This window comes from Lepisma saccharinum, chromosome 12 (assembly GCF_977018435.1).
Source record: "Lepisma saccharinum chromosome 12, izLepSacc3.1, whole genome shotgun sequence".
Lineage (NCBI taxonomy): Eukaryota > Metazoa > Arthropoda > Insecta > Zygentoma > Lepismatidae > Lepisma > Lepisma saccharinum.
Genome location: NC_139240.1, coordinates 37223401 through 37367579, shown reverse-complemented (window position 1 = coordinate 37367579; position 144179 = coordinate 37223401). Strand labels below are relative to the sequence as shown.

General features: G+C 38.0%; 3 protein-coding genes across 3 annotated transcripts in view; 2 read left to right on the top strand and 1 right to left on the bottom strand.

The window, feature by feature from the left end:
• Positions 1-4754: 4754 nt before the first annotated feature.
• Positions 4755-8170, top strand: Art4 (arginine methyltransferase 4). Its single transcript, XM_083132098.1, has one exon. It carries the CDS (start codon positions 5005-5007, stop codon positions 6841-6843), a length of 1839 nt encoding a protein of 612 aa, XP_082988224.1. The 5' UTR covers positions 4755-5004; the 3' UTR covers positions 6844-8170.
• A 43121-nt stretch (positions 8171-51291) lies between these two features.
• Positions 51292-124000, top strand: LOC145995983 (uncharacterized). Its single transcript, XM_083132097.1, has 13 exons — positions 51292-51373; positions 52486-53042; positions 59977-60198; positions 62484-62656; positions 65157-65276; positions 78310-78500; positions 80134-82374; positions 87573-87968; positions 97296-97468; positions 99177-99372; positions 100581-100711; positions 110880-110966; positions 123151-124000. The coding sequence occupies exons 2-12, from the start codon at positions 52612-52614 to the stop codon at positions 110935-110937; spliced, it is 4332 nt and encodes a 1443-aa protein (XP_082988223.1). The 5' UTR covers positions 51292-51373; positions 52486-52611; the 3' UTR covers positions 110938-110966; positions 123151-124000.
• A 15311-nt stretch (positions 124001-139311) lies between these two features.
• The window catches only part of LOC145996435 (ninjurin-2-like), a 23312-nt gene continuing 18444 nt past the window's right edge, over positions 139312-144179 (bottom strand). The window contains exon 3 of the mRNA XM_083132913.1: positions 139312-139693. Coding sequence (XP_082989039.1) covers positions 139400-139693 — 294 coding nt within the window. The 3' untranslated portion in view covers positions 139312-139399. The remainder of the gene's footprint in view (positions 139694-144179) is intronic.

The following is a 144179-nucleotide window of genomic DNA, read 5'->3' as shown; positions in this document are numbered from 1 at the left end:
TACGATGCCAAGGGCCCCCAGGTTCGAATCCCCGCCCGGGCATGGGTCTACTTTCCTTTCTTCAATTTCATCATATCATCACGCATCCTCATCTTTGCGATTAGCCATATGTGACAGATAGCGAAGTAAAATAAACTAAGTCTATTAATCAATTATTTTTTACTCTTTAATTCTTCTTTAGCATGCCACGTTTTTATTAAAATTATATTACGATTTGTAAAATGACGAAATTCTAAAGGAGAACACGCAACTTTCTTTGTAGCTCATCGGTCAGAAAGTTTCAGGAATATGGATTTTCAAAATACATTTTTTCACATGTACTTTGCCCCCTTTTAAAAGTAGCGCGTTTTCAATTATCTTACTAATCATTAAAAGGATGCCTCAATACCATCTTGGAGGATGACAATTATTATTTTCCCCCTCCTAAAAGTAATAATATACTTTCGCTCTCTGAATCTCCCATATAAATGCTAGGGGCCGTCTGCTTCAGCCGAGCTCACTGCTTCTCCGGTGACGTCACGCGTTCGTGCAAGATCGGCAATCTTCGGATGGCTTTACCTAATCTCTATATTCCTTGTTCTGCAACTGACCAACCTGAAGTGTATTCAAGTGTTCACAAGGAATTTGTAGGCGTTTAAATGGACATTGTGTTTGAACCTGGCAATGGAAATTTGGATACGTTTTCAGTGTTACCAGTTCGGTAGCTTGGGTTTTCTTAGATTGTAAATATTCTGTTTCTAAATTACTTCATAAATGTATTACGTAAGATTTAATGACCTAGGTTAGAGTCAATGTTCCAAGGTACATATAAAAGCAAGGCAATAGTTTAGTTTCCTGACTGGTAACCAGGCACGTATCCAAGGAAGGGGCTTAGGGGGCTCGAGGGCCCCCTCCGAAAGTTTTCAGTTTACACTAGATAAAATGAGGTTTTTGGTTCCTTGTGGTGTGAAATAAAATAAAATGAGGATAATTTAAGGAGAGAAATAATTATCGAGGAAAGACGGAGAATGTTCTGTAACCCTATTATTGATAATAGCACGTATTCAAGTTGGGAATCAGGGGGATCGAGCCCCTCCCTCAAGGAAATTTTTCAGATTACACTAGATAAAATTTGGTTTTTGGCTTCTTGCATAATGTGACAATTATTTAAGGAGAGAAATAATTATCGAGGCAAAACGGGGAATGTTCTATAACCCTGTTATTGTTAATAGCGCGTACCCAAGATGGGGATCAGGGGCTCGAGCCCCCTTCAGGAAATTTTTCAGATTACGTTAGATAAGATAAAATTAGGTCATTGGTGCTTGAATAATATACTGATAATTTGAGAGTAATAATTATAGAGACAAGACGGAGAATGTTCTATAACCTTATTATTGTTAATAGCATGTATCCAAGGTGGTTATCAAGGTGCACAAACAGGAAATTTTCAGTTTACACTACATAAAATTATGTTTTTGTCTTCTTGAATACGTAATTATAACGACGGAGAAAGTTGTATATAACCCTGTTGTTGATAATATTGCACGTAAACTTTTCTTGCGCTTTCGGTGTTGTCGCAGCGAACTTTTTGGAAGTTGCACAACAAAGGTAGCGCCACAAGTAGGACGATTCGTTGTAATTTTTAATCTCTGGAAAGCGTGAGAGGGAACGTTCTTGAATAAGAGAAGGAGTCGAACTACTGGCAATATTAACGAATCGTTTTATCTGCGGAACGTTCTAGAATATAATGAGGATATAAATATGCTGCTTTGAATTTACCGGTTGAACTGTACAACAGAATCGGTTAATGAGACTTCAGAATTTTCAGAGTATGGCAATTCATACAGACGATTAGTGATCTGTGAGTGTTCATTGCTTGCTTTGTAAGATCTAGTGATTCGAAAATAAAAAAAATATAAAAACTGAATATCGTAAAGTAACGAAGTCTACTTCGGGTTCAAAGCTGAAGGCATTGACGACAGCGGAACTTCTGGAGCCTCAGTGTAGTGCAGCTAGTTCAGGTCGAGGACCGAAGAGATCGAAGGTCTCTCTTTCTAAAATGAATATTTCAGCGGTTTATTAAAACAGAAATAAGCTTCACAGATCAACTGAAAATCAAAGTTTTGAGTGATGATTTAGCTGTGCCCGAACGAAATTTCATGTATGCAGTCCGAGAATTTCATTGCATAAAAGAAATAATTTTGTTTAAGCCTACTAGGTTCGCACACAAACAAATACTTAACTACCATGAAGGAACAGACGAAAATTTTATGAATGTCGAGAAGAGAAAGAAAGAAGATGTTGCATATGCAGTTATTTTAACGGAAATTGCAGGCTCTACCAGGACCCGAATCAGGGCTCTGGCATACCATGACATTGCTCTACCAACTGAGCCACCGATCCACCCTTGACTTCGACTGAGTTTGCGCTAAAATGTATAGGCTACATAGTACATGTTCTGTGTATGTCAAATTGTAAGATGTTACCAGTTTTATTAAGAAGCACAGAAAATATAGGATATAGAAGAAATCTGAGGGGCATTCCCACCGGTTGAGGAAAAATTTTGTCTTCGGTGGTCAATACGAGCTACCGCTTCGAGGTGACGATGACAGTGGCCTACTAAGGGAGATTTCACACTGTGTTGCCTGAGGATTTCACAAGTCGAACATTGATTTGTGAGGCCTTTTGTGTAGCTACGGTGTGAAACGTTTCTGTTGATTAGCTCATTGCATATATCATGTATCGCGCATCCCTTCGGTCTGAAATCTACTTAAGTCTTGAAGATCCAAGTCATAAGGATGGAAAATTAGGGCTTCGTTAAGGTTAGGTGCGAAGGCAGACGAAATCACCCTAAAGGATAATATCCAAACCTGCAGGAAGAACGCACTTTATCTAAGTCTCGAATACGAAATGATAAAAACTTCTGGTGAGTTGATTTTAAAAAAAGTGTCCGAGATTATCGGTAGGGAGAAGGGTTACGAATACTATTTTTGGTAGTCAGTCCTCATTTTGCCATCTTTTCCTGTCTTTCACGTTCCTTTTTTAAGGAATACTGGATCAAATGGGGCACCAATCCTCCCTTGGGCACGTCACTACAAATAAATAAGCAAGCATTTGATCATATTGGGAGACGAAACATTAGATGTGTTGGGAACGGAAAGGTATTCAGAGGCCTGAATATGAACAATTTAGTGGGTTTCGGCTTTTATAAGAGCCGCAAACATTGGGAGGACAAGACACAGTAGTGGTGTTCAGGCTCGAATCAGAGAAATATTCGAGAACTGTCTGCGTCCACCTCGCAGCCCACAGTTTGAATCTCACGTTGTCGAGTGGATTGTCCATCCCGTGCATGAGTAACGGCTTCGTAAAAATACTCAGACACCACAAATGTGTTGATGCCTGATGAGAAGAAATGGACAAACACACACACTCAGATGGTTCTGGCACACAATATTAATGCATGGAAACAGGGGAGTCGAGTGGTAAAAAACGTTCCGATTTCACGTTCTGATTAAAATGACAGCCTTAAACAGTGGCAACCATTTAAGGGATAGTTGCTCCCCATTTTTTTGCCTCTTAATCCTAGGCCTTGTCTACCAAGAGAAAATAAAAGTTTCCTTGCACCCCCCAGGCCAGGATTCGAACCCGAGACCCCTGGCATCGTCTTGATTAGTATTATTATTAACAATAATAACATAGCAATGATAATAATAAAGAAATAGCTCTAGTAATAATATAATAATAGCAATAATAATAAATAATAACCCATGGCTCGACAGCACTCGAAAGGACCTGGGCCTTGGGCTATCTCGCGACTGCCAGTCTCCCTCCCACGATCCTACCTAGAGGTGTGCAGATCTTCAACCGGTAATGGGGTGACGTGGGGTTAGCACGTCGAACACTGTTGTAGGAGATTTCCGAGACCGGGTTACACCACTCACTCGTAGCTCCCCAATTTCCTCACGATGGAGAGTTGCCACCGGCCCTATACACAGGCCGAGAACCCAGAGGTGCCCAAGTGGGGGGGGGTTATAACCCCCTTTCGCCCAGAATTCCTAAAAAAGAACGTCAAAGGTAGGAAATTATGACAAAATGAGGGCTGACTAGCAAGAAAAAGTATACATAACCCCTACTTTTCGAAAATCCGGGCACGCCACTGCCAGAGACTGAACCCAGGCGGACTCGAACCCATGCCGTCCGCAGTCGGAGCCCAAAGCACAGCGCCTTAGACCGCACGGCCACGAAGGAGGACATAATATAATAATAGTAATAATTATAACAACAACAAAAACATTATAGTATAATATGGCTATTAGAAATGCTGTAACTGAAACTTGGAATAAATAAATAAATACAAGTTTCTATGACTCAAAGGAAAGATATAAAATTTTACTATGTACCCCAGACCCCGAGTAAGATCCTGTGGGCTGCGGACGGCCTTGGAGTGGTCATTTTCCCAAAGCAAAATGTTTATTTCGCACAGTGCGCTATCAAATACCTTCCATATCTATATGAAAATTACCATAAATTACTGTGACTGAAATGAAACCATATGCGTGAAACATATAATTTACATTGATGTTCGTTTTCTAAGAGGCCTCCTTGTCCCCACTGCGGACGTCAATATGCCCCAGACAACGCACAGTACCTTTGTTATGATTGTAGGTTATGAGCAAAACAGGTAACTAAATGCCTTGCCGATATCCCCACTGCAGACGCCATTTTGAGTTAGAATGGCAGCTGAAGTTTTCGATTAGAGCGCCGTGCATCGGGTAATTAGTGAACTAAAGTGGAAACTGATTACCGAAATGTCCGGGAAAAGAACACATTGTGTAGATAATTAATAGTTACAAGAGGTATAAATTGTCTATTGCTTTATGTACATTTTTGCTACTGCTCATATAAGGCAACGATAATACATTTAATTTAAATATAACCTAAAATTGTGCTAGACAATAACGAAATACTAAAATGCACATGTAGACAATAGACAAAAGAAACCGCATCGCGTTAGTTCATATAAAGATGGCGAATGTGTTTAGAGGTGTTGCGGTGTCACAGTTTGCAAATTCCGGCGAATTGGTGAGAAAGTATGATTTTCCTATTACGATAATACTGGACTATGATCCTCAAGGTATAAGTGTAAAATTGAAAAGGGAAACATTTGGCTGTGAACAAGAACTTCTGGAGTTCCCAGTCACCCGATTAACAGAATGTTCACGAGTTGGACCACAAGGCTACGTGTTTAATTTGGACTGGGAAAGCATTTTCGTTAACTTCAACACAGAGCAGGATGGAAGGCGGTTTCATTCTAATGTTTCAAAAGTCAAGTCTGGTAAAAGTGTGTCGGTATTTACGGACAGGACAGATGATTCTTCAGCAATGCAATATTTTCAGTTTTACGGTTACCTTTCCCAACAACAAAACATGATGCAAGATTACATACGCACAAGCACTTATCAGAGAGCGATTTTATCAAATTTGGTCGACTTCAAAGACAAAGTAGTGTTAGATGTTGGTGCAGGATCAGGAATTCTTTCGTTCTTTGCTATTCAGGCCGGTGCCAGAAAAGTGTATGCAGTGGAAGCGAGTACAATGGCTCAACATGCAGAGACGCTGGTGCATGCGAATAATCTAAAAGGAAAAATAATTGTAGTGGCAGGTAAAATAGAGGAAATAGATCTCCCAGAGCATGTGAATGTGATAATTTCGGAACCAATGGGTTATATGCTGTATAACGAGAGAATGTTGGAGACTTACTTGCATGCGAAAAAGTGGCTGGTGCCTAATGGTAAAATGTTTCCTAGCCGTGGTGATCTTCATGTTGCACCATTTACAGATGATACGCTGTATATGGAACAGTTCAACAAGGCTAATTTTTGGTACCATCAGTGCTTCCATGGTGTAGATTTAAGTAGTTTAAGGCAAGCAGCTATGAAGGAGTATTTCAGGCAGCCAATAGTAGATACTTTTGATGTGAGAATTTGTATGGCAAAGTCATTATGTCATACAGTGGACTTCCAGTCAGCTCGTGAAACTGACCTTCACAGAATTGAAATACCATTGGAATTCAGTTTACTTGAATCAGGAACTGTACATGGTCTTGCATTTTGGTTCGATGTAGCCTTCATTGGCACCGTTCAAACCGTGTGGTTATCTACAGCACCCACCGAACCGCTGACACACTGGTACCAGGTGCGTTGTTTGCTGGAGACACCAATTTTTGTGAAACAGGGACAGCTGCTTACGGGACATGTCCTTCTACTGGCCAACAAGAGACAGAGTTATGACGTTACGATTGACCTGTGTGTGGAAGGTACAGGAATTCGCTCATCAAATACACTTGACTTGAAGAACCCTTACTTTAGGTACACAGGACAAACCCCCCAACCACCCCCAGGCTACAACCAAACATCCCCAAGTGAGAACTACTGGAACCAGATGGACACTCAAGGCTCCAGGCAGGTACAGCAGTCGAGATTGGATGGAGGAACAGTAACGGCCGCAGCAGTAAATGTGGTGAATGGAATTACAGTGAATGGTTTTGGTGAAGTGGCCATCGATGCGAATCAAGCAGGTTTTATCGGACTTGGGAACCAACCCAATATTCATCCTGGTTCCATCTCTAGCACAGGACGACAGAGGGTCGGTTCTGGTACTGCAACGTCCACCCAGGGAGCACAGCTGATTGGTGGTGGCATTTCGCCAACATTATTCACATCTTCGCAAACACAGCAAGTTGTTCTTGGAAATACTTCCCACTACCCCGTGAACAACAGCCTGATGATTGGAGACTATGTTACACCAGGTGGGGTGATACTCCCAACGCAAGGTATGCATTCAGCCCAACCTTTTAGACAGTAATAATCATAATAAGCAAGTGAATTTTCATACTCAAGACCATATTATTTATTAATGTATAAACTTACTGCATGTTTTGTGATGAGTGTGAAGTGTAAACAGTTAAACTAAATGTTAATATCTGATTTAGTACTGTACATGGAAAAAAGGTATGCTTCTTTAATTGGTGGGCAATAATTGAAAGTATCGAATCGTGTTATTGGTGGACCATGACGACAAATAAGACATGCGATATGAATATTGGCATTAATAAGATATTATGATACATACTGGTATTGTATTCTGTATGTATATTTTGCATTTTTGTGCCTCAGAGTATAAGCTGATCACTACATAAATTATAATCTCATTTTGAGACTCACATTATTGTGTGTGCTTGTGGTAAAACAATACTTTTTATAAAAGTGAAGTATATTTAATAGTGTTAGACACTTCAAAGTTTACATGTTGTGTAAACAGTGATTGCAGCAAATGAATTTTATTCTGATATCTTGCTTCTATACATTTACAAGTTGTAATTAGTAATAATATTTTAATTCTTGCACTTCTTGTTCGTAGAAATTTTTTCTCAATGTTTTGCCACGTAAGCATGTTTCTCTTGAAAAGTATGCACTGTCAAAATGTATAGAAAACAATTTCTTGTCAAGAAATGTGCAAGATTTTAAATGTTGTTATTAAGTTGCCTGTGGATACACAATATCTGCAAAGATTTCATTACAAGATGATATGAACTGTTTTTTGGGAGATATTCTCCTACATTTCTTTTAAGTTTGACGACATTAAAAGAAAAATAGTATGAACTTTGCACAATGGTTTGGTCCACCAAGTGAGATATATCACCAAGACTGAGTATTATGTAGATATACACTCCTGTGTTAGTAATTGTGACGGCTCAGTGGCTTTTTATTAAAGTATGTATGTGCATGAATGCGTTATAATTGTCTTATCATGTGTAATGAACGCATCAACTATCAATGTATTATGGTTAATATGTTCACATTTTTTGAGTGTGACAATGTAAGCATAATGCAGATTGACATCAAGTGTTTTTTTTTATGGGTTTGTATTTATTTGTCAAATTTATGATTTACACGGTAAAAATAATGAATTTTAAGATAGACCTGAGCAGTAGAAAAATTATAAATTTTCTGGGTTCAAATAGGGCCAACCGTATGTGTTTTCCTTTAGTTTGTGATGTAGTGACGAAAAAGAGGTCTATCATGCATAATGTCCAGTGAGCTTAAGTAGGCCTGACTTTTTTTTTAAAAAAAGATAATTTTGTATGGTTGGTGAATAAATTGGTCAGTCCATAAAGCTTTTTGTATTTGATAATATACAAGGAGAAATGTTTATATTAGGGCTGAGCCGATACCGATACTTTGAAAATTGCAATAAATAAAAGTTGCTTAAGGCGTTGATCAATATTATTTTATAAATATATTTCTCCGCTTATATGCATCAATTTACCAAGAAATTTGCTTTGGAATATTGAAGAATTACATTAGAATATTATAATATGTGTTATATAACCAAAACATTCAGTTTTTCATGCAAAATTGGTGCAAAGTAAATAGAAAGTTTGAATTTTGCATAATTTCTAGGATAATTAGAGCCCGTGAAAGACCAAAATGCCGAAAAAGTATTGGCTGGTATTGGTAGAAGAATTTCAACCGATACCACTGTTATCGGCCAATACTGGTACATCGGCATCGACTCAGCCCTAGTTTAGATGTTATGTAGACTGGATTCATAAATATTATCAAGAAATTAAATCATCACAGCCATGCTTAAAGTGGTTTCAGTCAACAGCCGGAATACGAAACACAAATGAAGAGGCATGAGTTATACTACTACTAAATAATAATTACTACTGCATATTAAATGAGGATGGTTTTTATTTTTATGACTTATTATTATCAGTGCTTTCTCCTGGGAAGGAAGAGCCGTAGTGGTAACGTCGTAATCTTGTAATCAAGTGGTCCCCGGTTCGATACTCAGTGGAGGCACAAAGTGGTTCAGATCCCACTGTTAGCTGTAGGTCCAGTCTCGATTAGCCTTTCTGCGCATAAAGTGGACATGAGCAAAATCAAATCAAATCCTGGGAGGAAAGGTTTCAGTACTCGGTTTGTTGTTGTTATTTATTATTGTGTTCATTATAACAACAACTATAAATATTGTGGTATGTTCATAAATGATCATACATCCATGTACATACACGCACACCTATCTTTCATTAAGATAATATGTTCTTAGTTTTTTTCTCACCTGTAGGATGATGCTGGTATGGCGTACCGCCAGGAAAAGGCACTGATTATTATTGTTGTTGCATCCCAATTAAACACATAATAAATGCAAGATATCACATCAGCCATTTCAGGAAAGTAAATTCTCATTTACATCTTAAATGAATAGCATGAGTGAAATATATTATTTTTTCTAAAATTGCAGATTATTCACTTACAGGAAACACATTTAGTATGAGAACTTTCTCCCTTCCCCTTCATCTACTGTTTACAAGAATTAATATAAGGTAGGTTGGATCTAATGTTGCATCAGGAATATAGTTCCGACACCAAACTGATTTGCCGGAATGTAGTTCCGACTCGCTTTAAGATTCTGCTGACGACAAGGCAGTTTTTTTCTAATTTGCCTCTCCTTTGGAAAAGCCGCTATGATATTAAAAAATCTGATAAATTACATATGTTTAGAATTCCTTCTAGAACATTCATATGAATCTTTGTGAGGCTTGCTTTGATGTTTTCTAGATATCAATAGAGATTCTCAATCTTTGTGAGCCTACGGCCCCGTAAATTCATTTTTTTTAAAGTCGATGACATCCCAATAATTTTACTCTAAATAACTTGCTATTTTAATTAATGTGTAACCTTGAAACTCAATATTAATAAATGAATTATGGCATAATTACCAGTGAATGCCGAACAAAAGGCCATCTTTCCAGCCTGGGCTGCAGGTCTTAAACTTGAGAACCTCTCACGGTCCGGTATAATTGATGTCAGAGCCTGGTACTGTGCCGGCAGCTCACTGGTTGAGAAACACTTGCTTAATAGGTTTACATAGCCATGAAACTGTTGACAATATCTAGGGAACACTGAAAGCAAATGACATGAAAATTCACGTGAATGCTGTAGATGAAATTTTTAGCATATCAGATTTTTTTTCAGATACAGTAGACTCTCAATTAACCGAGGGAGTTGTTGGAAAACATCGCACTTCATAACGCATCCCCTGTTTGTTTACTAGTAAGTTGGAGTCAAGTCACCGTCCACGCTGCACGTGTTCGTTACATTTTCGGTGTATCCGATTGTTACGGTGGTGTTTAAATCTGTGTAGGCCTATTCTAAGCGAGTAATGTAGTATGAGTGGCAAACGGAAAAGGTGTGTGGTTTCTCTGGAAACAAAATTCAACTCAATAAAAAGGTTGGATGAAGGTGAGTCTATTAAAAAGGTTGCTGCTGATTATGGAGTTGGGGAAGTGACTGTTGAAAGTAAATAATTACTATACAGTTTTAAGTGTTGTTTCGTCATTTACGTCATTATGTCTGTATTATCAGAGTTTTTCCGTATTTGAAGTAATCTCGGTCCCAATTAGCTCGGATAATCACGAGTCTACTGTATTGGAATATCTGTAGCGACCACCATGGAGGTTGACATTTCTACATGAAGACGACACACATATATACAGTGGGCTTCGGGCCGAGATAGCGTGTGACTGCAGAGGACGAGGCATGCCATAGATGCCAACATTTTCATCCTGTAATGTCCCGCTTATTTTTATGAACATATCTTTAGCATGCATACATTTATATTGCATAATAGGTACTACAGAGCTTGCCGCCGAGTCTCGTAGCAAATGTCACGGAATGCTCTGTACTATCCTGTGTTGTAAGAGTTGTTCAAAGTGGTGGCCAACTGCATTCACACATTCCCGGCATCTTTTGATGAAATTTTAATTGATACGCAAAATTTCCTCTTCCATAATTCTTGTAAGTTGTTTCCGTATATTGGGTTATTCCATGCCAAACCATCCAATCGTGGTTGCATGACCATTTTAGAGAATTTTCATATTTAGTTCATACGTTTGTACATTTTTCTAGATATCAAGACCAATGTTCAAAACAATTTATTGTCTTTAGGTCTCCTGGGGCAGCCTGCCGGACCCTGTGGCCGAGTGGTTAACACATCGTGCTGCGATGCCAAGGGTCCCGGGTTCAAATCCCACTCGCGCTTGGTTGTTTGTGAATGTCCATTCATCAATTTCATCACTCATCCCCATCTTCGCACAAAACGCGAAGTAAAATAAACTCAATCAATCAATCCTGGAGCAGCCATTTTTCAAACATGGCGCATGGCTTTTTTTTTTGCTCATGTAGCACTTTTCAGAAACCTTAATATCTCAAAAACTATTAGAGTTAGAGACCTGAAACAGAATTCATTTTGTAGCTAATGAAGTATACTTTCTATGATATTCAAGTGTGTTTTGCTTAAAATTGTATCGTAAGTACGAAAATTATGGGGGAAATTGGGGTAACAATAGTTAAAAAATTGGATTTTTAAGCCAGATTTTTTTCGATGAAGGGGTTTAGTCTAAGGCTTGATTTGTTTTTCATGTGTAGACCTGCCTGCAGGGTGTCTGTAAATAAAATATCAGTACTTAGAAATGCAACCCTTCTTTACAGCATGGGCTCAAACGTGGCCGTTCATTGAATTTTGACAGTTGATCTCAGATGGGTCCTCTTGAAAAATTTTGAAATTTGGCCCTGCGTGAACCTAACTCTCAGTAAAAATCGGAACTTTTGGATTCAACTCGTTTTGGTAAATATGAGGTAAGGTATGTGACCTAATTTCTGACTTTGCAAAGTAAGATTAAACTACATCCCATACTTAGAATAATGAAGTCTTTTCTTTTCCTTTTTTTAAATTTGGGTTAAATAAAGCCTCATCAAATATAGTAACATAAGGTTTTAATATTTGACTTACGATAAATTGAAATTACAAGGTATGACAATTGAAAGTCTGCGAAATTTCATTGCAAAAGGTTTGATTTATTAGGTACCCACGACCAGTTGGTATTGTCAGCTCTAAAGCTGAGCTTCCCTTACATTTTTAAATGTAACACTACATGCAGCTTAAGATAGGCAGTGGCATGCCCAGTAATTTCGGAAGGGAGAGGGTTTACATATACCTTTTTAGTATACAGCCCTGTTTTTGCCACATTATCCTGCCTTTGACATAATTGTATATGGAATACTAGGCCAAAGGTATTGGGTTATGACCCCCACCAACCCTTCCTTAGGCACTCCACTAAAAGTAGGCTATATATTTTGGAGGGTCAAAGCTGGTAGAATATGTTGTTGTTTTTTTCCTTTATTTTCTCCCAAGAAAATACAGACATGCCTTGAAGTAGCTGCTAGTCATACACAGTAGAAGATTCAGAAACATCTTTTGAAAGGATGTGAGGAAAGCCTGGAATTGATCTGTGCATGGACAATCTTTGCTGTCATTCTTGCTTTGCTAAATGTGCCGAGAGTAGTGACTTGTGAATGTTCGTTATCTGTGACTGGAAATGGAGTGTTCTGTAGGATTTTTAATTGGAGAGAACTGTCATAAATACACTTGGTAAGGTTACCAAAGACTTAATTAATCTTAACAAACTCGGTGAAAATGCTAAAACACTTCTTAGGTCAAGACTACAGGTGGATGGCTTACAGACAATATGCAAATACCATTGAAAAAAGTTTTTCATATGGTAAAGTATGCTGTGATCTCAGAAGTACCACTTAAAGAAAAGGTTAAGTAAGGGAATTTTTGAAATCAATTTGCATCATATGGTAAGGCAAAAAAGTGTAAAGTAAGCCTTATACCAGTTAAATTAATATGCTGACATGTTGGAGTACAATTGTCATATCTGGAGAAAGTGACTCACTTAAATGCCAGAATGGAAATGATGTTTTTGTGTCAACCCAAGAAAAACTAAAGCAAATGCATGAAGTCTGTTCTGTTTTTGATGTATCTCCTGTTTCAAAACTGAGGAGATTGACTGCAGAAAACCAATAAAGTGCTCTTGCTCGAAAAACTATTCACATCATACAAGGAGTGCAAAGGAAACTGGAAAGTTGATTTTCACAAAGTATTAGAACTGAAGAAAAGGAAGGCAAGTGTGACAATCCTTTGCGTGGCCAGTACAATCATATAATGGAAATTATAAGAAGAAAAATGTAAATTAGCGAAAACTAATGTTGAAAAGGGTCAGAATCATCAGTTTGATTGCTACCACTTGGTCAAGAAAAAATATATGTGATATGTTCCTGATAATTTGCTTAGGAACTTAGTGAAAGAACAAAGAATTCTGCCTGATTTGACAAAGAGAATGAGTAGGAAACTGGAGCTGACAACACCAACTGGTCATGGGTACCTAATAAATCAAACCTTTTGCAATGAGATTTCGCAGATTTTCAATTGTCATACCTTGTAATTTCAATTTATCGTAAGTCAAATATTAAAACCTTATGTTACTATATTTTCTGAGGCTTTATTTAACCCAAATTTAAAAAAGAAAAAGAAAAGACTTCATTATATTTATTATGGGATGTAGTTTAACCATACTTTTCAACGTCAGAAATTAGGTCACATACCTTACCTCATATTTACCAAAACGAGGTGAATCTAAAAGTTGAGATCTTTGCTGTGAGTTAGGTTCATGCAGGGCTTCCTTTGTGCCAAGTTTCAGAATTTTTCAAGAGGACCCATCCTAGATATTTAACCCCGAAAACTGTCAAAATTCAATGAACGGCCATGTTTGAGCCCATGCTGTAAAGAAGGGTTGCATTTCTCAGCACTGATATTTTATTTACAGACACCCTGCAGGCAGGTCTACACATAAAAAAATTCAAGCCTTAGACTAAACCCCTTCATAGGGTTACCAGATGTCCGGTTATTCCCGGACATGTTCTACATTTTAGCCGAATGTCCGGCGTCCGGGAGGAATTGGAAAAATTTCATATATGTCCTACATTTTGAACGTCACATAATTTGAACTAATAAAATGCACGTTTCAGTGAAATTATTTATCTGCTGCTGGTTTGATTCATTGATTTGGTGTTAAGTCTACTTTATGCACAGTAAGGCTAATTGGGACTGGACCTACAGTTTAAAGTGGAATCCGAACCACTGTATGCCTGCACTGGAAATCGAACCTGGGGCCCCTTGATTACAAGACTACAACGCTACCACTCCACTATAGGGGAGGCCCTATTATCTGCTGCTTGAATTTTCCCCTTGCAACGTGAGCTACAGAGCGATCCATTGAAGTGTAGATCTCCACGTCGCTGTATGTTGTATGTTGGCAGACTCTGCACTGTATACTGCCCTTGAATCAAGCACACAAGTTTCCATAACTTGTTTAAAGAATGCTTAATTTACTTAAAAAAAGTAATTTATTTATTTAAAAATTTACGAAAGAAGGTGCTGAAACTGGCCATCTTCCTCGTCCTTGATGATGGAAAGTGCTATTAACAATGATTTAATTTGAACATGTTCATTTAACACAATATTTCAAATCTTGAAAAAATGACACGACATGAAAAGTGAGCGAGTTATAATAATAGCAATAAGCATTGTGAGGGCCATTCAGATTTTCTGAAAATTGCTGAATATTTGTTTGCCATTCCAGGTCATAATGCAAATGTTGATAGATTATTTTTGTTAATGTCAGCACAGTGCACTGATGAGAGGAATCAATTTCTAATAGATTCTGTGAAGGGGTTGGTGCATGTTCTGTATAATTTCAAAGAATTTGATTGTTATTTTTATAAGTACATTATGACTAAGATTGAAATTTTACGAAAAATTGGCTCCTTCAGAGAAATACGACTTGAAACACATATTGTAAGAAGTGTATTGTTTAGCAGTTTAGTTTTGGACTTTTCTTTTTAAGATATTAAAAATTCATTATTCTTTAAACTGAAAAGGTGTAATTTTACATTATTTGCTAACATGTTATAGTAATGTGTGTTATTTCTTGTGAATGTTTTGTGTCCCATTTTGACTCGGTGTCCTACATTTTTGGACAGCATGTCCTACATGTCCCTCATAGTGATCTGGTAACCCTACCCCTTTATTAAAAAAATCGGGCTTAAAAATTCAATTTTTTAACTATTATTACCCCAATTTCCACCATAATTTTCGTACTTACGATGCACTTTTAAGCAAAGCATACTTGAATATCATAGAATGTATACTTCATTAGCTATAAAATGAATTTTGTTTGAGGTCTTTAGCTGTAATGGTTTTTGTGATATTAAGGTTTCTGAAAAGTGCTACATGAGCAAAAAAGAAGCCATGCGCCATGTTGGAAAAATGGCTGCCCCAGGAGAACTAAAGACAATAATTTTTTTTCAACATTGGTTTTGATATGTAATGTATATGTAACGATGGAAATTTTCTAAAATGGTCATGCAACCAATTTTAAAATTGGTTCATTTGGCGTGGAATGACCCTATTGTCATGCTAAAATGAACAGAACTGTACTGATAAGCATTTATGCCTGCAACTTGAGCTTCTAACAGTGTGTGCTCTCACCCGGCACCTAAACAATCAACTTTTGCATGTCAGTGCAGTGTCATTTTCTTTCACAGAATGATCAAGAGAAACAACATTGTAACTGCGCTGACAAATTGTGTACAGAGTTTAACCCGTAAGGGTACCTGTTTGGGTTTTGCCATTCTATTATGAAATATATTTTTTGATCACTTGCGATTATTGTCTGAGGCACAATATCCTTACATTATGGCAGGAAACGCCCTTCTTACCGTCTTTCCTTTCTCATTTTTTCTCAACTTCATCTTGCAAAATGAAATAAAAATGTTCAAACTTAATAAAATTAGGAAATTCATTTAAGATATTATTTACATGCTTTTGAAACAATTCGGACTTAGAAGCAATTTTCTTCTGGGTATTTTTTACCCAGCATGCATCCTGCCAGGTTAACAATGGCAAGAAAATATTTTGCAAACAGAACAGATATGTCAATCAAAATTTCATCAAAAGATGCCAGAAATGTGTAAATGCATTTGCCCACCACTTTGAACAACTCTTATAACATATGTTAGTACTTGTTATGCAATGTAAATATAATTGTCTACATGCTAAAGATATGCACGTAAAAATAAACGGAATGATACAGATAAAAAATGTCAGCATCTGCACCATGCCTCGTAATCTGCAGTCCTGCGCTTTCTTGATCTCGAGCCAAAATGTGTATAATTACACTAATATTACTTTTGATGGGTCCAGGCTCACACTGTACGTATCCATGTTTTGTACCCATCAACAAAATAAAAAGTGAGGTGGAATGAAGTTTTTCCTTCCCGGACTAAACTCTTATCAAGGCTTTTGCCCCTCTCCCCCCCTCTTGCCCTAACCAGAAGGTCTCTGCAAGCCTATGGGAAGAAGTGAAGGAAAATTAGCAGTGAATAATTTGATTTGTACATCCCACGCAATCACCATTTCTAGCATGCTGAAATGCACATAATCTTTGTATATTATTACTTCATTTTGTAAATAACATCGGAAGTTCGTAAAAAGATTTGGTTAACATATCCTGCTCTCTCTATTATGTCCACTTTATGCTCAGATTGTCTAATAGCAACTTAAGATGGTTGATTAGATTTTCTGACTTTGCTTTTCTGACACTCGTGTCTAATCACAAGAAATGAAATTGAGGAGCAGACACTCACAAAGAGCACCCATGCAGATTCAAACCCTGGTCACTGTGACAACCACTCCGTCATTGATTCTGCGTTCCTGACCTGGGAAGGGTGTTTGTTTGTCAGTGTTCTTTCATAAGTTTCACCTCATCACTCATGGTCACTATCTGAATTAGCCAAAGTGACATGCAGGTACTGAAAATAACATGACAAAACTGATATTTAGCTGTTTTTAAACTTTATTTTGTGTACATGTATTGTTACCCCAAATATGTTGGTAGTTTTAAACATGGATAGACAAAACAAAAAAAAAAATACCTTTCCAATGATGCACTGGTAACGTCCTCTCCTTGTAATCAAGGGGTCCCGGGTGGAGACACAAGTGGTTCGGATCTCTTTTAAACTCTAGGTCCAGTCCCGATTAGACTTTCTGCATAAAGTGCCTGCCCCTTTTTTTCAGGAGACAGCTCTCCTAAATACAGGCCAAGATAGCCATGAATCCAACTGAGATAAAGCTACATATTTTGAAATGTGATCTTAAAACATGTAATTTATTAATGAACACAAGCTTGGATTATAAATAATTAATTCTTGCACCGGAGTGGCCTTCCTAAAGAAGGCTCAACTGGTAACAGCATAAATAACTAACTATGCAATGCTTTCTAATGTATGACTGACTCAACTACATCACTGCAGATTTGAAAATTTGGCTAGCAACAGTGCAAAACTTTATAATGCCACGTTTATTTTTCTCATTTAATGATACATGTGATACCTAAAACACACAAATATTAGAAAGCTCATACTCTACTCATTATTTAAAAAAAAAAAGTTAATGGAAATTTTAATACGCAAACTCAAAAAATTTTTGAACATTTTTTTTTTTTTACTGAATTTAGATATTAAATCACCCTGTATTTCTCTATCCCTGGTTCGTATGTCACTTTGAACTGTAGGTTCAGTCCCAATAACATTTTCTTGCTATCACACAACAATTTTTGCCATTTTTGTATAGAGTTGCAAAAAAAACGGCTTTTTTGAAGGGTTTTTTTTCTCGATAAAAAGCATCTTTTTTAAAAGAACTGGAAATTTTGGCTTTTTATCAATTACAGCTAACCTATTTCACTTGAAGTTACTGTTATGAGTAGTTTACAGTTTTCTAGTGACATATATTACAACTAGCTATAATAAATTTACATGATGTAGCATTAAAGAAGCAGATATTGGCCAATCCTAGTGGACACATATTACATAGTGGTTGTGATACAATTTTAATCTGAGCTTACCGGGGAGGTCCTTGCAGGCACAAAACCTCTATTATTTATATTTTACAATATTTTGAAAATAAATTACAGTCGTTTCCTAGGATGTTCCCAATATTTCTTTATTACTTTTGTTTATAGAAACATAAATGTACTTAATGTAATTAGGAGTCAAAATGCACTTGGTGGTCACATCAAGCGCCATCTTTGAATGTGTCTGATTCGAGAGACTCGTGACAGTGTACAATTGGTTGGTTATGATGGTAATTATTGTAATTATCATATTTAATAAACAACTGCATTTCTGCAAACTAAGAAACATTAATAAAAATTGTTATGGATTTTCTGAGTTTTAGTGAATGATAAAACATGTGAGACAGACTCATGAAATAATTGGTTATTTTTTTTTATTAATGATAGTAATTTTTGTAATTATTATAATTAATAAATAACTGCACATATATAATTATCAAAGGAAGCAGTGATTCCATTATAAAATGGTTTCTTGAAATTTAGTGATAAAACAAAGTGTGGCCTGTGAACCAGCCCGGTATGTAAGTTTCTCGGGTAAGCTAGGGATAAAGCTAAACGTAAGTCCTAAAGAGCATATCTGTCCATGAAATTGACTTAAAACAGGTTTTTATATGTTTGTGTCTCAATTTAAATATTGATATCATAAAATATGAAACAACAAAATATTAGATGTTTCGGGACAATTAAAAACCTTTACTATTCACAACACATATGCAGAAGTATACGTATTACATGAATGTGTGTATATATCCTGTTTAACGGAAGCGACACGTGGCTGTTGGGAACCAACCCCTAGAAGTAAATGCAACCTTTAGAACTGAAGCAACATAATCTGCAAGTGTTGCTTGTCACTTGGCCTGTACTGTTTTCTCGGGGAACTTTCAGACTGAAACAACAAGTGACATGTGTCACTTGGAAGCAGTAATCCATTCAACGTTTTGAATTGAAGTGCGACAATGAGCTTAACATGTCACTTGCATGTAGCTTGGACTATCCTGTTTTCTTAATGGCATACATCGTACACGGTTGCATCGGTCTGTTTTTCTTACATACACAATAAATGTTTTGCTTTATACTGAAGAAGTCTGTGTCACTTGTCATTTGTGCCTTCAGTCTGAAAGCTCCTTCAATGGCACGCATCATGTCACCTCGGTCTTATTTGTGCATGCGTGGTGGATTCTTGCTTACAGACTGAAGGTGCCCATGTCACTTGTCACTTCAATGTGACCCCCTCCCCCTGCACTGTCATGTGTTGCTTCGATCTGAATATTGTCTATACTTCACAAGATTGTTAGCTACTTCATCAGAGTTTAAGATTTCATTTAGCCTGTAAATCACAGTGAACAATTGCAAGTACTATTGATGGAGAAGGCCTGCTTTTTATTAGAATGTTCCTTTTATAATCATGAATGGCCCTCTGGAGTGGAATAAAGTAATGCTGTTGCCTTGTAATAAGAAGTGGTATGAGGTTCAATCCTCAGTGGAGGCAGAGTGCTCTGGATCTCATTTTAAACTGTAGGTCCACTCCAGATTTATTTTATAGATTTTTTTTCTATTTGCGGCCAGTCTTATTTGCTTCCATTTCAGTTTTAGTGCCAGTGTTTTTCAACGGCCGGGCCGTAAAAGTTCCATTGCACCCAGGGGTTGACAACAAATTTAAAACTAATTTTATGTTTAACATCAAGTCTATATTGAACTCTGATTATGCCATACTTGATATATTAATATAATTAAGGTTGCATATTAATTTCCATATAAACTTTAAAGTTCAGAAATGTATTTATGAAGAAATTGTTGGGATCAGGGCATCGACTTGTAAGAAATAATTTTACTGGTCTCTGGTCTCTCAAAGGGCGAGAACCACTGGAACAGGCAGCCAAAATACATCACTAGTTTCTCCGTGATCAGGTTTAGCGGCCATTTAACCAAATTATACATGATGTACTGGAAAGCCAGAATACAATATATATATATATTACTGAACACAAAATCTAATGTAAAGAGATTTGATACTAGACTTTCAAAAGGTAGAGCAGTATTTTATTTTTTGCTTCATGCACGTGTTTGTATAACAAATTCAAACATTGAAAATCATATCATACTAATCACACTATTAGGTTCTATTAAAAACATATACAAAACTAATCTAGTTATGTGAATGTGATTTTACTACATAGATATATTTAATAAGCCTACCGAAATATGAAGACAACACTCGGAAAGAACTGCCCATTCAAAATGCCAGCTTTCTTGAAAATACTGTTTTTGTCTAGCTATGAATTTCATATTGTAAATTGTATTTTATACTTAGAAATTAGTGTCTATTTTACAGTAGGGAGATAAACAAAAACCATGGAACAGGAAAAATACTGCCAACTCCTATATTTTCATTCATTTGAGACACTTTTGTGAAAAAAGCTGTGGAAAAAACTCTATTTCTGAATTTTGTGGAAATTGAATGAGCAGTATATTAATATTATGATGCTACACTTACTTGTTATGGAAATTCTTTATTTTTCACGTTTGTATACCTTCTTTAGTATCTAATATATAATCAATGCTGAAACAGGCCCGTAGCTAGAATTGATCTCCAGGGGGCTCACGGGTTGTCAGGGAGGACTTTGTAAACAAAGTCCAATTTTCAAAAATTTAATAGTATTAAATGAAGGTAAATTATGTGTGGGGTCATTAAGTTGTATGAATTTTAGAAATATACAAATACTACATTTTTCTATATCTTTTAAAACATGGTTTTTTGAAGTTATATCTTTTAAAACATCATTTATTTTTTGAAGTGTTGACTGCTGCTGACATCATCCCTCACTACACACTCCATACTACTTTTGATGATACAGATATTTATATCACACATGAAAAAATGCACAATGTTCAGTCATACTGCCTACAATACATTCCACCCCCGGCGGAAGCAATGAAACTCCCCTTAGTTTCCAAAACATGGGAGCTGTTGAAACTCCCCTTAGTTTCCAAAACATGGGAGCTGTTGACCTTTGACGCAGATGCAGAGGGAATTTGCATGATGACATCAAAGTCACAGATTTCTGTCTAAATGGGAGGTTGCATCAGGGGGAGCAAAGTACAGATAAAGAAGCTGCCCTGTGAAAGAACCTTCTAGAGTCTAGAGAAGACAATCTTCTAAATACTTGCCGCTCGTCACTTTATACTTCTTCTTGTAAAGAAGATGAACAAATGTATTAGATGTTGTTCATGTTCTGTGAATTTATCCTTCACGAAAATTGTGAGCAAAATAATATCTGCTGTCTACATTTTCACTGTACACTGCAAGCAAATTACAGAAAATAGTTTTGCCTAATATCAAGGGGCTGAATGTGGTGCCAGGGGTTGCTGGCGGCAGTTCCAGTGGGAGGCTCAACCCCCCCTGGCCCCTGCCTGGCTACGGGCCTGTGCTGAGATAAGTTGTAATGTTGGGAACTTGTTTCAGTGTATTGCATATATCGTGCATCCTGTATTGTAATCAGTCCTTTGTTGTGGAAAGAGAGGTTCAAATATGGGTGCCCAATTGTCATGGCACCTGAAGATTTTTAAAATCAGTTCTATTTTTCCATTTTATATATATATATATTCTGACTTTATGGACATTTCCATTATTATTTTTTTTAAATGAGTACAGAATGGGCTTTCTAATGTTTGTGGTTTCCTGCATAACATTTATCATTGAATCAGAATAATAAACATATACTATACATTTTTTCACTGTTGCTAGACGAAGTTTAAAATCTGCAGTGATATGATAGATTTGGCCATATATTAGAATGTATTGCATAGTTATTCATGCAGCTACCTGTTGAGACTCCTATTGGAAGGCCACTCTGGTGCAAGAATTAATTGCCTTTAATCCAATCTCCTATTATTAATTAATAATTGTTTTTAATATCACATTACAAAATGTGTAGTTTTATCGTAGATTCGTGCCTTTCGTAGCTCATATTTGTGAAAAAAAAAAATAAGAAAAAGCTTGCTTCTGAGAAAAGGGGGCTGGTGCCTACACTTGGTTCCAGTACTATTCAAGTTGGCTTATTACATTTGTCATAAGAGCTAGTCATACTATTAGGGTATGATCATAAATGATCATCCACCTATGTAGTTAAACTGCACACACATACATACATTTCCTTCATTAAAGTAAAATGTTGTTTGCCATGTCACCTGTAAAAAGGTGCTGGCATGGTGTACCGCCAGAAAAAGAAATGCTGCATGTAATGATATATATGATTGTTAATTGAGTTTTATTATTTAGCATTGAAGTAATTTTTAATCGTTATGACATGACCACAAAGCATCTCTCTAGGTTCTGACTGTGAATTGAATCTAAGCTGTTTTAACAGAAGAATTTGATTTACATATGTATTTCTAGTCTTAATTTGCATTATTTTTCAATTTGTCGCCACTTATGAGGATCATTACTTGAAATTATTAAACTAACACAAGGATATCCCCATGCCAGTACGCAAACCTTCAGTACCAAGATGCTGAGTTGACTACTTGCTTTGCTTCCATGGTGGCTACACTCAGTCACCTGGTGTGATTTTTAACTCGTAATGGGGGAGGGGCTTGTAAATTTCAAAATGCCCACGGGATCTCACATTCTTGCAATATATATGTTAATTGTATGGTTGAGGCATAGGGTGACTATAATATTTTGACCCAAAAACAGGACATACCAAGGAGATCAGTTTACCCCCCCCCCCTTCCTGAAAAATTGGTTAGGCCTAATTAAAAAAATATTGTTATAATTAACGTACTGTTATTATTTATTAAAGAATGGATCACATAAATAATACATCATAAACACACATCATTTCTGAACAACCTTTGAAGTTAGTCCTATGCTGACGCTGAGTAATGCCAGAGGTATTTATTCTTCATCAATCATTTAAAAATCTCCCTGAAAAACCCCACATATCAGACACACAGCTTAGATTTTTGTTTTGAATTTGTGTCAACGTGCAGGAACTTTAAATTCTTGTTGCAATTCCGTAAATATACTGTATGCTTATTCACTGCTCTACAAATAACAGAGCACATTGATTTGTATATACAAATCAATACTTTTTTTTTGCATGAAATGTGTGTCAAATTTAGACTTGGTTTTCAAGATAACTCCTAAACTTTTATAAAATGGGACAAATAGTAGATTTTTCATTCATTCTACGTAGCTGTAGCAGCGATAAGATTAGTCTATTCCCGTACATCAAAGGAAAGAATGGTGTCATTTGTATCCAGTCATGAATGAATTTTGTTTATCATCATGTGATTTTCAACATGTGTTTGCATGTGCAGTAGTGATTATTTTATTTGTTAGACAGCAAGGATATCCTTTAAATACATACAATGAATAAATCACTTGACATTTGCAATTTAGAAATGAAGTAATTTTGTGTTGATGTTTTATTTTTGGTTGGACAGCTAAGTACTTGTGTATGTGTACAGTATATAAAAATGAAGTAGTTTATCAATTTATTGCTCTTTTGTATTGTTTCCTCTCGTGATGAAAAAGTGTGAGCCATTTTTTTTTTCACCGCTGATGTAACATTTTATTTACCGCTCTCCTCGGTTTTTATTTACCATAAATTTGTGTCCCTATGTATCAGTATTGGCCAATACCAGCGGTATTAGTATCGGTCAAAATTTTTCCACCCAATACCATTGTTTATGAGTCCTTTTCAGAGCTTCGTTCACCCTTCCCAGTGACAGGTTGAAAGGCCAGCACAAAAAGTTCTGCATGTAGATTTTTCTAGAAATGCTGGACAAACCCCCACCCTCGTGCGTTGCAGATGATTGACAAGGTCAAAGGCAGGGCAATGTGAAAGATGCTCAACTACCTGGTAAAGGCTATGTGGAAATAAAATAAATCTTTAATTTCCAATTCCTGGTCACAGGCTTGTGGGGTAAGATGGGTAGACATTTCTAAAACCAGATGATTGCAGAGTTCATGGGAAAGACGATTAAGGTCGCTGTGGAATACTTTCAAGCAGGGAGGGATTCAACAATATCTGCTTGGTTTTTCCTTTTGTGTAGGCGTAGGGAGTCTTTTATGATGGTATAGGCCTATACCATAGTGACTTGTTCTTACTGTAAATGACAGAATAAGAGAGCAAGGCATGAAAAGAACCTGCCAGATAAGCGTTATTTTAATAACTGTTGTTTTTATCCCTGTCTCTATCAACCAAAATGACAAGAATGAATAGTATTAATATTATTTTTTTTATGTAACTGTAACCCACATAAAAGAAATCTTACCAAATGTCACAAGAGTTATAGTGCTACACGAGAATAATAATTTGGAGTTATTTAATGTCATTAAAGGAATGTGATGTGATGAGTTAGTATGAATCCGTAACTAGCCTTTGTTATTGTAAAATCCAATTATACAAGTATCGGTGTAGGTTGAAAGTGGTATTGGGGCCTCCCCGATGGTGCAGTGGTAACGTCGTTGCCTTGTAATCAAGGGGTCGTGGGTTTGATACCTGGTGGAGGCACATGGCACAGTGGTTCGGATCCCACTTTAAACCGTAGATCCAGTCCCAATTAGCCTTACTGTACATAAAATGGGCTTAAGACACAAACTCAAACGGGTATCGGCTCAGCCCTAGTTAATTGCGATGAAATTTTACCACTTTTTGATGCTTGTTATATTATTATGAAGCTTTGAATGTGAAAGAGTTTGGACCAGAGATTCAAAAGTGGTACATAAAATATAACAAGATTGGGAAGAATCATTTAAGGAAAACAAAGAACTGTTCTGTTTCGGTTCAATTTGAAATTTCAATTATATCAATACTAAGATGTATGTAATGCAGTGAGATACATATTGTTTGTTTTAATATATTTTGTTAATGGTTTATTAATAACATATTGTTGTTTGAAACAAGTTAAACCATATCTAAATATTGGACAAGGTAAAATATAAAATTCTTGATTCTTGCTAATGCATGCGGACAAATTCTTAACTTGATTAGAATTTCTCTGTGTTATTCTACCTACATTAATTAGCTATATAAACTTTCTAAACTTTATGCTCAGATAGGCTATTTGGAATTAGATCTACAGTTTTAAAGAAATCTGAAGCACTAAATGACTCATGCTTTTAAGAGGCGATATCGGGCAGCGCCACGCAGAGGGTGTGCGTGGCCATCAGCCAATGGCAGGAGTGCAACGTTGTACAGTTAGGAGACTGTGTTAAACACCGTGTTCTGTATTTTTCTTGTGTGCAAGAAGTTTTCATAAAATTCGCTACATTAAGGTTCATCATAAGATGGGGAAATACATTTTGAACCTGACTGTCCAAGTCCCATGAATTTCCGTCGCCTACAACTGGAGTTATCGTTCTTTGAAGAAACAATAGAAACATCACCTTTCATTTCCTTCAGCCTGTTTTTGTTCGTTGCCACCGTGTTGACGCAGCTGAGTTGTTGTGTCTAGGGAAAACTGTGGGTGTTAAATTCGCCTCGATATAAACAATGGCCCTTCATTGTTCTGGGCATTCTCGAACATTGAAAGTCTGGGTCAGTTTGAGTTCAGCGTTTTCCTAGCAAGGCCGGTGTAAAATTATTCGCTTATCGTTCACTCGTGCGCCACAAACAACAGTTTGTGAAAAGATTCTATTGCTTTCGTGCAATAGTGGTGTTCCGTGTGTTCTTTTTATTTTAAATAATGTCACTCTCAAAACCTAGCACCAGTAGTACAGGCACCAAGGGTGCAAAATCTAATCATTAACCTCCAGGAGAGTGACTCGGAAATGAGTGAAATCAGTGACACGGAGACCGAGGAACATGACGAGAGCGGTGATGAATAAATAATTACCTTCAAGCATCTTTCAGGTATGGGTTTCTCGTATGTGCTACAGTGATATGATATTTTAATCCTGTGTAGAAATAGTCACTATATTATTTCACTGTACTCATATATACTGTGCATGCATTATGAAAATAATGGACACATCGCGATTTTTCTTTCCTTACCTTGCGCTAGCAGTTAGTTTGGCAACAGTGCAGTAGCACTGGCTGGGTATTGGCCGAACTCATGTTCCTTCTAAAAGCGTGTGCCGTATAGGTATTGTGCCTCCACAGGAGATTAATATGCTGGGAACCCCTTGATTACAAGGATGTTATCTCAAATATACCATGCCATCGCACCTCTTCGTTCTATAGAATAAGAACTAAATCATAAAAATGGGGACATTTTTGTTGAAATAATTTGAATTCAAATGACGATTACGATTACAAGGTGCTTTCTCTCTCTCACTCTGTGTGTGTGTGTGTGTCAGTTTTGCAAAGGAGAGGTCACACTATTGATATTGGAATTCAATAGTGAAATAGTTATAATTATTGGAGACTTAATAACAACAAATTATTATTATTATTGCTATATACTTGGGTAGAAGCTTCTACTTGATATACTAAACATGTAAGGTTACCAGATGTCTTCTTTTACCCGTGCATGTCCTCTTTTTTGGGGTATAGAAAACTGTTTCAATTTCAAAATTCATAACAAAAAATTTATATTTGTAAATATTTGTTAATATTGTTTCAGTGTTCAATTCCAAAGTAAGGAAATACAACATTCAGTTGCAAGCGTAAAGACAAGAAACTTTTCTTCCAACAAAAAAAAATTGTTGAACATTTGCGTCTCTTCTGTTGTCACCGCCGTGCTGTGTTAGCTTTTGATTTCAATACACTTACCACATCTGCCGCAAGTTTCTAACAATAGGTAAGAATATGCGAGACACCACGGCTTCCTTTAATTGAGAGTTTCATGATATCAAAATTCAGAAATAAACGGTAATTTTTAACTACTCTACTCATAGTTGTTACATGGTAGTGGAGAAGTGAACTTGTGTCGATCAAGAATCTAAACCATGCCGAGAAGCAACCAGATTTTAGTCCTCGAAGAAACAACTCCGAAGCAGAATGTCGTAACTGGCCACCAGGCTCATTCGTTTCAGTAAGTCAGGTAAGTCTATTTCAGTATTTATTTATTTATTTATTTATTTGAGAAAATTTCAGATACAGCACAGGTGGCCATTTTACACTGAAATTGTCAACAATGAGAAAGGAATAATTATAATAAGCATAAAAATAAAAAAAATAAATAAATAAATAAAAATAAATAAGAAATAATTAAAAGTAACAAAACAACATAAAAGTGAATAGCAAATGAACAAAAAAATAAGTAAGAGATGGCACTATGTGATATTAATTCTTCTGATAGAAGACCGAAAGGCAAACTCGGAGGAAAATATATCAATACTTGAGGGGAGATCATTATATTGTGCTGCAAGTCTATAAAAGAGAGATCTTTTTTGAATTTCTAGTCTAGGTTTTTTAGTATAAAATAACCTTGTATTGGGAGTTGTGCGCATAGGTACTCTAAAGTGGAATTCCTCAAGGAGTGTGTTGCAGCGGATTTTGCCATTCACAATTTTGTATAAGTAACTGAAATCATTCTGCAAACGTCGCTGATAAGCAGTTTGTAAGTTTAGAAAAGACAAGAGATGCGGAGATGAAAAATTGCGTAATGAGGGAACCCTGTGACGGACTATAGCTAGGAAGAAGTTAAAGACTGAATCGAATCTGGAGAGGTGAGTGGGACATGCCATGGACCAGACGGGAGAGCAGTATTCTATTATTGGGGAGATGAATGAGTTGAAGTACAAAGTGAGGGCTGAGATGTCACTAATTTCAGTGAAACGGTAGAGTAAACCTAAGAGACGCATGGCCTTTTTTGTGGTGCATAAAATATGTTCCTCAAATGTGAAATACATTGACATTCCTTTATTATCTGTCTTAGCTCATTGGCATTGAGAAACCTGAAGGTTCATCAGTGCAGCAACACAAGCCTTCCATTTTTCCTATTTTGGGCAAGCACAATCCAATCTTCCTTATCTTTATCAATCTCTTTCAAATCTACTCTAGTATTATCTTCCCATCCTTCAGGTTTCCCTACAGGAATTCTCCAAACCTTCGTATCTTCTCCCATATGTATGTGCTACATAACATGTGCATCTAAATCTTTTTGATTTAATGGTACTAATAATGTTAGGTGATGAATGTAGTTTATGCCATTCATTATTACGTAATGTTCTCCATTCCCCTGTTTCTTAATCTCTTTCAGGTCCAAATATTCTCCTAAGTACTTTATTTTTAAAAATGTCTCAATTTATGTTCTTATTTTTAAGTAGGAAACCTAATTTCACAACCGTATGATAGTATCAGCATATGAAATAAATATTTGGGTTTAGATATTTACCTATAATTAGGCTCATTATTTGTTATATTGAAATGGTGTAAAATTATTGTGCAAGGGTGTGTGACCTATGAGCTCACCAAAACACTAGTAAACACAAAACTTGTGTTCGAAGTGTTGCGTCTTCGTCGGAAAGTTGACCACTTTTTTCTTAAATCTAAAAATGTCCTCTTTTAAAGTTTGCCATCTGGTAACCCTACAAATATGAGAATATTCAACATAGCCTGTGTTTTTTATCCTTTACATTTCATACTGCCAATATGCTAAGATGCAAAGTATTTTATTTTGTTATCTTATACGGTTGGGATATATTTTTCCCAGCATCACATGGCATCAATTAACATGCCATTTCTTCGAAACTGCACATGATATTTTAAGTTTTTTTCTCATTTTGTATACATTTGGAGGTGTGACATACTTGAAATATAAAACTATATATCCATTGTTACTTGTCCTTTTTTCCTCAGTGTGTTAATGAGATAAATCTTATAACATGGGGTATAACTCTTCAACTTCACTTTTTGATGGCATATTTTACCCTTGTATGTATTATTGAAAACGATAGAATGTGTTCACAACTTACGACAATTCTATTAACACAATATAAATATATAGGCATGAAAACTCAATAGAAACAATGTAAACTTATTAACTAAAAAAATGCACAAATATGAGTAAAAAAAATGTAATGTAATTGGTCGCACGTGAGCTCTGAGCTCACTCTGACAACACACTATCCACAACAACGGTCTCTCTCATATCCATATGTCATCTCGTTAGTGTGATCAGGTCACTCGTGACACACTATAAGTCAGCTAGAGAGCATCACAGTTCAATATTTTAAAAGCTGTTAAAATTGCGCTTAAATAAAATTGAAAGTGAGCATGACACTCACCCGTGACCAATCCTGGGTTAATATTCAGACATGGCACATTTTCTGCATTTCTTCAGGTGGTAAAGTATATGTGTTTATCCATTAAAAAAGAATATTAACCGTTTGTCAAATCTCAAAATACTTTTGTTTTGTTAAACATTTTTGTCTGTGGGAAAGAAGAACCCACTCTAGTATTCTGAGTCTCCGTGAATACCTTCTGTTCTCTACCAGTTCACTAGGATGCAGGGTACGAACAACCCATGTTACTTCCTAGCTATCGCAGCTATTTTTTTATGCAAAAGGATGCAGGTACAAGGAAATTGCAGAAATGTTAACTGGGTGACATAACTAAGGTCCCAACATGGTGGAACATTTTTCATATTTTCCTGAAGGAAAAACGGGATGGTAAAATGTACATATTTTAATATAAAAACTGCTTTGTCATAAATACTTGTGTTTGAGTGGGATCTGAACCACAATGTGCCTCCACCAAGTATTTTTTTTTTTATTTTTTGCCGATTAGTGGATCTTCTTCAGTACACCTTCTTTTGAAATTACATTTTGTTTTGTAAAAGTTTACGCACATGTGAATAAAGTTTACATTAATCAACACAGCCATGACCATCGAAGGGTCAGTATGTGGTCGGAGAGTCGGAGCTCCCCTCGACGACTTGTTATTCGGGCCCAACCCTCCTGCACCTCGGGTAATTAAAACGAGGACACAGACCCAAACTATAAGTTTTTGCTCTTGTCAAAGAGGAGGTTGTTTTGAAGCAGGGCAGCGTTGCAGCATAAAGATACTAAACCTAGCACAATTTGAGCTTCCTTGGCACCTTGCACCCTGTGTTTGAATAGTGGGGAAATATAGCATAATTTGCAAACTTGCTTGTCGGCAAAGGAGAAATTAACTTCAAAAGACTATAATTTGAGAAATTAAAATAAAATTATATCCAGATCTTATTTCCCGTCAACATGATTTCCCAATAACACCCTCTTCTCTTCATCTTTTCTATATTCTCCTCAATTTACCTTGTGAGGCAAGAAATTGGTAGAAAGTTGTGGGACACAAGTAGAACAAATGTTCCACTTTGTAGTCGACAAATTATGTCAAACATTCTCTATTTCAATGTTGAACTCATCTTGGAAAATATATGCATAAACAGGACCCATCTGCACTTTCAGGGCTTTGTCCATCACTTTGTGCATTCCCAGTGCTCCCTCCAAGATATTGGCGAGAACCCCAGTTTTGTTTGTATGTGTTCAAAGCTTGCTGCCAGCGAAGGTATTGTCTCCGAAAACTACCCCGACAAAAGAACGGCAAATGTGCAAGCACACTTAAGGGTCACTAGCTGTGTTTTCCAAATAGACCTGCTGTTCGTTTCTTCTGACCAGCACTCCAAGCGATGGAAGTCAGTTGGTTTTTATGTTCCCACATAATTGCGGCAGTGGGCCTCCTCGATGGTGTAATGGTTACGTTGCCTAGTAATCAAGGGGTACCAGGTTTGATACCTGGGACTGGGCACAGATCATACTTTAAACTGTAGGTCCAGTCCCGATTAGCCTATGTGTGCATAAGTGGCTGCCTTAAAACAACTAGTCAAACAATAACTGCAGTGGTGCAGACCTTTAATATCAACTCTGCTAGGGTCAGATATGAATGATTGAATGCTACTATGCCAGAGTTCATAGTAATAGTGAAGGTGTACTGTTGCAGTAATTCTATGCCAATAAGCCATTGCCACAAAATAAAAAGGGATGTTTTGTCATGCACACATGAAGCAGCTTATTTGGAATTCCATTGTCCTTATATTTTTGCAAATTCATTTGAGAAATTTTTGAATTAGAGCTCTTTAAAATGAATGATCAGTTTAATAGCAAATTACATCAGAATGAGTTTTACAACTCCCCAAACCTGTCTTAAGACCTCACATTTCTTTTTAAGTTGGTTTCATCTTTGAAATAAGATCTCCAGTTGTGACCACAATGAATACTCTCTGACAGTTATATCAGTGAGAGTAAGCCTAAGCTCAAAATTTGGACTATCTAGACAGTTGTGTCTCCAGGATTTTGAAAGAGGGGGGGGGGGGTTACACATACTTTTTTTTCTATCTTTGACATTAATTTTTTTAGGAATATTGAGCGAAATGACCCTCACCAACCCCCTTAGGCATAGATAACTATTTAATTCTTTTCAACTGAATCAAAGCTATCTATACAAATTCGGTTAGAAAGGAGTCTACTGTTGCATAAGCGGTAGAGGCAATGGAAAAGCAAATACCTCCTTTCAAGAACCACTGCTTCATCAAGGAAGTGCAATACAACCACTTCAACAAGTTGAAACAAAGTATCTCTCCAGAACATGCAGTAGTTCATCTTGATTTGCTGAAATTTGCACTCTCCTTGAACAAGAAGGGATTCAAGCAACTCATTAACCACATGGGATGGTGACAATATTCACATGTTGCGTGGAAACGACGAAGAGTTCAATAATATGCGGGCAATAGTGATGAACTTAAATATGAAAGCATAATTCATGGATATTTATTAAAATGATTCTGACTGATTTTCATGAAAAGAATAGTCATATGTTGACTTTGTTTCTGATAAAACTGTGCAGCCCAATTAAAAAATTGCTACTCTGTATCAAATTCATGCTTCTCACAAAAAAGATCTAGGGATCAAAGCAAGTTTATCTTCCTTTGCAATGTCACATGACAAGGGAACAAACAGTTGTAGTGTTTGGGGGTGCAGTATAAAATACGTTTGGAATGCCATTCCTTCAAAATGGTTCCAGGTACATGACACTTTTACTGATTATGTTAACATAGTCATGACAGACATTCGCCACATTCTGGTGACAAAGATGAAATTGAAATTAGTTTTGTTCTGTGAGACTAAATTTAATTATCGCTGGAAGAACTTGCATCCAGGTGAAGGTTCGCAAAATCTCTGCACATATTCCATACAAATGTCAAAACCGCCCTTACTGTAAGCAGAAGTTGCATTTCAGCAGCACAGACTCCGCTGTTCTTTAACGTTCTTCTATCGGTATTGGATGTCGCAGATGTTTGTTTTCCCCCGATTCTAGGTAAGAGTCAGATGCTTATCAGTATGATCTCAAGTTCCCAGATATTAAACACGATGAAGATTTTTTGAAGATCTATGTGTTCTTTTAGTTAGTTAAATGCTTAGTGACAATACTAACTGGAAGAAGAAGAATGCATTTGGGTTTGTCTGTCAGGAAACACAAAAAGTTGATAAAGGTCATATTTCTGGAACCATTTGGAAAATATTGTATAAAATACATTGCTGGTCAAAAAGGATGGGTATTTCTGTGAAGGAGGTAAATAAAAGTTCTCCTCCACTCATTGAAATAAAATGCCTATGTCCTTGGTCGAGTTGTTTGTGCTGCATGCTATGACTCCATGGGTCCCGGGTTCGAATAATGGCCTGGACATGGGTTTTCTTTACGAGTGTCCTTTCATCAATTTCATCATCCTTATCTTTGCGAATAGCCAAAAATGGTAGAAAAGCAAAGTAAAACAAATCAATCTATCAACACTGATGAAATGAAACAAAGTTCTGTATAATTTCAAACAGGTTCGGTTATAAATATTGTTGTACTAAGGAGCTACTAATTTGTATTTACATGTCTTGAAATGCCCTTAAGAATACAAATTAACAGCAAAGAGTAATGCAAAAGCTGGTAAAGGTCTTTATTTTACATTAAGACTTGAATGTACTAATAATGTTCAAAAAATTTGTATTTTTCAGAAAGAAAGTGTTATTAAAATTTAAGAGTTGAGGTTGTTTTCCCTTGTGATATTGATGAGTTAAAGAATTAGGTATTATGGTATTGAATAGAGTTTATGAATGGGGTATTCACATAGGTCACACCCAGAACTTTTGAAAATAAATAACAGTAAACATAAAAATGTTTTTCAGAATAAACACGTGAGATGAAAGTTTATAATCTACAATTCACAAAAACATATGATGAATAAAAAAGTTGTAAAAATTCACAGAATTTTGAAGTTTTACCACCGTGGAGCCACACCCAGAACTCCTATTTTCTCCCCAAAGCAAAGTTGATTACAGAGCTCACTCTTCAGGACAGGACAGGAAGTATATTTGGCTGTTGGTGATGAGGAGTAGCGTTGAAAAACCTGGCTGCAATCTGACTTTCCTGGAATGTCGTGGTGGTGATAGTCTGGCAGTTCAGGGCATCAGCAACTGTCGCTGGAGTCCGGTCTGTTTGGTGGTGACTTTTTGTGGTTCAAAGGGCCAAATTTTGTGGTCTTTACATGGCTAAAATTTGCTATAGTTGTTCATTGCCACTAGTGATGCTGAATCTGGTGGCCTCTCTGTGAAACTTCCTTCTGGGAGTTGGTCTGCATTGTTGTTACTCTGGAACTTAAAATTCTTCTTGAGTGATGATGTCCAGGACAGCTTGCATTAGTATTTGAACTTTGGAACTCTTGTCTTCTGTTGCTTCTAATTTCCATCTCACTCGATGAACATGACTTAGGATGTGGCCTTGCCAGAGTTTGTTGATTACCCATTGGATGGTATCATCATCTTCATTTGGTGTTTCTCCCCTCTTCATCTGTTGAAGATAGTACGACTTCTTTTGCGGAGACTGCACTGCTGCAGAATATGTTGCTGGCTCTGCTGGGGCAACCAGTTGGTTCTTCTGCTGCTTCCCCAGTTGGGGCAGCCCGTTGTTTTTGACGGTCAGGATGTTAGCAGGATGAGAGTCTCTACAGTTGCAACATTTGGCAGGTAGTTGCTGGTCGATCTTGCTGCATTCTGAAGTTAAGAGGTCACCTGCATGCACACTTCACACATCTGGGAGAGGTCATACATAGCCTCTGTACATGCCCAACCCATTGGCAGGTATCGCATTGCAGAACTCCAGGTGAGCGATATGCTTCCACTTTAATTCTATAGTGGAGAAGGTATTCTCCGTCCTAGACATCTCTGCTATGTTCTGTTCTTTTCAGTGCAACCAGGAAGAGTGGCACTGGGACTCGGTCTTTGCTGGAAGGATCCATCCTTGTCATCTGATGGATGGAAAGAACATCAAAGTCTAGTTCCTCCAAAGCCTCCTTCATGTCAGCTGGCGGCGTTTCAATGGGTAGTTTTCGAATCACGATCTTGATAGGTCGTTCTCATCTAGCTGTTTCCGTGGCGTGATTGATGCCTTCTTTCTGGAAGTGGCTTAGTACTCAGTCGTAGGCAGCTTTAGTGTCCAGTTGTATTTTAAGCCCATCCTTAAGGAGCTTAACTCTTAGTTCTTCTTCCGCAATTCTTGCTACATTTGATGTGAACTCATATTTGAGGCGTGTGCGACTTACTCACGTTATGTATATTAGAAGTACAATATAAAAATATATACTATGAAGTACTTACGTTTCGTGAGTATCTGTTTTGAGAAAAAAAACAACATTTCGAGATCCTACTGTTCGCTTCTTCAGGTTTTCATCTAGGCCAGTATGATCACAACAGCCGCGTCAATTAAGGCCAGGATTGAGGTGGCAGGTAAAACAGGTTAAAACAGGTTCGTCACTAGACGAAAACCTGAAGAAGTGAACAGTAGGATCCTGAAACGTTGTTTTTTCGCAAAACAGATACTCACGAAACGTAAGTACTTCATAGTATATATTTTTATGTTGTACTTATAACTTGATGTGAACTTGCAGCGGTTGGTGATGTGGAAAGCGAAAACTGCAGGTGGTTTTGGCTCTGATTTTCTGAAGTCATGCTGAGGTTCTTTCTTCTTCATCTGAAAGAAGCTGGTACTTGTTTGTTGCGTTTACTGGGGTGGCGTGTGCCACATCTTGGTTTTGGTTGCGAACCATCTTCTTGGGGAAGATGAAGGGTTCTTCCTTCATCCTCTCCTCTGGAGTCAGCTTCGGATGTTCTCTTTTCCCTCGTCTATTGGAGTCTGTGACCATGTTGTCTTTTACTAGCTGGATAGGGTCACCAGTATTGGCTGTGGGGAAGAACTGCTTCACAAAGTGGAAAAGTTCTTCAAATTGGGCTTGTTTGGCAGGGGTCCTGTCCAATGGTTGTGTCTGGCTGGGACCTGCCCTGTCTGGATGTTTATCGTTCTTTCTGCCTTGGCTTGTGCTAGGCTGCTGCTGTCTTTTGGCATTCTGGAGGTATTCCTTGCTCGCCAGAGTAGACATAGACTTCTGTCAGCTCGGTCTTCCCAACGATGGATTATCCATTCTTCAGAAGAGCCACAATGTCATCATTCTGAATACTATATTGATAACACAGATGAACTCAGTGTCTTTGTTTTCAAAATTGTGTTGTGCATGCTATAGTTTCCTCTCTTGTACAGTTGCATACCCAATGGTTACAAAAGAGCTCTATTACAAGTAAATGTGGAAGAAAATAGCAATCAAAATACCTTTTTACTATACACAGCAGGAGCCAGACTTATGACTATGGTTTGTAACCTAGCAACACAAAACTGGTCTTCCTAGAATGTCATCCTTGTAACTGAGATTGCCATCCACAAAAGGATCCTCGAATATGGTTGGCAGATCGAACTTACACACCACATGCACAACATTGACTGCATGCAAACTTCTGGTTGATTATTATAAACATTAAACACACTCGCACATGGATGGCTTTGAGTATGCTGAATCCCACAAGAACAGGTGCCACAGTCTTACACTCTACCAGTGGTGGATTAAAAACGTTCTCTCGGAGGGGGCAGGCAGCCATTATGGCGCCCCCCTTCCCAGAAATTTCGGCACCGAGCACACTACCCTCACATACTACAGTCCTACCATATGTCATAAATGCACTGTCATAACTAAAATGGAGACTCAGCCGTGTGCATTATTATTTAAAGACATAAAATGCATGATAAATGTATTTCGAATATAATAATTTTTTTACATGTAACATATACCGTGCGTCCAATTCCTTGCGAGGCCGAGAGACTGGGGGAAGTGTTGAGGGCTGCGCTAGTGGAGATGCAGACATTTTCGACCAGTAACTTCCTAACTACGGCTCGGAACTTGGTAAGAGTAAGGAAACGAGGCACGGCGAGCGAAGCGAGCAAGAAAAGTTTACAAAATGTATTTTTATTTGCATAAAATTTTAAATCGAAAGGGGCAATTGTTCCTCTGTGTCCCCCTGAAGGTGCCCTTGTCCGTCAATATTTGTCCCCCCTAGAATGATTTATTTTCAAGATTGGCGCGAATGCCTCCCTACCCCCCCTGCGGTTGCGCCAATGATGTAAAATGGAGCGACGTGAAATATAAAATACACACGCAACATGTGTAACCTCAATTACATAAATTTTCTCTCACAAGTGCAGTCTTCCTTTCTTCCAAACAATTGTTCATGAATTTTAGACAAAATCAATAAAGGGAAGTCTTACTTCTCTCTCTGGTAAATTACAATACGTTACAGAAAAGAAAATACATTGCGAGCGAAGTGAGGAAAAACATTTTTAGATCCATTTTCTGTCAAACTGAAAACCATATTGATTTAATAGAGCGCAAATAATTCCACAGGGCGCCATGGCATTCTCTGTTTTACAACATTTGTCATTTATAATAGATTGCTCTTCACTCAGGGCCGATTCCCGCCGCACCCTAGCTACGGTTCTGAAGTTGATGAGACTAAAAAAAGCAGGCAATGCGAGCGGAGCGAGCAAGAAAATTTTACGAAAAGTATTTTCATTTGAATAAAATTTGAAACCAGGGGGAAGGGGGGTAATTGCCCCCTACAGGTGGCCTTGGCCGTCAATGTTTGCCTCCGTAGAATTAATTTCCGTCCAAGGTTGGGGGGGGGGGCAATGCCCTCTGCCTCCCCTGTGGTTACGCCACTGTGTAGCACACCAATCATTCTAAGTTGTTTAACTTCAATAAAATAAATACTGTAATAGCAGATTTCTCAAAAAACAAAATACATTGATATTTGATTCCAATAGATGTGACTGTCGGGAACAGTGGTGCAGTTTAACCTATCTTGCCCCAATTTTCGTCGATACCAGCTCACGCAGAACGCACACCCACCCCACTCCCGTCAACATCTTCGTTCGCGTCCTTTGGGGAATCCCTTGCGCCGACATTGCACAACATTGCCACGTGATTTTTTGACAAGAGTGTACCCAATTTCTTAGTGGACCGCCGAACACCGACGACTTCTCTCCACCCGTTTTGCCATTATTCACTTCGGAAAATCATTTTCCCGCGTTTTCAAACGTCAATAACTCCGCAACAAAGCCGTTTCCGGAATTTCGTTACATGAACTTTCCACCTTATTTTCACTCATACAATCACCTCCCAAGCGTTGTAAACGAACTTACGAAACACCCTGTATATTCCTTGCTGCCTATCTGGAGGGAAAGCTTGGCGCAAATGCTCTCTCGTACGTCAGTGTACGGAGCAGAGTTCTACGGTGATTGGTTCATGTGACCCTTCCTGCCTTCTGAAGCAGACGACAGCGGTAGAATTCCTACCCGGTTCTTCGCGCTCATGCCACTCGTGCTATGTGATGCTACAATACGCAATATTGACTGACGTAACTTTACCACACTCAAATATAGAGTAAGGTGGGGTAAGACTGCGCACCGGTTTTTCGAGGTGAAAATCACACACAGTTGGCACCACTGCGCCACCGTTACTTCGTCCAAGATGGTAGCTAGCTGTGGACAGTGGTGAAGATACGTTTGAAATTCGTTGTGCTGAGAGAGGTAAGTGAAAAGATTTTGATGGTGTTTGCTATTTATTTTGGTACTATGTGTTTTGAGTACTACGTCACTGTGAATGTATTCAATATTACGATTTTCATGGATAGAAGAAGCTGTGTTAATGCCGAGCCCACCTGTGTATTAGTTTCCATTGCTTTGTGCAATGGCTGGGCAGCATCACGTGATTTATTCAGGAAAGCAGCACGGGGCAAGACTGCGCACGTGCACAATTTTACCCCACAAGTGTGTGGCTTGCAGGTGCAAGTGTGTGGCTTGCAAGGCCCAGCCATTAGATCATTTTTTGGTCCACTGAAGTCGTTTCATTCATCTGAGTGTGATAAGTGGATGAGTAACCATCCGGGTCGCCCAATCACAGTTTTCCAAGTAGCATCCATTTTTACAAAGGAATATGGGAAGGCAGCTACAGTTGGGAATGCCATGAAGGGCTTTGAAGTGACTGAATTATGTCCATTCAATCAAGACATCTTCACTGAGGACGAGTTTCTTCCCTCTACTGTGACAAATGTATCAGCTCCAACTCCATTTGAGCAGCCTTCAACAAGTGGGGTTAACAATACTGGATCATACGGGCACATTTCCGTTAACCAGATATCACCACTTCCACGTGCAGAGCATATTCAGCACCGCCGACGAAAGGGAAGGCAGTCTCAGGTGTTAACTGGGTCTCCATTCAAAGTCAACTTGGAAGCCTCCTTGGCTGAGAAGAGTAAGAAGAAAGTTCAGGGGAAACAGAAACGGAACATCATTGTTGAAGCAATGTAGCAAGCAGAAAACGCCAGAAGAAAGAATACAATTGCCCAGGTTTTAATGAGAAGTACAGCGATCCTCCAGTAGAGGATTGGATCCAGTGTTCCACATGTGACGAGTGGTGGCATGAAAATTGCACCTCGTATGAAACAGGAACCTTTATTTGTGATTTGTGTTAGCGATTCCTAACCCAAGTGAAGGACGGAATTCACTATGCCTACTGTGAGAATGCCACGAGAAATGTATCCCATATGATAGAAGAACTTTTTTAGGTGATTTGTTTCTTTTTATACAAATGTAACTCTGTGTAGAAAGTGCGCATTCTTACCCCAACTTGATCGCAGTCTTACCCCGCGGTGCGGGTAAGACTGCGCATTTGCATGGTCACGGTTTTGTAATTGTTTCATGCAGAAATATTGTTCATTCAGCTTTCGGAAATTTACTGTGAGTCAGCAAAGGATAGTGCAATGTGTATTGCATTTTTCATGTGTGTCTGTAGTTTCATAGCTTGAATATAAAATTATGAACTCAAACTGCGCAGTCTTGCCCCACCTTACTCTACCACTTCTTAATGGCCACTGCATTGCATAATTTATTGCACGAACAGAGATGATCATTAAAAACTAAAAGATCAACACAGTTTTTGTCAAATAAGTTGGTGAAGTCCTCGTAGTAGAAGTTCAGCCTGTGGCTGCTCTACAACTTAACCCGCAAAGCTATTCTTTTTTTAAAAAAATATTATTATTATTATTTCGTTAGTATCTAACTGCTTAATATTGTGTCAATGGAATTAGCATTCATTTGGAAACTCTTAACATCGAATGGTCTCTGGAGAAAATTATTTTAAAATCTATATCAACATTCTCAAGATGTAGAAACAGTGGTCTGAATTACTAATCGCCACTGTTACGTCAGTAGAGTGTACGATAGTTGGATCATCCGCCCACCTCCGTGTCAGAGTGTTTTGCAGAGCGCGCTAAGACGACAGAGGTCCCTGATTCGAATCCCGGCTTGAGCAAGGGTGTTCTTTGTGAGTGTTCCTTCTTCAATATCATCAGCCATATTCCTATTCGCGATTAACCAAAAGTGGTAGAAAAGCGAAGTAAAATAAACCAAATCAATCAGTAGTTGGATCTTCCACAACAATGACGTCTACAGTTGTGCAGAGGCGCTTGTGATTCAGGTAGGTTTTTTAATGACTTGTGTCATGCCGAAAGGTATAAAAAAAGGTATAAAACACCAGAGTTCAAAACATTTGTGGCATAGTGAGGCATCTAATTTTCTAGCTAAAACATGCATGGATGATGTTTTATTGAAAACCCAGCTGACTTCAGGCAAATAAACAATACCTGTGGCGATTAATTCCATAAGTAAATTACAGTATTAAGCAAAAAAGGGCCGACGCTTCCTTCGAACTTGGCGTTCCCACCCGAAATGCCCATGCTACGCCACTGCTCGTTGCACTCGCCGTTAAGCTTCCTGCTCCCCATAATGGTAGTTTTTTGTAAAATACCACAATATGTGCCTTATTGAAGAAATAAAATGAGATCCTTAAGGGTCTGTGGCCCCCTCCGTCCCCCTTTTTTCCAGTCTTGTATGTTTCTTAATTGACACTATGTGTAATATATTTCATTTCAACTATGTAAATTATTTATCAATATGTGAAAAAATCAAAGAGGTCCTTGGTGGAAGTCGCTTACGACGCCCTCTCAAGTGCCTCGGAGGGGGCGGTCGCCCCCTCCCCCCTTTAATCCGCCCTTGCACTCTACTAGTGTATATATCTACAAAGGCCACAAAGCAGAATATTTCTGCCTCACTCAAGATCCAATCTCTTTGCAATCACCACAGGTCATAAGTCAAATTATTCACATACAGTGCTGCAGACAAATCAAAGTATGCTAACAAATGTCATAGCTTAATTTTATTGTCATTCACATAAACATTTTACAGTGAGCTATTAAGGCATGTCACCAGGGACGTAGCTAGGTTGATCAGTGTGGGGGGCCCAAATGTCAGCAATTTCTTTTATCAAACCATCAAGAGTTGAGTTAGTGTTTTAAGTTCACTTTATGCACAGTAAGACTAATCGGGACTGGACCTACAGTTTAAAGTGGGATCCGAACCACTTGTGCCTCCACCGGGTATCGAACCCGGGACCCCCAAACCATTAAGAAAATTACCAACAAACAACATTATGTATGTATATATACAACAGAAGAGAGAGAATGAGAGACAGACAGATGTTAAATTTCAAACAACTCTCATATAGGACACGCGCGCCACTCACCAGCGTACGCAGGTTGTTTTGGGGGGGAGGTAGAATTGTAAAATTGGATAATTAGTTGCACTCTAGGGGGTAAAAATTGTACCCAGAAAAAAATGCAATCGTGGCTAATTTTAATCGGAGTTTCCTTTATTGAGTTGGCGTTTTAAGTCCACTTTAAGTAAGATGAATCTGTACTTGACCTACAGTTTAAATTAGGATCCGAACAACTATGTGCCTCCGCCAGATATCGAACCCAAGAACTCTTGATTACAAGCGGCGACGCTACCACTGCGCCATCGGGGAGGTCAGTAATGGGGGTTTGCTTGCTTGCTTGATTGATTGATTTTATTTTGCTTTTCTGCCACTTTTGAGTTTTGGCTCATTGCGAAGATGAGGATGAGTGATGATATAATGAAATTGATGAATGGACACTCACAAACACACATGCTCAGACCGGGATTCGAAGCCGGGACCCCTGGCGTCGTGACGCGATGTGCTAACCACTCCGTCACGGGGAGTGGATAATGGGGTTTTGCATTTGCCACTTTTGTTTCTTTCTTAGGCTACCAGTTCACATTCGCCAAACAGTCCGACACCGAACAGAGGCATATGTTGTATTTGTGAAACAAATTTTCTACCGATTTCCTGTCATAAACTATTTCGGGAGAAAGTACATTCATGATTCTTTTGTTGAGGCTGACAGAGACAAATGTGAGAGTTTACCGCCCCGCGCACTTGCATTTAGGATGTAGCGAACGTGAGGAAAGATGAAAAGAGACGGACAGACCTTCGGCATCAGGAAGGTCCACTGGGCTCTTTTCCACCCTCTTGTGTTTACAACCGTGGGAGGGTTTCTCTGACGTCAAGATGAAACTAGCTATCTCATACTTCAGTACTACAAAGCACGTAGTGCTGTTGATTCTTAGAGTAATGAGCAGGGGTGCAGATTTTTACGCTAAAATCTTTTAAAACGAAAGCCAAATATGCATTCAACATGATGAAAATACACGTAGACACTTGATGGCACAAGTGTTGACTTCATTGTTTTGGCATTTTATTGATTTTTTCTTATTTTTGCGCCACTTTATTTACATTCGGTTAATCGCAACGAATATGATGAATAGTAAAGTGTTCCCCTGTGCTTAGCACACACTTTCTTGATCCGGTCGTGAGTAGGGTAGATGTGATCAGCACCACGCCCCTGACCGCCTTTACCCCCCAGGGTTTCCCCCAGGTACCCATGTTATTCGACGCTGGGTGGACGCCGGGGCCGCTTCCAACGTTAGAAAAGTTCCAGGATTTGAACCGGCCGGGGATCGAATCCTTTAGCATGGTAGTCAGACGCGTTACCGACTGAGCCACCGCGGCCGGTGAATGATGAATAGTAGCTAGATGAAATTGATTATAGGTAAAATGCTTTATTCAATGAAATAATAATAATACATAGAAGAAGAAATGTGAATTTATGCATAATGCAGGGAAGAACTTGTAAATTGTGGATACATTTACTACTTTGCTTGATTGCTATCCTCCCCTTTTATTCCTAGTTCTCCAAAACTCTGCAGCAATGCAGTCCACGGTGTACTACGTGGAAGAAAGGTTGATACTTGAGCGCCCTCCGTAAACACCACTCCCTATTTTCAATAATATTGGTGGTTTACTGTGATACAGCAAGCGCACGTGAGTGTGTGCGACAATAAGTAATCGTTACGCAATATTAATAACCATGTTGGTTTGGAGAGTAGAATTGAACTAGAAATGGATGTTGCCTGTTATTTCAGGATTCATAATGCAGCATAGACGCCGACATAAGGCTTGAGCGTTGTATGCTTGCGCCAAGATAACTGAAACATCGGAAATACAGACTTCTCTTCCTCATTCATTCACCCTGGCATGTCCATTTAACAAAAGAAAATTGTCATTACTGCAGGAAAGTTAATAACACGTACGTTCTTTTACAACATGATAAAATATATTGAGGAAACTGATGTGCAAACCCGAGTGTTGTAACCATATTGTAATTTTAAAATTTGCGAAAAAACATTATGAAGAAAATAAATGTAATTTCAGAAACATTATCGTTCTTGTAACAATAATTTCTTGGCGGTGTGATCCTATACACTTGCAAGGATCAATGCTGTTAACGTACTGAACCATTGATTGCTGGCACTATTGCTTTGTCAGATTAGTAGAAAATGGATTGCTCGTTTTTGCACTGTAAGTTGTGTTTTACACAGTAATTATCGATATTTTGCTGTCTGTTACGCCATCGATATCCACAGGATTTGTTCCAGGGGTGGCGCAAACGGGGCATTTTTTCCTGGCGGTGTAACAAATGAGGCATGATTCTCCACAAAATAGCGATGCAGATAAAATAAATGGTTATTAGCCAGAATATATTCATATATGCCATTTAGTTATCTGGATATTAGAATTATTCAGATGCTAATGAAATAAATTACGCAGATATTTATAACCTGCGATATAAAGATATATATATAATATAGATTATCTGTATTTCCATGTAATGGACTTTGTCTTTTTGAGTCTCTTGCAAAAGTAAGCAATACTGTCGTTTATTTTTAACGCCGTTGCCACTTTCAAAAATTACCTTCAAATGCTGAGAAAAATGTAGCTGTAGCGAAATTTTCGCTACAACTACAGGAATTTTATAGCTTCGCTACAGATACAACTAGAATTTAAAAAATGTAGTGCAGCTACAGCTACCGCTACAAATTTTGTAGCTAGCTACAGTAGCGACGCTACAAGGCTGGGATTGGAACCCGTGACCCCTGCCATCATAGTGCAATGTGCTAACCACTCTGCCACAGGGGCCTGCATCTACATGATTACAGACTTTTCACAGGAAGAACCTAGGCCACATCATTACTGCAAGGATAGCTAGCAAGAAAAGTTGGATGTAAAAATGGTGAAGCAAATCCTGTTTTTCCATTTTATGGTGTGCAGAAGATAGTTTTAAAGAAATATGTGTATATTAGGGATGGCCAGATCCGGATCCTTGCGGATCCGAAATCCGGATCCGGTTGGTTCCGGATACTAAAATTATTCGGATCCGGATCCGGAATTTTCAGATCCGGATCCAAAACTTTCGGATCCGGATCCGGTACATTTGGATCCGGATCCGTTACTTTTGGATCCGGATCCGTTTTGCCATCCCACATGCGCTTCTTTGGAAAGTAAGAATGTGCTTATAACATATTGTTACCTGCTATACATATATATATAATATACATACACACACACACATATATATATATATATATATATATATATATATATATATATATATAGTGTGTGTGCGCGCGCGTGCGCGATTTGTAATTAATTAATACACTTACTAGGGAGGTCTAAGTCTCCCCCTCCGATTTCCATGAAACTTGGCATTTGTATAGAGCCCCCCCCCCATCAAGTGTCAAGATGAGGAGAAATTGAAGTGGGGATCTGACCCCGAAACCACGTAAATATGGTATAGGAAGAAACAGGGGGCATAGGGCCTCTCTATACACCTGTCAAATTTCATGGGAATCGGAGGGGGATACAGGGGTCAGATGATCCCCACGTCAATTTATCCTCATCTTGACATTTGAGGGAATTTTGCCCCCTAAAACAGTTTTTTAGCCGAAACAACAAAAACACGCATTTCTTCCTTTGGGCCCCTCTATAGACCTGCCAAGTTTCATGAAAATCGGAGGGGGACACAGGGGTCAGATCCTTACTTCAATTTTTCCTCATCTTGACATTTGAGGGAATTTTGCCCCCTAAAACAGTTTTTAGCTGAAACAAAAAAACACGTATTTCTTCCTTTGGGCCCCGCTATACACCTGCCAAGTTTCATGAAAATCGGAGGGGGACACAGGGGTCAGATCCTTACTTCAATTTGTCCTCATCTTGACATTTGAGGGGATTTTGCCCCCTAAAACAGTTTTTAGCTGAAACAAAAAAACACGTAATTCTTCCTTCGGGCCCCTCTATACACCTGCCAGGTTTCATGGAAATCGGAGGGGAACACAGGGGTCAGATCCCCACTTCAATTTGCCCTCATCTTGACATCTGAGAGGAGATTGCCCCCTAGAACAAATTTTTTGTCGAAAAAAAAAACACGTATTTCTTCATTTGGGCCCGTTTATACACACACCTGCCAAGTATCATGGAAATCGGAGGGGGACACAGGGGTCCGATCCTCACTTCAATTTGTCCTCATCTTGACATTTGAGGGGGTTTGCCCCCTAAAACCGTTTTTTAGCTGAAACAAAAAAACACGTATTTCTTACATTGGGCCCCACTATACACCTGCCAAGTTTCATGGAAATCGGAGGGGGACAGGGGTCAGATCCTCACTTCAATTTGTCCTCATCTTGACATTTGAGGGGGCTTTGCCCCCTAAAACAGTTTTTTAGCTGAAACAAAAAAACACGTAATTCTTCCTTTGGGCCCCACTATACTGCCAAGTTTCATGGAAATCGGAGGGGGACACTTAGATAACCTCCCTTGTTAGTCTTACACTTTGTAATTATTTAACACTGCATATATTATAATGTTTTATTTTAATTTGTAAAACTGTAACTGTAGAACAATTGTATAATTTTTGTATAACATTTCTATCTTGTTATATGTGTTAAAGGTTTCATCCTGGAATGGAATGTGTCACATTTATGTGTGTTTTCATTTCCAATATATTCGAATGAATACATATTCGTTTCAATGGCATTTACAAAATCACCTGGGACATTTGTGCACGAGTGTGTTAGCCAATGCGTAGCAAAGTATTTTAGGAACATCACTTGAAAAAAATTCTTGTAGGACTACCGAAAAATTTCTTTGTAATCGAAGATCATAATACCTTTTAAGGTGTGGTAATATTATAATGGGATTGAGATACGAAAGTCTCGGATCCGGATCCAGATCCGAAACTTTCAGACCCGGATCCGGATCCGGATCCAGATCCGTAACTTTTGGATCCGGATCAGAATGGATCCGGATTTTTCGGATCCGGATCCGTTTGGCCATCCCTAGTGTATATATAGTGGAACGGATTACGTAAATGAGGAAAACAGCATTTTGTAGGCTACCATTTATTAATGTTTATAACTTTTAGGGCATTTTATTCAGAAAACATAAGAATGATTTACACAGGGATTTATTTAGAATTTTCCATCTGGAAGTGTAGCCTAAGGTAAATTTAAGAGGCAAAATAACCACAAATCCATTCCTTGTAAAAAATATTATGGAGTGTTGGGGGTTGTGGATAAATCACTGTATACCAAGGTACCTTTATTAGGTAGGCCATTCCCGAGGTTCCGAGATTTCTTCCCATGATTCTGTGCGCGTTATGACGTCATTAAGAGGACAGAATGGAACTTGTTTCGTTAGCGTATACGGAAGCTTGAGATAAATTGGTCTATTTTTTTACTTATACACACCTTTTCTTGAATGCCGGTAGAATGAGTACAAATTACCTGTTTGTGCTCTTGCCACGTGCAATAAATAATAGAAAAAAATCGCCTGGAATAAAGTAACCATCGCTTCCCAAAAAACAAGTTGCTGCAGCAGGATTGATTCAATTTGTTCCTCCAAATTTCGAACTTACTCAGTGGTGCAACCACAGGTGGGGGCAGGGGGCATTGCCCCCCAACCTTCGATGGAAGTCAATTCTAGGAGGGGCAAACATTGATGGCCAAGGACACCTGCAGGGGTCAAAGAGGAGCAATTGCCCCCTTCTATTTCAAATTTTATACAAATAAAAATACATTTCGTAAAATGTTCTTTCTCGCTTCGCTTGCAATGCCTGCTTTTCTCAGTCTCGTCAAGTTCAGAGCCGTAGCTAGGGGGCGGCGGGAGTCGGCCATGGGCGTCAAATGATCTAAATTTTAAAAAATTGTGAAAGAGAGAATGCTTTGGCGCCATGTGATATTATTTGCTCCCTATTAAATCAATATTGTTTTAAATTGCAAAAATTGGTTCTAATAATTTGCTTTCTCTTTTCGCTCGCAACATAATTGTTTTCTGTAATGTATTTAAATAATATGTTTTGTGTATATATGTATTGAATAAACTTTGAATACGTACATAACTTAGTGTTAGCATCTTGCATATGTATTTTCTTATTTTATGTCGCTCCATGTTGCATATGTGTTAAAGATATGTTGTACATGAAAGTTAGACATGTTATATGTACAAATAAAATATCTTCGGCATGCATTTATCAATCATTTTCTGCCATTCAAAAATACAGTTTGTGTGCTTGTTTTCAATTATTAGCTAATGTAAAATTGCTGGTGTTGAAAAAATATTTCAAATCGTTTGTTCCAATTAAATGCTTTAGCACAGACATCTACCCCCCTTTTGCGTAATTTATGAGGATAATAACGTCTTTGATACTACTACCACTAGTAATAATAATGTCATTATTAATGTTGTTATCATTATCATTATTATTATTGGTACGTTTATCCTGGTACTTGCCCCCTCCAGACAAAAATTCGTGGTTGCGCCTCTGTCCTTACTTCCACACTCGCCTTCCGTATCATCACGTACGCAACTTTCAAAAACCATTACACAATCGGAACTCAGTTTCTAAGTATTGCTTCATTGAATATTGAGTGCAAGATAAGATTTTATTAGCTTTGAAGTTGAAACATCTCCCGCGAAAATAATACTTTGAACATCTCGTAGGTAGCCAACACTAATTAACAATTGCACTGTGTTACTTTACTTTATGTGAGTTTGTTGAGAAATTTTGCTTTAATTTATTTTATATGTGATTTAAAAAGCCTCGTTGGTTCAGTCGGTAAATAATCTGACTGTCACGCTGAAGACGAGGATTCTGTTCTCAGGGTGGTTGGTCTCGAGGGGGAATTTCTCAGCAACGTCCTTGCATGAAAACTGCTTTGAGGTTCACCAAAGGTCTAAAAAAAAAAAATGTTTAGGGGGCCGGAACGTGATGCTAACACCACATTCATAAATGGTCGAGATTGTGAATCATAAACCCTATATTCATTCATGGCATGTTACAACGCGCAGAAGGTACTTTTGCTTTTAAACCTTAGTTCATATTTAGTCGCACACCGTGGCCGTTCGGTCTAAGACGTCATGCTTTGGGCTCTGGCTACGGAACGCGCAGGTTCGAGTCTCCTAGGGGAAGCGTAACAACTTTCCTTCTGAGGTTTCGGACTGCGTATGGGACCGGTGGCCACCCACCATTGTGAGGACATTGGAGAGCTACGAATGAGAAGCGTCATCCGGTCATGGAAACTTACAAAAATGACTGGGGGTCGTCGTGCTGACCACATGTAACCTCGTAACAGATTGGATGATCTCCCTCCTCGGCAGGTGGAAGTGAGGCCTTAGCCCTGTATTAGTAGTTTAGTACATATTTGAATACATGCCGCGAGAATACACATTATGAAATGTGTTTGACTCAACTCAAACATACTGCAGAAAATCTTTCCATGTAGATTTAATAGCCGGCATCCGTGGCAGAGTGGTTAGCACATCGCGCTACGACGTCAAGGGTCCCAGGTTCGAATCCCGGCCTGGGTATGGATGTTTGTGAGTGTCCATTCATCAATTTCATCATCATGACTCATCCCCATCTTCGCAATTAGCCAAAAGTGGCAGAAAAGTGAAGTAAAATATACCAAATAAAAAAAAAACAACTAGATTTAATATTTCATATTTGTGTTGCTTGATTGAATTGGCGTTTTAAGCCCGCTTTTTGCACAGAAAGGCTAATTGGGACGAGGCCTACAGTTTAAAGTAGGGTCTGAAGAACTATGTGCCTACACCGGGTATCGAACCCGGGACTCCTTGACTACAAGCAGGGATGGCGCTACAGGGAGGCTAGGGGGAGCTGAAGCTCCCCTGTAGCCCCGTCAATTTTTGTAGTATGGTAGACGCATTTCGACCGAAAACGTAAAAAGTGAAATTTACATTTTCCATTATAAACTTCCATTGGGACAAGTACAATATTCAAGTACATTTCGTAGTTCGGTTTGATCGCAATTACTTTATTACGATGTGTTCTGAAATCAAGGGGTCACTGATCATTCGATACTAAGTCATATGCCAATCATGAGTCGCCAAACATGCTACGAAATCTGCTGTCTGCCTGGTAGATGGACGTATTCAGTGGCTGTGAGATTGTTCTTTGATTGTTGTTGCCATATACAGCTGAATATGTTCAATTATTAGCCTCTGTAAATCGTATCAATATATTTCGGAATAGGTCTAACAGGTGTTAATTTTTATAATAGAACGACGTTCATAAACTAAAGAAGCGTTATGTTTCCTTTCTGTTTGTTAGTTCCTCGTTGGAGTTCCGACAATTGCATGAGAGTTAGAGATATTCTTTCATTAGTTTCATCATTATATCTATCCTTAAGTAACTAACTCTTCAGCATTCTTAAACCCGAAGGTTTATGGCTTCAGCAACACAAGAATTCATATCCTTATCGCTGTAATATTCGAGAGAGAGAAATACGATGTTAAGGAATCAAGGAGTACACAAACTACCTAATTCCTAAATGCTAAACATTGGAAAAAATTGTATAACGTTCAGCAGATAAAACGATTCGTTAATGTTGCCAGTAGTTCGACTCCTTGTCTTATTCAAGAAGCTTTCCAGAGATTTAAAAATTATATGAATCGCCTTACGTGTGGCGCTACGTTTGCAGCTTCCAAATGCTGACAAGTCTTTGCATAGTGCTGCGACAACACCGAAAGCGCAAGAAAAGTTTTAATGCAATATTATCAACAACAGGGTTATAGAACATTCTCCGTGTTGCCTTGGTAAGTATTTCTCTCCTTATATTATCGGCACACTATTCAAGAAAACAAAAACCTAATTTTATGTAGTGTAAACTGAAAATTTTAAGGGGGACTCCAGTCCACTGATCCCACCTTGGAAACGCGCTATTAACAATAACAGGGTTATAGAACATTCTGTGTCTTGCCTCGATAATTATTTCTCTCAATTTATCATCACATTATTCAAGAAACCATGAACCTAATTTTATGTAGCGTAATTTCCTGAAGGGGATGCGGAACCCCTTGATTCCCCCCTTGGATACGTGCTTGACTCGATAATTATTTCTCTCCTTAAATTATCGTAACATTATTTTATTTCACACAAGAAACCAAAAAACTCATTCTATCTATTGTAAACCGAAAACTTTCGGGGGGCTCGAACCCCCTATGCCCCTCCTTAGATACGTGCCTGCTGCGAGTGTCCCTTCATCAATTTAAACTAATCATAACTCATCCTTTTCGTCGCGATTAGCCAAAAGTGGAAGAAGACGCTAAATAACAAAAACATATTTATCCTCATCGTGGCGATCAACTGGAGAATCTGAAAAGTAACGTAAAATTATTAATGGGAAATTCCAGGACATTCAGTAAAAATTCCTATCAGAATATGCCCGGACAAGCACTTTCCTTAGAATTAGACATTTAAAATAAATGCAATAGGTTAGCTGGAAAGAAAAGCCGGCAGTGACAAGATATCACGCATAATAATGTCTGAAAAATAAACTATGCATTGTTTCGGAATAAGTGTATTCTTCTATCGCGTATTTAATCTCTTGTTGTCAAATTAAATAAACAGTTTTGGTGTTTAATATCAAAAGATGTATGAAAACACAGCGTTTCATGGGCCATCTGCTACATTCTACGCATAGCATTCTTCCGCTCGTGTCCTCTTGGTGACGTCACAAGCTCTAGCCAATAACGTGCAAGTCGCGGAGTGGCCCCCTCTGACTGTATACTAACATTGGATGTACAGATTGTAGCCAAAACTCTCGCAGCATGCAGAGGATATCAAGATAAGATGAGCAACTCTTCTCAGTGCAACGGGGGAGGGGTGTTTGCGGCATAGATGGGGAAAATCTCATCTTCATAGTGACTTCGGAACTGATTTCCGGACTTTTCGGTATCCCGAACAGTATGGACATTCCAAATGATTCGTCATTAAAAGTGGTTCAATTTTCCATGACCGGACCTTCGAAATTGCCAGTAAAATTTCCCACAAAAAGAAAAATCCGTCCTGAACACCCCTACAAGCCGATGAGGGCAGTAACACAGCAGCACATTTTAGATTATATGGGGGGTAGAGCCCTACATTCTCCATATATTTAAATTTTTATTTTAAAGGTGATGTGATCAGCACCACGCTCCGGCAACCTTTATCCCCCCCGGGTTGCCCCAAGGTACCCATTGATTTGAGGCTGGTTGAGCCCCAGAACATCTTAATGCGGGGACAAGGTCGGAAACGGAAAAATTCCGACTTTAGATCACCCATCCCGGTATTCAGAGTAATAATAATTATTATTATCGCAAATTAAACATATATACTTGACTAATCCTGTGGCGTCACGGGAGCTGGTGTGAGCTCCACATATCAGTATCTCGAAGAGCCCCAGCCCCCGCGTGGCAGTCCGTGACGAATGCTCGAAGAATGCTAGTATATGACGTTCAGAGTGTCCCTAGACGAGGAAGAGTGTTGAGAAATGTTCGAAACCGTCCATCCGATAGGCCTACGCGAATTTGGAGCCACAGTTTTAGAGCCATCCTCTTGTCATGGTAAGTTTTTTTTATCTTTTGTAAAATACAACAATTTATCCGACGACGTTTTGAGTTTCTGTCTGTTCTCATGGCAAACATTTTCTGATCATATACGCACAATGAATACAGCCCGATCGCCATTTTGCTGAAGCAAATTAATTACAGTATAGTTTCAAGATGTTTAGTACTTTTTGTGGTTCTCTTTGATCCACTGTACAACACTTAACATTGTAGCTTCTGATTGGATATTAAACGGTAAATAATCTTATTTTACTTTTACAAACGTGTAAGAGCTATCTGCCAAAAAGCATTACAATTTTTGAATGTTTACATTCCTATTGTAGAACTGCACATATCAATTTATATATTTAAAATCCATGGTACCAGTTTCATAGATCGGAGACACATTAAAATCGGATATTTTGTGTTTCGCATGGTTCGTACTTACCAATTGTGTATTGCGGAACATAGTTCAAGGTGCCATTATGCTTTTTACTCGAAAACAAACACTTTTTCTACTAAAATAACGCATTTTTTAAAGTGCTACCGAACACACGTAACGGTGTAATATCGCTTACTTTGCGAATGATATCGCTTCTTTTGTTTTCGAATATCAGTGTTTCCAACCTTCTTCACCGAAAAATACCTACTATCGTGTTCGTCACGTGTGCAAATAGTACATTATGCACGGGTAACTGACGGATAGCCCCACAAACCATTCCGATAAGGTTATGTTTGGTTAGGTTAGGCATGCATAGTTAAAAAAAGGGCGGTTGGAAACACTGACAGGGGGTTACGTCATCCAACGTATGGAGCATCCGGTTCACGTAGGAAAGCAATGGAAATTGTGCGTTGGTGAGATATTTCTATTGAAAAATACATGATTACCTGGTCAAATAGATTCCACGATGAAAGAAAATACCTCGACTAACGTTGTAAAACTTTTCTATCTGGGAACTTTTCTAACCTTTGAAGCAGCATTACCCCCACACCCCCAATACGCCTTCATGGCGTGGTGCTAAGCACAGGGGAGCACTTTATCTTTTTTTTTTTTTAAATGTTATGAAAATACCTTTATTTGCTTGAATATATGAAATATACTGAAGTAAAATATTTCTTTTGTGTTTCAGGCTGGTGAAGATGGTACAACATGAAGAGGAATGTGATTTCCATCTCTGGGCAATGTTTAATTTAGAAAGTGCATTGTATATCAAGTATCTGAATTGCTTGGAAGCAAGTGACTTCATGTGATATGAATGAAGGGGAAAATGGACTCATTGGAATATATTGAAGTGAACGATTCTGGGGGTGATAGGGATGGTTTCCAGTATGATGAATTGTGGGAGTGGACCAATCAAGCTGAAGCCAGTGTACTATCACGCCACGATGGTGTCAAGCATGAAGAGAAGGCATTCTGTGCTGTGGGAGGAAGTGCGGAAAAGAATTTTTTTGATTTCAGTGCATCTGGTGAAAGTGTAAATAAGAATGGACTGCTTGTTTCTGATTTCAACGCTGAAGGAACTGTTAAAAGTGAGCAGAGATTGTCGTGTCTTCATGCAAATGATAGTAACGCTAGTGATAACGTGCTTCAGAGTGTTGGGTGTGGATTGACATTCGAGAATATGAAGAACTTTGGATTCACATACCAGGACGATGATTTTTGGACCAGTCCTGTCAAGGAAGCAAGGTTAGTCTAAGATGCATTGAGTGTACATTATGGACACTTGTATTGTCTTTTTGCTTCCTGACAAAGAGGTGAAAGTATCTCAACATCTAGCACCTAGTAATTAATGTGTTTGAATTTTGTGTGACATCTTGGTATCTCAGTACATTGGGTCAGTTCATGAGGGTTTCAAGTTTAAGTCCCAACATGTGTACTTTGTGTAACTTTGCTGTAATCAGTGTTGAGAAATATCTATACTTCAGGGAGTAAATTACAATTGTAAGGAACTTGATGAAAACTACACTGAAATTCCAACAACTTATATCCGAACTCAGAGAGAGCTTTGCATCATACTTTGTCTCTTGATTTTTACCACTGCCTGGCTTATATTCCAAAAAGGGATAAATTATATATAGCCTATGTAGGTTTTGGAAGTGATGAGAAATTTTTTTTTTTTTTTTTTTTTTTTTTTTTTTGGGTGGGGCCTTGAGGACAATGCTAAACAGAGAGTAGTCAGTTTTTCTTCAGTAAAAACTAGAAAACATTGCTTATATCTCACTTTTTTTTTTTTTTTTGCATTTTCAGTAATTTTTTGCTGTCTTTGTAGCATTTTTTTGAGGTTTCTTTTGCTCTTTTCTTGTTGTTTCGTGAATTTTAAATCAATTTAATAGAATAACTTAACTTACATATTTGGTAACATTTCTGATTGTTTTATGAATTTTTTTCAAATTATTCTATCAGAAAGACTAATTATTGTAGAATTTTGGAAATCATTCTCACGCGAAGTTTGAACCTTTCTTAAAGTAATGACCACTGTTTGGATTTGAAAAAAGAAAGGAACTTAAAAATTACCTTATGCAGGCATGGGCGTTTCCCATGACCAAAGTATTCTCCTTTCACAAGCGACAGTAAGTATCGTAGAATAGTGGGAATGAATGTAGAAGTAAATTGTAACCTTAGTAGAATGCATTTAGGGACTTTATTTTAATGCTAAGAGAAGCAAACCTAACTTGCCTAACCTAACCATATTTTGAACAAAGTAATCACTAAAACTCTGCAGTATGTTTTAACAGAAGTAAATCAAAATCAAACCATGTAAAAATTGCATTTGTAGCAGGATGGAATAGCAATAAAACAAAAGGAACTTGGGTCACATATTTAAATTTCCTAACTTGATCTTTTTAGCAAGTATGCCATTAACAGGAAGTATCGTCAATGCAAAAACACAATATGATTTTTAACTGAAATCTTTGGCATTGGATCCAGCAAACTTAAAATACTTTGTGTGAAGCATACTTCGAGGTTCCTTGCTGGCCACTATAGTTTCAGTCTGATGCACGTGAAACAACTTTATTTCCAGATGATGACCAGGTACTGTATTATGCAAGGCTCACTCTGAAGGAATATAAAATACTTATACAGACAAACATTGTGGTGTATTTCATGTAACCTTCAAGTAAAAATAAAGACAACTACATTAGCACTTAACTGCTTTCCCTCTCCCTCCTTTGCTTCAATAGTTTAAATCACCACAGATTTTATCGAATTATTAAACTACTTGGCCCAAGTTGCTTTTGTTTTATGGCGATTTCATCATGCTATGAATGCAATTTTTACATGGTTCGATTTTGATTTATGTCTGTTAACACATACTGCGGAGTCTTAACGATTACTTAATATTTTGTTCTAACGGGAGGTTATTTCAGTCGTTTACCGCGAGACCGTTGGCTGCTCAACGGCACCTTCATGCAAAAGGTCCCGGCAAATTGCGTTACAGGAAGTCCGTAACAGAAACAGCTTGTTTTGTAATGTTTCCACTATTCACAATTACAGTTACAATTGAAATAAGCACGTACCTTGTCGCAAGGGTGCTGGAAAAGGTGTCCTCCCAATAACAAATATTTCTGGCAGCTTATTTCTGACATCTAATCTTAGATTAGACATCGCTACTTTATCCTCAGTTGACAGAAAGGGAAGGTAGCATCCCGGCGCATAAAGCAAACCGAAAGCGTAAAATGATATTTAAAAGTAATAATAATGATGATCACTAACCTCGTGTGTTATAAGAGATATTGAAAATGACCTCCTTCAACAGCAATACAACATGTTTCTTAGGTTCAAGAGATCCTGTCTCTCGTAATTGCCTGACCACTTTTCTGCAAGAGTTCGTTTTCACGTAATTATCGTACATAAAATCTCTTTGTTCAAGACTATATTTGTTTAGTGGAATGACTAATGAATAAATAACAATTAACACATAATAAAGCACTAGCCCACAGCAATCCTCCTGCACACTTCACCTAAAAATCTGTATAACATTAACAACTTTTTTACTGTTCTCTTCCGCCATTCTTGCACGTTCCATGCTCTCCAAGTATGATATCAACAGTGTGGCAACGCTGTAGACAGCGGAACTAATTGCGAATGTCAATTGTTCAAATCAACAAATATGGCTACCATACTTGTATACGGAGAATCATTGCGAGAATTGAAAAGCTTATTTTACAACTTCTACACATTAATGAACAATGTTTCCACCTCACCCCATCATGTTAACTTGAGATAAATCATCACGACTAATTATTTCGTGAGTATATGATGTAGCATAGAAATTACAGAATGGTCCAGTATTGTAAATTCTTGCCTTAATGAATAATAGGGGTGTGCGGGACAGAATTTTTTGGGTCGGGATGGGAATTTTTTTTAAATCCCGACATTCTTGATGGGAAAAATTTGCAATTTCCCGATTTCCCGAAGCTCTGGAAATCTCGAATTCTACACATCATTTTCACTTTAAGTGATTGTTTTTGCATTTCTAGAATAAAAACTTACAATGCAGAAAACGTCGAGAATTAATGACTTTTTAAAGTGACCATTCGGTATTTCCCGACTGCTTGGGATCCCAAAAAGTTGGGAAGTCATTTCCCGAAGTCGGGATCGGGACGGAAATTTTTTTTCCCAACCCCCAGTCCCGACTTTTCGGGATCCCGCACACCCCTAATTAATAACAATGAGTCGTTTACTGTTGATTATGTTATTTGAAGTCATACATGCTGCTGCTGTGAAGATATAGATGTTGGTTGGTGATGCTGTATTTCCTGCAGTCTTTAACAATTCTGGTCCCATTTTATTTCTCTTTTTTGTTTTTGTATCACTTAACATTGAAAATATTCTTTCCGTTCCCACGTTAGAATGTGGCAATGTTAGCACTATTTTCGCGAGAGTGGAGATGTTTTCAAAAAAGAACTTGCCTTGAAAGTTCGTGGTAACCGATAACATGTTCCAAAATTCTGATGGAGATTTGTTGGTTAGTTCTTTTTTCTCCTCCTCGCTAAAGTATCCAGATAAACTAATGCATTCCATCCAAACCGAGCACGAAGAAAGTGCAACTGACTGGCGAGTAAGCTTTGTACAATAAAATGTTATTTTCCAACATTGAAAAAATTCCCTACGGTTTCCCCCATTTGGAAAATCTGTCCCTACATCCCTACGTGGGCGAAATATCGTGAAAAATCCCTATGCGTTGAGACGTGTCCCTACGGTTGGCATCACTGCCGACAGGAAGCACCCTCTCGTGGCTGACAACTCCCCTGACCCCCGATAAGCTGCCGACGCTTTCGCGACAACTGAGGATAAAGTAGTGATGTTTAATCTAAGATTAGATGTCAGAAATAAGGTGCCAGAAATATTTGTATTTGGGAGGACACCTTTTCCAGCATCCTTGCGACAAGGTACGTGCTTATTTCAATTGTAATTGTAACTGTAATTGTTAAAAAGTGGAAACATTACAAAACAAGCTGTTTCTGTTACTGCCTTCCTGTAACGCAATTTGCCGGGACCTGTTGCATGAAGGTGCCGTTGAGTGGCCGACGGTCTCGCGGTAAACGACTGAAATAACCTCCCTGTATATATGCTATCGTGGTCAGGTTTGGTTCCCTTAGCATTAAAATAAAGTCCCTAAATGCATTCTACTAAGGTTCCGATTTACTTCTACATTCATTCCCACGCTTCTACGATATTTACTGTCACTTGTCGACTGAGAATATCTTGTCCATGAGAAGTGCGTAAGGTAATTTTCAAGTTGTTTTTTCAACATAAATAACATTTTTCGAGTCCAAACAATGCTCATTACTTTAAGGAAGGTTCAAATTTCGTGTGACAATGATTTCCAAAATTCTACGATAATTAGTCTTTGTGCTAGGAGAAATCATAAGACAATCGGAACCGTTACCATTATTCTATCAGAAAGACTAATTATAATAGAATTTTGGCAATCATTGTCACACTAAATTTGAACCTTCCTTAAAGTAATGAGGGTAAAAATTTACTATCCTTTGGACACCTCTAATTTTTTTTGTTTTGTCAATTTTTGACATTCGTACTTACGTATCTGCTTCGCGGAACATTCCTGAAGGTGTATCAACCTTGTTTTGATGAAATTAATTGAAATTTTTCACATTACCAGTACGTCTTTCTGATACGCCTTTTCGCTTGCCTGAGACGAACTAACCTAACCACGCGCCAATTGTTCGTGGGGCTAGCACCAATGGTTCGCAATTATTTCCAATTTCTAGATCCTGATACTAACACAACACCAAATTTTAACTATGTTTCCTAACCTAACAGAACTAAGCCATCCACGTGCCAATGATTCGTGGGGCTAGCTATTCTCCGTCGGAGAATTAATTTTCAACGAACAACATGAATTTCAGCTATGAAACATTCCCACATCACACAAAACACCTTCCCGATGTTAGACAATGCTACAGGAACTTATTACGGTAAGTAGTTTCTTCTGTAAAAATAAAGAAATGTGTCCGAAGGATAGTAAACAAGTACCGTAATGAGCACTGTCTGTATTTAGAAAAAGTTACTTTATGATGAAAAGAGCAACTTAAAAATTACCTTACGCAAGCATGCACGCTTTCCATGGGCAATGAATTTTTCATTGACTAGCGACTAAGTATCGTAGACTAGTGGGAATGAATGTAGAAGTAAATCGGAACCTTAGTAGAATGCATTTAGGGACTTTATTTTAATGCTAAGAGAACCAAACCTGGCCTGCCTAACCTACATAACTACGTAAGCATATATTGAACAAAATCTTAAGTAATCGCTAAACCTCCGCAGTATGTGTTAACAGAAGTAAATCGAAATTGAACCATGTAAAAATTGTATTCGTAGCATGATGAAATCGCAATAAAACAGAAGGAACTTGACCTGCGAAAATAATTTTTAGGTCATTTTTTAACATTTTTAGGTCCTCCACTTCCGAGTTATAATTATATGTATAAATAGTAGGAATTTTCTGTAACAGTAACAGCAGTACCTGGTTGTTTGAGTTTTTGTTTTAAGTCCATTTTATGCGCAGATAGGTTAAATGTGGCTGGATCTACTTTTTAAATTTTGATGTGAACTGTGGGACCTTTGACTCACTGTGCCCTCTTCAGAATTACTGGATTTTTTTTTGAATCTACAGATATTTGACCACAAAGTATAGCCCACATAAGTAACAACCTGCCTCCTCAAGAGTAGTTTTGCCACTTTTTGTTAGTAGAAACCGGTTGTATGCACACTCAAATAGCTAAGGAACATGTGCAAAAGATTGCACCATCAAACTTAGCACTCCTGACTTAACAAAAATGTCGGAAGATTGTAATCAACACCAAACCTAACATTGTAAAATGATATACACCAATAACACTCCTAACGATAATTTCACTTCTATTTTGGTTTCATAAGTTTTCAGTTCTTCATGTTTGGTTTACTTGGTAAGAGTCTAGTTTACGTCCTTTTCCTAAGGAATACGTGTCATATATCGTTGGAAAGGTTATTTTATAAGGAATTCAACAAAGTAAATCTGAAGGCGAGGAAAAATTTCCTCGAGGAGAAAATCGAGAAAAACCGATGTTGTCCGGATATGCATGATTGAACGTACTGGGGACATTTTTCGATGATGAAGCACATATTTAGGGGTGAAATGAGTGCTAATGGAACCTAACCTAACAGGCCTAACCTAACCTCGTATGCATACCTCGTTCCCGTGAATGGTTAGTGACAAAGTGTAAAAAGAAAAACTTACTTACTCTACGGATGCCGGCTGTCTGCTAGCACGGTTTTGTAAACGAGCAAGAAGGAGTGCACAAGAAAGAGGTAAACGGGTAAGAAGGAGTGGGCAAGAAGGACGTAAACTAGACTCTAGCCGTTTACTTTATTTTATAATACTTTTGTGAAAGGGGAAGCAAGGTCTCGTCTGCTGCTGTTGTGGAATGTTGTGTTGGGTGCTACATTCACTTACGTAAGCCTTGGGGCTGTTCTGCTTCATGGGAAGATAATGCTCTTAAGGTAACAGGCGTACTTTACTTCACACGTTTCCGTGAGCTAAAACAACAGAAAATATCCATAAATTATGCCAAATATCTCACTTTCTTGTGGGGGTACAGTGTGTCAAGGGTGCCCTGAACCACTCTATGCCTCCACCAGATATCAAACCAATAACCACCTTGATTACAAGGCAATGAGGCATAACAACAATAATTTTCTCCTGATCTGCAAACATGTAAAAGTGATAAAATGTGTATGGGTGTCAGACCTGTGTCGGGCTCCTCAATGGTGTAGTGGTAACATTGTTTCCTTGTATCAAGTAGTTCTAAAGAAGTGTTTTTAAGGTCCATAAGAATCATTATAGGCTATATAGGAGTAAATTATAAAATAAGGTTAAAATTAAACAGTAATCATGATTATGCTAGTAAAGCTTGTATTTCACAGCTACAGCATGACTGATTGTGTTACTTTCCAGTTGCTACTAATGAAGGGTTAAAATGAGTTTACACTCATGATGTGATACTTGCCACATAGAATAACTTCATATTATTCTGATTTTGTCTGCTTTGTATTACGATTTAGTCACATAAGTTGCTTAGTTTCACGGTGAGCATGAAAAACCACTCTGTTTCAGTGATCCCAGCAACGCAAGCAAGAATATACCTTTTGAAAGTTTCCCAATGCCGAACGATGCTACCAAATGTGTTGTGAACGATTTGGTGTTCCTGAGAGACTTGGAGGAGTATGGGATCAGGGTGAAGGAAGAAAAGTCCATGTTCCCCTGCAGGCAGGAGGAGCTCGCAAATATTAGTGGAAAGCAGGTGAAGGCGGTCCTTTCAGCAAGTGCAGACCAGGGGTAAGGTTTGAGACCATGTATGCTTTATTTTTGTGCCCTTCTGTTGTAGTTTGGCATTTTGCAGTGTGATTCTGTGACTGATAAAATGCCGACAAGTATCAGTAATGCATGAGATCTAACTTTTGGGCAGAATAAAAATAGTGTCCAATGACTATTTTGCTAAATAAATGTTACATTTGCGAAGTCATAAATATTACTCACAAGTATCATAAACTTGCAAGTTTTAATAAACCTAAAAATTTTGGGGGGCAAGTGGGCACTTGCCCCCACCAAGTCACACTTATGCAGTAATGGAACTTGTCAGCACCATGAAGCATGTTTATAACAACTATAACATTACTCAAACTAACAATAAATATCTGATGAAGGGAGCATGTGTTCTCCCAAAACGTCCTTTTCTCTTTTTTAAAAAAAATATGTTTTTGTGCTTGTAAGAACTGTAAACCTCAGGAGAAGTAATTGTATAATGCAAGCAATACATATATTGGGGGAGGATAGAAGAGTTTACAGGATTCTTGTTGGGAAACCTGTAGGAAGGCCAAGTTGAAAATGTAGTTATAAGATTGAGATGAACCTAAAGGAAATCGGTAAGGATGGAAAAGATTGGATTGATCTTACTGAGGTTAGGCCTTAGGGCCAGATGAAAGGTTTGTGTTGCTGCAGCCATAAACCTTCAGGTTTAATAAAGTTAGAGACTTAAGCAATATTCAAATACGAGAAAAACTAATGCCATCTAGTTGTGTATGAGGTTCATCCCAAAAGTAAGGTCTCCAATTTTTTTTAAATACAAAGAAACGTTTATTGTCAATAATTTTTACATCTTTTAAAGCTTGAACATTTATCTATTTTTCTACATAATCACAATTTCGGTCGATGCATTTTTGTAAGCGCTGCGGCAGTTTTTGTATGCCCATGTCATACCAGCTCGCCGCCATGCCGTTCGTTGCTGAAGCGTGTTCCGGCCAAATGTTCTTTGAACTTCAGAAACAGATGGTAGTCACTGGGTGCCAAGTCCAGACTATAGGGTAGCTGGGTGATGATGTCCCATCCAAACTGTTGCAGGAAAGCGATGTGGTGGCGAGCGTTGTCGTGCAGAATGCTTACGCCCTTGCTCAACATTCCTCTTGTCTGGTTCTGAATCACCCATCTGAATTTTTTCACTGTCTCACAATAACTGTCAGCATTTATTGTGGTCCGAGAAGCCCCTTTCGATCCCACAGTTGCCATGACTTTACCGGCAGACTGTGTTTGTTTGAATTTTCGCGGCTTGGGCAAAAAGGAATGCCGCCACTCACGTGAGTTGTTGTTTGGTCTCAGATGTGAACTGGAATGCCCAGGTTTCATCACCCGTGACGATCAAATCCAAAAAAAATGTAATTTTCGTCTACATAGCGGCGAAGAAATTTGTGGGAAGAGTCAACTCGTTGCCGTTTGCTTTCTTCAATGAGCATTCGCGGTACCCATTGTGCGGACACCTTCCGATATTGCAACTTTTCCATCAAAATCCTATGAATAGTGCTTCGGGAAACCTCAGGAACCAACATACAGAGATCGTCCAGAGTGTTCCGCCGATCATCACGCATGGTTTCCTCAACCTTCGTGACTGTCTCGTCGGAAATTGACGTTCTCCCTCTTCTTTCTTTGTCATGAATTTCAGTACGACCAGCTGCAGACTCCCTACACCACTTGCGAACATTTTTGACATCCATGCACGACTCACCATACACTTCTATCACTTGACCATGAATTTCAATTGGTTTAACGCCTTTTGCGTCCAAAAATCGAAAAACTGCATGAACTTCGCACTTGGCAGTAGCACCGAGCGGGAGCTCCATTATGAATGGCTTCCAAGCCAAGACTGGGCGTCTCAGTGAGGTACGTGCAGGCTTGTTTGGGAGTGGGGGAAGCAACCAACACAACAGTGTTGCCAACTGCCAAATCAAAAGTTTCTTTGTATTTAAAAAAAATAGGAGACCTTACTTTTGGGATGACCCTCGTAAAATTAATTTGTGAGGCTTATTTGTTTAGTGAATACACAGGGTGAATCAATCAGTACGGAAGTATTTGCCATTTTGCATTGAGGTAGTATAGTATGGTCATTGGCATTGATACTTTTTATCAGTACTGGTAAAAATTTCATGTTACTCCATCCCTATTTGTTTAGTTCCATGCACATTCTGCATTAATATTCATATTTCTAAGTTTACACTGGACAGTGAACGTTACTTAATTAACACTGTACTTGCAACATTAAAACAATGAAATCATGTTTTTCTTTATTATAGTTTGAAAGTTGAATCGCTTGTGCCAAAAATAGAAGATAAAACGTGGACCAGTGTAGTTGAACTAGAAGATCTGATCAACGACCAGCCTATGGCTGATGCACCAGCTGATCCAAGGCAGAATGCTGATTGTACAAGCACTAAGGACTCAATGATAATAGAACAAGTGAACCATGGTATGTAACTTTAGAAAAATGAATTGTGTTGTCTTCCTGGCACCTCTTCCTGCTTTGTCTGGAGTCCCCCAAGGGAGCATCTTAGGTCCACTTTTCTTCCTTCTTTACATGAATGATTTCTCCTGAGAGACTGCCTTCTCTCCTTATAAATGTACTTCTGTTTGCCAATGACTGCACACTCTTCAAAGAAATCTCATCAGAACATGATTCTTTAATCTTACTGTTAGCTCTTACAGAACTACTTGTACTGTGTCGCCATTGGAAACTTGAATTGAATCCCCAGAAATACTCCTGCCTCACCATTTCCCTAAAAAGGAACTGAATTCATTTTATTCTCTTGAAAACAATTCCATCAAAAACGTTTCCTCTCAAAAAGATCTTGGAGTTATCATCAATGAAATACTAAACTTTAATGAGCACATTGCTAACATTGCTGAAAGAGCAAATGCGTCTTCTCAGTCTTCTGTACAGATTCACTGAAACCCAACACCAATCAATCATCAGCATATTTTTCAAATCCCTTATCTCCCCTATTCTTGATCTCTTTCGGATTGATTCTGTTCCCAACTTTTTCGTCGCCATAGAACACCTTCATAAAACAGATATTACATCTGTCTTGAATATCCAACCACATGGCACAGTGGTTCAGATCTGACTTTAAACTGTAGGTCCAGTCCCGATTAGCCTTCCTGTGCATAAAGTGGGCTTAAAACAACAATGTAAAAAAAAACTTGAATATCCGACCACCACACACACACATCGCAAATAAGCAGACAAGACATTCTTACATAAAATGGCAAAATTAAATCTGAATTTCTGCTCAACAAATTTCATCCACGAGTCCGCACATGGCCAAGCTGTAACTTAAAGCTCTTTCACAATCCCACTGCAAGACTCTTCCTTCTACAGCAGGCTTTCTCGCTCATATAATAACCTGCCTCCAAGTGTTGACATATTCTTACCAGAGCACAGTTTCAGAAAATTGTTAACAATGTATTGTATAATTTTATTTTTTTCCGTGCCATCTTATATGCTATTGTTTTATTGTTATTATTATTGTTGTTTTCCTGCTGTTACTGTTTCAGTATAAAATGGTCATTCAGTATTGTATCTGAAACTTTGGTAAAATAAAATAGAAATCTTGGAAATCCACTTTACTGCCTGCAGGGTACTCCCACCCCCCTTTTTTCCATTTGAAAATTCATCGTTCTCCTTTTATTTCCTTGCTCACATCATATTTGCTTCCTCTGTTTTCTCTGCTGTTCTATTTATGGAGTATGGGATTCCCCATGTAGCGTAGCACCCCGTGAGTGCCAGTGCCTACATACCGACTGCCGACTGGTGGGAGCTCATCCAACCAGTTATGGAGTGACGTGTGGTCAGCACCACGAACCCCCAGAGTGCTCAGTTTATGATCTCGCCACTGAAGACTCCAGTTCGAATTCCTCATGTGTTTCTGTGTGAATTTTCCGTGTCAGTTTAATCTAATCATTGCACATTATCATTGTAGTGGCAGAAAATAAGGAGAATTCAGATTGATGACATTTTAAATACGAAGAAACTAGTACTCACTTTTATCCGCAAAGCTGTTTTTTTCTTTTTTGATTAATTTCGGTGGCCACTGCCACCATCCTCGGAACTTGCTGTACTGTTGATTGGCGTGCATCTTTTGTTTGTAGTTCTCTGCCTGCCGCTAGGTGCGCTGTTGTTGACTGTGCACCTGGGTCTGTGTCGTCTGCTATTTCCGGGCGATAACTGTTGTAGTAGGGGAATCCAAGTGTGGTGCGCTTGCCCGCTATTGATGTTTAGCTTGTGCGGGAAGTGCATTATGGCATGTGTTTCCTTGATTCTGGTGTCTACGAGCATGTGTGCAGTGTGTTTGACTTGAACCTTTTGAATTTTATGGCTATTGTATTTGATATGTTTAGCAAGACCAGTAGTGGGTTGGGCTTTTTTCGCATCTGCTAGGTGCTGTTTGATTCTTTCATTGACATATCTGATGGACCTGCCGATGTAATGTGCCTTGCATTCACACTCTGTATACACCTGGGTTATCAAGGGGGAGAGGAAGTACAGTTTGTGTTTGTTTAGTTTATCAGCTATTTTGGCATTGGGTTTGTGCACTACTTTGATGCCATATGGGAGAAGGGCATGTGTAGCCATGTTTCAGGGCTATTTCAGTGATGGTGGCTATCTCCTCTCGTAGATCCTCTTCTCTGCAACAGTAGGAGAAGGCTCTTCGATAAAAGTTCAGCCACACATTGGCTTTTTGCTTGGGGGGATTGCTAGAGAGAGCATGTATGTACTGGTTGCAGATAAAAGTGAGTGCTAGTTTCTCCGTATTTACCGCGCGTGTCTTTTCCCAATTATGATGACATTTTGTTGAATTATTATAATAAATTTGTTTTATGTTGTTTCATATTGTGTGCTAAATTAAGTATAATCTTGTATGTGTGGAATATCTATTCGATTTATGAAATTAGATACTTCCTCATTTCAGAAACATCATCTGATGTTGAAGTGATAGAGATAGACGATGATGAGGAAGACCCAGCATCCACAAAGGAGAAAATGCAGATGTGCGAAAGTTTCCAATTAGTGCCCAGTAGCAGAAAAAAAGGTTTGTTTAATTTTGTGTATTATATGAAAGTCCTAAAGTGCACAGTTTGACGTATTGCTTAAAAAGTTTGCATAATCACTGTTGTTTATTATAGCAAGTTGGAGTAAAAAACACCAAAAGAACAAAATCCACTTTCACATAAGATTTAGCGAAGGCACAATCAATTTGTATAACATCTTAAACCGATGTATTGGTATCGTGGAATTCATCTACTGATACCAGCCGATACTTTTCTCCCATACACTGGGTCCGCAAAAATCCAGCGCAACACTTTTGCAAAGTCTAATTATCGTAGAAATTATGCAAAATACAAACTTTCATTTGATTTTACACCAATTTTGCACGATGAACTGTATTTTGTGATTACATAATATCTATTTTAATATTCTCATGTAATGTAATTTTTGAATATTCTAAAGCAAATTTCTTGCTAAACCAGGGTGGCGACAGACCTGGAAAACCTGGAAAACCGGGAAAAGTCAGGGAATTTGAGGTGTCAAAAAAAGTCAGGGAAATGTCAGGGAATTTCGTCTTCATTGACTTCGAACACTCTTTTGACGAAAATTGTTATAACTCTGGCACTATGGGAGCAATCTAGTTCGGATAAGTTTTGTTTTGCAGCTAAAACATCAGCGCATGCAACGGTGTACAATTTAGAACATCGGACCGTGGAAGGGGGTTTTGGGGGGCATGTCCCCCGAATTTCAATGAAAAATAATCTGGAGTTTGCCCCCTCTTCTCCCGCTATTTTGGGGAGAAGCCACGAACTTTAGTATTCTTTTCAAAGAATGGACATTTCTCAAGAGAATGAAACATATTTCATGTTCTTGGGTCCCATACAAGTTGAATAATAAGCTAAAATGTGATTTTTTTGTACGAATATAGGTAATTTGCATTTGTGGAGGAAAATTGTTATAACTCGTGCACTTAGGGAACAATCTACTTCGGATATGTTTTGTTTTGCAGATAAAACATCATAGCATGCAACCATGTACAATTCAGATCGCCGAACCGAGGAAGGAGGGTTGGGGGGGGGGGGGTGCGACCCCCGAATTTCAATGGAAAAAACAAAAATCTGGAGTTTGCTACATTCTTTTCAAAGAATGGACATTTCTCAAGAGAATGAAACATGTTTCATGTTCTTGGGTGCCATACAAGTTGAATAATAAGCCAAAATGTGAAACTGTTTTTTACGAAAAATAGTTAATTTGCATTTTTGGAGGAAAATTGTTATAACTCAGGCACTATGGGAGCAATCTACTTCGGATAAGTTTTGTTTTGCAGCTAAAACATCAGCGTATGCAACGGTGTACAATTTAGAACATCGGACCGCGGAAGGGGGCTTTGGGGGGCACGTCCCCCGAATTTCAATGAAAAGAAATCTGGAGTTTGCCCCCTCTTCTCCCGCTATTTTGGGGAGAAGGCGCGAACTTTAGTATTCTTTTCAAAGAATGGACATTTCTCAAGAGAATGAAACATATTTCATGTTCTTGGGTGCCATACAAGTTGAATAATATGCCAAAATGTGATTTCTTTTTACGAAAAATAGGTAATTTGCATGTTTGGAGGGAAATTGTTATAACTCAGGTACTATGGGAGCAATCTACTTCAGATAAGTTTTGTTTTGCAGCTAGAACATCAGAGCATGCAACCGTGTAAAATACCTCCTCTTCTCCCGCTATTTTGAGGAGAAGGTGCGAACCTTAGTATTCTCTTCAAAGAATGGACGTTTCCAAAGAGATTGAGACATGTTTCATGTTCCTGGGTGCAATACAAGTTGAATAATGGGCCAAAATGTGAAACTATTTTCGGAAATGTGGCATGGATATGTTGCGGAGAAGGGGGAGGTTGGTCATCAATATGAATTTCCCAGGCTTGCTCCAGACCTGTGTCAGAGTTTCCACCCAAACATAAGAGTATGAAGGTCCAAAAAGCACATTCATTTCTTAATCAGCACCATGATTCCATTATGGTATCATCGGGCCAGTACGACCTTACTTTGATGATACCATATGGTTGGTATCATCGGAGGAGTGAAGGTTAAGCCTCCAAATATTACATGGAAAATGCATTGAATTATCATTTTTTTTCTTGTCCGTATGGGAGTAGTAAGGGGACTTGTCAACAGATGGAGGGGATAAGAGCGGGTGGCGCCGTCCGAAAGTTGTCGGACATCATAGTAAGGCATTTTGTTGGGCAAACTGAAGGAACATGGAAACAAATAGGTTCCATTGATACATACGATTTTTGTCGAATATCGCCACCTGACAAAGTATCTCACTACAACATGAGACAGAAATTGCATGGACTGCAACATCGAACAAAAATCGCATGCATAAACAAGAAGAGCTTTAGACTGCAAATATGCTGCTGGAATTTTATTACTCTTCTGGCTCACTTCACCTTATTGAATATAGCAGTGCTTACGAAGGTTTTCTTTCATCATCCTGATGTATCACTGGTTTCGCACAAGTTAACATACGTTTACAATGACATTGCAATATTCTTAGATATCAAGAAGAATCCAACCAAACGGGATATACCGCGTGAGCCACCTAAAAGTACCACCTGAAATAGCGAAGAAACCAGAAACAGTAGCGATGTGAGGTTTGCGGGAAACAATAATATCAAATGGGGCTCGTAAATCGGAGGTATGGGGTGGGTTGAAAAATATCGACAAATGGGGCATCTGGAGCAAAGTCATATTTTTTAAAATGGAACGATATACAATAACATGCATAATATAAAAGAGCACACGCAGAGAAACACAACGCCGTTGGTCTCATGCATCTACTGCACATAGGAACGAAGATATGACCATATAAAAATATGTAAACAAACTAACAAGTGGCCCACTTGACCAGTGGCGCAGGAACGGGGGGGGGGGTACAGGGGTACATTGTACCCCCGCAAATTTTTGAAGGGGGTACTGTACCCCGTAAATCTGTAAATCCAGTTGTACCCCCTGTACCCCCTTTGGTAATTTGACAGCAGACGGAAGGTGCTACTGTTAAAATTACCTATTATCAATTTGCCCAATAAAAAAATGTATTATTGTTTATAAATTTTAAGCATTATAGTCCTTACCACAGAAATTCAAAACATTTAATTGTAAACTTATTATACTACATTGTGCTTGCTACTAGTTAGTTCATTGACCTAAGTTCTTGGAAACCTCTTTAACGAGATGAAAATTGTTTAAAATGTGTGTGGAACGATGGAATCAGATTGACTCTCAGACAATTACGCTGCAGACGATTGCTGCTTTGCGTAAGGGGTGTGGGTACACATTTCTAAAGCAGTGGTCGCCTCGATTCGAAGATAAGATACAAATCTTCATCAGAAGAGTATATGACTGACCCCATTTTCCTTTGAATATTTATAATGGAATTTTCCGAAACGGAACACTTACACGAACGAGACGAGACATGACAGACCAACTTGAAGGGGGGTACAATGCACTCCTGTACCTCACCCATATTTTTCATAAATTTGTAAGAGGGTGTTGGGAACTATACATAAACCTATATATTAAGATATATATTTTTTAAAAAATAGAGTGCTGATTAGCCTATCTGAGAATGAGGTGAATTTGGAGTAAGTTGGAGTGGAAACCGAAAGAAAAATAAGCACAAACAAGAATGAGAAGGACCTCACCACACAGGAGACGAGATGAGGCTGTGACAATTCTCGACTCATCGCATCGCGATATCATTCCTAGGTGAAAATAAATCTTTCCTAGACATTTAAACAGGGTGCAATTTGCAATTTTATCAGAGGGGGGACTATTTTTCACCTATGTATTAGGTATACTTATAATTGGACATTAATTGCTTAAAATCTAATTGTGATATCGAATGCAACACAAACACAACGCCATTTTATGTTAAACTCTAAAGTCAAATTGTAAGAAAATTACATTAGTCAGATGAATGCACGAGATAAATGAGACTCACTGCAGGTTCTATTGGTAGATTTTGGATTGGATTTACAAGGTCTCTGGGAGTAAGATGGGAATATTTGATTGATTGATTTGGTTTGCGTCAGACGTTACATTAACTGCGTGCAGTCTTCCTCAAAAAAGTAGTCGTTCATGGAGTTGTCTCTGTACATATGGGAAACAAAATGGTAATCCTTGTTCTTTCCAACTGTGAAATAAAATTTTGCATAACATCTATCGTTGCTTTGTTATTCACAAATGAAATCCGGGAGTTATTTCTGCTGCACCCTGTATACTCTATAGTTTTCTCCACTGAACTTATTGGAAGGCAAGGAATTTGGCTCATACGGCTTTGAAGGATTCCAAAGATTTATGCACACTACTAATGATAATATCCATAAAATATTAATCAGTTACTTTTCGTTCATTGGATCTAACTCCTTTTTGTGTTATTCAATAAATATTCAATTCTTTTTCTATCTGACATTAAATTCCTTGCCACGGCAGTTGTTTTTATGCAAATCTTGGCGATCTTACCTACACGTACGCTAGATAATGAATACTTGCTGTTATATTTCTATTCTTTTACTATCTTTTACCTATGCATGTAATAATAACAATACAATATTAATTAATGTACATATTTAATTAATATATTAATTTAATTAAATATAATTATCCTAATTATTATCATTGCGACACTTGATTTTACATATATATATACAGGGTTATTATAAATGATTGACCCGATTTCATAAATTCACTGTAGCTTTATTATTTGTCATATTGTCAAGAAACTTTGCAGACGTATAGAAAAACTCAAAAAGTTTTCTTGTGTTGCAGGTTCGCTTCTGATTTCTGCCATGGGAGCGCAGCAGTGAGCATTTATTCAATATGGCGACAGGCAGAGAGAAAGCTTATGTTGTGCTAGAGTTTCATTCACATCAGTCTGTCGTAACAATGCAACGACACTTCCGAACGAAGTCCATTCGGCGATGGTATGCACAATTTACAGCTTCAGGATGCCTCTGTAAGGGGAAATCAACTGGTCAGCCTGCAGTGACTGAAGAAACGGTTGAGTGCGTGCGAGCGAGTTTTGCACGAAGCCCACAGAAGTCGACAAACAAAGCAACCAGAGAGCTTAACATTCCATAGCCTACCGTTTGGAAGATCTTACGGAAGCGATTGAAGAAGAAGCCTTACCGCTTGCAATTGCTACAAGCCCTGACGCCTGATGAAAAAGTCATATGCTATGAACTCTAGCACAACACAAGCTTTCTCTCTGCCTGTCGCCATATTGAATAAATTCTCACTGCTGCACTCTCGTGGCAGAAATCAGAAGCGAACCTGCAACACAAAAAAACTTTTTGAGTTTTTCTATATGTCTGCAAAGTTCATTGACAATATGTTGCACAGAATGTAGCATCTCGTAGGGAATGTCCCTACAGGCTGCAGTAATGCGGTGTTGCATATCCTCTGGAGTTGTTGGCACATCCCGGTAGACAATGTCCTTCAGCTTTCCCCACAGGAAAAAGTCTAACGGTGTCAAATCTGGGGAACGAGCCGGCCATTTGACAGGCCCTCCACGTCCAATCCAACGATTTGGAAATGTATTTTCCACACATGCTGTAGCGTGTCTTGCACTGTGAGCTGGGCACCCGTCATGTTGGTACCACATTTCCCTCCTTGTCTGAAGTGGTAAGTCCTCCAATAGTACAGGCAGTTCATGTTGTAAAAACTGTATGTATCGGTCAGCATTCAGTGTCCCTTGTATAAAAAAAGGGGCCAATGAGATGTTCACCCACTATACCACACCACACGTTCACACTCCATGGGCGCTGGCGTTCCACTTGGTGAACCCAATGTGGATTTGTCACCGACCAATAGTGCATGTTCTTTAGGTTGACATTTCCATGGTTGGTAAAAGTTGCCTCGTCAGTGAAGAGGATACGTGACAAATCGGGTGTGTCGTGTCGTAACATCCATGTGCAAAACCGAACACGGTCCACAAAATCATTCCCGTGAAGTTCCTGATGGAGGGAGATATGATATGGGTGAAACTTGTGTGTGTGCAGAATGCGCAATACACTTCGCTGACTCATCCCAGCATCCCTGGCAATTTCACGGGAGCTAACGTGCGGATTCACAGCAACAGCGGCGAGAACATTTGTTGCACCTGCCTCACCTGTAGTTGGCTTGTTCCGCACACGTGCTCGTGGTGTTACACTTCCGGTGTCTCTTAATTTAATAAATAACTTACCAAACAGACGTCGAGATGGCTGTCGTCTGTGCGGATATCTCTCTGCGTACACACGGTAGGCTTCTGAGGCATTCTTTCGGCATTCCCCATAAATCAGGATCATGTCCACTTTTTCTGTGTTTGTGAACACCATAATTTTCGCTCTTACCACTACGACTGCTTGCTATGGACTAACACGATCTCGTGGACCTGCTATCAAAACTTGCTCTGTGTAAAGGCAGTTCTGTCAGGCACCTGAGAAGTCTTACATGCCGTGGTACTGACGGTCAAGTGGGCCACTTGTTAGTTTGTTTACATATTTTCACATGGCCATATCTTCGTTCCTATGTGCAGTAGATGCATGAGACCAACGGCGTTGTGTTTCTCTGCTTGTGCTCTTTTATATTATGCATGTTATTGTCTATCGTTCCATTTAAAAAAATATGACTTTGCTCCAGATGCCCCATTTGTCGATATTTTTCGACCCACCCCATACCTCCGATTTACGAGCCCCATTTGATATTATTGTTTCCCGCAAACCTCACATCGCTACTGTTTCTGGTTTCTTCGCTATTTCAGGTGGTACTTTTAGGTGCCTCACGCGGTATATTGAATACTATCACAAAAAAGTGAAACATAAATCTGCATTGGTGAATGTTATAAAAATTGGCAAGTGCTTGCTCACAACCTCAAATTTACTGCAACACTAGTGTTGCAATGAAATTAACGCCACTCTGTGTCCTGTCTGTTTAATCTTGTGAGAGATGGTCTTAAATCTCTCACTGAGTGAAGTTAATGTCCAATATTATGAAATAAAATACTAATAATAAATACGTAAATGTTTTAATATCATATATACTCGAATCATTCAATCATAACAGCAAATCACTTCCTTCAAGAATTGACTTTTTTCTGCCAGCCCTGCTAAATTTTCACTTTCCATCTACTGATTTATACGAGGGGTGGCCAGAAAATAATTTCCGATTAGTAGGTACATTGATTTTTCGCAAACGCCAAAACCGTGAAAAATTGTAATTGCTGCGAAATTATGTTTAGGAATGTGCAGTGATGTCTGGACACATTTCTCGCCCATTCGAAATATCGAAATAAGGGGAATTTTGCAAAAAATGCGAATTGTTGGCGTTTTTAGCGATTTTTTTAAAGAAATGTCCTAAAACAACGAAAAATTCCATGAAATCCAACATCATTGTCTTTTCTAGGCCATGTTTGTGTACATAGAACATGTAAGTTTTCCAACATTTTACTCAAGAATAAACTATGGAGTTATACGTAAGTGGAATAATTCCGACAGCCACATCAAATCATTTATTTCCCATGATTTTTTCAACTTCTATCAAAACCATTTGTATCACAGAGCAAAGTGGCAGGGTTCTAACAGGAGATCGAGTGCGTATCTACCGTCACACGGGAGCCACATCTTCGTATTTGTCGCACGAGATATGTTTTGAATTACCAAGCTAAGTGCGCACCATCGGCATTTGTCGAGCGAGTAATAATGGAGCTCAGTCGTTAGGGCATTGACTACTATGCGAGAGACCCGGGGTCGATCCCCTGCGGGGGAGAACCGGGATGTTTTCCACCTATTCAAACTGCTCCGGCACCCGCCCAGCATCATATGAAGCTGGTACCTTGAGGAAACTTTGAGGGATAAAGGTAGCCAGGAGTGTGGTGCTGATCACATCACCCCCACCTTCAGCCGTGATCAAGAAAGTGTGGGGCCCTAACTCCACACCAAAATTCCATTATCTAAAATCCTTACCTTAAAATTCATAAAGGGTATGGAAAATAACTTTCCCGAAATAACTTTCAAGATATCAAACTCTCGCGAAGAGGCGTAAGCCATGTGACTTACAATTTGAAACAGTAGTTTAAAAACACCATGAAGGTATAATTTCAGATATTTGCCAGAAAATGCGCTAAAATGAAAATGTGAATTTTGGGAAAAATAACACCGAATAGTAAAAAATAAAAAATAAGAAAATACACCAATTTGAAAAAAAAAATCAAGGTCCCTACTGATTAGGCATAAATATAACAAGAATATCAGTTTTAATTTATTCCATTAGTAACAGTGAGTCCTAACCTAATTTTCAGCATAATCACCACCGTTGTTCTGGCATGTGTCGTAGCATGGAACTAAATTTTGTATGCCCATGGTATATGTGTCTGACGGCAAAGACTGAAACTATCTCTACCGCAATATAGCTGTCAAATCCTTGCCTTGCCAGAATCCTCTTCAGTTAAACAAAGAGATTAAAGACTGTACATTCAAGGCCAGGGCTGTACAGGGAGTGGTCCAAGATCTCTCACCTGAAGTGATGCAAATGGCCCGTGTGTACTCAGCTGTATGGGGTTGTGCACATTCGATTGGCCTTCCGTGAATTGTCTGCACCATCGTCTGACCATACTATCACTCACGACGTCCGGTCTGCACAACTCACACGATTGCTGGTGGCTCTGTGCCAAATTCTGAGCGTGCAATGTAGGCTACATCACAGTCTGTGGGAGACTGTATGAGAGCTGCAATCTTTAACCTAGAACTGTCCTAAACCGGCTGCATTGCAACTGTACCAGATTACAGCTACATGCCACTTCTTCCTGCCTGCATGTGTGTGTGTCGCTCTTCGACCACTAGTGCTGCGTATAGGCACCATTGGAGCTTTTTTCAGGATGCCCCTCGTATATGAACTTTCAGAAGCTTTTATTATTAGAGTGTTCCTGTTTTAATGTGTTGGTTAGCTAAATCAGGTACCTATACAATGCAATTCTATAAATTCCTTGCGTTAAATTTCTAATACTCGCATATCCTTTCGTCAGCATTAGTGGTATAACTGCATGTTGTCAGTTTCACAGCACTTCACTTGTATATACTGTACTGAAGCAGATATTCCATCGATAATGTAAGGAAATGTGACACTTTCTTTTGTTCGATTCAGTTGTTTCACTTATATGCAAGAGTTAAGTTGTTTGCTTTACAGAGAAGAGAGAAGTAGCTTTATGCATTGAAAAATGAGTCCGCACTCATAGTTTTTGCAAGCAGAGGGTTCCAAGCCTCAGTGGAAATATCAACATATAATACCGAGAATGTATAAGGAGACTGATAAATTACATATGGTATTTCTTAATCAATCACTCTTCACTCTTATCTCATTTAGTCGTAACTTTAAAAATAATCAATTATTTTATTTTGAACTTACTGCGTATGACAAAATTCCATAATCCTTCCTTAGCTTGTGAATTGTAATAATTTTCCAAATTCACTATTTTGCAGTTTGAATTCAAATCATATAGAGTAGAGAAATTAAGTCAATTTCATAGAAGATAATATTTGGTACTTAGCAAAACCATACGTGGATCCGTATGAGTTTATTATTTCCATTTGCAAAAACATCGATTTATTTTAGTTTGTAATTGTCAGGGAAAAATGTAAATTTTGTCCTGGAAAACCTGGAAAAGTCATGGAATTTCATTTCTTCTTGTTTGTAGCCACCCTGTAAACTGATGCATATAATTGGAATATTTACACACCAATATTGGTCTATATTGAACATATTTTAATTATTGCAGTTTTTCAAGTATCGGTGGGAACCGGTAAGAGTATCAGCATTGGTATCAGTTCAAAGTGGTATCGGCTCAGCCCTATGTAAAACATAATCTTACGTATTGTATTGTTTTCATCTATTTGTATATTAATTTCTCCTGCGATTCTCAGACAAAGCAAATTTTATTTTCCAAATTTTTCAATTTTTATGTGACAAACACGATGTAAATAAAAACGGTAGTATATTGTTCTTGAGCATTTCGCTTTGTAGCATTGTAGGACCCATTTATTTTGACATCGTCAATCATTTGGTATCTTCTTGTTTCACGGATTTTCTTTCCATAGACCATCCCTTAGGATACAGTTTCTTCTCATCCAGTTACCCAACCAATTTCCTTTTCTCTTCATGATTATGTCCAGCATTGATCTCTTTTCCCCAACTCTTTCTAGCACTGTTTCATTTCTCATTTCACCCGTTCATTCATCTCCATAACCACATTTCCAGAGCTCCCAGTTGCTTTTTCTCACTTGTTCTCAGTGGCAATGTTTCCACACCATATAGAACTACACTCACATACAAAGCATTTCATTAGTCTTTTCCTCAGTTCTTTGTTTATAGACCCACAGAAAATATTTTTCTTTCTATTGAAGGCTTCCTTCGCCATTGCTGTTTATACTTTTATCTCTCGACTGCATTTCATATCACTGCATGACGCATCCAATATATTTAAAGCTATCTACTTGTTCGATTCTCTCACCTCTGACGCTCTCTTTTGCCTTTTTTGTTTTCTTTCTTTCACCATTGCTTTCATCTTCTTCACATTTATTCTCATCCCGAACTGTTCACAGTGGGTATTCATTTTTGGTAGCATGACGTTTATGGTCCTTTCATTTTCTGTCAACAGGGACATGTCATCTACAAATTGTATACAAGATATTTTCCTGCCACCTACTGCTACCCCTCCCTTGCTATGGAAACACTTTTTAACTAGTTCTTCCAAATAGATGTTGAATAATGTAGGGGTAAAACAGCAGCCTTGTCGTACCCCTCTTCCAATTTGTTTTAAGTGTAAGTATGGGTTGAAAATTCCAATCATTTCAATACTGAGTATCTTTTTTAAAATAAGAATTTAGGCAAGAATAACCTAAAAAGAATTAATAAATTAATAAAATTACACCAACAAGGTCAGGTCCCTAATTACAAGTACTTGTAAGCTGCTCAGTGGTGGTACAATACTTCACTGAGAGGGTCTACTGGTTTTAAGTTCTTTGTGGAGGAATTATTTCTTTCCACCACTGTACGCTGGTCTCTCCAGTGGCATAGTGGTAAAGTCTTTGCTTGCAAACAAGGGGTCCCAGTTTTGATACCCGGTGGAGGCATATATTGGTTTGGATCCCACTTCAAACTGTACGTCCAGTCCCAGTTAACTTTTCAGTTTGTAAAGTGGACTTCAAAACGGACTCAGAACAATACACTGGTAGATTTATAAGGTGTAGTTGCAATGCAATACTTATGTACAGTCATATACATGTTCTCAGCAACTTTAAATTGAAATTTTCTAGCAGAAGACCTTTCATAGCTTTTATATAAATATGTCATTCACGTTTGCACCATTGATAATTTTTCCTAAAATTGTTGCTGGCCCCTATGGCAGAGTGGGAAGCAGATCATGCTATGATGCCAGGGTCCCAGGCTCGAATCCTGGCCTGGGCATGGATGTTTGTAAGTGTCCATTCATCAGTTAGATTTTTTTATTTTTGCTAGTAGTGCAATAAAATAAAATTTATATATATCAGTGTGTTAGTAATAGAACAAGGTGTAATGTGTTATGACAGGGGGAGTAGAACCAGTGTAATTTCTTGAGGTATGTTAAATAAGTTAAAGAGTTCTAGGTGTAAACCAAGCTTGTTTCTGGTACACCGAAACAATCTTGGTCCACAATATCTATGAGACGTTAACCAGATGTGGGTTATTGCCTTAAACATATATAATTGGAAGCATCAATAAAGGAGGAGGAAAAGATAAATGGGGGAACCGAAATTCCGCGGATCTGATGCCCTGGTTTATTTTAAAAGCACCAGGGCATTTAGTGCCTACCCCTGAATCTATGCGGGTTGAGGTTGGGCATCTTCAGGGTTTCTCCCCTTGTTCTTATCTGTCTGCATGTTAGTTATGTCCATTCATCAATTTCATCATATCATCACTCAACCCCATCTTCCCAAATTAACCGAAGAACGAGAAAAGCGAAATAAAATAAAGCAAATCAATCAATTGTTACGTTCCTGGTAACTCTTCTAACCCTTTGCTCCAGTAGTCAAGAACATCAAGACACTAATGGTCTTCAATTAAACCCATCTCAAGTTAGTTTTTTTTTTTTAAGAATCCAACCAAGGTTGTAAAGTTTAGATAAATGTTTGTTATTCCACTGAGACACTTACAACGATTAGGTAGGTAACTCGAAAGCCGGAACTTGAAGTATTGTATCTTTAAAATTATACTCACTTGAAGATCAACACTAAGGAGCCTCATATCTAGGTTTTACAGAAGAGGAGCTAAAACCTATTTTACTTCTTCCTAAACTGGAACTTTCATCCCATTCGGCCAACCTAGGGTTTATAGAAGCGCAGCTTAAACCTATTTCACTTCTTCCTAGGTTGGAACCGTTCCTACTTGGCCAGTCTAGCTTTTACAGAAGAGCGGCTTAAACCTATTACACTTCTTCCTAGACTGGCACTGACCCCACTTTCAAGCCAAAATGCGCCGTATTTATACTCAAGTTTCCAGCCTCAAACTCTGGCATTTAGGTAATATTCTGATAAAATATTCTGAATTATAACAGATAGATATTTAGAATATACATAGTTTTGCTTTGAGTAATTTACAAAGGAAGTTTACATATTCATTTGAATTAACAATTATTTCTTTAACGTTGATAAACCATTTTTGGAAAAATTACAAATTTAAACGTTCTGCCATAATCTAAACACAATGTGGTTAGTTCTTTAACGTTGGTAAGCTTTGATTGGCAGGTTTATATTTACATCATAGCATTATGCATGCTGCGTTAAACGAACTGACTTCATTAGTATACTACGTAAAGGTTAATTCATTAGATCATAAACACCCTGATTGGTGCGTTCACATTTACGTCACAAACTGAGTTATACAACATGTAATTTTATAAACATTATCAAGCATCTTTCTTCTTTTAACATGTACATTCACAATCATAATGCAAATTTAAAAAATGTGCAAGGACGTAACACAATCCTAAAATTCTTCTTTATTTAGGACGAAATTGGGATGAAGCAGAGATGAAGCCTGATGTGTTAGCGGAAAAGTGCATTGAAATGGATACAAAAAAGCAGAAGAATTCCAGCACTTCACATTGTAACACTAGAGAACCAAATAATTTGAAGTTCAAGTTCCAAAGGTCCCGTAAGCAGAGGATTGTACCCAAAGAGGATCCAGAGATTATAGAGGTAATAACATTAATAACATTATTGCATTTTTCTTTTAATTTATTGCCCGACCCTGTGGCCGAGTGGTTAGCACATCGCGCTGCGATGCCAAGGGTCCCGGGTTCGAATCCCGGTCTGGCTTGGTTGTTTGTGAATGTCCATTCATCAATTTCATCATTTCATCACTCATCCACATCTTCGCAAATTATCCAAGAGGCACAAAACGCGAAGTAAAATAAACTAAATCAATCAATCAATCAATCTTTTAATTTATTGTTTTTAATTAGAAATATATATTCCTCTTGTGGTTTACAGTTGCTAGAAGCACTTAAACTCTTACCTAAGTGACAGAATGATTAACATAATGTGCTGTGATGGCAGAGGTTCTGGATTTGATTTGTGGCCTTGGCACATGTTGAATGTTTGTGAATGTCTCTTCATCAATTTCATCATATCATCACTCATCCTAATATTCACTGTTAGTCAAAAGTGGCAGAAAAGTAAAATTAATCAATAAGCACTTAACCCCTTAAGTGCGGAATTTGTTGAACAAGTCGCTACTGGAAAATGTAGGTTTTTTTGGCACTTAAACACATTTTTTTGATGTAATGATTCAGTAGAACACAGGCATTTATTTGCAGTTTGTGTGTTACAGTTATAACAATGGTGTGACTTTAAGAAAAAACAAAAATCAGGAATTGTACAATGAATTTTGTCATAATGTTACATTGTTGGAACATAATAATTCAATTGTGAAACAAGCAATATGTATTTTTTTTATTAGAGGTAAAATACATTTTTTTACTTACGTGTGGTTTATAAGATTCTTATTTCACAGGATATTGCAGATTTCAGATCATGTTGGGATTTAAGTATTAATTTTGCATGTAGCATTTGATATCACATTATTTCATGATGTAATGTGTTAGGAAATACCCTTGCACCTTTTGAAATCTCTACAAACAAGATTAGCCACGGTAGCTCAGTTGTTAGGGCATCTAACTACCATGCGAGAGACCCGGGTTTGATCCCCGGTGGGGGAGAACCGTGATTTTCCCACCTGTTCAAGCATCTCCAGCACTCACCCAGCATCATATAAAGTGGGTACCTGGAGTAAACTGGAGATAAAGACAGTCAGGGGCGTGGTGCTGATTGCATCACCCCCACCTTTGGCTGTGATCAAGAAAGTGTGGGGTCCGAACTCCACACCCCTGTACGCCTTCATGGCATGGTGCAAAGCACAGCAGAACACTTTACTTTTTTTACTGGACAACCAGTATTAGAGTGTTTGTGCATGTTCTTAACAACAGATGTAACTAGGCTATATCTTTGTAATTCTTCTCTAATCTGTAACATCACATCATTCATCCTCATTGCCGTAATTTTCAGTGTACAGTGGAGTCCCAATTTTATGTTCCTGGGTTTTACGTTTTCTTGCATTACACTATTGTGATGTTCTCATCATAGCAAAATGTTCTAGAATTTTCCTCGATCTTACATTTTTCCGCATTTTAAGTGTTTTCAATTTGTTCCCCTGAAAAACGCAAAATCGAGGTTTCACTGTACATAACAGGTTCATTTGTAGTAACTAATTTGACCTGTTTGTAATATTTCTTGACCTTCGAGTTAATGTACATTACAACTATATTTGCAGGTGGATGATGACGAATCTGAAATTCTTGGTGGTAGAATGGATAGTGATGGTGAACTGAGACCTGAACTTTTTGAACAAGCCTTGAAAAACTGTGATAAACTTTTAAATTCCATTGAAAATAAAAACAGTGAATTGTTCTTTCGGGAGATTGAAAAAACAATCGATAAACATTCAGAACTCTTGTCGCTTCTGGTGAAGGAGGACAAATTGACAAAATGCAAGGTAGAAATCCCTGATGATGCATCTTTAAGGACACCTAGTATGGATTCGCAAGCTGACAAGCAAGATAAAAGCATGAGAAGTGAAAGTTCAGGTCAGCCGGGTCATGATTCTAGGCAAGGAAATCTCTGTGCTGCTTCTCAGTTAGCATCGGATAACAAGTCTATCATAATATCAGGAGACATGGCTGCATGCTTCCGAGAGATGGCGAAAAGCCCTAATGTCTTCGTCCCTCGTGTAGTTTCACAACCAAGTTTTCGGAAAATTATTCCCAAGCCACACGTAATTTCGAAACCGCCACCCCTGAAACATATTTCTAATCTCCCGGAGAACTTGCAAAAGCCGCACGTAATTTCGAAACCGCCACCCCTGAAACGCATTTCAAATCTTCCGGAGAACTTGCAAAAGAAAATTAAAATCCAACAGTTAAAGATTCTTCCCAAACCCGTGACTGACTTTTCAACCACTAATGGTGTATCTACATCAAAGGTAAATGTTGACATTAATTCCAGCCACACCAATAATTCTTCAAACTTAGCAGACAATATTAGCCGTACTCTTAAGAAGATCATGAACTCTAGTCAAAATGTATCGACTACTTCAGGTCCAAATACTAGTCAGGCTGTTACCTCAACTTCTTCGAGTACCAGTCAAGCTGTAACAAAGTCATCAAACCCTACTAAAAGTCCAGCTGTATTGCACCCAGTGTTGCCAGGTTCTCTAAGCAAATTAACCAATAATCAGAATATAGCTGTCTCCCCTGTTGGTGTAAACTCAAACATTGTCAACATACCTATGACTTTCAACCCAATTGTTAACACAAGTGTCACTCTGTCAGGTGGCACGTTCACTTTTGCAAACCCACCTATCACAGGTGTTTCAACGTTAAGCTCAAACATTCCTCTGAATGTGCCTACTGCATCCACAAGAAGATCCATTCTCCCCAAACCCGTAAATGAACCAGTATCCGTCAGTGCTGTAAATCAAATTACCAGCTCTAAGCCTGAAAGTGTTCAATGTGAGCCTGGTGTTGGGAAGAACATCAAAGTGAGTGCCTTAAGCATACTTAAACCTGCCAGTCAGAACTTGACCGTTAATCCTGTAAGTGTACCAGGGCCTGTGAACACCTTATTCACTCCACTAAACGTCCCCGGAGGAACATCTAACCAGAACATTGTAGTGAATCCTGTTACTATGCAAGGTTCAACAAATATTAACATGTCCACTCCTCAAAATAAAGTGAAACCAGCATCAGTAAGAGTTACTAAAAATACAAGCTCCGAGATTGAACAGACAATACCAACACGTGCGAGAATTTCTCCGGTTGTTGACAGGGAGAGCAGTAAAAAGGTGCCGAGTGGTGTTCTAATAGAGACCAAAGTACAAAATACAACAAATGTTCAGAACGCAGAAGTGTCAAACAAGAATCCAAATAGCGTAAATGTTCCTGTCATCTCCCAAGTTACCTCTGTTCAAAATAGTAGTGAAAAAGTGAAAAGTGCATCAGGGATTGTGAACGTCGTGCAAGCTCAAAACGTAACACCACAGTTTATGCAGCTTGCTACTCCTGGCAGTACACTGAACCAGATCGTTCCAATCAACCCCTTACTGCTGGGCCAAAATACTATACTCAGCACTGGTCTCAATCAAAGTATTGCGACTGTTGTTCCAACTGGTGTCAACCAGAATACCATCTCTGCAAATCCTCCCGTTGTTGGTGTAGCAGGAAACCAAAACTTTGCTTTCGTACCCATGACCTGCGGAATCGTGAAAACTCTCAGCCGGGACTTTGTTCTTGCTCTGCGTCCGGATGGTACCCAAGTGCTTGTTCCCCTGCAGTCTGTAGTCGCCGTACCTACAACCGTTCCTCCCAGGAGTGAAGTGAAAGGTGCTAAGGTGCAAGAAAGAACATCGTCTGAGAAGTCGGTGGAAAAGGCAGAGGACGAGCCGCAAGTGGTTTGTTCGAAAATGAAATTTCGCAACTTAAGTAATGAGAAGCCTGCATTATTAAACGTGAAACAGGTAATATTTATTCTTGTGTGTAGTTAGGTTTGTATATGTATGCATACATATAGGGTGTCCAAAAAAGAATGTACCCTTTTCAAAACAATTATCCGTAGCCCAATGAGACGATATGAGCATGCTTTCTGCCACAAATGGAAGATAATCTCTCCAAGTTTTGTTAACATATGCAACAAGTTTAGAGGTTTACTTTCGTATGACCTGCGTGGCTGAGTGGTTATTCCTGCATGTTCACATTGAAGACCGAGCTTTGGTTCAATGAGTGCCTGCACAAGCTGCACCTTGTAAACGTTCAGTTGATCCTTATGAGCCACATCCCATACCTAGAGTGGGGGTATTTCCAATGCACAGCTCGCTTTTTGACTGACTTCCTGGGAATGCACTGGAAGGCTTTCCGAACATTATCCACCGCATACACGAAATATGATGAGTGACCAGTGCTTTTGCTTTGCGCAGGCAACTTTTCTGCAGGAATTGCGTATACCAATGTTTAATGGAGTCCTTCTTAACCAATTGAATCAAACTCAAACCAATGCTGAAAACTGCATTGAACTGTGTTTCACATATGTCATTTTCGCATATTCTACAACAGGAAACCCTTTCTGTTTGGTCAGCACCATTTTGCACAAACAGTTTGCATGCACATGGTGGGTATTTCAAGTGAAACCTCTGCAGTGGTTGCAATCAATGCTTGTTACATGCCTCTCCATGCACTTGTTACTTAGAAAGAAAGAAATAGGTCCAATCGTTTCTGGACACCCTGTATAATAGAGGAAAATGTAAAATCTGGGTTCCAATGTATGTATTCACAATAGCTATACTAGAAGTAGCACCACCCTAAAATAAGCTGATATTTTACACGTATGTGCTCGACATACTTAAAAAGAGATAATGTCACTACATGCACTTTGTTTTGTCATCTGAATTTTTGGTACCGACCTCTGTTCTCATTCAGGCATGGGGGAAAATAATGAGCTGTGGAAGTATTAAGGTAACCATCGCCATGACTTGTTTTTACCATCTTATCACTGAAGGTTGGTCTGAAAATTTCGGAAAGCAAAAGAAAGTACATGTTGTGGTTTTATGTCATTTTTAATAGCACATCTATGTCACACAAACTTCTATGCATTCTGTTTTTTTTTAAAGTGGCTGGGTTAGAGAATGGCTACACACATGCAGCATTCAGTAGCTTTGTCTGGGGGTGGTTCATTAAACTCTGGCAACAGTGTTGGCTGTTTCACTGGTCCCACTGGTTTTTGCAGACACACCCCTGTAAATATATCTACAGTAATACACTTTGCACAAGCAACTTTTCTCCAGGAATTGCGTATATCAACATTTAATGGAGCTAGGTAAGCCCCAGTAACTCCAGGAAAAATAGTGTTTGGCTGCTGATTTGAAAATGATGTACTGTATATTAAAATACAGTTCTTATCAGATTTGCTTGAATTAAGAGGACTAGTGAATCAAGCGCTACTCAGAGCACCTTTCAAAATTTTTAGGTATACCTTGGGCACTCTAAATTTCAAATACCTCTTGTGGATTTTTGTGTTCATTTATATGCAGAGGCTTCAATCACTTTTATAATACAGTGGACTCTTTTTAATTCAAACTCCAAGGGGCTATGGAAGAAATTTGAATTATCCAGAATATTATAAAAGAAACACCAATGAAATAACACACTGTATTAAACATAAAACTGTATTAATACGCAAACAGTACACCTTACCTTACAACTGCCATGTTTTATCCATATCTCCATCGAGGAACAGTACACTTATTGGAATATTCGCATCATGTGATTGTTTTTCATTCTTTTTCATTACTCTTTCTACTTCTCTAAGCACTTCAACTTTCTTATCTAATGTTAAGCTACTGTACGCACCACGTTTTGACATTGTGGCTCCAGTAAAACACACAGACAAATGACCCCTTCTGTCCGGCTGTCCGCTCTCCTGGCAACTTGTTTCTGAGAGGATGAAGGTCACATTCCTACAAACAAAACTCTGATGATTCCCGCTGCCCTCTCTTATCTGCTGTTGACACATCTGTTAACCTTAAAAACAACCTTTTCAAGATGAAAAGGGGGACGAGTCATCTGTTGGAATTTCTTATATAGCAACCAATTTGGTCTTTCTTGGAAAGCTTTATGTTAAATTATTGGAAACCTGACTTCGAATTATCCAAATTTAACCTTCGAAATTTGAATTAAGTAGTCATTTTTAACATTGTTTTAGATGGGGGTTTCAAGGGGAATGTGCTTTTGTTCTAATTATCCAATAATTCGAATTATCCGAGTTCGAATTAAAGAGAGCGTACTGTACTAGATATTAGAAAGAATATCAAAGTAAAACTTTCAGTCCAGATATCTGATTGATAACTAAAGTACATTGATAATATTATCATAATTATTGGAAAGGTCGGTGAAGATGAGGTTATCATCTGTTATTTTATAGATCTTAGTCTTGTTGGCATTTCCTGTATAATTCCTATATGCAACAAAAATTTCTCCACATCCTATGTACTTACAAATGTAAGCAAAAAAGCAGTATTTTATACGACACTATAAATCTACCAGAAAATGAAAAATTGTGTATTGTTTATGAACCATTTCTGTTGTATTAATATATTGTGGAGATCTGTTATGGTGAAATAATGTACCTCTGTTACCTTAGCCTGAAGGCTAGATGCACATGATTGTAGCACCAAATACATTTGATGCCGATTGTAATTTTACATTTTACTCTTTGAATTTTCACGTGTTCTTGTGTGTGTAGAATTAAATTTGCTAAAAAAAAGAGTTGTTAAAGTGAATATTCATAATAATTAACAGATTATATATTTAATTGAAAAACAGAAGGTTCAAAGCAAAAATCATGATGAAAAACATGTCTGGAAAAATTTCATTTTTGGACTGGAAACCCTGGAAATGTCAGGGAATTTCATAATCAAAAAATCGTAACAACACTGAGTAGTAATGGGACATATTAATCTGTACTCTCAGTATCAGCTATTATAGACATATCCGTGTATCGCAGCGGCGGCTCGTGACTTTTCAAAGATGCGTGCTACAACTGATGCTGTTTTTCATGTACTTATAATGCCCCCTACCCCCCCCCCCCACCAACACATACGTGGCCACGAACGTTAAGTGGTCGACTTTCGATCTCGCTATCGAAGTTCCGGGTTGGAGTCTCGGCCAGGGTATGGGTATTGTTTGTGAATGCCCCTTCATTAATTTCATTATTACAAAGTATTACAAAGAATACCCATACCTGGGCCGAGACTTCAACCCGGAACTTCGATGGCGAGATCGAGTGCCTTTAAATACAGTGCTGTTGTCAAGATGTTCTTTAACAGCATTGTCTAAACTGCTGACAAAATCAAGGAGCCCTAAAAATATCCCAGGTTTTGCGGAGGAATCTGTTTCATCGTGGCCGGCCACGCAGGGACAATGCAAAAGCTCCACAGTGATGCAGTCTATGATTTTTGACAAGACGTGGCGATTTTTTTCAACTTGTTCATTATGAGATTCTAGATAAACGTGGCTTAACTGCGTTGCTATGTTGACAGTTCCGAGAGAGACAAAATTTAACTCGTTATTCATGTGCTTTTTGCTTTCACTATGCTTTCTCATATATTCACATAAATGTCCTAGATCTTTTACCCCTCCTTCAGACCACGAATCATTACTTCCAAAAAGTATGCAAGGAAAACAGAATAATGCATTTCGAATTTGACACCCACAAAACCATGGTTCACTATATTACAGTTTTCTATTAAATCGCCTTTTATGCGTAGCGTTCTTACCTCCCTTTGCATTTTGCGATAGATCCAAATCTGGCAACGGCCGTCTTAACGCTTTTATTTCCAACTTTTCTTCAAGTGTTCTTGAAGAGAAAGGTCGCTGCAACAAAGAATCCACCGAATTCATGGTACACTAACACACACTCACTTTCACTTCTAACAACAACAAATAGCTAATCCTTCATAACAATGACCACCACTTCACGCGCCACGCGATTTTAACACAATGAACCGCGCGGAAAATTTTCGGATCTGTAAGCCGGGGAAAAATGACGGTACTCTGTAAGTTTGTTTCTTGACTATTGAAGTGCTACATAAACACAAGGAAATATGTAGCATTTAAAAACAGGCAATTTAGATAAAATATAAAATTAGAATTTCCTGAACATAAATTACGTAGCAGAATCCACTTTCGGAAGCAAAAAAGGCACGGACTATAGTTTCAGAGTTGCAATCTTTACAACTTACCACCGAAATAGATTAAAGGCTAAGGGGTAGTGTCAATTCGCGTTCCAACTTTTTTGCAGGTGCTGCAAATGTATACGACATGCTACAAACATTACATAACTCTACACTGATAACGTACAGAACGTTTGAAAATTACATTATGAAACGTTGTTCTGACAGAGGCAATAGGTTGTCGTAGACTTTCTTCTTTTCCTGAGATGGCACACTTACCGTGCTGATTCCTCCTGTAGCACGCTAGCAGACGATTTTTCTAGAGCCGGGACACTATCCCCCGTACAAATCGAGGAGTGGGGGTGTACAGTATTCATGCGCGGAGGGATGAAAAAGGGGCGAAAACGTGCTGTTGAGATTTTAGCACGGTACGCTATTCCTTATAGCCAGCGTGAGGGAAATACGTGGCGCCGCTGGTAAATGTTGAGGCTCTTAACATGAGAAGTTTCATTTCACTTTGGGGCTTCATTAAACTTCTTGCATCTGTGAGATTTGCTTTTTTCTTCTTTTCAATTTAACAAATTTAGCAACGTGCTATAGCACGGTAGCACGTATTAAGCAGCCGCCACTGGTGTATCGGTAAGATTACCTATTATTTTACCGATCCAATATATCCATAAATATCTTATAATTTAGTGCAAAATTCTGTCATTTTGTTTAATTTTTATGGATAACTTCCATGTCCTAATTTTTAAAAAAAGTAAATGTCTAAATATGCAACTTCTTTTGCTCTGCATCCATTCAGGTTCTTCAAGGACCATTTTAATTTATATCGGATTGGTAAATTTTATATCAGTACTTTATCAGTATTGGCCAAAATTTCATGTCGGCCCATTTCTAATTTCCAGTAATCAAAGTAATTCCTAACACTCCTATATAACTTTTGAAAAGTCATTTAACATTCGAAACTGTTACCATTTCTTTATTCTCAGGAAGGAAAGCTATCAACACAACAAATTCAGAAAATGAAACAGAACTTGGAAAAAATGGAGAGAGGGAAACTGTATTCCAAGCTGGCGAGAGCACTGGTAGAATCCAAAGAAGCAGATGCAGCTTGTGCGATGTCCATGTCGAGTTCATCAACCAACGGAAACCTAATCGTCTCTGGAGGAAAAGTTGCGATACCACCTCTTCGCAGTGGCACAATGAAACCAGCCTTCTCCAAGGTCTCCTCTGACGGTTCTCTGATGGTGATGGTCACGAGTGATGCACAGAAGCCATTGACAACGCTCATGTCTGTCTTCGGGAAGGTCCAGTCTCCTGTGAAGCTGTACAATGTTCCGTCAACGGGCGACACCTACTTAGTCTCCAACAGCAACTTTCTGAAGGTGATTTTGTTGTTTAAATAATTAATAAGAGTTGGTTAGTATATTTTTGCATGCGCACGCTGGTGTTTGTTGCTTCCTATTTTATGGGCAATACAATAATACCGTATTTACTCATGTATAATGTGCATTTTTTTCCAAAAAATTTCCTCTCAAAAACTGTGGTGTGTATTATGCACGGAATAATTCAGACAGCCAACATGAAACCGTACAGGGTCATTCCATGATTTTGTGACAACTTGCATTGATTTTTCATGATTAAGGAACCCTATCATGTTACATATCATTCATTCTAGTTTTTTGGACTTTTAACCACTGTTATCTTTTTTTAAAAAAATAACAGTGGTTAAAAGTCCAAAAAACTAGAATACATATCGTTGTTTCTGAATATGGCAACAGTATTCCATTCAAGATGGCAACACTAATATGCAATTCTGTTGAAATAAGCTCATCACAAAATGAAGGAACGTTCTGTTTTTATGGTACTTTTGATGAAAGAAAAGATAAGGAAAAGGGAAATAATAATTCAAATGCATTACTAGCCAAACAATATAACATGTATGGACTGTGTAAAGGCCTTAATGGAAGAAATCGTGTGCTGCTAACTGTTAGTTTGAGGGTCCTGAATGTGCCTCGTACATTTGTTACGTTAGTCACGATAAAAGCATATTTTCAAGTAAAGAAGGAATGAGCAAAACTCTACATCAAAGTTAGAGCCTAAATACAAGGGTCGTTCAAGGTTGACCGGGACTTTTATTTCTGCAGAGGAAATAGGTAGCAGAAGAAACACCAAACTATGTCAGTTTTTCCAAGTATTCTCCGTGCGCGCCGAGGCACCGTTGCCATCGTTCTGGCAGCTCCCGAATTCCTTTGGCGTAGAAAGAACTTGGTTTTTGTCGTAGCCACTGGAAGACATCGCTCCGCAGTGATTCGTCTGGCGTGAATTTCTTCCCTCCCAGATGGTCTTTAAGGGGTGCAAACAAATAAAACACTGGGGGCTAAATCCAGACTGTAGGGGGGATGGTGCAGAACTTCCCAGCGCATGTCGGCCAGAGTTGTTGTTGTCACATTGGCCGTGTGAGGGTGGTCATTTTCATGGAGAAGAATGACATTTCCAGACAACATCCCAGGTCTTTTCTTGCGAATGGACTTTCGTACAGCACCACTCACCAATGTGGAGTAATACTGGGCATTAATCGTGCTCCCTTTGTCCAGAAAATCCACATGGATAACGCCCTTCATGTCCCAGAAGACACTTGCCATGATCTTTCCAGCGGACAGCTGCATTTTGCTTTTCTTGGGTTGAATTGTGCAACCATGTTTCATCACACGTGATGATGGATTGCAACAATTCATCACCTGCTCGAAACCGATTCAGAAGCTGTTCACAGACCGTCAAATTCTTTATTCAAATTCAAATTCTTTATTTACGTGGGCGAGGTTCAGCCTGAGGCTGTTCTGCCACCTAACCCGTGTCATCGATTACATTTAAATTTACATTTCTTATGTTATTACAGTATTAATACAGTGTGTAATAAACTGTATGATTTAGTTACAAAATCTATTGATAAAATAATTGTAATAATGTATGAATAAAATGATACAAAAATTGTGAAAGACAACTACATAAAAATAAAATAAAATGAATGAAAAATAAATAAAAAGAAAAACATGTAGACAAAATACATAACATAAACATACAAGTTACATCATAGTATTTGAACACAATCTCTGCTCTGCCAAAAGAAAATTCTTTACTTCATTTTGGAAAGATTCTATTTTAGATATGCTCGACATGCTCTTAGGTAGGGCACTCCATATTTTTGCAACAAAATATGAAAACGACGACTGATATGCCTGTGTGTTGCAGAGTGGAAGGTTAAATTTGAAATTATTTCTTGTATGGTGGCTGTGTATACTGGTGCGAGGGATCAACATGTCTGCCAGATACGACGGCTTGCCAGATGTAATAATTTTATGTATAAGGCAATATGTATGCAGTAGCCACCTACGGTACATATTGAGGATATTCTTATTATTTATGGAAGGTAAAATATGTTCACGTCTCGGGATGCAAAATATGAACCGCATGCACGCATTTTGGCATTTTTGAATCTTTGCTTGTAAAGTTTTATTTATTCTACCAGAGTACACTACGTCACAATAGTCGAGAAATGGATATATAAGTGTTTCAACTAATCGCTGCTTGATTTCTGAAGATAATAGTTTGTTAAATTTAAACAAGAATCTAAGTGTTCCAAATGATTTATTGATTTGGCGGCTAATATGCGTGTCCACTTCTGATCGAATGTCAGCTGGCGGGGAACCCACCTTGCACAGATTTTGCGGAAGCGTAAGAGGTCGTGAATGATTGTCTCCACACTCCCGACACTGATATTCACCTCGGCAGCAATATCCCGCACTGTTACTCGCCGGTTCTCAAGAATCATTTGCTCAACACGTGCGATATTCACTGGTGTGACTGCAGTCGGGCGAATGTGTCCATGCGCTTCATTTGTCACCAGCTCCCGTCCTTCGCAAAACTGCTCACACCATTCGTACACTCTTGTCCGCGACATCGTTTGTTCACCATACTGTGCTTGCAATCGTCTGAAAATCTCAGCTGGTTTCACTTTCTCCTTCACGAGAAATTTGATTACACACCGCTGTTCCACAGACACACTGCTTGCCGCCATGTTCGCTGCAACTGCTGCGCATGCGCGAAATACGTCATGCCGGGGGCTAGTTACTCGCGAAGGAATACATTACGTCACCCGCACGTTTCATCATGATCCGGCTATTCATCGATTTTTTACGTACGAAAATCCCGGTCAACCTTGAACGACCCTTGTATAACCAATCAATGACCTCATAATCTATATTTGGAATTATTGTTCCGAAGCACCAATAAAAGCTGTAACTAATGTAACCACATCAATGTGGCTAACAAATAGGCCCTACAACATTGTTATGTAGGACACATTTGTGGCCTCTTGATTGGCATAGCAGCATGTTTAAGACCTACAACTAAGAAAGCCATTTCTTGAAGCTGAAGTGTTCATTATACCGCGTGAGGCACCTAAAAGTACCACCTGAAATAGCGAAGAAACCAGAAACAGTAGCGATGTGAGGTTTGTGGGAAACAATAATATAAAATAGGGCTCGTAAATCGAAGGTTTGGGGTGGGTCGAAAAATATCTACAAATGGGGCATCTGGAGCAAAGTCATATTTTTTTTGATGGAACGATATACAATAACATGCATAATATAAAAGAGCACATGCAGAGAAACACAACGCCGTTGGTCTCATGCATCTACTGCACATAGGAACGAAGATATGGCCATGTGAAAATATGTAAACAAACGAACAAGTGGCCCACTTGACCGTCAGTACCATGGCATGTAAGACTTCTCAGGTGCCTGACAGAACTGCCTTTACACAGAGCAAGTTTTGATAGCAGGTCCACGAGATCGTGTTAGTTCATAGCAAGCAGTCGTAGTGGTAAGAGCGAAGATTATGGTGTTCACAAACATAGAAAAAGCGGACATGATCCTGATTTATGGGGAATGCCGAAATAATGCCTCAGAAGCCTACCGTGTGTACGCAGAGAGATATCCAGACAGACGACAGCCATCTCGACGTCTGTGTGGTAAGTTATTTATTAAATTAAGAGACACCGGAAATGTAACACCACGAGCACGTGTGCTTAACAAGCCAACTACAGGTGAGGCAGGTGCAACAAATGTTCTCGCCGCTGTTGCTGTGAATCCGCACGTTAGCTCCCGTGAAATTGCCAGGGATGCTGGGATGAGTCAGCGAAGTGTATTGCGCATTCTGCACACACACAAGTTTCACCCATATCATATCTCCCTCCATCAGGAACTTCATGGGAATGATTTTGCGTACCGTGTTCGGTTTTGCACATGGATGTTACGACACGACACACCCGATTTGTCACGTATCCTCTTCACTGACGAGGCAACTTTTACCAATCATGGAAGTGTCAACCTAAGGAACATGCACTATTGGTCGGTGACAAATCCACATTGGCTTCGCCAAGTGGAACGCCAGCACCCATGGAGTGTGAACGTGTGGTGTGGTATAGTGGGTGAACATCTCATTGGCCCTTTTTTATACAAGGGACACTGAATACTGACCGATACATACAGTTTTTACAACATGAACTGCCTGTACTATTGGAGGACATACCACTTCAGACAAGGAGGGAAATGTGGTACCAACATGACGGGTGCCCAGCTCACAGTGCAAGACGTGCTACAGCATGTGTGGAAAATACATTTCCAAATCGTTGGATTGGACGTGGAGGGCTTGTCAAATGGCCGGCTCATTCCCCAGATTTGACACCGTTAGACTTTTTTCTGTGGGGAAAGCTGAAGGACATTGTCTACCGGGATGTGCCATCAACTCCAGAGGATATGCAACACCGCATCACTGCGGCCTGTAGGGACATTCCCTACGAGATGCTACATTCTGTGCAACGATCTTTGCGTGGGCACCTCGTTGCCTGTATCGCAGCTGACAACCACCACTTTGAACACACACTTTGACAGGTTTTTGCTTCTTACGCAGTGGTTCTTCGACATACTGTCATGGTCATTTTCATTATGCTGTAACACTGTCAAATACATGGTGCTGACGATGTCTACTGTATTTTTTCTTCCTTTAACACGTTCTGTCTTCATCTTGTCCAATGGCTTCCGACATCTCATACTTGTACATGCCGTGGTACTGACGGTCAAGTGGGCCACTTGTTAGTTTGTTTACATATTTTCACATGGCCATATCTTCGTTCCGATGTGCAGTAGATGCATGAGACCAACGGCGTTGTGTTTCTCTGTGTGTGCTCTTTTATATTATGCATGTTATTGTATATCGTTCCATTTAAAAAAATATGACTTTGCTCCAGATGCCCCATTTGTCGATATTTTTCGACCCACCCCATACCTCCGATTTACGAGCCCCATTTGATATTATTGTTTCCCGCAAACCTCACATCGCTACTGTTTCTGGTTTCTTCGCTATTTCAGGTGGTACTTTTAGGTGCCTCACGCGGTATATGAGATGTAATTGTTAGTCTCTTTTCCCCATTATTATATATGAGATGTAATTGTTAATCTCTTTTCCCCATCAAAAACCAGGGTGCGCATTATACACACACGCGTATTATACATGCGTAAGTACGGTAGTAATAAACTACGTAGGTAACTGAGTAATTAAGGTTCAGCTGGATCTTTCACTGATGCAAGTGACACTATTTTCAAAATTTTGTCTTCTGTCGAAAAATAGCTGATACTCCAAATTTAAAAAAAAATGCATCTGCTTAGAATTTCTTCCAGCCCATTCACATGAATCTTCCTGCTTACATGTTGTCACAATAGTTTAATAGGTTTATTCAGCCATGAAACTATTTCATGTAGCTATCTAGACAATAGCAAAAGCAAACCACACAAAGGTTGATTTGAATGTTCTAGTAGTAATTTCAAGCAGATGCAATTTTTCAAAATTTCTAATATCATGGCCATTTTTCGAAAGACCAAAGGTCCAAGTGATCATTAAGTGATTGACTTACTGACTTGCCACCAAAATTCTCATTCGAGAATGGGACAGAAAATTCTCTCTGAGGGTCTGTTCATCAATTTCATGAAATAATTATTCCTGCCTATCCCGATGATTAGTTCAAAGTGTAAGAATACCAATGCAAAATGAGAAAATACTATGGCTTGGAATTAATTTGCTGCTACTAGATACTATCCTAGGGTTTTGAGTGTATCATGGGATCTGCAAAAATTGAAGTTTTTTTTATTATTATTATTTATTCATTTTGCAATGGCATTGTGTGGAAAAGCAGATGTAATTCTTGAATATTTAAAGCAAACCTGGCGGCATACATGGCAGAGTGATCAGTACAGCATGCTATGATGCCAGGGGTCCTGGGTTCAAATCCCAGCCTGGGTATGTGTGTTCTTTGTGAGTGCCCATTCATCAGTTTCATCATATCCTTCATCCTCATATTTACAATTAGCCAAAAGTCGCAGAAGAGCAAAGTAAAATATACCAAATCAATCAATTAAAGCAAATGGTGTATGTAATTGTAATGGAATACTTATACAGGAAGGTTATTTCAGTCGTTTACCGTCACAGCGTCGGCCGCCTTCATGCAACAGATCCCGGCAAATTGACTTACAGGAAGTCGTAACAAAAACCGCTTGTTTTGTAATGTTTCCACTTTTCACAATTACAGTTACAATTACAATTGAAATAAGCACGTACCTTGTCGCAAGGATGCTGGAAAAGGTGTCCTTCCAAATACAAATATTTCTGGCACCTTATTTGTGACATCTAATCTTAGATTAGACATCGCTACTGTATCACAGAAAGGGAAGACAGCATCACGGCGCATAAAGCAAACCGAAAGCGTAAAATGATATTTAAAAGTAATAATAATGATGATCACTAACCTCCTGTGTTATAAGAGATGTTGAAAATGACCTCCTTCAACAGCAATACAACACATTTCTTAGGTTCAAGAGATCCTGTCTCTCGTAATTGCCTGACCAATTTTCTGCAAGAATTCGTTTTCACATAATTATCGTACATAAAAACTCTTTGTTCAAGACTATATTTGTTTAGCGGCATAAGTAATGAATGAATAACAATTAAACCACAATAAAGCACTAGCACTGAATAGCACACCAAATCAATAACAGTATAAAAAACACGCGTACTGATAAACGCAAACAGAAGTGAGCAGGAGGAGGGTACGGTACACTCACTACGTCTGGTAGCCGACAGTGTTGCTAACCATTTTTCGGCAATGTCCCTACAACGGACCAAATGTCCTTACGCCAAGTAAAGGGACTAAAGAAAACAACACCTCATGAGCATGCAAAACAGAAGATAAAATATACACATTTACTTACCAAATCTTTCTGCTCTGTGCTTCCACAATTAATGAAGGAGCGAGTTTACAATACAGGACACCTCCCAGTTTTTTTTTAAAACAAAATATACATTCCTGATATTACTACGACCCCAAATTTTAACTATGTTTGCCTATTTCGGTATTTCCCGACTGCTTGGGATCCCGAAAAGTCGGGAAGTCATTTCCCGAAGTCAGGATTGGGATGGGAATTTTTTTTCCCGATCCCGGTCCCGACTTTTCGGGATCCCGCACATCCCTAATGAATAACGTTGAGTCGTTTACTGTTGATTATGTTATTTGAAGTCATACATGTTGCTGTTGTGAAGAGATAGAGGTTAGTTGGTGATGCTGTATTTTCTGCAGTCTTGAACAATTCTGGTCCCATTTTATTTCTCTTTTTTGTTTTTGTATCACTTAACATTGAAAATATTCTTTCCGTTTCCACGCGGTGGCTCAGTCGGTAACGCGTCTGACTACCATGCTCAAGGTCCCGGGTTCGATCCCCGGCTGGTTCAAATCCGGGAACTTTTCTAACGGTGGAAGCGGCCCCGGCGCCCACCCAGCGTCGAATAACATGGGTACCTGGGGGAAACCCTGGGGGGTAAAGGCGGTCAGGGGCGTGGTGCTGATCACATCACCCCCACTCACGACCGGATCAAGAAAGTGTGGGGCGTTACCCCCACACCCCCTATACGCACGCCTTCATGGCGTGGTGCTATGCACAGGGGAACACTTTACCTTTACCTTTTTTACCGTTTCCACGTTGGAATGTGGCAATGTTAGCACTATTTTCGCGAGAGTAGAAATGTTTTCAAAAAGGAACTTGCCTTGAAAGTTCTTGGTAACCGATAACATGTTCCAAAATTCTGAGGGAGATTTGTTAGTTAGTTCTTTTTTCTCCTCCTCGCTAAAGTATTCAGATAAACTAAATCAATTCATTCCAAACCGAGCACGAAGAAAGTGCAACTGACTGGAGAGTAAACTTTGCACATTAAAATGTTATTTTCCAAGATTGAAAAAAGTCCCTACGTTTTCCCTTATTTGGTAAAATCTGACCATACGCGGGCGAAATATAGTGAAAAGTCCCTATGCGTAGGGACTTGTCCCTACGGTTGGCATCACTGCCGACAGTGTCGCATTCGTTCAGTATGAAGCACCCTCTCGTGGCTGACAACTCCCACCAACCCCGATAAGCTGCCGGCGCTCTCGCGACAACTGAGGATAAAGTAGCGATATCTAATCTAAGGTTAGATGTCAGAAATAAGGTGCCAGAAATATTTGTGAAGACACCTTTTCCAGCATCCTTGCGACAAGGTACGAGCTTATTTCAATTGTAATTGTAACTGTAATTGTGAAAAGTGGAAATATTACAAAACAAGCGGTTTCTGTTACGGACTTCCTGTAAGTCAATTTGCCGGGACCTGTTGCATGAAGGTACCGCTTGGCATCCGACACTGTGACGGTAAACGACTGAAATAACCTCCCTGTATATTGATATTAACAATGTTTTGAAAGTACTTAGTCGTTACAACTTTCAAGCATCGGTATTGCTAAGAATCGGAAAGGGTATTTGTATTGATGCCAATATCAGATCAGCTCTAAAAAATACAAGTACAGGGTTATTATAAAAGAACTCGCTGGTTTCAAGGAATTATTCTCTTTATTGCAGTCCAATATCAAAGTATAATACAATAACTTTTTATGACACAGAGGTGCTGTATGAGAGTTCGTCACACGACACAACAGATGTCAGTGTGATATTCTGATTCTCCCCAAACACTGCGCAGCATGCCTGAGTTGATGTTGTTGAATGCAATATTAATGGCTTCATTTCATAGACACTTTAAACAATTCTCCAGATAGTTGTTTGTGTCAGTTGATGATCTTGATCGGTTGATTTCCGTGGGCTTTGTTGGAAAGCTTCGTGGACCCACTTGACAGTCTTGTTCGACTCTGATGGTTGGCCACTGGATTTCCCTTTGTACAGACAACCTGTAGTCATGAATTGTTTGTAATGCTTATGAGTGCTTTTCTCCATTAGTGCTTCATTCTGAAATTTCATCCTCCACTGTTGTAACAGATTTTGTTCGTGGAATTGCAGTGCCTTCTCCTCTCCAGATGCCATGTTGCATTGCACACTCCTAGAAGCGAAGTATGGAACCATTGATGTGTGAGACTGTTAAATAAAAACAACAACTTGTGAACATCAGGCATGGTTGTACACCTGTGTACCTAGGTAGTCACAATATGTTGTATAAGTTCTCCACAATAAAATCATGAAACCAGGGAGTTCTTTTTTAATAACTCTCCATAAAGTATTGCCTGTATAATATGACAGCTCATTGCTCTCTTCCTACCTCAGCAGCAAACTATTATCTTGTTCCAGATTATCGAGAGTGGTTTGTGTGGCGAGAAGCAAACTAAAGGAGGTGTAAGTGTGAGAGAGGAATTCATAAACATCCTGCGGGACTGCTTGCTCTTCAGTGCTGATGGGACATCCTTAAGGAATCCTCTACTTCGAAGCAGCTGCAGGTGCATGAAATCAAAGTGCCTTGACAAGTAAGTTCACCATCTGATATGTCCATTGCTGCCTTGCATGTTCTGTTCTTATTAATATAAAAACTGTAAGTGAAAAAAATAGGTTGGTAGAGCAATATTAGTCCAGCAACCTGTTTCAACCCTGATGGAGCTTTCATGTTTTTATCACTTTCTAAAATACAGCTCGTGTGTGTGCCATATCATCATCATCCTTGACCATTTCCTGCCTCTGGCTGGGTCGGCATTTTCTTCTGGTCTTCCACCACTCCTCTCTTTCCACGGTGTTCCAATCTTGTCTCTTCTCCTAACACTTTCCGCTTGCTCTCCCCCTTGGCCTTCTTCCCACTCCTTGTGCATGGTAAGCACTTACTGGCAGTCTTTCTGCATCCATCCTCTTCATGTATCCAAACCATCTCGTCCGTGCCTGATCTATTCTGTCCTGAAATTTCACCACCCACACTGTCTGTCGGATCTCCTCATTCCTTATTCTATCCCTTCTAGTCTTCCCCAATATACTCCTTAAAAATTTCATCTCTACTGCCTGCATCTTTCTTTTGTCTCTCTTTGGCATTGTCCAAGTTTCTATGTGTGTGTTATATATTACCTTCTTCCATTTCATAGGTACACCCCTGTTCCATATTAATCTTTGAACACTTTGATAGAGTCCACCTCCCATTTGTCCTCTTCTGTTTACCTCTTCATCTATTCTTCCACTTCTCTCAATTATGCTTTCTACATATTTGAAACTCTTCACTACCCTCAACTCTTCCATGTCCATCTTTATTCTTGGTATATTTTTTAGCTATGTGTCTTGTTATTATTAGCAACTCGCGCTTTCCTGCACTGAATTTCATTCCTGCTCTTCTGCCGGACCCTGTGGCCGAGTGGTTAGCACATCGTGCTGCGACGCCAAGGGTCCCGGGTTCGACTCGGGTTTGGTTGTTTGTGAATGTCAATTTCATCACTCATCCCCATCTTCGCAAATTAGCCAAGAGGCACAAACCGTGAAATAAAATAAACTAAATCCAATCAAAAAAAAAAAAATTAAAATCCTGCTCTTCTGATTTTCACAACATAATGTAATACTTAAATTCCTTGCTTCTTATTTTAAAAAGCAGGATCTAGATGTGTAAAGTATAATACAGGTCTTTCAAGTGCTAACATTACTCAAAGACATGCATGAAACATATTGTTCGAGATAATATGTAATATTCATGTTCTAAATGCTTCGTAAGTCACCCATAACATGTACAGGGTATTCGCAAAGTTGCATACACAGAGTATTTGTTCAGCATGTCCTACATCGAGTTCCACATAAATCTGTAGACAGAATTGCAGGTTCTTGAGCACATGATCATGTTTAATGGCCTCCAAGCTTGCCAGATTTCAATCTGTTGGACTTTGCATTCAAGAGGTACCTGAAGAGCAGTGTGTCTGTGTGAAGATTCATAATCTTGCCCACTTCCGCACCAGGATCGAGGACAAATGCCATGCCATAGCTTCGTACTATGTTCCACATTTACTCAATGACCTGCGTGAAACTCAATGTAGAACATATTGAACAGATGCTATGATTTGGCTGTTGGTGTGGGACTTTGCAGACACCGTGCATATTATGTTATATATTCAAGTATTGTGATTACTTTCTATTGTTTTAAAAGTCGAGTAGTTAAATCGTAATGGTAGTTTTCATGGTTGTGAAGAAAGAGTGTGTGTTGTTTATCCATAGCTGCTGTCCATGTTACGTGAGCTTGGAAGCATGCAACTTCTGTGACTGTGAAAGCTGCCACAACAACTCCTCCAACGAATCAGAGAGGAGATCGTCATACAGGATGATGCGGATCGGGGATATTGTTCTGGGTGGAAAAGGGTTCTGCAGCTGCAGTGGGGGAGGCTGCGATGACAGTTCTTGTGAATGCTACGAGGTGAGTGTATTCAAATGCTACATGTTGGTAGTGTAATGTTCCTTTGTTTGGCAAATTGGTAAAGCTCGCATATTTATAGTGAATAAAATAGCAAGATTTCAGCACAAAAACTGCATACATTTCAGGATCAGAAGCCGTATATAAAATGGTATTTTGATGACTATAACCCTAAATTTGATGTAAGAACTACACTTATTACACAATGTATAACATTTCCCTCGGAAAAGCATATAGATGTAGTTATAAGATTATTACGTTTATTCCTGTTTAAAGGAGACCATTTTTGATTCTCAAATATTTACAGCAATCAATTTTCTTTGATTTTCATAACTGACAGGACAAATTCAGACTTCAGATAACGTTGCATCAACAAATAAACTTTCAGTTTCGGGTTTAGAAGTTTATTTCATATTTTGCAGTTTATTTTATATCATTTCATGACAAAACATGGTAGGAAAACACACCTCCACTCTTCAAAAACGTGAAGAATGAACATTACAGTATGCTTTTTCACATTTTGTGTTTCCGTGAAAACTAAATATTAGGGTTTAGCCGATACCACCTTGAACCGATACTGATGCTGATATTCTCACCGATACCCACTGATTCTGATACCGATATTTGAAAATTGCAATAATTAAAATTTGTTCAAAATATCGATCAGTATTGGTGTGTGAATATTTTTCTGCAATTATATGCATCAATTTGCCAAGAAATTTGATTTAGAATATTGAAGAATTATATCAGAATATTAAAATAAATGTTATGTAATCACAAAATGCAGTTTTTCATGCAAAATTGGTGCAAAATAAAAATTAAAATGAAGTTTGAATTTTGCATAACTTCTAGGATAATTAAACTCCGCGAAAGTGTCTTGCGGCATTTTTGCAGATCCCGTGAAGGACTGGAATGTCGGGATAGTATCAGTTGGTATCGGTAGATGAATTTCAACTGATACTTTCCGATACCGATACATTGCCATCGGCTCAACCCTAAATATGCATGCCTGTACCCTAAACCTAAATGAAGGGTTTTTATGTCAGAGATTGTAAATAAAATGATTAATAATATTGACAAAAGTGTATCAGTTTTTTCATAAGTACATTGAACTGCCAAACACCACAAAATGTTAAACGATTAGGTTTAGAGATTGTTAACTTGATTGTGCAAGACAAGTAAAAGTATAATTTTGTTTCATTATTTTCCAGTCGAAATCTCGTTGCCATCCTGGATGCCAGTGTTCGTCGTGTAGGAACAGGATTTTTAATGACACAAAATTGAAGAAATGTGTTGTGATCGAACCAGGCTATGTACCCAAGGCCAGTGACAGAGGACTGAGGTAAGCATTTTTTATTATATCCCCTCCATTTTGTAGCCCTTAAGTACTATGGACCGTCTCACAGACTGCCCTGAATTTCCCTTTTGCTTTATTTCTCGCACCTGTCCCAACACAACTGAACCAATCCTTCTCCATACCTGTCAGTTTGGGTGCTGGCTACATACAAGGTCACGAGGTCTTGCCCTTCTGTGTTCAAATCTTATTGAATTCTATTTTGGGCAAGCAGTCTGACGGTTGTACCATAGTAGTTATGTGTGTTTACACTTTTCTTCCAATGGCTCATTACTCAGTTTCAATTTCAGCAAAATATTGCATATTACTTTGAACTCCTGTTCTTGTGACACCATAAATATGTAGAAATTTTAAAAATTTGGGATTTAAAAAAAATTAAGAAGCCATTATTGCAATTTTTGACCGATTTCCTTCCTCTGTGCATACATTATGTTACTTTTCTTCAACTAAACAATAATCAGGGTGTCTACCTGTATGGAAAACCTGGAAATCCTGGAAAAGAAATTCAATTTAATTTTTCTGGAAAAGTCAGGGAAATTTACTGTGTTCCTGGAAAAGTCAACATTTTTGTAGTATTATTTTCCTGTAGTTTACGGTTATTACAAGCATAAGAAAACAGTTTTTTCTTTGTGACGTTTCAGGAGAACACACGCTCCTTTCATCAGACATTTATTTTCATTTTGACTAAAGATACAGTTATAACAATGGTTAGTAATTTTTAAACAAAAAGAATCTGTTATATAATGGATGTTGTTAATGTTACATTGTTGTAATATAGCAACTTAACTGTGAAAAAAGCAGTCTATTTTATTTTTATTTTAGAATTTTTTAAATTATGAATCCCAAATATCATCAGGTAATTCAAATTCATCATTGTTTTCACAAAGTCTCTTGATGTTTTCTGTTACATTAAATTTTAAAGATGGTGGCTTACTCCATTTGTGAAAAAGAAAACTCCACACTGGATCTATGTTACCATTTTCATTATTTAATTTATTCCAGTGTTCTTCTGCAATGAACGAGGCTTCCCAGACATTCAACTCTGTGTTTCCCGTTAATCTTTTTAAAACCCTTCTCTTTTTAATCAAATGCTTCTCTTCGATGATATGAGTTGACAAACCTGTTCTTGGGTTTAGATTTATAATGTCCAAATCATGTTCGTGCCATCTTATTGCCATTTTCCTTGCTGTTTGTCCCACATAATCTTTTGAACATGAACAACTTATATTATATATTCCTGTGGTTTCCACATCTGGTAGCGAGTTTCTCATTTTGAATTCATTAAATGTACATTCCAAACTTCTTGGTGCTTTAAAAACAATTTTGAAATTAAAACTTTTAAAAATTTTTGCAATTTTATGTGAGAATCCCTTGTGGAATGGAATGCACACAAATTTCTTTTCAACAGATTTTTCATCTTTGTCTGTATTTCTCTTTTCCTTTAGTTTTCTTGCAACTTGTTTTTTGATTTGGTTTATTCTGTTAGTGTGAAAGCCATTTTCTTTTGCTATATTAAAGAGCCTTTCTTCTTCATTTTTGATATCCTCATTATTAGAACATAGTCTTTGTGCTCTCAGGAAAAAATTTAAAAATATGTTATCCATTGTTATACGCGAATGTTCTGATTTGGCATGGATGTATTTTTCCCCCGCTAATTTTTTTCTATGGACTGATGTTTGAATTGTTGAGTCAGTTGTCTTAATTTGCAGATCAAGGAAAGAAATTACATTGTTATTCATGGGTTCGAAAGTGAATTTTATGCGACGATGTGATTCATTTAACGATTTAAATACGTCCATGATGGTGTTCTCATTTTTAGCAATAATTAGCACATCATCTACATATCTGATGTAGAGTTTGATATCCGCACCTATCGCATTAACAATTGGAGATTCTATGTAATGAAGGAAAATGCTGGAGATGATTCCGGATACTGGGTTTCCCATTGATAGACCATTATTTTGCTGATAGATTTTGCCATCAAATATAAAGTAATTGTAATTTGCACATACAGTAAACCATCGAACCATTTCCCATGATTCTACTGGGTTAACCTTCATCTCAATAAGCCATCTGTGTAATGCATCTGTGGCACCTTCTATTGGGACACTAGGATATAAATTTTCAACATCAAAACTTGCAATACGATACTCACTATTCCAAACAATATTTTTTAGTTTCTGTTTGACTTCATATGCATTTTTAACACTGAATGGTGTTTGTTGTTTAATTATAGCAAGTCTTTCAACTAAATATTTGGATAGTTTGTATGCAGGATGTGTGAAAGTTGCAATGATGGGTCGTATTGGAGTTCCCGGTTTGTGAGTTTTTGGTAGTCCAAAGGCAATCGGCAGGGTTGAATTTTTGACAATGAGTTTTTTCTTCATTTCTCTTGGTATCGTGATACTGCTTTCAATTACTTTCTTTACCTCATTTATTATTTTAGTTATAGGGTTTCGAGAGGTTTCTGTGAAATTGTTTAATTTGAAACATTCTTCCATTTTTTCTTTATAGTCCTTAATTCGGATAAGGACAGGTTTATTTTCCTTGTCCGATTTTATTAAGAAAATGTCGTTTTCTTTCAACCAGATCTTGAAACCATGAACTTTTTTCCCCAACCTTATATGCTCTTTCTCCCGTTCTGTGTATTTTGGACCTCTGTTAGTTCTTCTGTTGTATTCAAAACTTAAACGTTCATCAAGAGCATCATGTGTGAGACTTCGTAATTTTCTTTTTTCCTCCTCATCATCTAAGAAATTCAGTGCTTTCTCTATTGAAATCACGAAATCTTCCTTGTGTATATAAGCACTACCAACTGAAAATTTCATTCCGAATTGAAAAATTTCTATATACTCATCAGGTACCTCAATATCCGTAAGATTTATAAATAATCTGTTGTCAATGTTCTTAGTTTCTATTTTACCAGTGACATTAACTGCTTCCCTTCTTTCATTGTTGTTGTATATAACTTGTTCTTCTTGAATTAGCTGGTAGAATTTCCTATCAAGTCTCCTTTCTGAAAGCTTGCTGTAGTGTTCTACAACTTGTTCTGTAGCTCTGTTTACTTTATCCCATATGAGTGGGTGCAAAGAATTTGACAATGTTATGTGGAGATCATATGTCTTTCGAGAAAGGCTGTCCAATTCTGAGTACGAGTCCCTGATTAGGCGTCCTATCATTAACATTTGTAGCTTTCCTTTAAAATCACTGGTGTAGGTATTACGAGTTCGAACTTTCCACTTCAAAAAATTTGGCACTATATTGTTTAACTTGCATCTTCTCAAAAATCTGATTCTCTGAAGTGTCGTTTGAATCTTGATTTGATATTTCTGGAATGTACGTACCTCTCTCCCCGTAATAGATGAATAATAGTTTTTCTTGTATGTACGCATTGCTTGCATGATAGAATTATTTTCCTGTAGTTTACGGTTATTACAAGCATAAGAAAACAGTTTTTTCTTTGTGACGTTTCAGGAGAACACACACTCCTTTCATCAGACATTTATTTTCATTTTGACTAAAGATACAGTTATAACAATGGTTAGTAATTTTTAAACAAAAAGAATCTGTTATATAATGGATGTTGTCAATGTTACATTGTTGTAATATAGCAACTTAACTGTGAAAAAAACAGTCTATTTTATTTTTATTTTAGAATTTTTTAAATTATGAATCCCAAATATCATCAGGTAATTCAAATTCATCATTGTTTTCACAAAGTCTCTTGATGTTTTCTGTTACATTAAATTTTAAAGATGGTGGCTTACTCCATTTGTGAAAAAGAAAACTCCACACTGGATCTATGTTACCATTTTCATTATTTAATTTATTCCAGTGTTCTTCTGCAATGAACGAGGCTTCCCAGACATTCAACTCTGTGTTTCCCGTTAATCTTTTTAAAACCCTTCTCTTTTTAATCAAATGCTTCTCTTCGATGATATGAGTTGACAAACCTGTTCTTGGGTTTAGATTTATAATGTCCAAATCATGTTCGTGCCATCTTATTGCCATTTTCCTTGCTGTTTGTCCCACATAATCTTTTGAACATGAACAACTTATATTATATATTCCTGTGGTTTCCACATCTGGTAGCGAGTTTCTCATTTTGAATTCATTAAATGTACATTCCAAACTTCTTGGTGCTTTAAAAACAATTTTGAAATTAAAACTTTTAAAAATTTTTGCAATTTTATGTGAGAATCCCTTGTGGAATGGAATGCACACAAATTTCTTTTCAACAGATTTTTCATCTTTGTCTGTATTTCTCTTTTCCTTTAGTTTTCTTGCAACTTGTTTTTTGATTTGGTTTATTCTGTTAGTGTGAAAGCCATTTTCTTTTGCTATATTAAAGAGCCTTTCTTCTTCATTTTTGATATCCTCATTATTAGAACATAGTCTTTGTGCTCTCAGGAAAAAATTTAAAAATATGTTATCCATTGTTATACGCGAATGTTCTGATTTGGCATGGATGTATTTTTCCCCCGCTAATTTTTTTCTATGGACTGATGTTTGAATTGTTGAGTCAGTTGTCTTAATTTGCAGATCAAGGAAAGAAATTACATTGTTATTCATGGGTTCGAAAGTGAATTTTATGCGACGATGTGATTCATTTAACGATTTAAATACGTCCATGATGGTGTTCTCATTTTTAGCAATAATTAGCACATCATCTACATATCTGATGTAGAGTTTGATATCCGCACCTATCGCATTAACAATTGGAGATTCTATGTAATGAAGGAAAATGCTGGAGATGATTCCGGATACTGGGTTTCCCATTGATAGACCATTATTTTGCTGATAGATTTTGCCATCAAATATAAAGTAATTGTAATTTGCACATACAGTAAACCATCGAACCATTTCCCATGATTCTACTGGGTTAACCTTCATCTCAATAAGCCATCTGTGTAATGCATCTGTGGCACCTTCTATTGGGACACTAGGATATAAATTTTCAACATCAAAACTTGCAATACGATACTCACTATTCCAAACAATATTTTTTAGTTTCTGTTTGACTTCATATGCATTTTTAACACTGAATGGTGTTTGTTGTTTAATTATAGCAAGTCTTTCAACTAAATATTTGGATAGTTTGTATGCAGGATGTGTGAAAGTTGCAATGATGGGTCGTATTGGAGTTCCCGGTTTGTGAGTTTTTGGTAGTCCAAAGGCAATCGGCAGGGTTGAATTTTTGACAATGAGTTTTTTCTTCATTTCTCTTGGTATCGTGATACTGCTTTCAATTACTTTCTTTACCTCATTTATTATTTTAGTTATAGGGTTTCGAGAGGTTTCTGTGAAATTGTTTAATTTGAAACATTCTTCCATTTTTTCTTTATAGTCCTTAATTCGGATAAGGACAGGTTTATTTTCCTTGTCCGATTTTATTAAGAAAATGTCGTTTTCTTTCAACCAGATCTTGAAACCATGAACTTTTTTCCCCAACCTTATATGCTCTTTCTCCCGTTCTGTGTATTTTGGACCTCTGTTAGTTCTTCTGTTGTATTCAAAACTTAAAATTTTTAAGTGTTTAAAAATTACTAACCATTGTTATAACTGTATCTTTAGTCAAAATGAAAATAAATGTCTGATGAAAGGAGCGTGTGTTCTCCTGAAACGTCACAAAGAAAAAACTGTTTTCTTATGCTTGTAATAACCGTAAACTACAGGAAAATAATTCTATCATGCAAGCAATGCGTACATACAAGAAAAACTATTTTTGTAGTAGTTCATTAAAATAATGTTTTTGAAAAAAAGGAAAAAAAATACAGGCAAGAAATTTTAAATTTGTTGTGGACAAATGGTAAAGTTCCCCGTGCACTTTGCACAATGCCATCAGGCATACATAGGATAGAATAGAATAGAATAGAATAGTCTTTATTTAAGCAGGCGTGTTTTGTCCTCATGGGCCGTTCTTACAACCAACACTTGCCAAAGATACAGTAAATGAATAAAAACAAAAAGAAGAAAAAACATAATGATCATGATAATACAATAAAGATACATAAAGATTATACAATGATAAAATAATACATTGAATAGATTAGTATACTGTATTTACTCATGTATAATGTGCACTTTTTTCCAAAATTTTTGCTCCCAAAAACTGTGGTGCGTATTATTCACGGAATAATTCAGACAGCCAACATGAACCAGTACATAGTCATTCCATTATTTTGGGACACTTGCATTGATTTTTCATGTTTACGGAACCCTATCATGTTATATATCATTGTAAAGCTTAAATCCTGCAGTTTTTGAATAAGGCAAAAGCATTTCATTCAAGATAACGACACTATTGTAAAATGCTTGAAATAATTTCATCACAAAATGAAGGAACATTCTGATTTTTATGGTGCTTTGGATGAAAAAAAAACATAAGAAAAAGAAAACAATAATTAAAATTATTACTGGTATAATAACAATATATTTATGGAGTGTGTAAATTCCTTAATGGAAGAAATCTTGTGCTGCTAACTGTAGTTTGAAGGTCTTCAATATGCCTCGTATAAATGTTATATTGGTCATGGAAAAAGTATATATTTTGAAGTTCTTTTAGAAAAGGTAAAGAAGGAATGAGCAAAACCACGTATAAAAGTTTGAAGGCCATTACACACGATTTTTCACTTTGTAATGTAATGTTCTGTGACACCAAGAAAAGCAGTGCAACTCTGGCAAATTTCGAGCATGCACTTTCTGTCGCATGGGATGCATATCAGCAGTATGGATAATGTAATTCTGATCTCGCTTTCTACTATTACAAAATAAATACAGTGATTAATGAGTGAAAGCTTTGGGATGCTAAACACAGTGGAGGGAGAAGAGGGAGGTGGCATGGGTTGGAGACTTATTGTTTACACAAGAGGATATTCTCCTCTTGTTCCATATAGCAACAGGTGAATCATGACTCATTGAATGGGTATGATGTTATTCACCCTTGATCAGCATAGCAACAGCTTTACGACCTGCAACTAAGGAAGCCATTTCTTGAAACTGGATTGTATTATATTATATACGAGATATAATTTTTTGTAACTTATACCCATCAAAAACCAGGGTGCGCATTATACATCATGCGCACTGTACACGCGTAAATACGGTATATATTGTGGAGCATAAGTAATAAGTCTTCGGTAGTTCAATGTGTGGTGGGGGGGGGGGGAGGTTAGGGTGGGTATGCATTATATGATGTATAAGTGCAGGTGCAATTGTTAACATATGAAGTTTAATGAAGTTGTTGGGACAATAGTAAGTTCTTCAGATTTTTCTTAAAACTTTGATGGCAAATAATGTTAGTCAATGGTGCAGGCAGTTTGTTCCATTCCCTGATCCCTGTAACAATGAAGGACTTGTTATATGTGGCAGTTTAATGTTTGGGGATTTCTAGATTGTGCTTCTTGTGGATATTATGTTCGGCTGATGTTCTACGAGAACAGATCTTATCGGATAAGTATTTTGGGGAGCCACTCTTTAAGTATTTTGTGCATCAAGGTGAGTGTTAAGTATTTTCTTCTATTGTTAATGTTTAGCCAAGAAAGTTTCTTTAAATAGGGGGGATACATGTTCCTTTCTGTTTAGGTTAAATATGAAACGTATACAACAATTATGATTTTTTTGAAGTTTGTAGTTTAGGCCCTGGGATATATTACTGTACACTGGAGCGCAATAGTCTAATGTGGATAGGACGAGTGCTTGCATCAGACAATCTTTAACATTAGCGTCCAGAGTATGTTTTAAATGATACAAAGATTTAAGTTTCCCCATACAGTTTTTCACAATAAATTCGACTTGTGCCTCCAAATTTAAGTGTCTAACGAAAACAATCCCGAAGTTTTTGTTTGTGTCGACTTCGCGTAGCGGTATACTGCCAAGAGTTGGAGGAGAAGGTGCGTTTTTGTGAAGTTTTTTAAGTGTACCATGAGTTCCTATGATCATGAAGCAAGATTTTGATGGATTTAATTGAAGGGAGTTTCTCCGTGATGAATTTGTTATAGCATCAAGATCGAATTGAAGTTTGGTCATCGCATTATCGTAGTTTTCTGTATTACACACATTCTATTAATCTCGGCCATGTTGAGGGTGATGTGATCAGCACTACACTCTGACCATGTTGTGGACAAACTCTACTTCAATTTGATGTAACTGGTAGTTACAATCGAAATTGTATATTAAATACTCCAGGGAAAGGTCATGTTTTGAATTTATTTTCATGTTGGTCTGCACTAAATTTTACTATAATTATGATTTTTTTATGCTAGAATTGTAATCCCTTTTTAAGATAAAGGAGAATTCGTTGTTAACTATTAAGTCAATCTTGCTATTGTTACTCTTATACGTGAAGTGATTATTGTAAATACTTGGTTAATTTGGATTCCTTTATGTGTTGGATTCCTAATTGGGATGTTCCTATATGTTTGCCTTTTCTTTGATTTTACCTAATTATCATTCATCCTCATTGAGACAATTACCCTAAAGAGACAGAGCAATTTAGAAATAAGAATACAGTATATAGAAATATATCTTATAACTTTCTTTTTTCTCTCTCAATTTTTAAATTTTGCCAACTAAATAAGAAATCATTAGAGTATCAGACATTTAAACTTGTCTTTCCCTTCCAAACATAATTTTGTATATTTCAGTGTTGTATTTGTGTAGTTGATGACAAGTAATGACATACTTCGTACCATAGAGTACAAGTGTAGATTTTTGCTGGGAGGAGGCAAGGAAACCAGTATGGGGCCTTGCATTATCATGCAAGAGGAACCATTGCCCAGATGCTCACAAGTCAGATCATTGGTGCCAAATTGCCTCATGCAAAGTTACAGTATCTAATTGTAAAAGTTGTGGTTCATCGTCTGTCCTTGAGCTAGAAATTCATGGTGAACCACTACCACTTACATCAATAAATTGATCAATATTGCCTTTTGTTTTTGGTGGTTGCTGCTTCACTGTCTTCTTGATAATGCCTGGTCACCATAGGCTTGCTGTTAGGGCTGTGGGATATCGATTTTTCGATATTGAAGTTCGATATCGATTGAATATCGATATCAAGTCAATATATCGATGCTGACACATCTAGGTCTTTCAATTTGAAGTTTTAACATATACAGCATGTCACAGCACAAAACGTTTTTGCAATACCATTTTTCTGTCCGAGGCATTGTCTTGATACTATGAACAATGAGAGGGCAGGGCAAACACCCTCCTCCTCCCTCCTGGCAAAAATGAAAAACTAGAAAATTAAATGTTTTTCAGTCTAAATATGGATTGTTGTATAGTGTTTAGAAGTTTTCTAAATATAACTCACTACCCTTTCGTCATTCTTATTTCATTCGCACCATTCCCATCAACAGAATCTTTCCAGATGACTCTCTTTATGTATTTCCAATTGAACTTTGTTTAATTTGTTTGTTAGTATTGTATTTCGTTCTCAAGATATGCACCACCTCATGACCACAGTTCCTTAAATGTGATTTTTTGGTGCCTAAGGCATACTTTCACTCATGTAACCTGTAGGTATAGCTGTCGTGATCTTAGTTGACAAAGGAACTACACACGAAACAGCAATACATTACAAGTGTCATTATTGAGTGATTATTAATCGTAAATTTCAAGTTTCAACTTTTATAGTCTTGTTTATGATGTTGTTAGTGCAAGATAAGAATTTGCCAAGTCCTAAGAAACCAGGATAAAATAATATCTTTCAAATGTGATACACCTGCAATAAGTGACTTTCTCGTAGATTTCTGAAGTGTGTTCTAAATATTGAATATCGATGTATTGAATATTGACATATTAAATATAGACATATCAAATATCAATGCGAATATTATTGATACTGATATATTGACATCGACCATTTGATGTTTTAAAAATATCGACTCGATATCGATATATCGGAATATCGCACAGCCCTACTTGCTGGATCATGTTCCATGTTTTCGTAGGTGTTTTCCCTAGCTGTTACATCTTACCTGTCACAATAAGATAGAAGGACATATGTGTCACGTATCAGGTGACTAAGTAACACTCAATTCACTTGTTTCAGTATCACAGTCCCAGAATTATACAATCAGTACTGTAACTTTCGTGATTATGGTTATATATATTTCTTATTATGAGTTGAGTAAATGTTTCACATCTTTTGCAGTTCAGAAGAATTGAAACCTGTGATAAAAAACATGAAGATAGTTGAAGAAATGAGCTAGCGGTGAATTTTCGGCAGGCAACAATGAATGTAAGTATTATCTTAAACAATTCGTGTTTACTGTGAGTGTGTAATAACTAGAGCCCGGAAGTTTAGGCATTTATTTTCGTTAAAATAGGCAGGCAAAAAGGCATTTATAATGTGGAAAATAGGCACTAAAAATGAAAAAAGGGAAAATAAACTGAAAAAAGGCACATTTGGAAGTCACTTACTTTTATCTATAATTTCTGGCAAAATGTTAAAATCTACATTGGGAAGAGCATTTCAATTTTCTTCGTCTTGATTGCACAAAACTACAGAAACAAGGTGTTTTTTAAGTTCTCAACATTCATTGATTGTCGTCTGTCAGAGAGAGTGTTTTCATAATAGAAAATGATCTTTCTACTTCGACAGAAGTTATTGGAGCATACATAAAACAAGCTAATGTAGCTGGACTCATTTCGGTAACAGCATTTTCACCTTTTAGAATATCACAAATTGTTTTCAATTGTTTCAAGTCCTCATTTGCACTCACTACCCGTTTGCACTTTTCCGCAACAGCTGACCCCTTTTCACCCCACTTCCATCATCTGCTGCATAGATTCTTGAAGATTTTCATGGATGCTCTAAGAGTCTCCCTCTTTTTTCTAGCTTTGTAATTGTCTCTGGCAATGCACCATAATGTGCAAAAATAAACGACAGTTCATTCTTCAGTTCTGAATAGCACAGGAGTTTTTTCACTTCACGAATTGAAGCCGCTTCATTTTCTGGAAGAGCATCGATCACCTCACTGATTTTTTCAAGGTTGTTAGCATAATATATAGCTGCTGATATTCAGGTTCCCCATCTCGTCAAGACTGGTTGAGGAGGTAAACTAAGCTCAGGCGCAATATCCTGAAATTTTCGGGTTCGAGAGGGAGATTTCAGAAATATCTTCTTTGTGTTCGAAATCAACCTGTTCACTTCTGGGTGCAACACTCTAACTTTTTTGGCGATTCTGTGCATTGCGTGGGCTACACATGTGATATGAAGCATGTTCGGGAAGAGAATTTTCAATGCTATGGCAGCCATCTTCATATAGGGAGCTGCATCACTGATAAAAAGTAACACGTCATCATGATGTACACCATCTGGCTAGAGCAGAAGTAGGGAATTTGAGAATAACTGAGCTATTGACGAACCATTGGCTCTCTAGTTGTTCTGACGTGAGAAGAAATGACGAGGATTCTCTGCATGTTGGTTCCATAGTTCCTATGATGACGTTGGCTATGTAGCGTCCCATAGCGTCAGTAGTTTCATCTATTGAAATCCAGATCTTCTTTCCACCAACTTCAGCACGAATTCTTTGCAGAGCTTCTTCGTAGCAGACGCTTAAATATGTTTTCCGCAGCATAGATTCCGACGGCACCGTTTCTTTAGTGTATTTCTCCAGGAATTTCCTCAGTGACTTGTTTTCCACTTTCCAGAAAGGTATTCCTGCTTCCATGAAAGCTTTGCACAGTTCAAGAGACAACTGAGATTGCCTGTTGGATGAAGTGCCCACTGTTGAAATTAGGGATATCTTCTTCTGTCCGATCATTTTAGCAGCTGCAGATTTATGTTTTGCTGTTGACACATGCTGAGTTATAAAGTATTTTTTTCTCATGGTTGATTTTTTTTCACATATCTTGCAGAGAAGAATATTACCGTCTCTCGAAAATGTGCTTTCACCAAATTCACGCACGTAACCATGTAACTTACCACTTAATGGCACACTAAATTTCGGCATGATGACAACTACACGATCCTTTCCCTCCAAAGTGCCGAACTAAACTAAAGATAGAGAACTTGATTTTGGAATTCATGCAAAGGTCCTTGGGCATTAGTGCTGTTTCTTGTCAATAACGCCCTGACACGGATGCTGGACGTGATGACGTAATTGTGCAGGTCTTCTGCAACAGGTTTTCAGCAGTCAATCATTCACAAGAAAATGTTAACCGAAAGGCAATATCCTAACTCAGCATGAAATACTTTTTTCTCACACTTTTCTCCTTCAGCAATGTTGAAACATGCGTGAGTTCAATATTACTTAAATAAGGCGAAAATTATTCACATAAGAAACGGAAGAAAAATAAATTGCCAACAACGTTTTTTGGGAGAAAAATAATTTATATACATATTATTTTTAAAAAAATGGACAAATTTCATTGAAAAAGGCAAAAAAAGGCATAATAATTAAAAATAGCAGTGGTGTCCCAAATAGGCAAAATATGCAAAATGAAAAGGCTTCTAAAACATTTGAAACAACATAAAAAACATATATCTGGAAAAATTTTATCAATATATGCAGTAGATAAAAAGAGGCATTTTGCCAAACTTCGGGGCTCTAGTAATAACTATTACTCATGTGTTGAACACTTTTATTAGAAGTGGCCGTTTGAAGGTTGAACCTTTGAGGTCGCATTTGTATCTGAGCATTTGTATCTAAGTTAATCATGATGGTCAAGATGAACAAATGCAACAGTACATGTGTGCCTTATCCAGAATCCAAAACCATTGGATTCCACCATACTACACAAACCCCTCTGTCACATAGCAATAAGTGCATAGTGTTGATCATACTTCTCCTATATCCCTCCATACCTGAAGTGTTAGCTAAGTGTATACTTCGCCCTTTTTTTTGACCAGTATAACTTACTTATACTGAGAGCAAATGATTTTTCTTGTATGTACTCATTGCTTGTATTGTAGAATCATTTATCTTGCAGTCTACAGTTGTTAAAAGCATAAAAACACATTTTTTGTTGTTATGTTTCAGGAGAACACATGCTCCCTTTATCAGACATTTATGTTTAGTTTGATTAAAGATGCAGTTATAACAGGTTAAAACTTTTTTTTTACAAAAAAGGATCCACTATACAGTGGATCTTGTCAATGTTACATTGTTGGAACATAGCAACTTAAACTGTGAAACAAGCAGTTTTCTCATGAAACGTCACAACAAAGAACTGTTTTATGCTTGTAACAACCATAATCTACAAGAGAAATAATTACATCAAATGGCCATTTGATGTTATGGTGGCACTTTAACTTCTATGCTCATCACAACTGTCAAAATAAATGCCTGTCTAATCACTCTGCATATTTGTATTTGCATAAAACATCAGTTTTAAACAACATGTCTGGCACCACTGCTGTCTGCACAGTCCCAAATGCAAACTAACTTACGTAAAAAATGTAACTAGTAAATTACCTTTTTCCAACCCTGGTCCTGTCCTGACTTGGTTTTCTCATGTAGGTAAAGTGTACGAATATTTGTCACTATGCAGTGTACATCACACGGCAAAACTAAAAATGGAGCTCCCTCCTCTATCAGGAGAAATAAAATCTTGCAAAGTGACACCCAATATTAACAATATACATGTTATCAAAAATCTTAAAGAAAAGGGCTGAGCCGATACCACTTTAAAATGATACCTATACGATGCTAATACTCTTATCAATTCCCCGATACCAATACTGAAGCTTCAAAATTATAACAATTGAAAGTTGTTCAAAATATTCATAAGTATTAGTGTGTAAGTATTCCACTCCAATTATATACATGAATTTACGAAGAGTTTTGCTGAAATAATTTCAAGAATTACATCAGAATATTAAATTACATGTAATGTAATCACAAATCCATTTTTTTTAGCACAAAAGTGGTGTAAAATATGAAACCTAAAAATTTTCTTCATTTCCATGATAATTGGACTCAGCAAACCTCATGCAGCATATTTGCGAACCCCTTGAAAGACCAAGATGCTGGAAACGTATTGGCAGATAGGGGCTCTCGATGGCGTAGTGATAACGCTGTCACCTTGTAATCAAGGGGTCCAGAGGTTCGATACCCAGTGGAGACACATGGCACAGTGGTTTGGATCCCACTTTAACTGTAGGTCCAGTCCCAATATTTGCCTGTTTCTGGATAAAGTGAACTTAAATCAACAATTCAATTAAGTATCGGCAGATATCGGTAAATATATTCCAACTGTTGCTTTCCAGTAGTGTTCCCGCGGTATCTCCCGATACCGATAAATCAGCATCACTATCGGCTCAGCCTCTAATAAAAACAATTAAATTGCAATAACAACAGAATAAAGAAATCCTGTGAACAAAGGTAGTTCCAAAACTCATTGCATTACTTAATTTTTTTTATTTGGTTTTATGCTTGTGAGTGATGCAAGTGCTTTTGAGTTACCAAAACTCTGTAACAACCTTTAAACATATGCAGGGTAATTTACTCTGATAAGCTTACTTTTCATTTTTTCCAAGCAAATTTCCTTCGCGATCGATTTCGCCACCCATCTGGTGGCTTCGTCAGGCTGTCTTGCTGCGGGCGACGTGGTTCCTTTTTCTTCCGCTTGTGCTCGTTGCATGGAAAAAATGAAAAGTAAGCTTATCAGTGTAAATTACCTATCTCCGCGTAACCACCAAACAGATATCTTTAGATACAATATGCAGGACCAGAAATTTCTTCATAAATATAAATTATCATCAGTTGAGAGAAGTGAGTTGTTCAAAATAGTACAGAATAAATTTTGTTAAGTATATTTGTCATAGTTGGTTCATGCTTGTTAAGGAGCTTAATGCTTATGAAGTGGTGTTTAAAATTGCATGGTGGTTATTGAAACAATGGCATGTTTGTACTGCCCCTCTGCTGTTTTCTGAATAGTGTCGTGTTGACTTGGTCTGTTGGTAATGCATGTACAGCGAATGCTGTTTTACAAACAAGGATTTATGTCGCTTGTTACTTCAGTGTAAAGCTTCCATGTTGCATGCAACTTGTTGCTTCGGTCTGAAAACTGCCTAAATTGTAGATCCTATCCTGATTAGCTTATCGGAGCATAAAAACAAACACAGTTATTCTTCTGAGAAAGTATCTAACGTGTAGGTGAATGAATGAATTAAAATATTTGAGTGGCATTGGTATACCCGACCATTTTGCACCCTTCAGTGTGTAGGGGGAATATACCCTTATCAAAAATCCTTACCTGACAGTTAGAAAAGGGGTGTAAAAGGACTGATGAGAAATGTTAAAAGTGCAAGGCTGTAAAGGGACCTGCACAGGACAAACACCACACATTGAAAAGTAACTAAAACCTTCCTCACAGACAGTGGAAGAGACTAGCTCTTCTCAAGAAGCTAAACACATTACTTAAAAACACTGTCGTCATGACCCAACAGGGATGATAAACAGTTGAGAAGATTAAAAGTCTGTCTGAGGAAAGTAAAATCGACACATTCAATAACAGGGTGTCTACAGTCAAGAATGACAACAATGAAAAAGTCAAGATATTATGCTTGTGGTCAAAAATGTTTGCTATTTGTTACAGTATAGAGAATTTATATTGTTACGTATTTGTACTGGGATTTGATAAAATTGAATATTTGGAAATCTAAAATTGTATTGAGTTGTGGTTAAAATTTGTTCACGTTGTTTCATAAGAATTGCATTTTGTTCGCGTGAAGTTTTGTAAAAATATTAAATATCGCCATGTGGCTATTCCCCATCAGGATGAAGTCTGAAGCATTAATTTTTACATACATTAATAATTATAGCAAGTCTGAATCTCTTGTAAAGGTACTGCTTCAGTTTCCATCTTAACTGGCCTTGTTGTATATTCATTGAATAAAATTTATTATTTCTTAATTTCCAACTGCACCTACGTAGGGGAGTGATTAAACAAATGTTAAGAAAGAGGAAAAAAGAAATGTCATGAAAAAGCCAAGAATTTTGGATTTGTTTTTTTGATCACCCTGAATAAGAATTTGCCGAACACTTAAATGGCATTACAGACACGACACACTGGAATGAAACAAATTCATCTATATTTTACCATAATTGGCAAATTGGGAAATAAACTAAGCCGCGCGTCAGGCTAAGTTTGCAGCAGGTTTTATGTATCAATCCGCTCGAGAACTGAGCTCAGAATCTTCCGTGCCAGTCTTTCCTCAACCGCCGAGCTGCTTACATCGCAGACACTGAGAAAATCTACAGTATTGCCAACCGCACAACACATCAACACTCGCATGCATGTCAAGTGGAATGTATTTTTGCTTCTCTTTGTCTCCTGAAACAAAATTTTAAAAGTACTTTCTGCGCATATATTATTTAATAAATGTGTCATTAATATAAGAGCGAAATAACTTCTAAGCATGAGAGCATGTGTGTATATTTCAAGAACGCAAAACGAAAAATTAACGGAGATAAAAGTAAACAACGATAGGCCCCTCTTGAATTTAATGACAAATTATTGTTTTTGGCTTAGAAAGAAATACATTTATGAAAAATGTGGTTGCTTCGTCCGCAATATATCCGTTCTTGTAAGACACACGCAATTCAAGTTATACCACCAAAAAAGCATGATTTGTTATTGGTGATATATACAATCAGGTGCATTGTCTGTCGATATTACTCTGGTTTCAATTTATGAATCACTTCACTAAACCAGGATTCAAATCTTGGTCTGTCCATTTCTTGCTGATAATCACCCTTGCCTTTCTTTGCGCGGAACAGTAAATATGCGACTTCAACAAAGCTTTCATTGCCGCCAGTGGGTGAAACAATAAGCCTCCCCCTTCCCCTCATCGTCGGTTTCTTCAGCCCTGGCGGTGGTTTTGCATGGTGGTATCCATCCATGTTTTATTCCCCCTTCCCCCACCCACCGAGTTGAAGGACTTCTCGTCCAAATAATAAAAATGTTTCTTCTCGCTGCGATATCTTTTAATACCGCGGAGATTCTTTTGTCGTCAAAAAACAAACAATCGTTTCCTCTTGCTAAACTCAAGCAGCAAATCATTCAACACCCGTGATACAATTCGTGCGCACATTCACCTCAAGCCCTGTTTTACTTTGATCTTGTTGCCGCAAGGAGGATTATGGATTTAAAACAACTTGCTTGCCTTTGAATAGCATTTCCCTTCGGATGAAGCCCAAAATAACATTCGGGTAAAACCGCGCGCTGAACAGGAGATTCAGCCATTCTCGCCGCTCTACAAAAAAAATAGGGTTAAAATAGTGGGATGTGCAACACTGGTATCACCGATTCCACGCGTTCTGCAACGCATTCAGTCTCGCTCGACTCGCTCTAAAGTTTCAGTGTCTCTTTAACGCAATACACATTGCAGTTGGCGAATCTGCGGTTCTAAGTTCGTCTGCACAGTGATTGCAACCAATTAAGTCCATACCTGCTAATGGATGTACTATTTTGTCTGTATATTACAAATTAAATAACTGTTTTCTTGCAAGTATGCAGTTGTGTCGGAATAGAACCCGTCTCAGTGGAACTATATTCTTCCGCGCACGTTTGGATCTACATATGCGAAAACCTGCTGCAAGGTTGACTTGACGAGCGGCTTAGGCATCTTCTATTTCTGGTCACAAAGATTCTTTGTGTTATATTAGTAATTTTTTTTATAGGCGAGTAATATCTGTTAGGCATATCGGTTAATCTTATCAAAATTTCCAACAATTTCAAATCAGTCCATCCATAATACAAGGTAAGATAATAGTTGCTTTCTCCAAAAATGTGTTTTCAGTCGTCATACTTGGTCAAGCGTAAACACATATAAAGCTGTCATATCCTCAGCAAACATACAAATAAATAAGGGGTTTTGGCAACCATGGCAACTTGTATTGTGATGTTTGATTGACAATTGTTTATTTGTTAGAATTTTGGGGGAAAACTATTTTATCTTACCCTGTATGCATGTTCCAATTGTAGCATGCAACCCAGTATATTTTGTGAACTTGAACTTGGAAGAATTGAAGCATTGCATGATTTCTTATAGCTTTGACAAGACAGAGATTTCTGTCACATGCTAATGTTTGCTGCTTTTTTTTTCTTTGGTGTTTGGTTTAGCAAGGATTAAGGTTGATGGCTTTCCACATATTGTCTTTAACCTTTCGTCCAGCCAGCCTTTTTTCCCCTTCAAATATGGTCTAAGATGACCATGAATCCTACTAACAAAGCTACACATTTCAAAATATGATCTTAAAATATTTAATTCTAATTAATACAAGATTGGATTGAAAGTAATTAATTATTTTACCAGAGTGGCCTTGCCAAAAAGGTTTTATCGGTTACAGCATACATTCTAATATACGGCTGACTCTACCATATCACTGCAGATTTTAAAATTTGACTAACAACAGTGCAAGAATGTATAATGGCATATTTGTTATTACTGATTTAATGATACACATGATACAAATGTTTACCACTCAGTATTCAGCTTAGGCTGGCTGGTACATGTGTGAACTAGCACCGCGAGGCATCGATTAACGCACTATTTCTTGAAAAACTACACACGATATTTCAGTTCCGTCTTTTTTGTTTATTAGTATACTCCTAAAGATATGACATATTTGAATTACAAAACAATATATCCATTGTTAGAGTGCCACACACGTAAATTTGCCGTTGCGTAGAAACGAATTTTCGTTTCGTCTCCCTCTCTCTTAGCATCACGTGTTCTACCCTGCTCGAAAACCTTCGCTATTGTTGCCATATTGTCATTCCATTCCTGGACACACTCGCGCAAACATCATTGAAAACAATTGAATAGCGCTCCAGCTCGTGGTTCATACCGTTCGGCGGGGACGGTAATGTGGCAATATAGCACGGCGTAGTCGTTGCTTCTTTTATGCAGTGCATGTTCATTGGCTAGCTAGTAACTAGTGTTGCCAACTGTAATAATGAAGCAGGGAAAGGCAGGTAACGTGGCGGTGAGTTTTGTTGGATTGGAAGCACCATATTTTTATTTTATACTAAGTATTTGACCGGTTTGACGTTGTGTGCGTGTGTGTATGTAAAAGTGTGTGTTTGCTAATGAACATTAAATTCCATAATGCCTCCAGTTCTGTCGAAGTTGAAATCAAAAACCTTGCATAGCCAAGCTCGGGAAATTCTAAGCAATTCAACTCTGGCTCCGGCAGGTGTTCTTGTAGAAATTGCATAGAGGAGGCTGTCATTTTTGCTGCTTAATGCGATACATATTGTTTTCTGTGTTAAAATTGCCATGCTTTGATGGGTGACCAAGTTCATAGCAGGGCCGGCGGAAGGGGAGGGCGAACCGAGCGGCAAAATTTGAAGAGAAGAAAAAAATAAGCCTATTGAAAACTGTGATCGAGCGAGATATTCTTTTGCGCTGTATTGAAATAGCATAAGAAGTCTCATTATTTATTTTATATTTTGATGTTTTAGTTAGGAATATATTGATTTTCAATTTTCCGTTGCTGCGTAATGACCGGAGGGGGGGGGGGGGGGTCGAAATAGAGCGGCATCTGCCGCCACCTCCCAGGGAGGCAAAATGACTAGCGCCGGCCCTGGTTCATAACAAAAGAAAAAGCCGCGCAGCTTATCGTCTAGTGGCAGTATATGTACTTGTTATTGTTGTCGAAGCCAGCATCCTTTGTAAATGTACAACAAAGGCAACCGACTGTCGCAGATCTCAGAGAGGAAATAATAATACTGTTTGAGGAGGAGTGTTATGGTGCAATTGTAGCGGTTTAACACGTTGGCATGTTATTATCTGCCGTTGCAGTTCCATACCAGTGTATACGGGTTTTGGGAGTGAAAAGTTAGAACGCCACCAGTGCATTAATGCAATGAAAAATAATATATACGTATATATTTTTTTTATTTTGTTTGAAATCACTCAGATAAGGAATCGTATGAAGAAGTCTTCTTTGCAGCATTTTTGGTAATTTTACTTATGTGTTAGTTCATATTTTGCAAATTTTTAGTCCATATGTATGTAGCTACATACAAAGCCACTTGTTAGTACATATTAATCCTAGTCCTGGTATAATGCATGACATTTAAAACTCAACGTTAGATAGACCTGAATTCTCTAATTTTATTGTTGTACGTAACAGCTGTGCATCGGCGCACTGCAGCGATTTTTCTATCTGCTCCATTAGCAACACTACTTCTTTAGTTGTTTCGCGCATCGCACGGCAGAATTAACTGTGCTGGACTCTACTATTATTTACAAGCACCATTAGAAAAAGTTCTTTGTTTCTCTTTTGTTACTATGGGATAAATTGGAGATAAAAGGTTATAACTCCTCAGCTGCAGCAGTTTTTCAGAAAAATTTAAATTGTACATGTAATAATGAATAAAGAGGAATACTTTAAGCAACATGCAACAATTAAGGATCCAAGGGGGACACAGAGGCAAAGATCCAAATTTGGAAATTTTTGTAAATTACGCAAAATTTTCAAATGTCATAATTTCAATTTTTTTTCAAAATAAAGGCACAACGATCACATATCTTCAAAGAGTAGTTTTTAGTCATGCTTTTCCTCCGAATTTGGTCCATCCAGCATCCATAATGCTGACACTATAACCGAAATTCCAGATAATTCTGAAAGCTTTTAACACTACTGCTGTTATACATTATTATTGTTTTTTAGCCAAGAAGTATCAAGCTGTTTTTAATGCAACTTTGCATGGTGTCATGAATGTATCACTGCTACATATTACATTTTTTTTTCACTTTGTTCTATTGTGGTTCTGAATAAATTTATTTGGGTAAAATTTCTATTTTCTTCTGCTTCCTTTAAGTTTCATTATTCGGATGTATGATGTATCAATATCACCTCCGCTAAAAGCCCTACCATAAAAAAATGTTCTGAATGTTAACAATGGTTCTTCATGAGCATGCAATATTGCACAATATCCATTGTCTAGTGCTTTAAACTATACTTATTCTAAACTCTATATTTTGAGATAGAGCACCATTGTAATCAGGTTTTTTTTTTTTTTTTTTTTTTTTTTTTTTTTTTTTTTTTTTTTTTTGGGGCCGGAGAATCAAACCTATGACAGTCTTTGCTATTTTACTACAAATCCAGTCCTCTAACCAATTAACTACTCCATCATGCCCCCAGAACTTTGTACTAATTTTTACTCCATTTATGCTACTATTTCTAATTTTTGATGAGAGCGGGCCTTATTTCCTTGAAATTCTATACTAGGATGACTTGTAGGGGTTTGGACCATTGCTATGAAGGCTGCTTCTTTTATTTTCCTTGGTTTCCAATTAGGTTCTGTGTGTAGGACTTTTACCTTGCTCCACTGAATTCTATGTGATCCACTCCATGCATATTCGGAAATTTTTGACCTATCTGTTTTGCCTTTGGATGTGTTGTGCTTGTGTTCCTCTATCCTTTTCTATAGAGGGCATCCTGATTGTCCTATATAAGCTTGCCTGCATTCGCATGGTATATTGTATGTGCAGTTTTTGCTAGCTTGTGTGGGGTTCTCTGGTTTGGAGTTTGATAGTATTCTTCTTAGTGGTTTTCCTTAGTTCTCTTGCTAGGTTTTTTTTTTTCAATTCGCAGCAAGTTTGAAAAGTGCATGCCTTGAAAATGCTCGTCTGCTAAAGATTAAAAAGAGAAAAGTGGATTCTTGAGTAATTCTTGCAATTATACAGGGCATACACAAAAGAATGGTGCAGTTTCTAATGTTAATTTTAAAAAAATATTTCTCATGTAACACGGGCACAACACCGTCAGCGGCGAGAACTCTCCCAAGTTTTTTTTACGTTAATTACAATCCTACTATGTCTGCACCCCGGGTCATACGATGCACGTTCACGCAGTAATCAAACTGATCCCACACTTGGTGTATCATGTCCATTGTAATGGCCTGCAGGATCAGGAAGTTCATGGATGGAATTGGGCAGCGGGGGTACATAAAATCTGTCTTTAACAACCCACAAACCCCCAAAGAAAGAAACCGCATGGTGTAAGATCCAGTGAACAGGGTGGCCAAGGAAGAACATGGTTTTCTCCATTTGCAGCACACCCTATCCAGCACTGAGAAGATGGAAAATCACAATTGAGAAGCACCTTTACACAATCATCCAGTTTCCACAAATTGTCGGTACCACTTGGTTATGCTATTCTTGTGTGGTGCATCTTTTTTAAACAGTGCATGAAACCCATGCTTATCTGGACACCTCAAAATGGTGCACACAGAAAGCCTTCTGCTGTGACGCCATCTTGGAAACTGCCTCTGCGGCCCCCACAGTAAGTATGAGAAGTGATTTATTGGTGCCACGTGAGAAACGTGGACAGCGTCTCTTGTAACCATGTAAGTTGAGAAATAATTTCTTTATGAACATTTGAAACTGCACCATTCTTTTGTGTATGCCCTGTATAACAGTAACTGAAATGTATTAATTTTTCTTATTTGGTCTTCAGGTCTGTTTAAAACAAATTGGTAAGAGAATCCATCCGTACCATCAAACCTAGTCTTTATGAGAAAGAAGACTTTCAAAGGAGTTTTTATTTTGGTGTTAAGAGGGGCCAGAGACACAAGTCAACGTTTTAAAAACTTGTGCTATTTTAATTTGTGAGTGGTCAGTACTGATGTTAAAGGCTGGATTACTGAGTGTAGAATGTAAACAGTTAGTACTTTCACTGTGTTTTGTTTTGAATGCAATGTAATTTATATTTTAATTCCTAACATTGTCTTTGAGAGTTACAATTATATATTTAAAGTTAAATGTTCTTTTTTATTACAAGTTATGGTATTTTAGTGTTGAAGTAGCTACTTTTTCTATTCATACTTAAGAAACCAGTAGAAATTTCTACACTTGAATGAGGTTACTAAACCCATTTTAACAACTGCTATGTATTTCACTTCAGTATTTTTTAGTTTGCAAGTGACAGATTGCGAAGTGTTGAACATTACGTTATCTTGTTCTGTTGTAAAAGTTCCCTAAAATAAAATTCTCAAAATTATGATTAAACTACTGATTACAAATAAATAAGTAAATATAAATATATATATATATATATATAGAAGGAAGGAGGGCCACAAGGGCTAAACAAAAAGTGAAAGAGGAGAGAGGAAACACCAGACACAGAAATACTTCAAATTTTTGCGGTAGCTACCGCATCTTCAGGAGTCGAAAAAAGACGTGGAAAGTGAGCAACTTGGACAATGTGATAGTGCAGCCTGCAGTGTTGCCAGGTCCAGAAGAAAAGTGTTGACAGTGCACACACAAAAAGAAATGTTCGTTTGCCAGGCTGTCGAAAGCTGTGAAGGGTGAGGGGGAGGCAAAAAGGTTGTTGCTGAAGGTGAGGAGGTGGGTGTGGGGTACATCACTGGGTGGCCTTGTTCAGGCCAGGGGATGTGGTTGCACTCATGGTTGATATGTAGGTCCTCTTCCATCTTTTACGTACTGAGACGTTGGTGGATTTGGGCAAGGAGTGGATGATCGCTACCCGGAAGCAGTCATTGAAGGGAATATTATGATGGTTAGTGTGAACGGCAACAGCGAAGTCCAGGTTTTGGGTGGAGGAGCAGTGGTTGTTGATGCGGAGATTGGGGGCTGTGGATGTTTCCCCCAGGTACCTGCAATATCTGTGGGAGCTTCTACCAGTTGAGTGCAACCACGTCCCCTGGCCTGAACAAAGCCACCCAGTAATGTTCCCCATACTCACCCCCCTCACCTTCAGCAACACCCTTTGCCTCCCCCTACACCCTTCACCATTCACAGCTTTTGGCAGCCTGGCAAAGGAACAACATTTTTTTGTGTGTGGCACTGTCAACCCTTTTTTTCTGGATCTGGCAACACTGCAGGCCATGCTATCGCACTGTCCAAGTATTTTTCTACTCCTGAAGATGTGGTAGCTACCATGAAAATTTGAAGTATTCCTGTGTCTGGTGAGTGCTTCCTCTCTCTTCTTTCATGTTTTGTTTAGCTCTTGTGACCCTCCTACTTTTTATCAATACACACACATATATGTACTAACTGTTCTAACAGTTTTGGCATGTAATTTTTACATGATTGAAAACATTAGTCTTCAAGACAATATCCTATGATCACAAGAATTGATAACAATTTTGTTAGTTACCATTCCAGAGATGCATTTTAAGTACCTGTTGCCTTCTTGTGGGATATTTTTACATGAGAATTTGCATTGTATGCAGAGGATTTTTCGAAATTTTAAGTATTTGTTATTAGGTACTTGACTAGTGGTAACTAGAGAGTTAGAAAAGATATACGAGGTGCATTTAAAAGAAAAGGGCCGATGTTTTATAAGAACCAACTGGCAACAGTGATCGGATCGCACCTGCGCAGTAACATCACTTGGTCCATCGGCTATCCAGCAACCATACTTTCGCTAGTCAGCTGTTGGTTATTGTGTGTGTGTTGGAGTGTGTTAAAATGGCTGCCCACATACACAACCCCACCAGGTGCGAGGTCCAGTCTGTGATTTAATTTCTTCACGCCAAAGGACAAAATGCTGCTCAAATTCATTGACAATTGTGTGAAGTGTATGGTGACAGTATAATGAGTGAAGGAAAGGTGTGGCAATGGTGTCGCACATTCAAAGAAGGCCTTACAAATATCCATGATGAAGAGAGGAGTGGAAGACCGAGCATTCAGACTGACGTTTTGGTGCAGCTTGTGAATCAAAAAGTGCAAGAAAATCATCGTTTCACCATTAGCTCTCTAGCCATCGAATTTCCAGAAGTTTCGCCAATTCAAATTGTTCCGCGTTGTAACAGACACAGTAGGATATCGGGAATTGTGGGCCAGATTGGTCCCTAGAATGTTGACAGACATTCACAAAACTAAATAAGAGACATCGGCACATGCCTTTTTGGATTGCTACGACCTATAGGGTGATGATTTTTTTTACCCACATTGTTACAGGTGATGAAATGTGGATGTCTTACATCAATGTGACATGCACCTACTGACTTACGTGTAAATAGTCCTAAGTTTGTTAACCTTTACTCTCCCGATGATACCATATGATATCATCAGGGTAAGGTTGTACTGCCCCGATGATACCATATGGTATCATGGTGCTGATTACGAAGTGAATGTGCTTTTTGGACCTTCATACTCTTATGTTTGGGTGGAAACTCTGACACAGGTCTTAAGCAAGCCTGGAAAATTCACATTGATGACCAACCCCCCCCCCTCCCCCTTGAACACAATATTAAGTTTTGTCAATATTAATCACATTAAGCCGTGGTAGCTCAGTCATTAGGCTGTCTGATTACCATGCGAGAGACCCGGATTCGATCCCTGGCAGGGAGAACCGGGACTTTCTCAAATCTATTCAATTGGCTCCGGCACCCACCCATCATCGTATAAAGTGGGTACCTGGAGTAAACTCTGGGGGGTAAAGGCAACCAGAGGCATGGTGCTGATCACATCGCCCCCACCTTCGGCCGAGATCAAGAAAATGTGGGGCCTGAACTCCACACCTCCTATACACCTTCATGGCATGGTGCAAAGTACAGGGGAGCACTATGCTTTTTTTTACAATATTAATCACATTAAACAATGAAAAATTAATTAACATGTAACTTACAAATTATTACTTTCATTTCAAAGTCTATATCCCTTAACATACTCCATTATTCCCTTTTTTCTATCCCCCAAGAGTTTTTCACACAGGTTGGTCATTAACCACCAGTTCAACATAAATGCGTCGTACTTCCGTTCACTCACAAGGCCGTTACAAATGTCGAGTCCAAACAACAATCGATGCAGTGGCGTAATTCAAATTCACCAAAGGTGAAAAAGTTCAAGCAAGCTCCATTTTCCGTTTGCACGAAAAATGATGGCATCTGTGTTCTGGGACCAACAGGGCATGCTTTTGGTGGATTTCCTGGAACCAGGAAAACAATCACATTACAAGCATAATGTGAAACACTTTCCAAACTTAGACGTGCCATGCAAAACCGACGACGTGGAATGTTGTGTTAAGGTATTGTGGTTCTCCATGCCAATGCCAGACCACACACTGCTGCCCTCACTGTTCAGACGATTCAGAAATTTGGATGGGAACTTTTTGATCACTCCCATATAGTTTGGACCTTGCACCAAGTGACCTTCACCTCTTCCTGCACCTAAGAAATTTATTTTCGTCTCAAGGATTTGAAGAAACTGAGGTGTTGAAAATGACAGTGTTGAATTGGCGTAACTCCCAGGCGGTGAACTTTTATGCAGAGGGTATAAAAAAGCTTGTGCCACTGTACAGAAAGTGCTTGGAAAATAATGACTATGTTGAAAAATTAAGTGGATATGTACATGTTTGTAACCAATAATACAATGTTGCTAAACGTACTTTCTTGTTTCCTATAAAATATCTGCCCTTTCTTTTGAAATGCGCCTCGTACAAAAAATCATAAATCACATTGACAACTTCAAGGAAGACAAGATTCAACTGTTACCTCATATCTAAAATACAAATATATATTTTGATATGTATTGTATTAAAAGAAGTTCAGTGTTGTTAAATGTCATTTCAATTTGAAAAGGCTTGTTAAATAAATGTTCATAATGTTATAACTCGCAGATTATTGTCAACTGTGAAGATACCACTTTTTTGTTTGATTTTCACTGGTTAGGTATTATTTGTTATGTGGTTTGTCTTGTTTTGACACAGTTGTGACCTATAATCTGTTGTAAAAGGAATGTATTAAGATTGTGGAATCACTGCGAAATACAATTCAGTCTATTTTTGTACATAATTTTTTATTATATTTATTTTGTCATTTGTATCGTGTTCCTTTAGGTTTTCTCACAGAAATCATTTTTAGTTTGTTTTCCCACAAAACTGTTCCTATTTTGTTCCCCTAGGTTTTTCTCGGAGAATTCGTTTCTATTTCATTCCTCTTGTTTTCTTATGCAAATCATTTCTATTCTATTTCCTGTACTTTTCCTTAAGCTTCCTCACAAATTATTCCTGTTTTGATCCCCTGGCTTTCTCACAGAAATCATTCCTATTTTATTCCTTTTCGATTTCTCACAGAAACCATTCCCATTTTCTGATGAGAATTCTTGAGTTTTGTGGATGGATTTTGTTAAGAAAACCATTGAAATTCCAGCTGTTGGCAAATTATATTGGGATTAACCTTTATGGTAAGGAGAAAGTATGTGCACGTTTTCCCTTATTGTGCACAAATGGCGGATATGTTATTAGTTTTTGAGTGCAGCTTGTACATATTTCTACTTTGTTCGTCGATTGTTTTGCTGCAAATGTTTGACATTTTGGTTCAATATGGAAGCACAAATGCTGTTTCTTTGTTCTTTGTTCATGTAGCATGTGTGCTGTGCATTTTCTGATACGGCAAAATTGCTGATAAAAGTGCTCCCAGGATGGTATCTGCAGGAAATTTTGAATGATTCTGGGTCTGAACATGAAGAAGAGAACGTATAATAGAAAGTGATGTCATTCACCGATATATTCAGAAAAACAAAACAAAAAAAAACAATGCACATATTTTTTTTCTAGCAGGGTGGCTACTCGCCGGGAATTCCTTGAATTCTGGGAAGTCTGCTTGAATTATTGGCTCCAGGAATTCTGCGTGAATTTTTCTCCATAGACGTGCCATTGGAACTTATATTAATACACATGCCATTGAATGTATTTATACTTTTAAATTCCCTGAGACAAGTTTTTCACATTGTATCTTTTATTTTTATCGAAGAAGGAATATAGAGCTGCATGGAAAATAAAACAGATTTCTCACAATGTTTACTTTGTTAGTGTCCTTTGCAGAACAATCTATCTGACAGACGGAAGATTATAGCAACATAAGATATCTTCAAGTTGATTAGTTAAATTTGAGTTTGAAATTCTTATACATTTAACAATTTTTCGTAGATTAGTAGTCCTATATCTCTTAACATGACTTGTGTTTGTAGATGTGTTTCGAGTCTGAATATGTGAAATGGCATATGTAAACTCCACACCTTGAATTAAATATTTTAAATGTACAGGGTGTCAAACGTCCCTTAACACACACTATAAAATGTGAAGGAGTTATGCTGAGTACAATTGATCATAATAGAGGCAGGTTAGGACCAGGGGGAACCATAGTTGTGTGTGTCAAGCCGAGGTCCACCATATTGAATTCTACTCCAAAATTTTAAATGGGAACGGGTGATATATGAAAGCAGGCTAGAATTTCACAAGAAATACACTGGTGAAGATTTTTCTGACGTATCTTTAAACAGTAAAAAGCTATCAATGAATACTTGTACCAATTTCCTCATTTTCGAGGTGTCTGAAAAAAGCAGTGAAACACATCTGTGCATCAGTAACTCGTTGAGATAATACTGGCATCTATGGAGAGACGTTCACATGCAATTGCACATGATTTTTGTCAGCCACATCCCTGAAGAGTTAAATATTGTAATGGTTGTTTCGAACAATTACAGTGTGACACTTCCAATTTAATGGAAAGTCCTTCACAGTGACATGACAAGACGTGGTAATACGTAAAGTTGAAATATAGATAACGTTTGCTTGTACTCTTGAAAACTGGGAATTATACTTGAATTTTATCATGTTCCTAGTGTGACCACCCTGTGTAGAGAATTTTGAATATTTTTTGGAATAGAAACACTGATACTTGAAGAAAATTTCATGAAGTTTTTGTAAGGTATGTTCTAAACTAGAATTTGTGTATATACACAAAATTTGAGGTGTGCACAGTATATAGTAACATAGTGATTAATTTTTAGAAAAAGGTCCAAAATAGTACATTGGCTGCGATATTTCCATTTCTGTGCATGTATACCAAAAGAATTAATAGCAGACAAACTTAATGGACTGTTTCATCAAGTCAAAGCATTCCATTGCATCTGATGAATCATGCTCTTTTAAAGTAGCAAGTGAGTCTCACTCTTTCAAAAGTGAAGGAGAACTAGTCCCTGCTGACTAAAGCAACAACTAGACAATTGTGTATTGCTTTTCAAGTATTCAGTCTATTTGTGAGTGTGTAGTGGTGAGCTGACTTGTATCAGTGGTTTCAATTTGAATTTATTTACAATGATTACCAATAGTTTTCCAGAACTTTTGTTTGTTTAGCATTTCTGCCATATTCGGCTCGACAATTTTTCTGGGATGTTCGTATTTCATAGGGTATAAAATGCAGAACTGTCATGAATTTTGCACAAAATTTGTGTGGGAAAGTGGATTGTTTTAAAGTATCAGAAGTTGTTCAAGTTCAATGCATTACACTAGGGAACAGCCATTTTGTATCCTGTTAGCGAATATGTGTTCATAACTGATTTCGGATTTTCCACTTATTTTTCTCCATCACGTACCCTTTTCAAGATACTGTGATGTCATATTTAGTATAATATGGGTAATGTATATGCTAGAGTACTGCATTGGACCACTTTTGGCTCGAAAATACTTGATCGAAACTTTAAGTTTACAGTATGTGATTTGTGCAGTGACACAGTAAACTGTGCTATGATGCACTATGTCAACTGAAAGAAGAACCCGTTAGCTGTGTATATCATCCTAACACATTGTGTTACATTTCTGACAATGCATTTCAAGAATGCAAAATTTACAAAGATTGTGTAAAGATAGTGTACCGACTGTACTTTGGTTGTCGCTGGGAGATCAAGAACTCCCATTGGACTCACATGGTACATGTCATAGTTGTGCTGAACTCTTAAGAGAATAGTTGAATGTTATTTATTCAATGCCTTTTGATGTATCTATATGATAAGATATATGGCTTGAACCAAGGGACTTTGTGACAGATTGTTATTTTTGTTGCACTGTAATGCGTTGCTATTCCTCGAACAATAAAAGCATGTGCATATGCCGATATGCCCTCTGCATTGAAGTAGGTACCACATAGTGAGGGATTCCCAATTCCTAAATCACTATCCACCGCAGTGGAATTGAACATTTCTCTTGAGCAGGAACGTTCTTTCAAATATGAAGATAGTATTTGTTAGAAAAATATAGGTTACTTTTTTGCACTATAAATTTAAAATCTTTTATTTCATGCGGAAATTAATTGAATAACATCGCCAGATGTCCGCACACATGGTACTGATCTCTGACACGACCAATGTTACCAGTACACTACGTATTTAAAAAAAAAAAACAATTTTTTAATGAATATGGGATGATTAACCCCATAAATCGTCTGTAATGCACAGAATTACTCCCACATCCCCTAATGTGCCTTCATGGCACAGTGCTATGTATATGCACAGGGAACTTTACCTTTTATGCATAGAATGGGTAAAAATGTATCGTTCTTTTATCAATTCGATAAATACCCATTGAGGCCATCGACACACACAAAAAAAATATTGCAAGCTACTCCATATCTGTCTTATCCATGTGTTTCTTTCCTTTGTACATTTTTTTTTTTTTAAAGCTTACAAGCTTTTATTCCGTAGTGAACGTACATGCAGAGAATTATTTTTGTGTTTAATGTTTATAGAATATACATATAGATGAAGTTTATAACTAATACAAGGTTCATGTCTCTATCGTTTTTTGTACAAAAGTTAAGAACGTTCAAAGTCATGGTTGCTTGTCTTTTGGGACACCCTGTATACCTCGGAAATGTGATGTGATACGCACATTTTGAGACTTTCTCTGAATTTCTTGCACCGAAATAATTAAAGAACGCTTTATTTCATCCAGGATACAGGAAAAAACTTGAAATTTGTTCCCTATACAGGCTCTGAACTCCATGGTAGAGTGGTTAGCACAGTGCACTACAGTGCCAGGTTTGAATCTCATTCTAGGCATGGCTGTTCTTTCTGAGTGTCCCTTTATCAATTTCATTATATCATCACTCTTTCATCTTCGCAATTAGCCAAAATTGGCAGAAAAGTGAAGTAAAATAAGCCAAAGCAAAGGAACTCACTACCTTGGATGCAGAAATTACTTTACTAGAATTTCTTAGTACATTTTATTATTAGATTTTGACAAGGCATTTGACTTGGTTATGTATTATTATTTTTTCAGTAGCAATAATGTTTTTATTTGAACGAATTGTTTTTTTTGTTTTTTTGAAGATCTTGCCATCATAGTATAATTCAGTAGCATGCGGTGACCATTTAGATAGCCAAAGCACTGAATATATAATTTTTAAATAAACAATAGTACATCAAGGGGCAGGCTTGCCTTGATAAAACACCGCATGCCACTGCTTTGCGGCACTAGTCTTTCACGGACTCCTCTCGACACTTTCAGGTAGTGTTAAGTATCCTGGGAATTATGCAAAATTCGAATTGAATACCGAAGCAGTGCTTCGGTAGCTTACCTTGCATGCATGCCACTGGTATAATTAAATACCTAAGTCTAGATAATTCATATAATTTCTAGATAATTCATATAATTTTAATGCTTTAGCTGACCTACTGTATTGGTCAGCTCACCAAAAGGTGCTCAGCTTGCTTATCTATCACACACACACTTGGTGCGAAAATATCATGTAAGAAAGCAACATGATCAATAATTGACATATACTCTTCAAAAGAGTATTGTAAATTAAATTAAATGCTGTTTTCATTGCTTATGTACAATTTCTAAACCGTAACCCAGGGAAATTATGCATAAATTATGTGCAGGCAATGGATGGTGTTGTAGTTCTATATTCCTTGGTTGGCCTAGTCAACCTGCCATGTTTGTAGAAGAGTGTTCTCCAGCGATACTGTAGGATTGTAAGAAGGCCAGGAAGGAGGAAGTGAATGAGACAGGAAGCTTCATTGGTCGCATTCTTGCAAACTGAAACCTCTCATTATGTGATTCGTAAGTAACAGTGGAGTGTGGTATTATGAGATGCAAGACACAGAAGGTGGTTCCTTGAAGAAGGAGGATGCCTTTTCCGTGGTATTTTGTACATCTCATTGCAAGCAGCTCCTCTATTCCTTCTCAGCTGCTTACCAGTGGCGTAGCATGAGCATTTCGGATGGGAACGCCAAGTCCGAAGGAAGGGTAGGCCTTTTTTTTTATTAAGAGTTTACTTATGGAATTAGCTGACATATGTATTGTCTATTTAAAATCACAATCTCATTGTGTTTATTACATGAAGTAGCCGGGTGCGGATAAAACATGATCCATGCTTGTTTTATCTAGAAAATAAGATGCCTCAGTGTGCAACAAATGCTTGGAGCACTGGTGTTTTATACCATTTTTAATTAGATTGCTCAAGTCAGAAACACTGTACACCATTCGGAGTACTTTGCTCCGCACGTATAAAACATGTGTAGCAAAACAGTATTTTATAATCAAGGAAACCTTTCGGCATGATGCAAGTAATTTAAAAAAACCTACCTGAATCACAAGCACCTGTAGAACAACAGTAGACTTCATTGTTGTGGATGATACAACTATTGATTGATTTGGTTTATTTTACTTCGCTTCCTACCACTTTTGGATAATCACAAATATGAATATGAGTGATGAAGTTGATGAAGAGACATTCACAAAGAACAAATATGCGTAGGCCGGGATTCAAACCGGAAACCTCTGGCATCTTGGCACGCTGTGCAAAACACACTGTACAATCATACACTCTACTGACGTAACAGTGCCTATTAGTAATTCAGTGTGTCAGACCACTGTTTATTGCATCTTGAGAATGCTGATAAACATTTTAAAATAATTCTGTCAAGAGATCATACGATGTTAAGAGTTTTGAAACGAATGCTAAACATTTCTACTGGCATAATATTAGGCAGTAAGATACTAACGAAAAAATATTTTTTTAAATAAATAGTTTTGCGGGTTAGGTGGTAGAGCAGCCACAGGCTGAACTTCTACCACGAGGACTTTATCAACTTGTGTGACAAAAACTGTTTTGTTATTTTAGTTTTTAATGCACTTCACTGTTCTTGCGATAAATTACACAATGCAGTGGTCATTAAAGATACGTCAGTCAATATTGCGTATTGTAGCATTACACAGCACGAGCAGAGGCGCGAAGTTTGTCTATGGGCACGAGCGCGAAAAACCAGGTAAGAATTCTACTTCTTTCGTCTGCATCGGAAGTACAGCGCCTTGAATCGGAAGGCAGGAAAGGTCACATGGCCCCTAGAACCAATTAGGCGCTCCGTACGCCCGCGTATGGCAAGAACATTTCACCCGTGCTGTAGAGATCCAAGCGACAAGCTTTCCCTCCTCCTCTCTGCCTCCAGGAAGGCATGGTCCTGTACGCCAAACCTAGCCGGCGTCCGGCAAGCAGAAACATTAGAGAAATGCTACAACGAGAGCTGTTAGTGGAGCGTTGTAGACGATTCGAGAAATTAGCTTTTATAATGCCATAATGCTCAAACATGTATATAATTTGTCACGTTTTACTTTATATTTACAGCATTTACACATTTTTAAAATTTTAAATCGGAGAACGCCGGTCGTATGGGCGTACTAGGATGCTACGCTACTGCTGCTTACTGGCCTTCAGGAGCAGGCAGAAAGCTCACAATGCATGAAGTAGTTACTGGCCTCCACAAGTGCTGAAGCATGTTCTATGGCGTATCATTAAGCCAGTGATGAATTCATAGGGTAGCCTTGTTGGGGGGGGGGGGGGGGGGGGCCTCTGGAGATAGAATAATGCACCTCAAAAATTTCAGTAATCCAGGAGAGTGCTCACATAATGGCTGAAAATATTAGCAACCATGTTCACTTTTTGTCTTTCATTCACTTTAATTTAACATAGAACATACTTTTTCTGGCTTTTTCATAATAACCTCTGATTCAGTACTTTTCATAATATAAAGTCAAAATAATGAACAAATTTAAATTATTGTCTGTTTTCATAACTGATAACTAGTAATATGTAATAAAATTCCAGTTCATTGACACTCAGTAAAGGACATGTGTAAAGCGACATGGCTGATGTAATGTAAGCTTCTGTTGTTGTAACAAATTTCAACTTGCAGCTATTTTAATGGCTGTGGAATGCTATGACATTCCCCCCCCCTGAAGTTTAATACTCCCCTCCCCAGAGGAAAGTGGCTGCATGAAACACATTTAGATTTTAGGTCATGGGGAGTTGATGTTATACAGAAAAGAGAGAAATCAGGAAGATAGAAAGGATAGAGAGAGAACCTTAGGGAAAGAGGGAGAGAAAAGTTGCAGACAACTTCCAGAATTCGAGTGAAAAGTGAGAAAAATAGAGGGAGAGAGAGTAGTTTCTTTCTTTGGTTCATGCATCACTGTAACTGAAAAAGAAAAATAATGTTTATATATAAATGTGCCATGGTAGCTCAGTCATTATAGGTTCGATCCTCGGTGGAGGAGAACGTGGATATTCTGCACACAACTTCGAATGTTGCATCGTTGTTGCCTTGTGATCAAGGAGTACTGGGTTTGATACCCAGTGGGGGCACATCGTGTTGGGGATTCCACTTTAAACTAGTCCCGATTAGCCTTTCTGTGCATAAAGTGAACTTAAAACAACAATTAAATCGAATGTTGCATAATTTCCAGGATAATTAGACTGTGAAAGTGTCGAGCGGCATTTTTACGGATGCCGTGAAAAAAAAAATGCCAGAAAAGTATTGACCAGTATCGGTAAATAAATAGTCCATGAGCTTAGGTTCAAAATTTCACTTATTGGTACCACCTGATGTGGCAAGTTCTAGTAATGATTTTTGTAATGCTCCATGTGTGAGTGAAATTTTCTGATGTCAAAACCTCAGCAAAGTGATAGCTTAATGGGAGTTACAACCACTTTTGTCTCTGGACCCCGTGAAACTCTTTTTGGAGTGATAAAATAGCTACGTTTCAGAAAGTAGTTAATTCAAAGCAACTTAAGCAATAAAATTATTCTACATTACCTTCTTTTAGCAAAAGTTGATTGCACATTGCAATGTGGAATGCAATAGTAGTAACTAAACCCTTACAGTCATTAGTTTTAGGCCAAGTAGACTGCCTTCAACAGGTTGGTGTCTGTAAGGAAATAATGATTAACATTCAAGGTACATTATTAATGGTTAACCTCGACAGTATTGTAAGTTCAGATGCTTATTATTTATTTCTTTTTTTTTTTTTTTAAAAAAAAAAGAACAAGCACTGTAGCAAAACATTATAAAATTCCATCATACTGCTCATATATCATTGTGTGAGTCCTTGATTTGAAAATCAGATCCTTCATCTTCCTGCTGTTTCTGGTTATTGCGTGTTTGTAACTTGCCTTTGTATGCACACTTGAGTCCATTGGACAGGCAAGTTCAGTTTGCAGGAGCGCACACAATTGCATGCTAACTGTTCCAAAACCACATCAGGTACAGGTGGGGAACACATCCACTGAATGACATGATTTTCATCTTCACCATTCGTCCATCCATATTTTGAATGGATTGTCACCTTAGGGTTTGACTGCAGACCACACTCCCATGTTGCTGCCTGGTAGTTAGCTCATAGAACATGCATGAAATGACACTCTCTCCATGGTAGCAGGTGGCTGGATTCAACCTCTTCCCTAGGGCCTCCCCGATGCCGTAGTGGTTGTGTTGTCACCTTGAAATCAAGGGATATCTGGTTTGATACCTGGTGGAGGAACATTGCACAGTGGTTCGGATTCCACTTTAAACTGTAGGTCCAGTCCCAATTAACCTTTCTGTGCATAAAGTGGATTTAAAACAACAAATCAATCAAACCAATTAGCCTTACCGTGCATAAACTGGACTTAAAACTAATTCAGTCAGTCAACCACTTCCCACTTGGCACAGAATAGCTGAGCACAGTTGATTTACCTCGCCAATGTTGACAATGGCAACTACATGCAGTGGGTAAACTGCTCGATCTTCTGAAAGACTTCATCACTGACCTCCCATGATTGACCAAGCTTAATACAGATTTCCTAGTAGAAGCGGTCCTTTTTTACCATCATCAGAGCTATGAGCTTTGCACAGCCGGCAAAGGCACTGGCAGTGTCACACCCTTTCAAAGCAATTAAGGCGATTAGGCTGTCGGACATGGTTTGTCTGATTGAATTTGCTAGCTCGTTGATGTGAACAAAATGTGTTCGATTCTGAGATCCAGACATGTAGTAAAGTGGACCGGGGATGCTCTTATGGAACCCCAGACAAGAAACCATGACATCGGTATCTACAGCTGCAATCATGATTGTCTATGACCTAGAATTTGCAGCATGGAAGTCATGTAGGAACAGTCTAGTGTCAGCTCCTCTTGTGTGGACCGCAAATCTCCCACTTCTTCCCACTCGCTCTCCATTATCTTTTAGCAGGTTTCATTGCAGGTCACATACAGGCTCTGCTGGTAGTACACCTGTACAGATGGTATTCAGCATCTTACTGCATCACGGGGATTTCCATTCTTCTACTAGGGACTTAATAAGGCTGATCTTATTGAGAGAACTACACAAGATTTTTTTCCACTGCTGGATGTGATGTCCTGCATTGCTGCTATACTTTTCAATCTTTCAGCACCTTTGAACGTTGGCGGTAGATATCAAATGCATCTACCTTCCACTCTGTACATCCTCGTGGAGGGTGCTGTTCAAAGCCAACACTGCCAGCTGTGCTAAGGTTTTGTTGTTTTCCATCATTTCTTGCATAAGGTTCATCCCATCAGCGATGGAAGTTGAAGATGCTGGAATAGATTCAACTAAAGCAACATTCGCTTCGATCTCTATGGCAAATGCGGTCTTGTTTGTCTTGCTAACTGAACCATTAACATTTGCCAGAGCTTCAGTAACTAGTATTCTGACTAAAGATATACCTTTAGAACCACTTCTTTGTGCAGACATTGGAGAAGGTCTTAACATTTTGTTTGGCCATCTCATCATACAATTTTACTGAGGGTGAATCTTCATCTAACCACGTTTGCTTAAATGTCTGGTAGGCTTCCTCTTTGACCTCAAGAGTCCTCGGATGATCCTTGGCTCCATCTGGTGGAGCCATGCTGCCAGTGGACAGACAAACCAAGCTATCGTCATCAGGAGACACGGGATTCAGCCAAATGTTCTCCATGAGATCGATGAGGAACTTCACATCTGCTTCGCCTTTCCTGATTCTTGGACTATCTAGATCTTGATGGGACAATTTGAACCTGTTTTGACCTCTCATGTGACTCAGCTGCTTCAGATACATGTTTTTGTCTTCACCTGTAAGGTAGTACTTGGTCACTGCATCTTCCTTCAAACTAAACCCTTTTGTTCCTCCTGTGTGGATAAATTGTTCATGCTTTCTTCAATCCAAAAGTTTGGTCAACAGGAATTCGGCCAAAATTGTTGGTGGAGCTAAGTTAAACTGAAAAGCCTTGCATTAATTCAGAGTGCACATAATCTGGATGTGTAGTCGCCAGCTGACACATCTGTGCACAGTAGTATAGTAGGCAGCGTGCATAATTCAGTCTGTCATATGCAAAGCAGTATGGCATCATTGCTCAAATGGTTGATAAATGTAGCACCCTATCTCCATCTCTAAATGCTCGGATCATGCCTAGCAAGATCTCCAATCATGTCTAAGTAGGACATTCAGAAGGTTGATAGGCTCCTTTTCCCATTTACGAGAAACTGCACTCCTTATCTTCACACCAGAATGCAATTCCTGAAACTGTATTGAAATTTTCCTTGTGTTCTGTCGGTTGGTGTACTTTTCTGTCAAAAGATGCACTCTGCATCATAAGCCCAGTAATCACATGGATATTGTAAAGCTGATTTCTCGACTTTTTATCAGGCAGTGGATCACTGGAACTGGACTGCTCTTTTGCAAGGATAGACAAGATAAGTTTGTCCTTGGTAAAAATACTATGGCACTTTCGGTGGTACTGGATTGCCTGGATGTGTTCATTTGGGATATATTTTGGCAAGTTCCAAAAGTGGTGTGTGTTTACGAATATTGGCTGCTCTCAGCAAAGTTTTCCACTAGTCCATATGATATGGTGAACAGTGGGTAATGCTCTCCACTTGGGGCCTCTTTGATGAAAGATTGCTTGTTCCGGCCATCTTTAGTCATAGAAGCCTTACCAGCAACAAAGAAATTATGATATTTAACACGTTTTTAATGTTTTTCAGACTTCATGATGAAGCGAAGACAAATATTACCAAAACATTCAGATGGGACAAAGTCCCAAGACACTACGTTTTTATATGCATAAACGTTGGATAAAAAGTTATATTAAAAAAAATGAAATGAAGAAAAACAGTGAGTTATTTCACAGAATTGGTTCTTTCGTGTACGTTTTGAACTTGCATTATCGTAATTGATGCATGTTTGATGCAATTGATGGAAAGACATGTTACCTCCCAAGAAAAATGAAAAAGCTACTCATTTGGAAAAGTGATCACATTTTATTTGACTTAGATTGGTGCAACAGATATTTCAGTACCATTCAAGTTTTGCCACCTTGGGTAATACCGATATTTGGGCTGGCCTATGCACTAATACTTTCCAATACTGATACCACTGCAAAACAGTAAATCCGCTGATCAAGGCAGTTTTATTAATGTAAAAAAAAAAAACACTATACACGTAACATTTGGACCCTGTATCAGGGCCTTCTTCAGACTACGAAATAATTTCAAATATTTTGAAATTTGTCATATGCATACATATACATATAGGAACAAGAATAATCCTATTTGTATTATTTACTTAATGTATTCACTTATATACATTATTGAGTGTGTGTGTGGGAATGAGAATTTGATGCTGCACACATCTGTGGGTGGAAGCTACAAGAGTGATGATACCAGTTCTGAATCTGGTTGTGTTGGTGGCTGTGCAGGTGGTGCATATGGCTGCACAGGTGGTGCATACGGCTGCACAGGTTGTAGAGAATAAACGGGGTATACGGGTGCGCTGGGCCTGTCTTCGTTTACACTAAAAGCAGCAATGAAGACATTGATGATGGTGATGAGGAACACTCCGACCACAACGTAGTTGTTTAGTTTATTAGCTTCCCTTCTCTTCTCTTCTCCCTTAAGATCAAATCTTCCTTTGAATATCAGGATGACTCCAACAAGTAACTGCAAGGAGAAGAATGTTCTGTTAATAGAGTAAGAAGATTCATCACCAGTTAGAGAAATTGATGACATGAATTTTCATTTAAGGCAGCTTTCAGACCAAAGCAACAAGCGATATGAAACATGGGGGTTCAGGGTTCCCACACACCCGGAAAACCTGAAGAACCTGGAAATCTCAGGGCATTTGAAAATAATGAAAATGCCATGAAAATGTGAGGGAAAATCTACTAATTGATCAGTGAGTCCCAATGAAGTACATTTGAAGGACTAGAGCATGCTCTACCTATTGATAGTATACTAATTGCAACTTCAGTAACTTACTTTACACAAGCTACTTTGAAGATATAGGCTTAACAGTATATTTATTTTGCATTACTAGGGTGGCTACTCCCCTGGAATTCTGGGAATTGTGCATGAATTCTACGTGAATTTTTCTTCGTAGACGTGAAGAATTTCAATTTTTATTCATCCAAACCCCATTGAATTTATACATATTTATAAATGTCGAGAGGCAAGTTTTTCACAGTTTAGTTTTTATTTTTATCGAGGAGGAAAAGAAAAAGGAGAAGAGAGCTGCATGAAAAATAAAATACAATTTTCTCAGTTCGTTTAGTTTACTTTGTTACTGTCCTTTACAGAACAATCTATTTCACAGATGGAATATTATTGCAAGATAAGCTAAATTGATTAGACAAATATACAATTAACAATTTTTTGTAGATTAGTACCTATATCCCATAGCATTTTTGACTTGCATTTGTATGTGTATTTAGATATGTACGTAAGGTTGAAATAGAGAAAACATCTGCTTGTAGCCTTGAAATTTTGTAAAGTTTGCCTTAAAAACTGGGAATTATACTTGAGTTTTATCAAGGTCCTAGAGTGGCCAACCTGATTACAGATGTGTTGATATTGTGTCTATTTGTAAACATCTATTTGTCAAAAGTGATTGAAATTTTATTTTATGCATTATAATGCAGTTTCAAAAAATATTTAACTACCACAATAACCTGTAAACGTAGTCCTTAATAATATATACAGAGATGTCGTTTTATTTTTGAGTGTTTTTTTTTTTCGTAACAGAAAGTAAACTTATATGTTTTTTTTGACAATACCGATAAACTACTGATACAAAATTTACTGACACCGAGAACCGTTATTCTTCTGATACAAAATAAAATTGCAAATGTTGCTTAAACATGAATAGTTCATTCATCTCCTTAATTAATGTGTGTAACCATGGGCGTAACTTGGGACTTAACTTTGAGGGGGCAGGTACGAACTTGAGGCTCACTTTTCGGGGGGGGGGGCAGAGTTGAAAAGTTTTTCACCCTATAAAAATAGTGTCCAGGATTATTTGCTAAATAAATTACATTTGCGAAATCACCAATATTATTATTTATTTCTTAGCTCCTCAGGTCTCAGGATGTTAACAAAAATATCCTTAACTTGTAAATTTTAACAAACATGAAAATTTTGAGGGGGGCAAGTGCCCCCCTTGCCCCCGCCAAGTTACGCCTATATGTGTAACTAACTGATTGCAATGGGTTTTGCCTTTGAAAAACAAACTGCATATTTAAACATTTCCTTTATAAAACCATGATACATGAATTATATGATTTTATTCATAAAATGATAACAAAATGGTGGAATATTCCAGTAAATTACAGGCTATTTATAAATATACTTGATACTAAAATCATCAGTAATATTACAGAAACAGATGCCCAGAGTACTGATTAACCCGTTGAATTTATAGTAATAATAATGTAAATGAGGGTGGTGTACTATGAAGGCGAGATGGAGGTGGCAATTGTAAAATAAATTCAAAATTGTAATGTACTGTGCAATGAGTACTCTAGAAACAAAATTGTAAATTCTGGAAAACTCAGAGAAAATATGTTTACGAGTTCATGTGGTAACCCCGGGGTTTCACACCAAAGATAGAAGTGACATGCATACCAGAGGCGTCGCGTGCATGTAGCCGGTGTTACCGCAGGTAACAGCAAAATGTAAAGAATCAAAATGTGGTTTCAATAAAATGACAACATTGTTAAATTCGTTAATGAACACCGTTGCCCTCGAGTAGATATTGCCTAGGACATTTTTTCTGCAGCCGACAGAAGCGAAGAGGGAGGCTGTTCCGCTTCCCTGTAAAGGCAAAAAGGAAGAAGAGGGCGCCAATGCAAGGAAAGAGCGGGGAAGGACTTTGGGGCATAATGTGCTATAGAGTTATTCATATGCCTGTTAAGGGGCCCTGTTGCCGTTCATACCTACCGGATCAGCCTGTGTTGACACATCGGATTGGCAGAAAACAGCTAAATCCCGCCTAAAATAGCAATACCATTTCTGTGAAGCAACTAGAGGCAGACTGCAGAGCAAAGGCTGGATTCAAATACAACTGAGACCAGTTAGGTAATAGACGAAAATATAGTTCCTTGGTGTGATTCGTGATTTGGACAAACCTTGCTCCAAAATACTAAGTTGGCAACAGTAGTACGTACAGCTGGGGTTCCCTTCCACAAAGTAGCGGAGTTCTGTTGTCTGCTCTGTGCTCACCACACAAACGTCAAACTGACCCGAGAAATTTTCTTCTTCCCCTTCGCACCTCATTGCAAATAAACAAGACACAGATGAAGAATTGACAATGGCCTACCACTATTCATTGGATTTTCGTGGTAACTGTCGCATGAGTGGTAGTTCTTTCTAGGAGTGTTTGTGGCTAAATCACTGTGCTGATTGCAAAACAAGAACGAAAGGATCAAATATCTAGCTCGAAGACATATTTTCTTAACCAGAGGAGGGGGAGTGATAACGTCTAGCAGGCGTACTGATAGCCGGTAACACTTTTGAAAAAGTCACGCCACGCCACTGATGCATACTATTGATAAAATGGTCCAGTTTGAGTTATACGCAAGTGACAAGAGATATGTGCAGCGTGTTGTGTCAGTCTATTTATTTCTGACGAGTCATTTCCAAGTGGCACATGTTCCCTGTTGCTTCAGGCTGAAAGCTCCTTAAATGAGTTTAGAAGTTGAGAATTAATCTCTACTAGATAAGATATCCTTGGAAAACCATATTTTTGTAATCTTGACAGGGATTGATTTTGTTCCCCTTAATATTGTATTAGATCAGTGATCGCTAAACGGTCGATTGCGTACTACCCTTAGCTTGTGAGGTTTGTTTCAGTGACTTGCGATTGGTTTGTTAATTCAGATTGCACCTTCAGCTTGACCTAGTCCAGACAATATTTCAAGAAGAAATTATAACAATAATCCTCCAAAGTATCAGAATCTGTCTCAAGTACCACTTAAGAATAAAAGTAACGAATTTGTGGACGCTACAAAGCAAATCTGAAAACAGAGTACCCTTGAGAGTCTCGGCCATGTCCATCTGTCCTTGGCAGCTAGCGGTATCTCAGCAACTCTTAGAGCTATAAATATTGATATTGGTTTAGACTGATAGACCTAAAAAATAGTAGCTTAACAAAACCTAAATTAACTCAATCTTCGTCTTAAGCAAAAATAAAAAACAATCGATTTTTTTACACTTTGATATCTGAGAAACTAGTAATGTAAGAATGTAATATTTTCTAAATAAAGATCTGCAAATACTATCTCGATACACATATCCTTCTGTCTTTTAAAATTATTAATTTCTTTACACACTAACATTTTTATGAACAAAGAAGTTATAATCAAAAATTCAATCCATCCTTGGTAGCTCGACATGTATGGGGTGGGCCATCGGCTGGTTTCTTTTTAAAAGTGTGATAAAATAAACACCGTGCAATATTTTTCAAAGTTTGTTGCTTTATTGACAAGAGTACACCTTCCTATTAGTTACGGAAGATAATTTCATTCAAATGTCTGCCGCGGCTCGCTTGTCAGTAGCCCATCCTGGCAACCCAATTTTGCAGGACATTATCGATGGTTTGTGGCTCTATTGCACGAATAGCATGATCAGTATTGTGCTTAAGTGCCTGGATTGTCAGCATAACATCGATCTTTAACGCCCCCCCCAAAAAAAAAAATCCAACGGCGTCAAATCGCAGCTTCGCGGAGGCCAGGCAACATCACCAAAACAGCTGATTACACGCTCATTGAAATGAGTGCACAAAAGAGCGATTGTTGGACGGCTTGTGTGCCACGTAGCGCCATCCTGCTGGAACCAAAGCTTGCCCACGTCTAAGTCAGCAATTGCTGGAAAAAATAAATCGGTTATCATGCCTCTCAGTTGACCGTAACGTTGTTGCCATCGTCATCCTCGAAGAAAAATGCCAAACAGTCACACGCGGAGGATGCAGTGGCCTCCCTACGGCGACGTGTGGGTTTTCCGAGCCCCAAATACGGCAGTTTTGCTTGTTGACATAGCCGCCCAGATGGAAATCCGCCTTATTCGAAAAGCTGATTTTTTGAGCAAGATCGACGTCACGTTCGAGCTGCTCTAAAGCCCACACAGAGAAGCGATAACGAAGCGGGTGGTCATT

Coding starts and splice junctions, on each gene's coding strand:
- Art4 (XM_083132098.1), top strand. CDS start 5,005: ATGGCGAATGTGTTTAGAGGTGTTGCGGTGTCACAGTTTGCAAATTCC.
- LOC145995983 (XM_083132097.1), top strand. CDS start 52,612: ATGAAGGGGAAAATGGACTCATTGGAATATATTGAAGTGAACGATTCT. Junction 65,277..78,309: donor GCCCAGTAGCAGAAAAAAAG/GTTTGTTTAATT, acceptor TTCTTTATTTAG/GACGAAATTGGGATGAAGCA. Junction 87,969..97,295: donor CCAACAGCAACTTTCTGAAG/GTGATTTTGTTG, acceptor ATCTTGTTCCAG/ATTATCGAGAGTGGTTTGTG.